We start from the raw sequence: 144,179 nt of genomic DNA, 5'->3' as shown, positions 1-144,179 counted from the left end.
GAGTTCTGAAAAATTTGATTCTGACAGTTTTTGCTAGTTAAATCACTGCTTTAATGGCAACAGATTTTCTAAGTTCCCTACTTAGTCATTTTCAGTGACATCACTCTTGTTTATTCTGTATGTGTTTCAATTCTTCTGTAGTGAAAAGTTTTATAAATGCTCCAAGTAATTCTGGTAACAATCGTTTGCCCTTATCAAAGGTTTTAAAATCACTAGTTTAAATGAACTCTGGCTCTCCTTGTGATTTAAGTAACCTTTTTTAAGAGACTAGTCTTGCTATGTTGCCCAGACTGGTCTTGAATTTCTCGACTTAAGTCTCCTCCTGAGTAGCTAGGACTACAGGCATGTTTTGCTGTGCCTGGCTATTGATTTCAGCAATTTTAACTTACACTCCCTGTCGTCTTTAGAGTTAACCAGCTCTAGAATGACATTTCGTAAGTGTCTCTGAAGCCTCCAGGCACCTCATATCCCTGTGTCCATCAGGGAAGCCTGTGTCAGCCAGTTCTGGAGCATCCAGAAATGATGAGGCATTTCACAGAGCCCACCAAGACTCAGTGGATGGGTGCTAGTGTTTCTCCTGCCCCATTTTTTTTTTTTTTTTCTTTCTTTCTGAGACAGAATCTTGCTCTGTCGCCCAGGCTGGAGTGCAGTGGTATGATCTCGGCTCACTGCAAGTTCCGCCTCCCGGGTTCGAGCCATTCTCCTCCCTCAGCCTCCTGAGTAGTTGGGACTACAGGTGCCTGCCACCACACCCGGATAATTTTTTGGTTTTTTTTTTTAGTAAAGACAGGATTTCACCGTGTTAGCCAGGATGGTCTCGATCTCCTGACCTCGTGATCTGCCTGCCTCGGCCTCCCAAAGTGCTGGGATTACAGGTGTGACCATGCCCGGCCTCTCCTGCCCAATTCTAAGCATACCTCTCTTCAGTCTTTCTGTGTCCTTCCATCATTTTTCTCTTACGACAAGCAATACACAGAGAGAATTGCAACAAGCACATCCATAATACCAAGGACTACTTATTAGTAAACATGTTTGGTTTTGTGATTGTCTTATTTTTATCTTAATCAATGTGAATGTTACTTACTCCCACTTCCCAGAATCTTCACCAGACCCTCAACAGATAGGGACCTGAAGGATTAGGTTTTTCTCCCCTTGAACACGCTTCCACATGCACAACTAAGCAGCTCAGTATTTGTGAATGCTTTTTCTGACCTCCTCTCTTTCTTTCATTTAACTACTTTAGGGAATGTTTCTGGCCACCTAGAGGGAACTCTGAGTAACAAACAGATCTCCATGTGGTTGTTTTTCCTAAGCCAGATGCATGTAACACCTGGCAGCTGAGTCGTTTGGGGAAAACAGCTTCTTGTCACACCTCTCTGATTCCACCAGCCCAGGGAATCATTGGAGAATCCAGAAACAGTGGCATGGAGCTAGGCATTGCCAATTCTTACTTTTCACAGAACTACGGGGAGCGTGAAACTCTGCAACCCTTCTTTTGCTTTTGTATAGCTTCTTGGTTTCATCTCAGAAGAACAAGATGGGAATGCATTCCTTTCATTTGTTAATATTTTGTTAATGTGCAACTCTACATACATAATGCACATCATGCTATTCCTATGCCAAAAAGAAACCCCGAGTGTCTCCTCACTGCCAGTAAATTAAGCCCAACATCTTTTCAAGTTTCAAACAAGCTGAACCTGATATATTTTTCTAATTCTATTTTGTAGTGTGTAGAGTGCTGTGATCTAGGCAAATCAACCATCATCCGCTTTCTCTTTTGCCCCAGACTGTCCCTCTTTTGTGATTTTGCTTATGCCATCCCCTCCAATTCAAGTGTCCTCTCATCCCGTTGTGGTGACCGCACACCCAGCCATCCTTCTGGAGTCAGCACGACCCCAACCAACTCAGAGCTCACCTTCTTCTCAACCCCGTAGCACTTTGGGGGTTCCTCGCTTACTCCATTTTACATTTTGCTTTGTATTGCAGTTTTGATCGGTCTGTCTCTTGCACTGTGTTAAAAGTTTCCTGAGGGGAGGGAAGGTAGCATAGTGACTTTTGCTACTGACAGTATCTCCTATGTCCCAGGGATTCAAAAATGTTCACCCAAATGAATGGTATATGAGAAGAGAATTAAATGGCATGGCAGTCATTTCTCTTGGGCATCAAGCATTCCCCCCCCCACAAGTGAAACTAAATTTGTCTTCTTGCAAGTGCTTATTTAGTGCCTGTGAAGCTCTTGCATTTAGTTCCCCAAGTTGAAGTCCTAACCAGCTAGTGTAGTGCTCATGGAATTGACTGATCAACGCCTAAGGGATTAGAAGAACTCCATTCAAGACTCACTGACTCTTCTCTTGCTAATTATCTTCAGGGTCTCATGAACAAATTGCTCTGTAATCAGTAATTTCATCCTCTGCACAGAGCCTGGGCTTAACTTAAGAGGTCTGAAAAACAACTCTGTCCTCTCCCACCTCCAACAGGGATAAGAGGGCGATAAACAGGCCTGAGATTGAGGCCTTAACACTAAGTGAGTTTAACATACAGACAGGAAGGCTCAAGAGCTCAAAGGACCCTTCGTGACTATCCAGCCCAATACTCTCATTTTATTAGGTTGCTGCAAAAGCAATTGCGGTAATACACACAAGAAAAATGCAGATGGAGGAAGGGGGCCACTTCTCCAAGGTTATGTGTTTCCTTAAAGGTAGAACTAGATGGAGGCCTGATTCCCAAGGCCGCTCTATGGTTATTTACGCCAGTGTTTTCCCAAATCCGCCTCAGCATGCAAATCACCTGGTGTTTTTGTTAAGAAGAAAGAAACATGAAGACTTTGTTCTGTGGGATTATCGGAGACAAGGAATACAGGCTAAATAAGTGGCAAATTTCATGCTTAGACGTTCCCGCCCCTCAGCCTGGCCCGGGTTCCCCCTGCGTCCTGGTTGCCACTGCTTGGGTGCCCATCTGCTGCCCTCGTGGAGCTGGGCCATGGGCGGGGATGTGCCCCAGCGCTGCGCGTGGCGTTTCCACCCGTCTGCTCGGTGGCCTGAGCCTCCTGCAGCCACTGACCCGGCTGCCCCTCCCAGTGTTCCTGCCACCTCCGGCTCTACCCCCTCGACTTCGGCCTCGGTGGCGTGAAGAGTTCGTGCTGGCCCTTGCTCGCTCAAATCTCCTCCAAGGACCTCACGGTCCCGAAAATGCTTTCATTGTGCTCCTTGGTCACATGCGCCTCACTTGCATTCTCCAGCTGACAGAGAAGCACACGGAGGCAAGTCCCAGGCTGGAACAGTGGCTCTGCATGGTCCGCATGTCCCCTTCTCGGCACTGGCTGTCTACTTCGGGCACGTGTATTGCTAGGCTGGGGTGTGCACCGTCTTTGCCAGCCTGGAGTATGCTGTCTCCTAACCAACATAGGATCCCACATGGCGGCCTGGTGGGACTTCCGGAGCGAAGAGCAGAGACCCTCTTGACCTGAGGGAAAGCTCTTCTGAACCCTTCAATCCTGCTAGGAAGGAGGCAGCCCACTGCCAGGAAGTCAGAAACAAGATACTACTCTACTCTGGTCTTCCCCAACGGGCATCCTCTCTTGTCCCTACTGAAGACACAGGTGGGGTGAGACAGAAGGGCAGAGGCCAAGGCTGACTCCAGTGCTGCTGGCCTATCCCCGGCCCTCAAGCAACAGCAACCCTACCTGAGAGGCCCCAAGAAGCTGAGCTAGCAGAGACCTCCACCATTTGGTACTGAAAAGAGTCCAGAGGCTCACGACCACCATCCAGTTTTTGGCCTTTACAGAGCCACCTTTTGCTGAGGTCAGGCACCCCGGGCAGTGGCTGCTCCCTGACAATCACAGCCATTTCTCTTCACAAGGTCATTCACATGGCTGGTGTATCTCATGATCTACTGTGCATATCCAGGCCTGGAGCCACAGTCCCCTGCCAAAGCTGCTCAGGTGGTCTAGTCCTGACCTCGCCTCTTTGATTTGGGGTGTGCCCTAGGGTGCATACCCTTCCCTATCTGAGCCTCAGTGTGTCCGTGTGTGTGATGGGGAATGGGTGTGTAGTGTGATTTCCAAGGGCTCTGCCAGTCTGTGGTTCTGATGTCACCGATGGAGGTGGTGTTCTGTACCTAAAGGATGACCCATTCCAGAAAAAGCACCAGCACAGCATGTATTTCCCTTCCCTTCTGAAGTTTCTGGCTTATAGACTTCCCCTCCTTTAAAAGGTATGGGGTGGAGGGATCATATCCACAGGTCCCTACCCTAAAATGGGCTCCCTTGTATACCCCTGTCTTCCCTACTGCTCCAGGCCCTGAGCTTTTTTGGTTGTATATTTTATTTTAAAAGAAAATAATGTTTTTTTGCCAACAACAAAAACAAAGTTTCATGCTTAGGAGATGGTAAAAGGAGGAGCCTTTAAGCAGAAAAAGAATTTGTAGGTTGATGGTGGAATTGCAAAGGGGAGTGGAGAGGAGTTCAGTTTTTGAAATGGCACTGCAAGTAACATAGTAGTACAACAAAGTGTTTTAAGATCTAATTGGAAAAACTAGACTAGGGCACTGCACACCAGGTCTTAGAATTAAGCACGATTGGCAATGGAGAAGCAGAAATGACCATGATTACTAAATGACTAGGAAAAACTTCTTGGAGGAGGTAGTCTTTGAGCCAGACCTTGAAGAAGAGCAGGACTTAAATGGGGCCACAGAGGGGTGCAGAGTAAAGGCAACTGGGCGGAGGGGCGATTTTCAGGGACATTAGAGACCAGCTATCCTCAATCAAGAGATGAGGGAGTCTGGAGAAAAAATGTTGCAGTCAAAACAGCTAAGAAAACAATGCTTTTCAGTGGTCTCTCCCTCTTCCCTCCTCTTGGTGTGACTTACATAACTGCACACTTACTTTCCCACCAATATCACCTAGCACTTGTTCAGAGCAACACCCACTTGTATCTCTCCTGCCCTAGACAACTCCCATATTCTCAACCTGCTCAGTCCCTCTCCCCACTAATCAGTCAACCAGTGCTCAGGGCTTACTGGTGTGCCAGAGCCTGTGCCAAACAAACGACATGTAACGTCTTTTTTAGTACTCACAGTTTAGCACTTAATAATAGTTATTATTATCTGCATTTAACAGAAGAGCGAATGAGGTATGGTAGGCCAAATAACGCTCCTGCCTCCCCCAAAAAATATCCACATCCTAATGCTTAGAACCTATGAATATGTTATCTTACATGTTGAAATATGTTGGCTGGCACGGTGGCTCACGCCTGTAATTCCAGCACTTTCGGAGGCCAAGGCAGGCGGATCACGAGGTCAGGAGATGGAGACCATCCTGGCCAACATGGTGAAACCCTGTCTTTACTGAAAAAATTACAAAAAAACTAGCCGGTGTGGTGGCAGGCACCTGTAGTCCCAGCTACTTGGGAGGCTGAGGCAGAAGAATGGCCTGAACCTGGGAGGCAGAGCTTGCAGTGAGCGGAGATTGCGCCACTGCACTCCAATCTGGGCGACAGAGTGAGACTCCGTCTCAAAAAAAAAAAAAAAAAAAAAAAAAAGTTACAATGGCATTTTGCAGATGTGAATAAGTTAAGGATCTTGAGATGGGAGATGATCCCAGATTCACTGTGTGGGTCAATGTAATCACAAGGGTCCTTGTAAGAGAGAAGTAGAAGCATCAAAGTCAAAGGGAAGATGTGATGATGGAAGCAGAATCACACAATTAAGAGTCATGCCCCTGAAGATGGAGGAAGGTGGAAGCCAAGGAATGCAGGCAGCCTGCAGAAGCTAGGAAAGACAAGGAATTCTTCCCAGAGCTTCCAGAAGGAACACATTCCTGCCAAACATCTTGATTATAACCTGTAAGACCCATTTCAGACTTTTGACCTCTAGACTGTAGGATAATAAATTTGTGTAATTTTAAGTTCCTAAGTTTGTGGTAATTTGTTACAACAGCAGTAGAAAAAGAATACCCTGGGTTTACACAACACTTGCACTTTAGCAGAGACTTTTACTACCTTAACTCAATGCCGTTTCTTCAAACAAAGGAAATCTGGCAAAATCTGGCAGGCCAGTAGGGGAGACATCTGTGTGTGTGTGTGTCTGTCTGTCTTGCAGAGTATGCGTGAGAGGGTGTTGTAAGAAGTAGCTGTTAGAGTGTTTGGAAATTCATAATAATGTCAAACAATCCGTTCTAATGGAGAGAATTCCCCAAGCAGTCAATGCCACACCTGGAATAAGATTCTGACAAAAGTACCTAAAGAAACCTGGTCAGGGCTGGGTGTGGTGGCTCACACCTGTAATTCTAGGCCGAGGCAGGTGGATCACCTGAGATCAGGAGTTTAAGACTAGCCTGGCCAACATGGCAAAACCCCGTCTCTGCTAAAAATACAAAAATTAGTTGGGCGTGTGGCAGGTGCCTGTAATCCCAGCTACTCAGGAGACTGAGGCAGGAGAATTGCTTGAACCTGGTAGGCAGAGGGTGCAGTGAGCTGAGATCACGCCATCACACTCCAGCGTGGGTAACAAGAGCAAAACTCCATCTCAAACAAAAAAAGTAACCTGGTCAGAATGTACCACTCAGAGACCTCCCTCCTACTATGGTTTTACATCCCTCTCACTGCCTTTATCCTGGAATCAGTGGCTGCATTTTTGTTCTCCAGGAGCCTGTTGTCAACCTGACTAATTAGGTGGGTGCAATGATCAGGAATGGGAGCCATAAAAGGAAAATTGCTGAGCGGTTGGCTGCCCATTACAGAAGGGCTATGCCTATCACTCCCCATTAATAAGAGAAAGGTGGGACTTTGCATGAAATCTCAGCTCTAATATTGCCTGGCTGGTTTTTATCGGCCATGAGAGGCTCTAAGCAGGAAATTCTGGGACAGTTCAAAAGCGCTGTATTATATAAGATTTACTTTGCATTCAACGAGGCAAAGTAAAGTTACTGTGCTGGTGGTTAGGTGCTGAGGTACCTGACCATTTTGTTTTCAAGAAAATGTAATCAATTACTTGGGGAAAATACAAAAATTGACGTATGATATGATGAAAATAACACTTTGTCCTCTGGTCTTCCTCCCAAAAACCCATACTCTAGTCTAATCTTGAGGAAAAAAAATCAGATAAATCCCAATTGAGGGCATCCTACAAAATAACTGACCAGTTCTCCTCAAAACTACTGTAAGGATTGGCAACTACAGCGATTGCTATTTCCATAGTGTGTAAAAGCTCTGGCTCCTGCCTACGCTGGCCCCTACCACAAAGCCCTCTGCAAATCTTAGCCTCAGGATCCATGTGGGTAGCTCTCCTAATTTCAGAAATAACCACCGTAAATGAACACAGAGACTTACATGTGCAGGATTCAGGAGACATGACCTTGAGTAGGTGATCTGCCCTCTGGAAAGCCATCTCCTCACTTGTAAACTGAAGAAGTTGGTTTAGGTCAGCGCTTGTCAATTCTAACTGCATACGAATCACCTGAGGACCTTGTTAAACTGCAGTTTCTGATTCAGTAGATTTGCAGTAGACCTCAAGAGTCTTCACTTCTAACAAATTTCTAGATGAGGCAGATGCTTACTGGACCACGGACTGTATTTCAAGAAGCAAGAGTCTGGATCCTTGGTTCTCAAAACAGGGACAATTTTGACCCACAGGCGGATATTAGGCAATGTCTGTAGACAGTTTTGGTTGTTACAACTGGAAGGCAGATCTACTGGCATCTAGTGGGTAGAGGCCAGGGAAGTTGCTAACATCCTACAATGCACAGGCCAGTCACCACAACAAAGAATTACCTGGTCCAAAATATCAATAGCACTGCTGCTGAGAAACCTTAGTCTAGATCAGTCGTTCTCAAACTTGAGCGTGCATCAGAATCACCTGGAGGATCTGCTAAAGCACTGATTGCAAGTCCCCTCCCCAGAGTTTCTGCATCAGTGAGTCTGGATGGGGCCTGTGCCTTTGCATTGCTAGCATGTTCCCAGGATGCACTTGGATCCACTGGTCTTCATGACTCAGATCCTTGCAGTTCCAGCACGCCTTGCCTCTCCCACTGCCCACACACCGGAGGCCATGACTCCTCATTCTAAAACACCCAACACAGCCAGAACTTGTTGGTTCCAAGGTAGGAACTGGCATATTTCCCCTGTGACAGCTTTAGATCTCGAGATGAGGCAAAAATCGACCGGGAAACCAACTCCATCTTAAAGAACATTCCCGGTACACCTGGCCCTGTGTGTAGGTGGATCCACTTTTAAATGAAACTAACAGCCCTTCTCCTGAGGCTAAAAACAAAGCAATGGAAGGACAGTTTACACCCAGTTTTTTTGCCCCCCGCCCTCCATTTTTGTCCCCCACAAATGACCCATTAAATGTCAGAACCACGTACAAGGAAACAGCTAACAGGCAAAGAAACATAGCTGTCTTTCTAGGATGACATGTTGGCGGGCCCATGAGATGGCACACAGTGAGACTCCTCATCCAACCCCTCTATTCTTCTCACGCGAAACAGCACAGAAAAAACTGTCCCTATTAATCCAGGCGACCTAGGAAGTGAATACACACACCCTCACCTCCCAGCTTGCCCACTTCTCTGAGTGACCCTGGGGAAGTCACTTCACCTCTGGAAGCCTTGGTTTACAATCTGTAAATGAGAATGATACAAGTACTTCATGGGTTACTGTGAGGCTTGATGCATGAGGCAGCCTATGTTATTGACCCCAACTATGGACCAGCACCATGTTAAGCACCGGGGCTATTGCAGTGAACAGAACAGATGAAAATCCCTGCCCTGCTGGTTCATGGTAGGACCTCAGCATTTTTTTTTTTTTCAAGATGGAGTTTCGCTCTTGTTGTCCAGGCTGGAGTACAATGGTGCAATCTTGACTCACTGCAACCTCCACCGCCTGAGTTCAAGTGATTCTCCTGCTTCAGCCTCCCAAGTTGCTGAGATTACAGGCATGCGCCACCACACCTGGCTAATTTTGTATTTTTAGTAGAGACAGGGTTTCACCATGTTTGTCAGGCTGGTCTTGAACTCTTGACCTCTGATGATCCACCCGCCTCAGCCTCCCAAAGTGCTGGGATTACAGGTGTGAGCCACCATGCCTCAACATTTCTTGTTGAATTTACCTAAGACAAATTAATGAGTGCTCCCCCTCCCTAAGAGATCAGTCAACTGCAGCCTCCAATCCACTCACAAAGAAAAACTCCGACAAGCCAGGCAGCCCAAAGCAGAGGAAATGGAGTCAGTGAGGCCTTCTTCAGGATGAATTATTTTTCGCTTAATATGGTATGGGCCGCAGCTCCCTGAGCTTTAAATATTAAGGGTTTTATTATGACTATTTCATTACTCTGAGCAGTACATTGCAGGAGACAAAGTTACTCAGTGTGACTAAAGCAGGAGGTGAGGCTGGCTGGTGTCAGATGCCCAATCCTGTTGGGTGGGCAGGGAACTGGGAGCTGGTGAACCACAGTCAGCTGAGAACTCCCAGCTGGCAGAGGGGAGGGCAGGATGTATCTCATTCATCAGTGGATATATGGAGCAGGCCCCATTTGTGCCAGGGACTGTGCAGGGCAGGGGGGACACAGCAGCTCTCTGGGCACAGGTGTCGAGTGATTGGCTCTGCAGCAGACTGCCAGACCCAGGCCCAGGACTCCCAAGGGCCAAAGAGGACTTTCTGGTGAAGGCTCCATTTAGACAATGGCTGTGAGCTCTGGCTGGTCAACCTGGCAGGTCAATCTGAGCCTCTATTGGGGTTCTGTCAGGGGGCCAGCAGCCATGAGCCAGCCTGCCCTAGTCTGCCTCCTTTCTTCCAGCACCCCAGTCCCCTGGCCTTCCTCTCCCTGTTGCGCCTTCTCCCAAGGGAACCCGCAGCATTCGTGGTCTTTTCCGTGATTACCCTGCCTTTGTCACTCTCTCCCTGGACCCACTCCCATGTCTGATTAAATGTGACAAACTCTTCCCCAGGGCTGGGATCAGAGGATACTGATTTGCTGGTGTTATTCCTCTGAAACATTGATTCGGTAAACACATATTCACATTTTTCGTATAGGTCTTCTGGAGGCTATTTTTTAACCCTAGGGAATGATGGATGCAGAAAGTTGCAGCACCAGGGAACAACTGAGGGGACAAAAGGTCAGATACGGGGAGGAAAACATTTGTTTCCTGCCACCATAGGCTGCTAAGGTCACAATAACCAGAAGAGGTAGGTATTATTTGGGCAGATTTTTTGCAAATGAGGAATCTGTGGATAAAAGAGCTTTAAGGGACTTTTCTAAGTGTCACATAGCTAGCAAAAGACCCAGAATTTTCCCAAAATCACATGCCCCATCATCCAGGAGAAGCCAGCTCTTTACCCCCATGTGCATGGCCTCCTGATAGACTTTGGGGTTAGGAAGCCCAGACAAGTGAGGCCTCCTCTAATACTTGTGCTGAACCTACTCCCTCACTTTCCCTCCTCGCCCCCAAAGCCCCCCAGCCTGTGGGTATAGCTACAGCAATTGGAGAAAGAGGTCCAGCAGCAAGGCGCAGCCTGTGCCCACACAGGAATGAAAATTGTTCAGGTGTCCCCTGACAGGAATCACAGTCTGGACCCAGGTCAACTCTATGTGCAAGCCCGCAGGCCAGACCCTGATGCAGGACAGCGGGCCCTCGGCATCACTTCTCCAAGCCCTGCCTGGAGAAGCGGGGCTCACTGAAGCTAAGCTGGCCAACTGAAGCCGGTTTCCGGCTAACAGCTGGTGTAGTGCCTTCATGTGTCTGCCCTCCCGGGTCATATTTGCATTTTAACAGCCACCTTCATGTTGCCCCACTGGGAAGCAACAGTTGCAGGGCAGGGGGGAGCGGGGTGGGGATGATGTGCTTGAGAGAAAAGGGTGGCCTTTCCTAGACCTGGAAACGTTTTTGATTTCCCAAGAGCTATTTTTCTATTTCCTACTCAAGCCTTTTTCCCCCTAGGCTGCTCCTTGCTTCCTTTCTACTGCAGCAGGAAGGGCTCACAGCTTTCAGGGCCCCCTGCCTGTCTTCTCTCTGGCACAGCAGCTTAGCCTCAGCTGGGGCTCCCAATTAAGCAAGGGCTCGGGCTAATGGGTTCCCTCAGCTCTCCCTCAGGGCAGCTGGGAGGGCTCCCTCCCGCCCTTTCTTTGCATCCCTGACACTGTGCCACTCTCCTCCACCCCAGCCCCACCACACACTTCCCCAAGCCGGCCTTGGATTCCCGCATCTCAGATCCAGTGCCTTTGACTACTACATACCTGCCAGCTCCAGGACTGATTGCTGATCATGGCCGCCACTGCCCCCTCCCCTGAACTAAGTGATGACCGAATCAAGCCCCCCACGCCCTTACACACCCGTAGTAAAATTGGAGAGGCTCTGGGTTTGGTGCTTGGTGATTCAGGTGTGAATCCCAGTTCTGCCACTTGTACGGGTGACCTTATTCAGGACATGTCATCTCCAAGCCTCAGCTGACTCACCTGAAAAATGGGAAGGCAACCAATACCCACCTACTTCACAGAGTTGTTATGAAGATCGAATAAGATGATGCATTCAGGAGCGCAGTAAATAATACTCCTGTCTTCTCCTCCTGAGTTCTGAGAGGAGAAACATGATTTAAAAAAATAAAAATAAAAAGACTAAATTGAGGCAGAGTACATTTTTTAAAATCAGTCTTGGCCGGGTGTGGTGGCTCACGCCTGTAATCCCAGCATTTTGGGAGGCCGAGGTGGACAGATCACGAGGTCAGGAGACCAAGAGACCATCCTGGCTAACATGGTGAAATCTACCAAAAATACAAAAAAAAATTAGCCCAGCTACTCGGGAGGCTGAGGCAGGAGAATGGCGTGAACCCAGGAGGTGGAGCTTGCAGTGAACAGAGATCACGCTACCGCACTCCAGCCTGGGCGACAGAGCGAGACTTCATCTTAAAAAAAAAAAAAAAGAAAAATCAGTCTTATTAATAGAGCTAAATTGAAGAACATGGATTAGACTTGGGGCCAAGGGGCTTCCTGGTATGTCTCTCCTGAACGCACATGTGAAAGCAGAAGGCATCACAGGCCTTCTGGCCCTGCAAAGCCCTAGCCTGTGGAGTGTAGCTGCAGCAATTGGAGAAAGAGGTCCAGCAGTAAGGCACAGTCTGTGTCCATGCAGGAATGAAAATAGTTCAGGGGTGCCCTGACAAAAATCACAGTCCAGATCCAGGTAGCAAGTCTACCTGCAAGTCAGAAGGTCAAACCCTGATGCAGGACAGCTGGGCCTCTGGGCATCACTCCTCCAAGCCCTGCCTGGTATAATGGAGTATACCGTTTTTATCTCCAATATACATGTACAAGAGCTGTGGCTATTACTTGCTACAGAAGAGGGCACTAAGGCTCAAAGAGATGAAGCAACTTACCTAAGCCCACACACCCAATAAACTGCAGAGCTGGGATCTGAACCAATTAGTTGATTCCAGGCTGTCATCACTAGTCTGGGGAATACCAGGGCCTGGCTAAAAGATGAGTGACTTTGCTGCGGTTGGAGGCAGAGGTATGGGACAGCAACTATCTCAACCAAGGGGTCATGCTTATACTCTTCACTTCACCATCTCACTGCATTCACTTATCCACTCAGTAAACTTCTATCGAGCACTGCGCTATGCTAGACCATCTTCTAGATCCTCAGGATGAAGTAGGAAACCACATAAGTCCCTGCTTACATTCTGGCAAGGAGACAGACCCAGAAGAACTATCCATAGAGGAAAGGCAAGTACACAGATAGAGACTAAAACAGATAAATTCAATGAAAAACGAAATCAGGGTTAAAGGATAGACCATTCAAGGATGGCTGCTGTGAGTGTCACATCCAGCAGAGACCCAGTACAGTGAGCAAGGGTGACTATCAGGGGAAGAACATTCCAGGCAGAGGGAACGGCCAATGCAAAGTTCCCAAGAAGGAAGCAATGCAGTCATCAAGTACCAGCCAAGTCCTGTCAAGTAAGGCATTGCGACTAAAAAACAGCAAGAAGGAGAAGGGTAGGAGGTGAGGTCTTAGAGTTAGTAGGGAGTTATGGGGCATGGATAGTGGTGATACATAGTCTAGTCGATCACAAAAAACACTGGGTTTTATTCTTCAGTGTGTCAGAAACTGGGGGATTATCAAACCAGTGAGTAACTTGATTGAATTTACATTTTTTAAATATGGCTATGGCTGTTATGGGGAGAACAGGCTACAAAGGGCAATAATGGAAACAGGGAGCCTAGTCCAGTTATGAAGCTATTACAGAATTTCATCTGGCACATAATGGTGGCTTGCACCAAAGGGTAAGCAGTGGAAATGTTGAGAGATGGTTGGATTCTGGATGTATTGTGAAGGCAGCAGGATAGTCACTGTCCCCAGAAAAAAAAAAAAAAAGGAAGCCCAGAGCCCAGAAGTAGGAAGGGAGGATGAATGCACCAGGTGTAGTGTATCCAGTTAACAAGACCTGAACCCACTCTGGAAGCAGCTCCCTGACCCTGGCCTGGGATCTCTACATTGGATGCACCAAACACCACCAAATGTCCAAGCCAGGACCTAGCCCCAGTCACAGATCCATCCCTGATTCCTCACCCTTCTCCTGTCAAGATGGCAGGCCAGATGCACCATCTAACACTTGCTGTGTATTTTTCAAATGATATTTTCCCAGTAGTGAAAACACAACATGGCACTTTAATGCAAGATGGTGGAACAAAGGAACAACTCTCGGGGGAGGCATCTCAAATCCTCCCATTCAGGGAACCACACCACATATCCCACAGAGAAGCCGGTGATGCTGCATTTCAATCAATATCACTGAGCAAGAGCTTGCCAGGTGCTTGCTGCTATACCAAGGTGTATACTACAGAGGGCTGTGCTCCTAGCCTGGTGGTAGAGACGGGGATAAATTAAGGGTCCAGTAGATTGTTCACCAGGGGCTGCAGGGACACAGGATAAACAAAGGCTAAAGCAAAGGATAAACCCAAGGTGAGGAAAAGAGTCTTCAGTGTGTGCCCTGAATGCGATTTGGTGATGGGGGTCCGGGGGAGAAGATCAGGTAGGGCCGCGTGTGAGCAGAGACCTGGAGATGCGAAAAGGCATGGAAGCAGAGTAGACCCATACAGGGAGTAATCTAGTGCATCCTGAGCAACAGAAACTACAGCAGACACAACTAGTGTTTACTGAGCCAGGTGCCAAGCCCTGCACTGAGAGCCTGTAGGCATTCGCTCAGGTGTTCCTCACCACACTGTGAGGCAGGCATTATCACAGCCCCATCATGTGAGATGAAGACACTGAGGCTCAGAGAGCCTAAGTGACTGGTCCAAGATTATACAATTAGTAAGCAGTGAAACTTGGATTTTTAAAAAATAAATGTCTTTTATTGAAATATTTTACAGAAAAGATCACAAATCCTAAGTGTACAGCTCGAGAGAGTATCACAAAGAGAACACACCCAGTAACTACCACCCAGATGGAGAAACAGAATCTTACCATTCTGAAGCTCCTGTCATGCCCCTCCCCAACCCCTTCCCTTCCCTTCCCTTCTCCCCGCAGTAAGCACTATCCTGAGCTTTAACTCCATAGACTAGTCTTTGGAGTTTACCTTTGCATCCAGGTCTGTGGCCAGGATCTGTAGTACAGACAGTAATAGGTGGGTGGCTGTCCGCAGTCTGACAGGGTCTGTGCAGGATTGCCAAGCTTGTTTTCCCCAGCTGCATCCCATTCTGTGCTGTTCTTGAATCTCCCTGCGGGGGGCTTATGGGAGACAGGTGCTAGCTCTAAAGAGGCCCTCTGGAAACACGTGAGGGGCCACCTGTGTCCAGTGTGGGAGCGTCCCTTCCTGAGCTCAAGGAGCTGGCTATGCACTAGGCTGCAGTCAACGAGGTTTACTACATCCCATCTTTAGGAAAATATGATTTAATGACAAGAATGTCCTTTTGGAGAGAGCAAATCAATAGCTCTGGGCAGTATCTTTGAGCAGATTTAGCCATATTCTCAAAGTAAAGGGTTTCAATCTGTGAAAGGTGAAGAAAACTCTATAGTCATTACCAAAAAAAAAATAGAAAGACTTCAGTTTGTCAACTGGATAATAAGACTCAAGACTCACTCCCACCCCTCTATCCCACTCCTGGCTCGTGTTCTGAAACAAAAGCAAAAAATAAGCATAAATTGTGCTGAGAAAATGATTAGCTTGGGCTCCTTTGAAGCCCTAAGTCACATAAGCCTCAGCCCATCTGCCGCTTGCCTTCACCCTGTATTTTAGCCAAATCTTCATACAGAATTCCACGGTCCCAGCCTTTGCTGACCACTCTCCTCTCAGGAAGTCTTCTCTTTCCTCTGTCCCATCATTCAGGTCAAGATGGACTTCTAACTTTCTCAAGTGGCCTCCAGCAAGAGTCTGCTCTCCTCACCAGACAGTCCTGACTGGAGTGCTGGAATGCTAATTGGAGGTAGCTTAAAGGGTTGTCCCTCTCAGAGGCAGCATCCCTCCTCTCAAAAGTTACTCTGAGTTTAGGGAACAGCCAGCTTAAGGGAGACTTAGGCCAAGCCACAGAGACAGGTAAAATGAAAAGTGGATGCTTCCATAACATCTAAGTTGGGAAAGTGCCTTTAAAATGCAGATATCAGCTGGGCGTGATGGCTCACACCTGTAATCCCAGCACTTTGGGAAGCTGAGGCAGGCGAATCACCTGAGGCCAAGAGTTTGAGACCAACCTGGCCAACATGGTGAAACCCCGTTTCTACTAAAAATACAAAAATTAGCTGGGCATGGTGGAGAGTGCCTGTTATCCCAGCTACTCAGGAGGCTGAGGCAGGAGAATTGCTTGAACCTGGGAGGTAGAGGTTGCAGTGAGCCAAGATCACACCACTGCACTCTAGCGTGGGCAACACAGTGAAACTCTATCTCAAAAATAATAATAATAAATAAAATGCAGACATGAATGACAAGGTCTCAAATGGGAACATTATAAGGAAACACAAACCCAGGCTAAGGGCCAAGGTGCTCACCTGCGTGTCAGGTGAACAGGGACTTCCATGGACTAGTTCAGTGGAGAGCCAAGTACTGTAAAGATATCCAAGAGGGAGAGGGTTGGAGAACAGAACTCAGTCTTTGAGATAGCATGACATGGGGGAGGCAGCAGGATGTAAGGGTATTGGGTTTACATTCTGCAGGCAGAAAAACACGGGTTCAAATTCCGGCTTCTCCATGTATTGCTGACGATGTAATTTACTTAACCTCTCCTAAAGCTCAGTTCCCTTTATGGAAAGAGGGGTAATTCAATCTACCTCACAGGATTCAAATGGGGTTTAAAACAAAACAATGCATTTCAGTGACAGGCATACAGTAGAGGCTAACTAGATAAATGGCTGATGAATGAAATGAACGGGAGAAATTACAATTGCGCCCCCTGGTGAAGTTTTGAAGCCTAGCACATTGGAGAATGACAAGCACATGGGAGGTTAGTGTCATTACAGGATGTGTCAATATGTCATGGCCAACACTTACACACACACACACATACACACACACACAGTCTACCTCTGCCAGATTCTCCTTGCTGCTACAGCAGCAGAGGTGACCATGTATTAGTCCTTTCTCCTTATTCTCACACACACACGAATGCAACCAAGAGAAAAATCTCCACATCTAAGTGTGTCCAAAAGTCGCATCCAAGTTCTGTATTATCAAATGTCTATTAGCAAACTCAACAAAAATAAACAATGGAGAAAACACTCCCTATTCAATAAATGGTGCCGGGATGACGGGCTATTCATATGTAAAAGAATGGACCCCTACCTATCACCACATACAAAAAATAACTCAAGATAGATCAATGACTTAAATCTAAGACCTCCAGCTGTAAGAATCCTAGAAGAAAGCCTAGGAAATACCCTTTTCAATATTGGCCTTGGCAAAGAATTTATGACTAAGTCCTCAAAAGCAACTGCAACAAAAACAAAAATTGACAAGAGGGACCTAATTAAACTAAAGAGCTTCTGCACGGCAAGAAAAACCATCAAGGAAGTAAACAGACAACCTACAGAATGGAACAAAATATTCCCAAACTATGCATGCAACAAAGGTCTAAGACCCAACATTTATATAAAACTTAAATCAACAAGCAAAAAGCAAATAACCTCATTAAAAATGGACAGAGGACATGGACAAACACTTCCAAAAAGAAGACATACAAGCAGCCAACAAACATATGACAAAATGCTCAACACCACCAATCATCAGAGAAATGCACATCAAAACCACAGTGAGATACTATCTCTCGTCTGTCAGAGTGACTTTTGTTAAAAAGTCAAAAAATAACAGATGCTAGTAAGGCTGTGGAGAAAAGGGAACACTTACATGCTGTTGGCATATTAGTCCAGCCACTGTAGAGAGCAGTTTGTAGATTTCTCAAAGAAGTTAGGCGGAACTACTATTTGACCCAGCAATCCCACTACTGAATATATGCCCAAAGGAATATAAACCATTCTACCAAAAGGACACATGCACCCATGTGTTCACTGCAGTGCTATTTACAATAGCAAAAACATAGAATCAACCCAGGTGCCCATCAACAGTGGACTGGATAAAGAAAATGTGGTACATATGCACCATGGAATACTACACAGCCATAAAAAAGAGCAAACTTGGCCAGGTGCAGTGGATCACGCCTTAATCCCAGCACTTTGGGAGGCCAAGGCAGATGGATCATGAGGTCAGGAGATTGAGACCATCCTGGCTAACACGGTGAAACCCTGTCTCTACTAAAAATACAAAAAATTAACCGGGCGTGGTGGTGGGTGCTCATAGTCCCAGTTATTCAGGAGGCTGAGGCAGGAGAATGGTGTGAACCTGGGAGGAGGAGCTTGCAGTGAGCCGAGATGGCACCACTGCACTCCAGCCTGGGGGGCAGAGCAAGACTCTGTCTCAAAAAAAAAAAAAAAAAAAAAAAATTCATGTCCTTTGCATCAACATACATGCAGCTAGAGGCCATTATCCCAAGTGATACAGAAAACCAAATACCACATGTTCTCACTTATAAGTGGGGGCTAAACATTGCACATACATGGACATAAAAATGGCAACAAGAGACACTGGGGAATATTAGAGGAGGGATGAAGGGAGGGGCACAGGGGCTGAAAAACTACACACTGGGTACTATGCTCTCTACCTGGGTGATGGATTCAGTCATACCCCAAACCTCAGCATCACCCAATATACCTTTGTAACAAACCTGCACATGTACCCTCAATTCCAAAATAAAAGCTGAGAAAGAAAAAAAAAAAAATGCCTATCAGCAAACCAGATGGTACTGTTGGTGCTGTTGTTGACTGCATGATCAAACAAATTTCTAACATAAAATAGCAGAGAACAGGTTAAAACCCTCTCAGAGGAAATGCTCTTCTAAAATAGTCTCTCTTTGGTCCCCATTCCCACCCCAGCAGCCCCCTGACACACACACATACACACACACACCAATGTGTGTGCATGGAAAGCTCACCTTAACTGAAGTTTTAAAAACACCAGTTTGATCAAATCAATAAAGACTTTTTAAAAATAGACTCTGAAAGAAAACGGCCGCGAGGATCTCACTGGGGTGTTCTTCGGTGCAGCAGGCGATAAGCGCGGTGACTGACATTTCCAGCCTTTCCTCCTCCCCGCTCATCCCACGGATCATGAACAGGCGCTTTAAATCTCCCACCAGCTCGAGAGGGGGTCAGTCTCCCTTCCTCAGGCGTGAGAGAGGATGGCAAAGTTCTCTCCACCATTCAGTTCCTTTATTGGTCCTGAAAAGTGACAGTGGCGTTTCTTCTTGGGAGCTTATGTCATGGGTTAGGGCAGCATCATGCCCCACCCATTCTTAATCTCTTCCTCAGGGTCCCTGCCTGGGAAAGGAAAGTGCCCCTCTCCACAGGCTGGAGCACAACCCTCCCACAGGGCCACCCTTCTTGGATGCCAGGCTGACACCTCCCCAGAGTGTCAGAGCACAGTGTTCAGCTCCACACTTTAATGACACTGCTGTTTCCTGGCTCTGAGATCTGTCCAAACCTGCCTGGTAGATCTCGGCTTACTGTGGGTCTCCTCTTCTGGAAGAGTTTACATTCTGGTTAATTCGGGAAACGCCCACGGTGGACCCAAACTTCCTAAGCTCTGAGGGCAGTTTAGGGAAATTTATATTAACAATTATTTTAAAGCTTCATAAATATATGGCACTTAAGAATTTTCAAAATTACTTTGATCTTCATTACTTCACTTAAATCTGACACAATCCTATGAAGTAGAAAGGACTTGGTATTATCATCCCTAAATAAAGAGATTAAAGATTAGAGAGTGGTTAGTCCAGGGTCATGCAAATAGTCTGGGTGGCCTCTAGCAGGCAACAGTAAAGCCATATGCACATGAAACAGGTGCATGAAGAGGTGGGTGAGACTGAGACTGAGAGGGTGGATGGTGCAGGTCCTGTAAGCTTCCTTCTCACAGACTGACCAATCTGAGTTCTACAGGAGAGACACTCACAAGTCCTCCTTCTTGAGACCCCCCAGATCTAGGAGTTGGGATTGTACCTCTTCGTGCACATTCCATTCTGCCCTGTACAAGAGTTGTGTCTATATGTGAGAGGCCACTGGCCATTTATGAGGTCCTGGAAGGCAGGGAGGGTTGGCACAGTACCTGGCACATGATAGGTGCTCTCGAGTGCGTTTGAATTGACTGTCCTCCAGCTGTTCTGAAGGTTAAAACAGGACTTTGCTGTGCTGTGGCTCATTCTCACCCTCTAGTGGCCAGTTTTAAGAATAACAGCCTACAGATGAACCTGAGTTTCCAAAGCCAATCAGGAGGCACTGCCATGCCTAGGCCACAATCCACGTTCCGGTCAGGAAAAACTCAGTTATCAATGGAACTGTTTAAAAATACATGTGCATCTCGGGCCGGGCTCGGTGGCTCATGCCTGTAATCCCAGGACTTTGGGAGGCCGAGGCGAGTGGATCACGAGGTCAAGAGATCCAGACCATCCTGACTACATGGTGAAACCCCCTTTCTACTAAAAATACAAAAATTAGCTGGGCGTGGTTGCAAGTGCCTGTAATCCCAGCTGCTTGGGAGGCTGAGGCACGAGAATCGCTTGCACCCGGGAGGCGGAGGTTGCAGTGAGCCGAGATTGCACCACTGCACTCCAGCCTGGCGACAGAGCGAGACTCCATCTCAAAAAACAAACAAAACAAAACAAAAAACATGTGCATCTCCACTAGCGAGGGGTCTGGCTCTAAAGCAAAAGTTAAATAAGGAAATCAGCCAACTGTTTATCAGGCACTGACTACGTGGCAAGTACCCTGCCAGGACACGTGAGATACAGGAAAAACACATTTCACAGTTCCTGATCTTAAAGGAGCCCACAATTTAATGTGAAGTAACAACACTCCACCACCCAGGCATCCCAGCATGCTTCACATACATAGAACAATGGAAGTTTAGAACTCCAAGGAACATTTGACGCTGTGAACAAAGCAGAATTTCTCTGGAGGAGAAAGTTTGAAAAAACCAATGAGACACTTTTTTTTTCATCATCATGGTTCAGATAACCAGAAAACCTTCCTGCTACAAAATACCTAGAAGTTCTAGATAAAATACAAAAAATAATAATAGTGAAGTCCTGCTTAATGCATAGCTGAGCGTATAAGAAAATGACATTAGGCAAGGGCCAAGAATAGCAATTTAAAATAAAAATCAACAAGCAGATGTGGACTATAATGAAATGGTTTTTCTAAAAGCTAAAAATATGGTCATTGAAATTAAAAACTTGGTAAGTTTTAAACAGCAAACTAAACATGGCTGAAGAGAGTAACTAAATTGGAAATGATCTAAGGAGCTTAGCTACAATGTAGCTTGAGACATTAAAAAGATTAAAAATAAGGCAGGGCACAGTGGTACATACCAATAATCCCCTCACTTTGGGAGGACAAGACAGGTAAATCACTCGAGTCCAAGAGTGCGAGACCAGCCTGGGAAACCTAGTGAAACCCTACCTCTACAAAAAAATACAAAAATTAACCGGGCATGGTGGCTCACGCCTGTGGTCCCAGCTACTTAGGAGGCTGAGGTGGGAGGATCACTTGAGCCCAGGAGGTTGAGGCTGCAGCAAGCCGCGATCACTCTGCTGCATTTCGGCCTGGGCAATAGAGTGAGACCCTGTCTCAAACAAACAAACAAACAAACAAAAAACAGATTAAAAATAAAATAAGAGAGTAAGAGACTTAGAGGAAAGAACAAAAGGTCCTATGTACATGGAACCACAGATCAAAAGATAGAAAACAGAGAGAAAGGTGAGAAGGCAACACTAGAAAAGATAATAGCTATAAAATTTCTAGAATAGATGAAACACATAGATCTTGCCTTCAGGAAGAACAAGTCCTAAGTAGGATAAATAAAAATAAATCCACATCTCAGCATATCATAAAAAACTGCAATACATCAAAGAGAAGTCTTTTTAAAAGACAGAAAACAGAAGACCAATCTATTCAAAATGTTGAGAGAAACAGCTAAATTATAACTCAAGAATGAGGGTAACATAAAGGTATTTTCCAACAAAGAGTGTCCCACTAATACTTCTGCCAAAGAATTATGAGAAAATGTGTGTTATGAAGAAAACTGAATCCATCACCAAGATTGACAATGCAAAATAACAGAGTAAACAAAGTCATTAGTAATAATCTGAGAAAATCGAAATGAGCACTGACAGGATAAAACCGTAATTGTAACCAATGTCAGGAATATAAAAGCAAGGTGGAACTATAATACTTAACATCAATAACAGGTAAGATAGAGTGGTCAGAGTTTAAGCTTTCAAAGCTTTCATATTGTTTAGGAAAAGGAGAGAAATACTGATTAAATTCAGACTTTGTCAACTATACATGTCAATTTTAAAAGATGGCCACTAAAGTAAGAAAAATACATTGTGTAATTTTCAAACCTAAAAAGAGGATAAAAGTGAACATAAAAATCTCAACTTTTGGTTAAACATGGTAGGTTGAACCACTGTTTTCTCTCTGCTCTCTTCCAACACCACTCTAAAAACAGTGAATTTAGCAAGATCGCAGAATAAAAGACCAATATATAAAAATCAATTGTATTTTTATATACTTGCAACAAACAATCGTAAGTTGGACTTTTTAAAAAAACACTATTTACAATAGCATCATAAAATATAAACTATGTAGGGATACATCTGATAAAAGACAGATAAGACTTATACGTTGAAAACAATAAAACATTGCTGACACTTTTAAAGACCAAAATAAATGGACAGATGTATCTTGTTCATAAATCAAAAGACATAACACTGTTAAAATGTCAGCTGTCCCCAAATTGATCTATGGATTCGACACCATCCCAATTAAAGTCCCAGCATTTTTTGTGGAAATTGACAAGCTGATTCTTTAACATTTATATAGAATTGCAAAGAACTCAGAACAGCCAAAACGATTTTGACAAAGAATAAAGTTGGAGAGCTGACACTACTAGATTTCAAGATTTATTATAAAGCTACAGTAATTAAGACAGTGTGGCATAGATGTCAAGACAGACAAAACAATGGAACAGAGTCTAGAAACAGACCCACATATATGGACAAATGACTTTTTCACAAAGGTGCAAAGACAATTCAAAAGAGAAAAGACAGTCTTCAATTATGGTGCTAAAACACATGGATATCACATGTAAAAAATGAACTTCCATCTATTACCTCACACCATCTTAAAAAATTAACTTACCAGGCGCAGTGTTTCAGGCCAGTAATCCCAGCACTTCGGGAGGCTGAGGCAGAAGGATTGCTTTAGCTCAGGAGTTTGAGACCAGCCTAGACAACATAGTAAGACCTTGTATCAAAAAGTCAAAACTTTAGCCAGGCATTGTGTTGCACTGCTGCAATCCCAGCTACTCAGGAGGCTGAGGCAGGAGAATCACTTGAACCCAGGAGGTCAAGGCTGTAGTGAGCCATAATTGCACCACTGTGCTCCAGCCTGGGTGACAGAATGAAAAAAAAAAAAAAAAAAAAAAATTTAACTCAAAAAAAAAAAAAAAACCCACCCAAAACAATAAAACTTTCAGAAGACAGCACAAGAGAAAAATTTTTGTGGCTGGGAGTGGTGGCTCACACCTGTAATCCCAGCACTTTGGGAGGCAAAGGCAAGCAGATCACTTGAGGTCAGGAGTTCAAGACCAGCCTAGCCAACATAGTGAAACCCGTTTCTACTAAAAATACAAAGATTAGTAGTGGTGGTGGGTGCCTGTAATCCCAGGTACTCAAGAGGCTGAGGCAGCAGAATGGCTTGAACCTAGGAGGTGGAGGTTGCAGTAACCTGAGATCATGCCACTGCACTCTAGCCGGGGCAACAAAGTGAGATTCTGTCCAAACAAACAAATAAACAAACAAACAAACAAAAAACCACTGGCTGGGTGTGGTGGTTCACGCTTGTAATCCCAGCACTTTGGAAGGCCCAGGTGAGCAGATCACGAGGTCAGGAGTTTGAGACCCACCTGACCAACATGGTGAAACCCCATCTCTACTAAAAATACAAAATTATTAGCCGGGTGTGGTGGCGTGCACCTGTAGTCCCAGCTACTCAGGAGGCTGAGGCAGAAGAATTGCTTGAACCTGGGAGGTGGAGGCTGCAGTGAGCCAAGATCATGCCACTGCACTCCAGCCTGGGCAACAGAGCGAGACTCCATCTCAGAAAAAAAAAAAAAGTGACATTAAATTAAGCAAAGATTTATTAGCTATGGCACCAAACCAAAATTGGCAAGTCAGACTTCATCAAAATTTAAAACAAGAGTTTTCTAAAAGACAGTGTCATTTAAGAAAAGAAAGACAAGCCACAGAATAAAAGAAAATATTTGCAAAGTTTGAAAATGACTTGTATCCAGAATACATAAAGAACTCTCAAAACTCAGTAAGGAAGGCCAGGTATGGTGGCTCATATCTATAATCCCAGCACTTTGGGAGGCTGAGGCAGGAGGATCACTTGAGGCCAGGAGTTCAAAACCAGCCTGGGCAATATGGCAAGACCACATCTCTCTTAACGAAAAAAAAGAAAACTCGATAAGAAAACAAACAACCCTCCTCCAAAACAATGAGAGAAACTTTGATACACACAACATGGATGAATCACAAAATTGTGCTGAGTAAAAAGCCAAACAAAAAGAAAAGGAGTACATACTATATGATTCCACTTATATAAAATTCTATAAAACACAAAGTAATCTCTAGTGAGAAGAAGGCAGTTCCGTGGTTCCCTGGAGTAGGAGGGAGGATTACAAAGGAGCATGAGGAAACTTCAGGAGGCGACGGATATGTTCACTATCTTGATTATGGTGATGGTTTCACAGGTGGATACATATGTCAAATTTATCAAATTAAACACTTTAAATATGTGTAGTTTATTTTATGCCCTTTATACCTCAATAAAGCTGTTTTTTAAAACAATAAATGTAAAAATAATAAAATAAAATTATATTAACAGATGTCATTGACTGAGTGCTTGTCATGCTTGACTGTTTCTTTTTGCTTATATTATCTTTGCACATTTCGTATTTTATTCAGGGTAGGAATGCAGTCAACTAAAAGGATCACATTTCCCAACCTCCCTAGGAGGTAGGTGTAGACCTAGACTAAGTTCCAGCCAAAGAGATGTAAGCAGAAGTGTCATGTGGTGTTTCTGGAAAGTCTTCCTTAACAGGAATAAGGCATGCCCTTCATCTCCTCTTCCTTCTGTGTAGAATGAAGATCTGCTGACTGTGACTCCAGCAGCCTTTTGAGACCAAAAAGTGACTTTGAAAACATCAACCAAGAGCGGATGATAGGAACGGGAGCCTGAGTCCCTTACAATATGATGAAACCGCCGTATTAGCTCCGGACTTCCAAACCCTAGACTTCTGTGAGTAAAGTCAACTTCTACCTTGCCTAAGCCAGTTGTTTTGGTTCTTTTGTTTTTCTATGATGTGCCATTGAACCTAATCCTCACTGAAAGAGCCTCCCTCAGTGATGCTCAGTATGGTGGGGGTACTTCTCTGACACTGGGGCGCTTAGGTCTTATGACAAGTGACGCCTTGAGTGAACATTGTCTTTGTGCTTCCTGCTAGCTCGCAGACATTGCCCCAAGCCTGGCTGACACAGGCTTTGATTCCCTGAATCCACTTTGCTGTTCTCATCTGCTCTAATCTGCTTTCTGGCTTTGTGTGGACATCTTATTTTCCTTACAAATATATTGGTCGAGGCTGAACTCGATCAAGTCTTAGTACCACTTTGGCCCAGTTGCACTTTGTACTGAAAATGAGTAACACAGTATATGTTTGTGTTATCGTTTTTTTTTTTTTTTTTTTTTTTTTTTTTTTTTTTTTTTTTTTTTTTTGCCTCCAATGCATGTTATACCGATTATTTCACATGGTCTTCTAAACCACTAAATTGAGGAGGGCAGAGGTGATGCTCTCATTTCTCAGATGAAGAGGACTGACAGAAGCGAGCAATCTACAAACGTCCCCAGGAAAGAGTGGGGCATTGAGAGTAGAGCGAGGGCCCCGACTCTGCGCCTGTCCCGGCTGCAGAACAGCTCTCCCTCAGTCACTCACTCCTTTATTCCCATTTGTCTTTCAAATGCTTGCCAAGCACCTCCTCTGCATCAGGAACCTGCCATCCCACGTGTTGGGGACACTAAGAGGAGCCAGACATGCTCCGGGCTCTCGAGGAGCCCCCAGTGCAGAAGAGGCCACTCGCCATACACACCCACAGTGCCATGGACAAGCGAGCTGTCAGGGTGGCGTCTCGGGATAGATGATGGAGGTGCAAGGAAAAGGACAATTCCCTGGCGTCTTCCCTTATCTGTTTTTAGGTAAGAACTAGAGCATTCTGCCATTTCCTCCTCTTTTCCTTTGATTACCAGTCATTTCCACCTTCCATTCATTCCAATCATCTCTTGACCTCTGTGGAATAAATGGACTTTAATGTGTTCCCATTTTTCAATATCATTGCAAATATTTTGCCAGTTTATCACATTTCTTTTTGACAACTTACTGTTTACTTCTCTCCACCCTGGATTTCTTTGAGAAAGATTCACTTTCTCTTCACCCATTCCTTAACCAGCATTTACTCTTCCTCCTATGAGGTGACCCCATCTCCCATTACTATATCCCCTGAAGCCTTCATGTTCCAGGCTTTCCTCTCCTCAGCTCTGGTTAGCTGTCTTTGTGGCATCTTTCATCACTGGGCTTTCAGAGGCGGAACCCCCAAAGCCTGGGCTTCTCCTAAAAGACTCAGGCCTTCCATCAGACTCAGGGCTAGAAAAGCATAACCTTTACCAACAGGCAGCATGATGGTAGAACATCCACTAGACCAGGGCCTAACCAAAGCCTTGCTCTCTAGCTAACCATGACCTTGGATAAATCACCTTCTTTCTCTGAACCCCAATTTCCCCTTAGGTAAAAAAAATTAGGACTCAACTGCAGCGTTGCCCAGCCCTGACATGATATCATTCTAACTATATAAACCAGTGCTGCCCAATGACATGGCCACTAGCCATGTGGCCAGTGAGCCCCTTGATATGTGGTTAGTCCAGATGGAGATGTGCCGTGAATGCAAAATAGACACACCGAAGACTCTGTACCAAAAAAAGCATGTAAAAATCTCATGAATAATTTTACATTACATATTAAAATATTTTACATAGTTTATATAAATAAAATATAACGCAAAAATAAATTTCACCTGTTTTGAGTTTTTTGTTTTGTTTTTGTGTGTTTGTGACAGGGTCTCATTCTGTCACCCAGGCAGGAGTGCAGTGGTGTGATCATAGCTCCCTCAGTCTCAAACTCTTGGGCTCAAGTGATCATCCCACAGCAGCCACCCAAGTAGGACTATAGGTGCGCACCACGATGCCAGGAGTCTTACTATGTTGCCCAAGCTGGTCTCAAACTCCTGGCCTCAAACCATCCTCCCACCTTGGCCTCCCAAAGCACTGATTACAGGCATGAGCCACTGCACCCAGTCCTGTTTTTTACTCTTTTAAACGTGATTCCAAGAATGTTTTAAATGTGGGATGCTCATTTCGTTTCTACAGACCAGAGCCAGTACAATTATCTCACAAGAAGCCCAGCACCACTGACTGAGGCTTAGCTCATTCCACACGCAGGGTAAAGAGGAAAACCTTTGGTCTGCCTTAGTCTCCAGGTGACCAGGATGATTTGGATCTGGACAGGGGTTCGTAATCTGAGGATAAAGCACTGAGCAGAATTCAGGTAATCCATGACTTGAAAAATGACATCTATCTTTTCACTAGTCTGTAACTGAAATTTAGCATGCCCTTCCATTATGAAGGCAATTTGTAGGCATCATAGAAATATTGACTGTATTTGTTTGTCAGCCACAGAAATCAGTTACTTTCACAACACATTATTGTTACAGAATTGCAAAATATCACTCAGGTGCATCACTACCACACAATTTTGGTAGATATTAGACCTGCTGCTGGATCTTGTAATTTGATGTGTTAATAAAGCAACACATATCTTACTATATCCCAGATTTGTCTTTATGTTTTGGTAACCGCATTGCAATTTATTTCCTTTGATATTTGTGGGGTGTTATTTCATGTATGTAAAAACATTCGGAGAAGGGGTCCTTCTGTAGCCTGCTAGAGGGGTTCATGGCGCTCCCCCACAAAATGTATGTATATAAACCCCAACTGACAAAGATGGGGTCTTTTCGTCAGCCAGGGTACCGGAACATCCTAAGTAGAGGTGGACACTGGGTCTAAAGGGGTTCCAGGTATGATGTAGACTGTCCTGCTAAAGATGCCAAGTGTCCCTCAGCTTGTCTGACCCCCTAGGCAGCCCCTTTAGCTGAAGAATCAGAGAACACAATATCAGACCCTTTCGTTTTGATGCCAGGACTTTTTGACTTTCACTATTTTGAAGAAATGGTGAAACACACACCATTAAATTGCAGGATCCCTTTAAAATGACTAGATAATATGTGCAACAGATATCCTTCCTTATGCCATCCTCGAACCCAACTTCCATATCACGGCCTCACCCCAAAGTGGGCATCGGGATGGCAAAAGGCCCAGAAATGGGTGCGTCTCAGCCTGCGAGGCACAGAGCTCCAGGGATAGGCTAAGCTCTAAAACCCAAATGATGTCTGATCAAAATACCCTGCTTTGGTTTTACTAAAACCTTCTCTACAACAGCTGAGTTCAGCCTAGGGGCAGGGCTCTAGCAGTGGCTGCTGAGAAGGCTGCTAGTTTAGGTATTCTTTCCCAAGCCAACTCTGTCCTAATCCAATCCACTGCAGACCTACAGCCCAGCGATGGGATCTTGACCCAGTCACTTTGCTTCTGGGTCTATTTCATCATCTGTGAAATGAGAAGCCTGGGTTTAAATGGTTTCCAAGCTCAAGGGAGAGGCTAAGGGGAGGCTCCAGACCCCCCTTGCCAGTTTCAACCACACAGCTTTGCTTTCCTCTAATTTCCACATTGAAATTTCAGGTAAGACTTCCTGAAGGGATCCACAGCCAAAACATGTTTGAAGGCCACTGGGCTCGCTAACTTGTAAAAGCACCCCAGCTCTAGCAGACATCCTAAAGAACATTCCCGGGAAAATTCCAGCCCAGAGCCTCCTGGGGTCTGACAACCTTAGAGAACGGTGCTGACTTTGAATGGGCTTGGGCGCAGCCTCGAAACCCTCTTTCCAGTCTCCATGCAGGCAGGGGAGGTCCTTAACACATAGGACACTTCTGGGAGAAATGGGATCCCCAACGCAACAAACACCACAGATTTTAATGGTCTATATGGTTAAATACACAAGGCCCCTAGTTTCCAACCCTACCTGTCCGTCCGATTCACCTGTCCAGTTTGTTATAAAAGATTCCCTCCCCAACATGGCGAAACCCCATCTCTACAAAAATAAAAAAATAGTTGGGTATGGTGGTGCACACCTGCAGTCACAGCTACTCAGGAGGCTGAGGTGGGAGGATCACTTGAGACCAGGAATCTGAGGTTGCAATAAGCCATGACCATGGCACTGTACTCCAGCCTGGGCAAGAGTGAGACCCTGTCTAAAAAAAAGATTCCCTCCCTAGAATTCTCAGGAACGGATCCCACTCAAGTTTTTAAACAAGCTCACCCACTGATTACGATGGCCATCTTGTGGAACCACTGCAACAGATGGTAGCAATAGAGAATTAAGAGGGTCAGCTTCCATCTCCCCTAGTGAAGACTTTAAGATTTTCCAAAAGCCAGGTGCCCTGGTGCATGCCTATAGTCCCAGCTACTCAGGAGGCTGAGGCAGGAGGATCCATCCCTTGAGCCCAGAAGTTCAAGACCCACCTGGGGAAGAGCATAGCCCTGCCCCATCTCTTAAAAAAATTTTTTTTCCAGAAAAAAAAAAAAAAAAGACTTTTAGGGACACTCCAACAACTCTCTTACAAACCATGATAGCCAAGCATATGCCAAGTTCCGCAACCCAAAACAACCTTCCTGTTGCAATCTGAATGCCACCATTAGATGGCAGGCACACACCACACAACCTGACTATACAGCTTGTCCTACTTCCCAGCAGTTGCTTTGGGTTTAAATCAAGTTTCCTTCTCAGTAAAACTGGAGCATGACCACATTCCTTATATATTTCGCAGGACTGTTTTAAGGATAAAATGAAAGTGTAACGAAAGCTGGATAAGTTGAATGTGAACATTACAATGCAAGCTGGAAATTTCAGAAACAGAAGAGAAAGTATATGCCATTATAAAGAGAAATCTTGAGAACATCCACAACTACAATTATCTTGGGTGAAAAACTCCTGGGCTTTTCAGCATAGAATTCCACCATCACGTGTGAGCAATTTAGGCAGAGGCCATGGTGGCTTTCCCTGGACCAGAACAGTCAGAATTCAGTGAGCACTGCATTAAACCCTGCACCACTTTCATTCTAGGCACCATGTCATAGGCACCGTTGGATCTAGTCTAAACACATCCTCAGTAAGAAAAGGCAATGCTAACTAAGCATGGATATGACTGTATGAAAAGGGAGTATGTATAAGGCACAACTTCATATTCTCCTGCCCCTCACCACCATTCATTTAATTGAGAATATAAATCTTGGGTTTAGTCCTAACTCAAATTTTTTACTTGGTATTTTGTTATTTTAGTTCATGAAAAAATTATAAGCATATGTATGTGTGTGTGTATAAATATACATGCAAACACACACACCCACACAAAATCCAAAATCTCTCAAGTAGCTTTACTTAATTCTGGGTTTAGAAAGTGATCTGATTCCTTTTTTCCTCTCCAGCGTTCAAGATGTCGAAGCGAGGACGTGGTGGGTCCTCTGGTGCGAAATTCCGGATTTCCTTGGGTCTTCCGGTAGGAGCTGTGATCAATTGTGCTGACAACACAGGAGCCAAAAACCTGTATATCATCTCCGTGAAGGGGATCAAGGGACGGCTGAACAGACTTCCCGCTGCTGGTGTGGGTGACATGGTGATGGCCACAGTCAAGAAAGGCAAACCAAAGCTCACAAAAAAGGTACATCCAGCAGTGGTCATTCGACAACGAAAGTCATACCGTAGAAAAGATGGCGTGTTTCTTTATTTTGAAGATAATGCAGGGGTCATAGTGAACCATAAAGGCGAGACGAAAGGTTCTGCCATTACAGGACCAGCAGCAAAGGAGTGTGCAGACTTGTGGCCCCGGACTGCATCCAATGCTGGCAGCATTGCATGATTCTCCAGTATATTTGTAAAAATAAAAATTTTAAACCCATTAAAAAAAAAAAAAAAAAAGAAAGTGATCTGATTACGGTCTGCTTTAAAATAGAAATCTAAACATCCCCCCCACCCCCCGCCCCAGCACCAAATAACAGAACTCCATCTCTGGTTCCATCCTCTCAAAGCACTTTCCCACATCTCAAGTCTCCTTCTCCACCCCTTATTTAAAATCTTTCAGCAGGTCCTAACAGGTTTCTTTTAATCTGCCCCAATTAGGGTCTGATTAAAGCAGCACTAGTCAAACAGGCATCTCCTCCTAGCTGTGGAGCTGAAGGATGGCTCAGAGGATGTTGTGTCACAAGGGTAGGGAGACAAAACTAAAAAATCGACTCCGGGGCATTACTGGCCTGCACCACGGTCCCCTCCAACTACAACAAAGGTGCAGAAACACACAGTGAGAACCAAGTGGCATCCCAAGCAAAGCATCAAAGTCCAGAGGTGGTCGGCTTGGGACAGGCGAGATTGCGAGCAGTGCAGAGGGAAAGTGAACCACAGCTAAGCACCGACTTGCATAGCCACTGCCTGTGTGACACCAGGCAAGCCACTTACTGTGACTCACATCTTCACCTGCCAGAAGTTGACAATGCTTACGTTAGCTCTTGCAGGGGCACCTGAGTGTTGCTTAAAATAGCCACCTTCTGAGGACAGATCCTGTTAAAAAGCTGCTAAATTCACAGATGGGGTTGCACCTGTCAGAGTGGAACTAGTGGCTAGAAGGAAAACGGCTCTGCCCATCAATGACAGTCACTGGGTGCCTGGCAGGCAGTGGTGGAAGAGATGAATGAGAAGCTACGAAAGGTGGCAAGTTAATAGTGGATAGGGCGCGACAAAGCATAAAAGCCATTTTTTTCCTTTTTTTTTTTTGAGACAATCTTTCTCTGTTGCATTAGTGTGCAGAGGTGCGATCTCGGCTTACTACAATTTCTGCCTCTTGAGTTCAAGTGATTTTCGTGCTTCAGCCTCCCGAGTAGCTAGGATTACAGGCATGCACCACCACACCTAGCTAATTTTTTTAGTAGAGATGGGGTTTCACCCTCTTGCCCAGGCTGGTCTCGAACTCCTGGCCTCAAGCAGTCCTCCTGCCCTGGCCTCTTAAAATGCTGGGATTACAGGCACGAGCCACCACACCCTGACAAAAGCCAATCATTTTTCTATTTTTGGTGGGTGGCCTAGGTCTTTGAAAAACAGGGATGAACATACATATACATCCATTCACAGCGTGTGGGCAACATGCAACTGTTCTGTGTTGTTATAATGTAAACTTTCCTCATCTTCCACCCACCTCCCTCAAAAAAGTTTACTTTAAAAGGGTTTGTTTGAGCAAGGAAGGGGCTGGGTCACCAGCCTAAGGAAGGCAATGGGGCAGAGGCCAGGTAAACTGGATGGCATCGGGGGAACACAGCGCCAGAATGTCCTAAGAACCAAAGGCTCCCAGAAACCCTGGCCTGGGCTTCCCACTTGACAAGAACTGCAAGTCCACTACCTGAACTGGTATCTGAGCCCAGGTGAGGCCTGGGGTCTGGCCCACATACACCCCAGGATCATGAGGCTTCATGACAGCAGGCCCAGTGACATCTACACCGCATATGCACAGCATGGCCCCTCTGGAGCCACTCGGGCTTCACAGCTAGGATTCGGTCGCTGCTCTGGGCCAAGCATCACACAGAAGGCGAGAGCCGGATCCTTTTTGTCTGTCTTTATTTACAGCAAAGTACATAATATGTGGTCACTTTGTAACCACTAACAATAAAGGTAGGGTGGTAAAAAAGAAAAGGGAGAGGAGCAAGCATCTTAAAAGGGGGGGAAAAAAAACCTAAGTCTGTATTTAGCTACTCACCCTGCTCCTGAGGCAGGACTGGGTAGGCTCTCCCTGCCTCTAAGACCACAGCCAAGCTGACCTGGAACGCCAGTCCCCAGTATGAGGAGGGCAGCAGAACGTCCAGAGACAAAAGATGAAAGCGGACTGAGCTCTGGATGCATCCACTTACGCCTTTACCAGACGGTTCCCTTCCTTGTTTTGTTTGAATGCTTCCCCCACCCCACCCTGAGCAAAGTGTAAAGGGCAACGGTGGCACAGAAGTACAGGCGATCCCTTCCAGAAACCGTCCTGAACTCCATAACCCACCTACCTAGCTGCTCCTCAGCCTGCCCAGTTCTTGGCCCTGGAATCTTTAACAGGCACATAGGAGATTCCAGGGCAGAGGAAAGTATTTCCCTGCAAGAGGCTACTTCCCTCCAACAGCCATGGGGGCCAGTGCAGGTCAAGGTTGCTAAATCAACGAAAGTGCACGAGAGCAGCAAGAGAAATCATATACAAACCAACCAGGCTTCCGGCCCTCCTGCTGCCCGACTGCTCCGAAGTGTACACAAGCCTCCGGCCCGACCCAGCAGCCTAATGAAATGCTGGCAACCCACCCTGGGCGTGCCCACAAGTATCCAGCTCCAAGCCCAATTGAGGCGGGGAGTCAACTTCCCCATGACTGCCAAGTGGCCACGACCAGAAGCAGGGATGATTAGGCTAGTTCTGTGGCCAGGTGAACTGGAGACCCTGTCTCTGCCCTCCTCCCCTGGCCTGTCGCACAGACATCCTGTTGTTTAACCCACTGCCTTTGCAAGGATCTGCTCTGTCCGCTCCAAATCAAAGGACACTTGCATCCTTCTTACATAGACTCCCATCTCTCTGCTCATAGTGGTCCCAGGCTGCCCGAGAATAAGAAACTTGGGTCAGTAGACGGCTCGTTAGTGTGAAGGAGTGTGAGGCCACGCCTTCCTGTGACATAATGCTTATGGGCTTGTTTCCTAAACACTTGGTCCACACACAATACCCGGGCAGGAAGAGAAAACCGAGCACCACTGGATGGCTCTGGAGCCAGGGGACTTGCATGCACATACAACCCACATCACCCCACTCTGCTCATCTGTGCCTCCACCCTGAACAGCAAAGAGTACCTAGATGGCAAATGTCATGGTTTCTGGTCTAATAATTCTACTCCTAACTCTCCATGGAATCAGAGACCCAGAGGCTCTTAACAAACTAAGACCATTGTTTGTTCCATAGAAAGCTCAAGTTTAGATACAGAGTTGGCTAAATGCTGGGCTGCCACAGAGGGGTAGAGCCTTCCACCCCTTCCTTGTTCCAGACATGGTGTGTCACAGACCCCAGCAGACACTGTTCCGTGTCCCCAGCCAAGCCACCAAGAATTGGTGATCATGTGACAAGGGGCAGGGCAGCCCTTATAGCTGTTTCCAAGCTAGGAGTGGCCTACTCAGAGATACTGGAGGCTTGGTCCCAACACCACAGGTAGATGAGGAAGCAGCTAGGTAAAGGCTCAGAGATGAGACGAGTCCATCTTCCAAGGCAGTGGGATAAACAGCCAAGGCACTAAATGGTTTGGCACCTGGGAGCTTCAAGTAAAGTTGAGCATGCTGCCCACTGAAAGGCCAAGGCTCTCCCAGACAGGGGTGGGCTTCACCTGAGCACGGCCCAGTGCCGTCAAGGCCAGGGGCCCTGTGTCCTCAGGATGCACAGGATGCTGTGTCCTCAGGATGTCCTGCATTCCCTGCTTCATCTCAGAACTGATCAAGCCATGACTACAAGGATAATAATGATTGATCCTGAACACACACTCCAGAACTCAGCCATCCTGGTGAGCACTGGCTTTCAAAGGAGGCATCTTGGGAGCCTTCCCTTGCTCCAAGTAGGTGGCTGCTGTGACTGGGAGCTCCTTTCAGAGCCTGCATGGTCTCCTGAAAGTCTCCAGGTGGCAAGCTCTGTTGGGGACTAGGTTTGACTCTTCTAAAATAGCAAAACAGATTTAGAGTCAAACTGAACCCAGAGAAGGGGAATCAGACTGGATGGTGCTGAGTCTGAGGGGAAAATTTGGTGTGACCAGGTAGTAACGGAGACCGATTTACCTGAATGGCTCACAGAGGCTCTGAGAGCAATGTAAAGAGAAGGTTCTCCCAAATGTTTCTGGCAATGGCAGCCACAGTGGGATAGCTAACGGCACAGTCCACCAAGCACTAGGGTGGTCAACCATGAAATGAAAATCTCTGGCTCTTCTGTGGTCAGAAACTGAGGCTCGGGACTCTATAATCAGACCTCCTTCAGGCTCACTTGGGCTCCCCTCCACCCAGAATGTCAGGAATCTGTACTTCCAGAGAAAACACTGCCACCAAGCAGCGGCTCTCAGGAAAGCTAGAAATCTCCACCCCAAATATTTCAACCTCAGACTCCAACTTAGGTACTTATGATTTAAATACTCCCCTTTCAAATACTTTTTAAAAACTGCTTTTCTGAGCCCCTTTTATGCTCTGCAGCTGCCATATCCACTAGGTGGTATTGCAAATAAGTAAATCATCCCAGCCATGATGCTGCTAGCGAGAATCCCTGACCGAAGTTACTCTCCTCACCTCACTGCAAACCTCCAGGAAAAAGAAACTACTACCCTTCCATGGACAGAGCTCCCCTGCCAGCTCGTGAGGTGCTGCTGCCGGCGTCAGTTACCGAAGCCCTCACCCACGCCCAGCCTGCAATGGGGCACTCTATATTCCACAATACAGGAAAAAGCCCAAGAAGTCAGATCAGTTACGTCCCTGGGAAGCAGAAAGAACCAGTGATTCTTCAGATATGACAGCAGGCACAGTTCTGCCCTCTCCTTCCCATCTTCTATCAGGAAGCGATCCCATAAAATCTCTTCCAGGGAAGGAAAGAGGCAGCTCTGGCTTCTTGGAGAGACGGAGAAGCAGGAGGGTGAGGAAGGAGTCACCAAGCTATCCAAGCAGCCAGAGGCGAGAGGGTGGGAGCAGGGCAGAAAGAAAGTGCAGAAGACTTGTTCTCCTCAGTGGGCCTCTTCCCTGAGTTTGATTTTTGAGTTGAGGTTTTACCTAATTTCAACTCAAAAAAAAAGAAAAAAGAAAAAAGAAAAAAGACAAGAGTATCTCTCATTGACATATCGCTAAGCTCCAGCTCCAAGAGTGGTATGTGACACAGGAGGCAATCAAGGTTTTCCAACCCCATTCCCATCGAGTTCCACGGGGCACTCGAGCAATGGGACCTTAGCCACCCTCCCCGTCTCTCACAGATGCCCGAGCCTCCCCGCCCTGGGACACAACAGGCAATTTCCCCTTGGTGAAATTCCAGCTCCAGTCCTCAAAGACTCAAGTACAGACCCTCCTGCAAAATACTTAATGGCAAACAGCTTTACAGTATTTGTACATTTACACAAAAATAGATCCTTTTATATATATATGTATTTATAACTGGTTACACGTTGGATTCATAATTAGGCATCACCAGTAGTAGTTGGCACGGTTTTGTTATTTAAGCTCAGGGTCAAGTTCCGTTTCATTTTGTCGTTCCAAAGTACAAAAAGAAAAAAAAAAAAAAATCAAAGGCATTTCATCTCCATGGTGTTTTCTTAAATACAGTAATGTCATAGGAAACAGTATGTACAGATGAGCAATGCCTCCTGACCCCTCCTCTGTCTCTTGGAGATAGGGGCTGGGGTCCGATGGAGACGGGTCAATGCGGCCTGCTGCTGGACTCCGATGCCTGCCTCTTGCGTGAAGGGGTGTAGCCGTTGAGACAGCCATTGGTCTGCCGTTTGGAGGGCCCTCCATTCAGGATGTCCTGGATGTGCTGCACGATGAGGTTGATGGCCACTGTGGGGCAGAGACCAGCAGAGCGTTATGGGTGCAGGCACGGGTGCAGCGGTGAGTATGGGAGTCTGTCTGGGGAAAGGGCACGCAGGAACCACAGCTGAAAGACTTTCAGGGAAGTGGCTCTGCCACTTGCAGGCAAGTCATCCAACTTCCCAGTGGCTCTGCCTGGGCCAATATAATCCCTCTCCTTTGCAGGAGGGCTAAAACAGACAATGCTTAGCACAGAGTAAGCCCTTAATGAATGGGTATCTTATCAGGAGATGATCAGTCACCACTGGATGAAGCACTTGGGCCAAATTCTGCAGACGTGCTAACCAGCCATGGTTCTGCCACATCTATTAGCTATAAGACCTTTCCACCAGGAAACGTTCCAGTTTTCCATCCTAAGACAGAGCATCCCAATGGAAGGCCCTCTGTCCCTCCAAACCACATAACAGAGAAAGCTATCTTTTCTTAGCATTAGAAATAAATTATATACCTCAACCAAGAGGTCAATCTAACATCACCAAAAATGGAATACACATCAAATGCTCTCTGATGTGATAAACAAAGAGGACCATGTCATCTCTCTCCGGGGATAATTCCTTCAGATTACATAAGCTCATGAATCCAATCATAAGAAAGCAAAAGATAAACTCAAATTGAGGACCATTCTACCAAACAATGGGCCTGTATGTTTCAAAAATGTCTTAAAAAAAAACAAAACGCAGGGAACATCTCCAGGTTAAAAGAGGTCGTATCAATGGTAAGTGTCTTGGATTTAATGACTGCATTGTGGTGATGAAAAAGAATGCCTTTGTCCTTAAAAAATACAGGGTTAAATATTTACTGCTATAACTTACTCCAAACAGCTCAATAAATAATCTTTTTAAATGAAGGGGAAGGCCGGGCGCGGTGGCTCAAGCCTGTAATCCCAGCACTTTGGGAGGCCGAGACGGGCGGATCACGAGGTCAGGAGATCGAGACCATCCTGGCTAACACGGTGAAACCCCGTCTCTACTAAAAAATACAAAAAAAAAACTAGCCGGGCGACGTGGCGGGCGCCTGTAGTCCCAGCTACTCGGGAGGCTGAGGCAGGAGAATGGCGTAAACCCAGGAGACGGAGCTTGCAGTGAGCTGAGATCCGGCCACTGCACTCCAGCCTGGGCGGCAGAGCCAGACTCCGTCTCAAAAAATAAAAAAAATAAATGAAGGGGAAATTAAATAAATTCTAAAGAGAATAAAGAAACCAGGTCCCATCTTACAGATCAACTCTGCCACACTATGCCTAGTCCAGAGACACTCATACTTCCTAGACAAGCCAAAAAAATAAAACAATGGGGCCAGGTGCTATGGCTCATGCCTGTAATCCTAACAGTTTGGGAGACTGAGGTGGGACGGCTGCTTGAGCTAGGAGTTTTAGACCCGCTTAGGCAACATAATGAAACCATCTCTACAAAAACTTTTTTTTAAATTAGCAGAGCATGGTGGTGCACGCCTGTAGTCCCAGCTACTGGGAGGCTGTGGCAGGAGAATCACTTGAGCTCAGGAGCTGGAGGCTGCAAATGAGCTGTGACCGTGCTACTGCACTTCAGTCTGGGTGACAGAGCAAGACCTTGTCTCTAAAGTAAAATAAAATAAAATGAAAAATAAGTACAATAACGGTAGCAATGAGCTCCCTTTAGAAAGAGCTACCGTGATGGCAGGTCACTCTAAATTAGATGGAGGGAATCTACTTTTGCTAAAAGGTGGCCTCAGAAGCAAAGTATCCAAGTGTCATCATTGGGAAGTGATAGTAAACTAAGGTAATCTATAGCCCTCCATTTCTGCCAGAGAAGCACAAGTGCATGTCTGTCACCATAACACGTGGGTGCCTACACCCAGCAATCTGTTCCCGAGGCCAGACATGTAGGTGGAAAGGTTCTGCTGACTCACAATCACAGACAAGCAGGGCAGCCAGGTCTGCAGAGCCCTGTATGGTCACCACGTCCTGCCCCAAATTACGACTGACCAAGGGCAGACGTTATACTCCAGGATGACACTCCGCCGGGACTTACCTATATTATCTGCACCTCTAGGGATGATCACATCAGCATACTTCTTTGTCTGTGGAGAAAGACAGTTAAAATGCATTAACACAGTTCAGAGACAACTGGCGCAAGCCCCCGTCTCCAAGGAAACATGGGGAAAGGGCAGCCTTCATACTAGCGAGCCGAGAGGCGCAGCTTTTAAGGCTTCAAATAATAATATTGTTTACAACTTCACAGTGAATGCATCTATTAATAGAAATTTGGGGAAATCTAAGGAATTGCCTTGTTTAGCTGAATTGTGAATGAAAGAAGATAAGCACGGAATGAGGAAAATGAGAACGAAGGACTGAAGACTTTTATGTATCAGTGAGGGAAAAATGGTCTAGACTGAGTGGTTAATCCAAAACCAATTCATAATTCAATTTATAATTATCTACCATGGATTTTTACCCACTTTATCTACATTACAAGAATTTAGCTTTTATTCAAGTTCTCTCTCACTCTTTTTTTATTTTTTTAAGACAGTGTCTCACTCTGTCACCCAGGCTGGAGTGCAGTGGCATCATCACAGCTCACTGCAGCCTTGACCTCTTGCGTTGGGTAGATTGTCCCACCTCAGCCTCTGAGGAGCTGGGACTACAGGCACCCGTCACCACATCCAGCTACTTTTTGTTATTTTTTATAGAGAGGGGGTATTACCATGTTGCCCAGGCTGGTCTCAAACTCCTGGGCTCAAGCGATCCACCCACCTGGGCCTCCTAAAGTCTCAGGATTACAGGCATGAGCCACTGCTCCCAACCAAGTTCTCATTTCTAACGCTTAACACTGTTTCAGCTTACGACCTACACAGAGAACATGGTCTTTGAAGCCAAACACTTAATTGCCTCTATTCCACTAGGACAAATATGAACTAGAAAAATCCAAACTTTCCGGGGGACTGGTTGACTTCAGACTTTTACACATCGTCTAAAACATGACAATGTTCACTCCTAGCACAGGGTAAAACCAGAAAAAGTATTCTTCACTGATGACCAGTTCATAGGTTCTGTTATTACCCAAATTTTTTAAAAAAGAAAGGCCACAAAGAGGCATATTTCTTTTTCGTTGTTCCAAATTTACTGAGATCTTGTAGACCATTCTACAAATAACTGCATCCTGGTATATACACTAAGTCTAGCATAAGACCACATAAACCACACCTCAAGCGTGTGGGCTTCTTACTCTGTGCAGCTTCCACCCTAGGACTGCTGAAAGGCAACGGTGTCAGCCCCAAACCCAAGTCAAACTGAGCAGACAGACATTTATCAGGTCCAAGTTCCTGGCTTACATGGGAATGAGCTGATCTTCCCTGAGCAAAGAGTGGCTGGACAGTGGGAGCAAGCAGAAATAACCCGGAAAATATCTATGCAGAATTTTTAGCTTTGTTACAACTAAGTTAAACAGCAGAAAACTGACAGTTAACTATAACTGATTTCCAATAATAAATTCATCTTGTGTTCTTATTAAGTCAAAAATAACAGGAGAGGTCCTCAGATAGATAAATGGGTGGAAAGAAGTTCATAGCTCCTTAGCCCCCTCTGGTCTCTTCCCAGTAACCTACTCTTGTAACCCAGTAGTCTCCAGGATAATGGATAGGGCATCAACGTTTCTCAGTTGGCTCAAAAAGTCCACCTGTCCTGCATCTAAAACCAAAGTCAAGTATGGGTTACTGTAAAAGCTACTAACATCCTTAAAGAAACAAAGAGTTTGAGGATCATATTTTCCCAGAAGAAAAAGAATGAAGTTTATTATTAGAATAAATAGGGAAATTCCAATACCCAGTCTTACTCTAAATCTATTCTGTCTTCAGAGATTCCAGCCTTCCCAGTGTATCTCAACCAAGACCAGGTTAAGTCCCAACCTCTTCCTACCCTTCCTCCTCGTCTCAGAGCTTAACTACAAATAATTAAGGAGCCAGACCATGGTTTGGCCAAGCTGGAGAAGACTCAGTGACTCAGTAGGATTCTCCTGAGTTAAATACTTCTCCTTCTGCAGCCCCACCACACCACACCTCTTGTCTCTGGTAGCCTTCCCTCAACATGCCCCTTCCTGTCTTTCCTGGGCTGAGGGCCAACTCCCTCCATTCTTCCTTCTCTGAAAGCCACCTCACTAGAGAATTCCCAGCTGCCACAGGAAGGACTGGTGCGTCTGCCAGGGTGAAGGGAAGGAAGCTTATTCCAGTAAGGCATGACAGTCCCCAAATGGGAGCTAAAGACAAGCTCAAAGCAGGGCTCACCAGTGATGCGGGAGAGGCTCACAGGGAAACACTTTGGGGCATAGGACCCAGTGCATCCATACTTCACCTACTGCAGGCCCTTCAGAGATCCAAATGGCTGAGGACTCTCCTTGGATATGATACACCCTCAGTAAAGAGTCTCACACCATGATCCCACCAAGCAAGAAATCTAGAACTAGCTGGGAATTAAATAACCTGCCTAAGGACTGGCAGGACCCTACAGAGCTACCCAAAGAAAGAACAGCAGGACAGGGCTCCTGGAGAACACAGAGGACACAAGGGCCAAGGGCTGCCCTCTCTTAGGACTTTGGGACAGAGGATCACTGAGAGAGAGGAGTGAGATTCAGGCAGGGGAGCTCTACCAACTTGCATACCTTCATTTGTATCATCAAATTTTAAATTCTACATGCAACAAAAACAAACCAAGAACACGACTCACTGGCAAGCAGAATTCCTCAAAGGCAGGCTTGACGAATGTAATGTACTGAGATAAAATCTGTTCAAGATCCCTGCCTCTCTCGCTGATGTCCCTTAATACTGTAAGAGAAGGGAGAATAAGAATCAAAAAACGGCGTAGGAGCCAGCGCACACCCGCCCTTCATGGGGTGGACCTAGCTCCCACAGGCTCCACAATTACTCTAGATGATTCTCAAGCTGGAATCCTGAGAGGCTTGACCAAGAGCAGATCAGCAGCAGCTTCGCAAAAGACAAGTTACATTCTGACATCTTACAATGGTCAAACGTGGCAACGATAACAATGCTTTTTCAAACAAAAGGTTGTCCATGGAGGCCAACAGCCTTCTTGTTTTAAGCAACATTTGATCCAAAGAAAATTTCAGTGTGAATTTAAAAAAAAAAAAAAAGCAGGGCAGCCCTGGAGAGCTCACTGTTAACAGGAAGCAATCTGGGCCCACGGAGGGCTGGGTTGCACGCTGCCTCCTTGCATGCACTTACCTGTGTTCAGAAGTCCAGCGACCCGCTGCTCAGCTCACTGCTCCCAGCTCCCACCCCTGCTCCCTCTGCAGCATGGAGCCCAGGCAAGGCAGAGCACCCAGCCATGGTTAACCATTTCCACCTACCTCAAACACAGAGGTTTGCCACACACACACACACAAAAAAAATCACTCAGTGAAAGATAAGAAAACCATGGTGTAGAGAATGGTGGGCTGGCGCTGATGAAGCCCAAACTGACAACAAACTCACCATCTTCTGTCTTCTACCTTCTTCCCCTTGGTCAGTTTCATCCAGGGGCTTTTACCATTCTTTTTTTTTTCTTTCAAAATGTTTTTTCTTTTAAGACAAGGTGTCTCGCTCTGTCACACAGGCTGGAGTGCAGTAGCACAGTCACAGCTCACTACAGCCTCAACCTCCTGGGCTCTAGCAAGCGATCCTCCCACCTTAACCTCCCAAGTAGCTGGGACTACAGGCACACACCACCTCAATGGACTAATGGTTTTTTTGTTGTTGTTGTTTGTCTTTGAGACACAGTCTCATCACTCTGTCGCCCAGGCTGGAGTGCAGTGGTGCAATCTTGGCTCACTGCAACCTCTGCCTCCCAGGTTCAAGCAATTCTTCTGCCTCAGCCTCCTGAGTAGCTGGGACTACAGGCACCTGCCAGCACACCTGGCTGATTTTTTACATTTTTTAGTAGAGACGGGGTTTCACTGTGTTGGCCAGGATGACCTCGATCTCCTGACCTCATGATCCGCCTGCCTCAGCCTCCCAAAGTGCTGGGAATTACAGGTGTGAGCCCTTTTCTTTTTTTTTCTGTAGACACAGCGTCTTGCTTTGTTGCCCAGGCTAGTCTTGAATTCTTGGGCTCAAGTGATCCTTCTGCCTCGGCCTCCCAAAGTGCTGGAATTACAGGCAGCCCATATACTCTTTATTAAATAGAGTCTTCTGTCAATAAATAGAAAGAAGACCAATCACCCTGGTTCTGCCGCTGCACATGAGCCTTAGTTTCCCCATGAGTGGGGAGTTTGGAAGGAGATTCTCTTAATTAAAACTGCCTCCCTTTGCAGATGTCATTTTAAATGTTATCTTAATTTAATCTTATCATCTGAGCTGCTAAATCTTTCACCCCAAAAAGTTACCGCATCCATCTACAATCATTTGTAGATTGTAGTGGCTCTTCAGCTCTTTCCCAACCATTTCTCAGTGAACAGACTCAAGTGTGGGGTGAAACTCACTGTAAACGAACATGGGGTATAGCTGTGATGGAACTTCTGAAAGCCATGTGTCTAAATAGTTCTGTCTTTATACACACATGCACAGATGCATGCACAGAGGACAGGGAACGGGGAGGCTGTCATGGCTATCATCCAGGCTGACAGGAAGTCTATAACATGAGAAGGCTAGAAAACTGCCAGGAAATCCACATTTTCAGAAAGCCGGGCACTAATGATGCTGCCATTTGACTTTTGTAACAGCTCCTCAATTTACGAAGTGTTTTCTCCATGGGAGACCTGGTAATAAAACAGTTGGTTGGTTGCTAATGTGTCAGGACTTGCCCACCCAGCCCGGCAGCAGCCTCCTCCAGCCAGGAAATGGTTTTCCCCACCCCTGCAACGCTGGACCTGGGCTCCCGCTGCCGACCTGCTGCTCTGGCAGATCTGCTGGGAGACTCGCCAAGAAGGAGCCCTGAGGAGCTGCCACGTGGCTCACCCCCTAGAAGTCCTCAGAGCTCCGGCACACGTGGCTAACCAGAGTAGCACTGCCAAAACACACAGCCGGCGCAGCCTCCAATTCTTCACACGTCTCCAGATAAAGCCCAAAGAAAAAAGGAAACCAGATCAAAAAGGTACCACAGCTAGGAAAAAACAAACACACCCGTGCTTGGGCAGCTTTTACTTAAAACCCTGCAAACGCCCGATGCTGGGATTGTTTCGCAACACATGCTTTTCAGACAATTGCTGAAGGCTTTAGCACTGGAGGAAGCTTTGTCCTTCTCCCAGCACACGCGCACACACAAACACACGTGCACACACACGCACACAGTGCACGTCCACACCCTGTCACGTAGTCCTCCTACTGCCCTCAGCCTGGGCCTTCAGCCCCCTTCCTTCTATAGACCTGGTGGCTTCAGCTGTTTTGTCATTGGCGAGAGGAAGCTGGTCGTGCAGAAAGTAGGAAGAGGAGGTAAATCACAGTGAAGCTTCTACAGCCCAAAAGCTGCTTTTTGTTCTACCTCTATGGGCTCTGGGGGGGAAAACTGCCCCGGACCTGAATCCTGACCCCAATAACTCCTACCTCTGTGACCTTGGACAAGTGACTTTAACCTCTGTGAATCTTAAGTTCCCTAACTATAAAACAGGAATAATAATGGTACCTTCCTCATAAATATTAATTTAATAAACAAATATAAATATTACTATTCAGGAATACAGAGATGTGCATAAAATTCTTCAGCACCCGTAGCTGGCGCCTTAGCACATGTTCAATAAGCATGTGTTCTATGATTATTACGACCACAACGGAAACTGAGGGCACGCTGGGAGGGTAGTGCCTCCCTGACAGAACTGCTCAACGCCATGGGAGGGTGGGAACCTCAAATTCAGGTAAGCAGGTCAGACCCAGCTGAGCAGGGTGAGCAAAGGGAAAAAGGAGTCCTGCGGGCAGCTGGAAGGGCGGGGTGCCACACAGTAAGGGAGAGCAGGACACAAGCACATGGGACAACAAACGTGAGGAGGCAGAAGAAGGAAGACAAGGAAGAGTCTCACTACAGCTTCTATGCTGGAAAAGCAAACACGGAATGGGTCAGAATGTTGCCCAGACACTGCAAACACGCAACATCAAAAGGCCTTGCCCACCTCTGCTCCCCAAGAACCTCCGATAGAACGATCACCTCAGGCAGACTGGGCCTCCCTGAGCCAAGAACAACAGAGGGCCAACCACCTCCCTGCACTGAAAGGCCCTGCTCCCCAGGCAGAGGCAGGAAACAGGGCTGCGCCAAGGACTGAGTCAAAACAAGGTCTTGGCACAAACTGGAAACCCCAGGGGCTCAAAAACCAGCTCCTCCATCACTGCTCTGACCCCAGCACGTTTGCTGGGCCAGGACAGGCCCTTTTGGAGGACAGGGTACAGGGCAGGAAGCTACAAGTCTGCCCACATTCCCTGCTGGGCTTCCATGTCAGCCCTTCCAAACCCAGACGTGCTCTTTCTGGTTAGCCAAAAACCGAGAACAAAACTTAGAAGGACCCAAAATAAAGACAATTCCTCAATGGTGAAGTCAATCACTTTAAAAATCTGATGAGGAAATGTGCTACTCTATAGTAAATGAACGGGCTGAATCCCCCTAGGCCCAGTGCAGCCCTAATTCTATGTGAACCAGAGAATGACACATGAGGAAGATGAGGGGTCAGCCGTCCTAAATCTCCCTGCCCCGCTTCATCCCTGTCCCTGTATTAAGGGCTGAGAGAGAAGATGAAGGCAAACGAGGCTAGAAACCAATCCCTAGAATGTCAAGGGTTTCCATCAGGAAGGAGGTAGTCTCTAGAGCTGCTTTACCCAAATACAGATTTCTCCCACATGAGGGTCAACTCAGAATGTGGAGGTCACGTGCCCGGGAGGGTGTGACAGACGGGTAAAATCATGGAGCTAACTCAAGTCTCTAGGAATGTTCAAGCTCACTCAACAGCTGCTTCTGACTAACCAGCCTCCCTACCCCAGCACCCCCGCACTCCACAAAGCACATGCCAAGCATATTTTTTGTCCTACGTGGAGCGAGAATGAATTTGTAGAAATAGCATGCAGAGAAGTCCCATGAGTCCATCAGGAAAGTGACTCGGCAGTAGGTGACATGTGAAGTCAGCAGATCTGAAATGAGAAAGCAGAGCCCTGCCCAGGCAGCCTGTTTAGAGAAGGCGGAGAGGCAGAGCTGGCCCTAAGAAACCCCAGGAGAGGGCCAGCACCACCGTAGCAATTGCTCCCATTTCACACAAGAATCCCGTGCAAGAAAGGAAGGGAAAATGTTCTGTTGAACCCACACTGTGATGATCTGTTTGAATTAAGACACTAGGATGCACTTTGTTTCCAGCGTCATTGCTGCTGCTCAAAACCTGGTTCCAATCTCCTGTGCTGGTTCTTGCACTCCCTGCTGTGAGGCCTCCCTCGGCAGCATTGCATCCCTGAGACTCAGTACCACTGCTGGACCAGTGATGGCATCAGCCTGGACATCACCAGCTCCTGAGGACATTACCTGAGCAGATCCCTTTGAAGGACCTAACCAGTGTTGTCAGAAAATTCAGAAAATGAACAGCACCAACCCCTTCGGCAGAAGCAGATTTCTGATCTGTCACATAGATATTTATCGACTTATGCACCACCAGGCATTTTACCTGCATTACCTCTCATCTTCACAACTACAGCAGAAGTACCAAACATAAGACCACATTCTAATAAGAAAATGAGATACAAAGAAGTTAAAACACAATCTGTCCAAGGTCACACATCTAGTAAGTGGTAAAACCAGGATCTCAGCCCAGCTCACCTGACTCCAAAATTTATCTGTCCCTGTGTATCATGCTGCCTCTCTAATTTCACAAGGTGACATGGACACTGAGCAGATCAACCAAAGTAGGGCCTGAGTTTGTGGATTAAGGTGACAAGCCAGGCCCTGGGGTAGAAGCATGAAGGGCTGTCAGGCTCAGGGTTCAATTATCTATGCAACCTTACCCAGCCAGAGTCGTGACACTAAAAGCAGGCCTGTCTCCCCTGCATTATCCATAAAGAAACCCGGCCGGGCGCGGTGGCTCAAGCCTGTAATCCCAGCACTCTGGGAGGCCAAGACGGGTGGATCACGAGGTCAGGAGATCGAGACCATCCTGGCTAACACGGTGAAACCCCGTCTCTACTAAAAAATGCAAAAAAATTAGCTGGGCGAGGTGGCGGGCGCCTGTAGTCCCAGCTACTCGGGAGGCTGAGGCAGAAGAATGGCGTGAACCCGGGAGGCGGAGCTTGCAGTGAGCTGAGATCTGGCCACAGCACTCCAGTCTGGGAGGCAGGCAAAAAAAAAAAAAGAAACCCAAGCCAAGGTGGCGCGAGAGTCTAGTCACAAAGCTAGCTGGGAAGAGCTCTGCTAGAACTAAAAGGCCCCTCCCATTCCATTCTTTTTTCCATCACACAAAACTAACTGTCCCCACCCCACGTGGGAGCAGGATGTAGCTCCGACTGACTTAACAGCATGCATATCTATTACTACTTAGAAGGGCAAAGCTCAGGACTTGTTTCTGTAGGTTATACTGGTCTCATTAATAGTCCTTACAATTACAGTGCTAAATGGGATAAACTACAGATCTGTTTCATGAACCGAAAAGAGAAAAGTACCCAGACTTTGGAGTCAGAGGTCTCTGGGATACAGCTTATAAAATCTGAAACTGTCAATAATGTGTCCTGTGACTAGGAGCTAACCTCGTCATTTCCTGTGTCTCCCTACCTCTTTCACACAACGGAGACTCGAACCTTCTCACCTTTCATTCCTCTATTCAGTCACCCCCACCCACTGCCCTTGCTGGGTCCTGGTCAACTCTAACTCTGCTAATACTCTTCTCATCTCAATTCTGCTCCCTCTCCTACCCACCTAAGGACCACACCCCTGCCTCGCGTCTAGATCAGCAGAGCGGTCTCCAAAGAGCTGCTCCAGCTACAGCTACAGGCTCACTTACACTTCCTCTGGCAGCACCAGTGTCCAACCCAGAACAGTGGCCACTTCACTTGCCTTGCTCAGAACTTCATAGTGGCTTTCCCTTGCCCACCGAGAACCAGACTAGAGATCTCAGTCTCTAAAACCAGACCCCAACCTGCTTTCTCGTGTCTCTTCGTACAACGCTCTGAACATTCCAGGTTCCTGCCATTCTCAGAACAAGCCACTGTCTGTACACCTGTGCTGTGCACCTTCATGGGTTGCCTATATCGCCATCCTGCTACACCACATCCAAGTCCCAACCCCTCTTCATCCGTGAAGTCTCCCAATCTCTCCTGGTGGAAGCAAACTCTCTGCTTAATACCCTATAGAGCTCAGTTCACAGGCTGGGCTCCTCTACCAAGGGGCATTGCACACAGGCATGGCGGACTTAGCACGGGCAGGCCCACCCTCAGCACGGCCTGCGGAGGGCACAGCTGACTTCCCTCCTGAGCTGACTGGAAAGAGTGGTAATGCCTCCATAAAGCCTGCTGGAAAATAAAGGGCTAGAGAAGCAGGCTAACCGGATGAGCTGCCCAGCGCTTTAACCACAGGGGATCCTGTCCTCAGGGGCCCTACAGTTAGTTCCGCAAATCAGAGCATCTTCATTTTGATGTCTTGTGAACAAACTGCAAGGAACTAAGCATTTAATCAAACTTTTCCCAGCAAAACCAGACATCAATGTGTTATTTAGTCTCTGACCTCACAAGTCTTTCGTTATCCCAAACAGTAAGTGACTAATCCCTTCTCAAATGTCACCACGTGTCTGGGCAGCAGGATATCCTGGGGCTGGACTGACGCAGCCGCTGGACCATGCGACACACAGCTGCCTCAGGGAAGGCATGGGCTTCAGACTCGGGGGGGTGGGGTCCTGTCAGAGGCTCCCAGGTCCTCTGCCCTCGAGGTGGCCACCAACAGGGCCACCTGGGGCTTTCAGAACGCACCTCTGCGGGAGAGCCGGGTGTCCGCATCTGTATCCACAAAAAGCTTCATCTGGAACAGGTCTCGTACCTCCTGGGAGTAGAAGGCCAGGATCCCTTCAAAGAGCACCACGTCTGCAGGATAGACGGTAACTGTCTCCTCCTTCCTGTAAAGCACAGAGCAGATAATGGACCAAGCCAGGCAGGGGCTAGCAAGGGGCAGAGAACAAGGGCCAGAACATCTGGCTGGGCTGGGTTCTGAGTTCCTTGCCCCCACAGACTTCAAGCAGGAGCTAAAGACTCGGCTACTACAGCCTTACACCACCACCAAAGAGCCAAGGGTGATCACGGCTGGGACAAAGGTCTCCTCTGACCACTTCTTCTGAGCTTTCACCATGAAACAGAAACACAGGGCAGACATCCTTCTCCTTGGAATCAAAAAAACCTGCTGTTGAATGAAGAATAAAGGCAGACAAAAACAGATGTGATTTCTTTTTTTCTCTGAGGGCGTCTCCAGAATGCTCTCATGCCTGGCATGTATGGAACCTAACACTCTGAACTTTAAAAACAGAAACTTACAGTTTTCTCTCAACAACCCCACCCCCTCCCCGCCAGTCCTGAGGCAGCTGAAAAGGAGGCAGGAAAGGACAGAAGGGGAAGGGAAACAGGGAAAATAAAGACAAGTTTTGGGAAAGAGGATACAGACGAGAAAGCATTTGTGAGGAAATACAGAATCCCGATGTCTGTCTGGTCTGGCTCTACCCCAAGCCAAGACAGTGGCCACAGGTCACTCCTGAGCTCCCTAGAGCTGCTCTTCCTTATCAATAAAGCAGAAATACACATGACTTCATCCACCTAACCCACGTGGCTGGGAAGCCTAGGGCAGGCACTAATTGTAAACATGACTTTTTTTTTCTCTCTCTCTTTTTTTTTTTTTTTGGAGACAGAGTCTCACTTTGTCACCCAGGAGGCTGGAGTGAGAGTGGCGCAATCTTGGACTCACTGCAGCCTCAACTTCCCAGGCTCAGGCGATCCTCCCGCCTCAGCCCCCAAGTGTCTAGGAGCACAGATGCACACCACCACGCCAGGCTAATTTTTGTATTTTTAGTAGAAACGGGGTTTCACCATGTTGCCCAGGCTGGTCTCTAACTCCTGGACTCATGCAACTCACCCACCTCAGCCTCCCAAAGTGCCAGGATTACAGGCATGAGCTACCAAGCCCAGCCAACACGACTTTTCAAAAAGTAAGAAGAGTGAAACATTGCTAAACGGTTAGGTGATGGGCTTTCACAGATGGCCCTGCTTGTGCTCAGCTCTGCCTTGCTGCAACTTTCACTGTATTTTGTCTTTTGATTCTGTCCTATGCCCACCTTACATGTCACCAACTGCCTCCTGCTCAAAATTCACTGAAAATAGAGCAGTAATCATCATTGCAAGTTTTTCCGTCACCCTGACTAGCACACTGGCAAACCAAATAAAACAAAGTCTCTTAAAACAGTAGTTCCCTCTGGGCAAGCGTAAGGAGGTCAGTTATCAACGGCCAGCTCAAGAGGGTGCCGTTGGAACTCCTTCCCATAAACACTCCCTGATGCCTTCTTAGCTTGGACCACCGGGCTTGTGTATGAGTTTTAAGGCAGGCACTGTTGGGGTAGCTAGCAAGTGGCAGAACAGCGCAGGGAAGACGGGAGAAAAGGACTAGGATTAGGAAATGCCCTAGAATTGTGGTGTATCTGAGATGCATATCAGAACCACCTGGGAAGCTTATAAAAATATCCCCACCTGGATCCTGCCCCCCAGGAGCTCTGATTTCACAAGTCTGAAGTGGAGCTAGAACTTCAATACTATTTAGAAGCTCCCAAGATATTTCTAACATGCGGCCATGGTGAAGAAGCACCAGTCTAGAAGAATGTCAGCCACCAGAAAATGGTGTGCCCATTGTGGATAAGAAGGCAACCTAGAAGAGTTCAGAACACAGGATCAATGGGTAAATAGTGAGCCACTCTCTAGGCAACTGCCCTACACCAAGGAGAGGATGGGAGCACTCTGTCTAAAAATAAAGTGAATGTACGTGCGAGATTCCACTTGAACACACTAACAGAGAACACAATGGCTGCACTAAGTTTACATATACAGGTTGAGTATCCCTTATATGAAATGCTTAGGTGTTTAGGATTTTTGAATTTTGGGTTTTTTTCAGATTTTGGAATATTTGCATTATATTTACGGCATCCCTAATATGGCAGGGGGAGAAAGGATCTAAAATGAGCATCCCTAATATGAAAATCCAAACTCTGAAATGCTCCAATGAGCATTTCCTTTGAACATCACATGGGCACTCAGAAAGTATCAGATTTTGGAGCATTTCACATTTTGGATTTTTAGATTAGGGATGTTCAATCTGTACTGACACTAGATATTAACAGCATTTTAGGATGCCTAACTGATAAATACTCAAAAGGAAAAGTGGGTTTCCTTCAGAAGGAGAAAATGAACTGTCTAATTTTTTGTTGGTGCCTTAAGAAGTTAGAATTAATCATTTCCCAAGTCCACATGCAGGTCTAAAAACTGTCATAACAGCTCAGAGTTTTTAAAAAACAACAACAAATGTATTGAGCAACTACTAGACCAGAATGTGCAAGGAGTCATACCTGGCTTCATATACCACTTACGAATTTAGGGTCTGGCTGGGAAGTCCCAAAAAGAAAATAGCCAATTAGATCATTTGAGATAACCCAGTCTAACCATCTCATTTGGCTTATGGGGAAAAGAATGCTCAGAGAAGTGTAACTGCAACAAGTAAGCGTCTTCTTCATTTTAGCCCAACAAATTTTTATTTGTACCAAACGCCCATGGGTGGGATGGAATCAGTTAACCCTAAATGGCTTGATGTCCAATTAAGTGGCCCTTAAGATGTGCAGGGAGCTGGGAAGGGGGTGGCTATGGGTCTAGCGTGATCGGTGAAAGTTTCTAAGACATGAGCTTTAAGCCACTAAAGAACAAGGTTTTAATATACGAGGTATGAGATAAATCAGGAGGACACGTGAAATATGTCTGCACTGGGAACTCTACCAGGATTTTCTCTTGTTGGCATACGAATTTGATGGAACTCATGCTGCACAAGGTCTTCAACTTCTCTCCTCCACTCCTAGACTGCACTGGTCAGGCCCTGGCTTCTGTCAACCACGCTCAGTTCCACTGCCTTCTTTCAGGCCCTTACTAGTCTCTCACTGGGGCTGTTTCAAAGGCTTCTTCACAAATGGAATTGCAGATACTCTCTCCTCCTGCCACCAAAATGACCTTTCCACTATGACAGTAGAGCCGTCTGTAGCTCCCTACTGACAAAATGTTTGTGCTCCTGGCCCTGCCGCCTATGGCCTGTCATGACCTGAGGCCTGCCTGCCTTCCCACACACCCACTCCCATTCCTCCAAACCTCCCCTCTGCCGTGCCCCGACCAAGCTGATCCACGCCCAGCTCTGAAATGCTTCCCCACCCAGCACCTTGGAAATCCTTTTCCCAAACAACTTCTTATCCTTTCCTATCTAAAGTTTAAATATCACTTCCTCCATACAACCTACTCTGAATCCCCTGCTCTTCCTCCCTCCTTTACATTCTTCTGCAGGCCCTTGCCTTAGCCATCATGCTGCATTTTACCTCTTCACCTGGGAAGTGGTGGGCTGGAATGTCTCTTGACACCACCACCACTTCCCTCTAAGGGAGAACTACAATTCTCAGAATCCCTTTCCCCACATGCTTCCAGGTTACTGCGCCAACAAGAGACTTAGAAGGTGAGAGTGAAGCAAAATCCACGCTATTCAGGAGATGGTAATAATGAGACAGGAAAACTTTGCAAACAGTCCACAAGCTCGTAGATTGAGGCTGCAAACCCAGACGTGGGGGTTTCTTGGACTTTTCCATGAACCCCAGCTTCTGCTCCAGTGCCTCAGGCTAGAGTCAGTGGGGACTATTTTGTCTGATTCTTCTGGCTACAAACTTCCAGGTCTTCAGTCTCCCAGCCCCAATGTTCATGTAAGCTCCAAATCCTATACTAAACGCCTTCATTCATTCCTCCATGATCTGCAGTGGTTGGGTTAGGAAAACAGACTGACACGGGAGGCGTGAGGATGGTATCCTGATCTTTTACTCTCTTCTCTCCTACACAGAAGAACCTGGCCCATAGAAGGCAGTGTTTCAGCAGATTCTGGTGAGGCAGGGAGGTAAGCACCAAAACAGCCCCCTCTACACCTCAATGCACACACATGCATGCTCATTCTCTCTCTTCCTCATCTTCCTCCTGCGACCAAATCTTCACCACGCTCTCTAGTTCAGACTCACGGGAAGATGTGTGTATTCTACATTGAGGTCTGAGACGCTCTGTGCAGCTCTGAAGGAGCTTGGGGTCTGGCCAACAGGAGTGCAATCCTCTAGGAGCCCATTCCCACCACTCAGAGGGAAGGAGGATGAGGTGGAAGTGTGGCCGCTCCTCTATTCCTAATCAGGAGCACTAAAATTGAGGCTTCACTGGAAAGGACTGCTTTGATTCCACTGAGAAGCTTTCTGGAGGGCTTGGTTAATTCTGAGATCACAGTCTGGTGACCTCGTGCCTGTCCACATTGTCCAATCCCAAGTAAACCAGGACAGCAGAAAGAACAGTTTTCTTTGTTCTTCTTCCTGCCCTTCCTCTACCCCTCCCCTTACATCTTGTTCCAGGAACAACAGCACTGGAATGTGGATCAGAACGCACATGCAGTCCCTCAAGCTCAAATAGGATCCCATCCTTCGGACTTAAGGAATCGTGACAACAGGACTGTTCCAGAAAGCGCCCAGATGAACTCCCCGACCTCTGCAATCCCATAGCACACACTGCTGCCACCACCCACTCCACTGACCGGCTGGACTGGCATTAGGCAGGGGTAGGACAGAGGTCTGAAGTGCAGGAGGTAAGGAAGGAGGTCTCAGTGCAGACCAGGGATGCTCTGGGGAGCAGCGGGTGTCATCCCTGGCCCAGAACAGCTCACTTACCGGGAATGGGAGACGAAGTCATACACGGGGATCTGGACTGTTTTCCCTTCAGTGATTTCTTTGAGTGTTTTGAGAATGAGTTCATTGTCAAAGGCATCTGAAAAATATCAAATTGTTACAATGTTTCTTAATTTTAAAATAGTATCTCCTATAATCATACACAGGACATCCTCATAAACATGTATATGGGCACATCATACTTTAAAGGTAATCATACTGCTCCCTAAAAAGCTGGATTTTTACCCAAAGCAGAATGGAAGCTCCCTGTATCTCAAAATAGGGGGTATAAATGAGTTCTGATCAACAGATTTCTTTTTTTTCTCCTTTGACATTCCATCCCTGACTTCAGACAGGTCCTTCCCCTCTCCAAGTTTAGCTGTTATCATCCTAGGATTGGCACATGCTAAACTAACCTGGAGAGCACACCCATGACTGGGGGAGTGCACACAACAGGCACCATGCCACGGTTTGCTTCTAACAATTTTAAGAAATCCAAGCCAGCTAAAGGAGCAGTGTGCTGATCTAGGGCTGCAGGGCAAAAACCATTCTGGCAGCCACCCTGCCCCTCCATCTCCCTCTCTGCCACAGAGTGGGTTGAACACACATGTACACATGGGGAGGAGGGTCTGACGAGGGCTGCCTCAGAACAGAGGCAGCAGAAGGACCAGCTCTGTATGTCTGACCCCACGTCTGGCCCATCTTGAGTCCCAGGCTCAAACAAAATCACCTTTGCTCAGATACAGATTCAATCAGTATTTAATGAGCCAAGCACTACATGAAGCATCTGAAAATTCCTTCTTTCACATAAGCCCCACAATAACACTGCAAGGTAGTTTATCAAGTCCCTACGTTCTAGACAGAAACAAGATTCTGAGAGGTTAAGCAACTTCCTCAGGAGCAAAATAAAAATATCCCCCCCCACACCAATACACACACATACCCCCTTCAACACCCTGACTCACCCGGGTGGTCAAAGTTGAACTGGCCCTTCAGGGCTTTGGCCTTCTGTTCCGAGGTGAGAACACGGTAGAAGCTATCCTGGCTCAGGATGACCACCTGCTTCTGGCGATAGTCCACCTCATTCTGCCCCAGGAGCTGCACGATCTTAGCACACACGGAAGACTGTGAGGAGAGAAGAGAGCACCCAGGAATAAGAGAAAGGGCATGTGTGGTACAGAGGAAGTGCCCGGAGTAACCAAGCTGATGCACACCTTACAAGAAGGGGCTCTGGAAGGAAGAATTCAAAGGCAGCTGTCACGCATGATGAGTTAAAGGGCTAAGGGATGCAGCCATAAAAAGAACGAGATCATGTATTATGCGGGAACGTGGATGGAGCTAGAGAACACTATCCTTAGCAAATTAATGCAGGAAGAGAAAACTAAATATCACATGTTCTCACTTATAAGTGGGAGCTAAATGATGAGAATACATGGACACAGGGAGGGGAACAATACACACTGGGGCCTGCTGGAGGTGGCGGGGTGGGAGGAGGCAGAGGATAAGGAAAACTAACTAATGGGTACTAGGCTTAATACCTGGGTGATGAAATAATCTGTACAACAAATCCCCATGACACAAGTTTACCTATATAACAAACCCCTGAACTTAAAAGTTAAATTAAAAAAAAAAAAAAAGAAGAGGCTAATAGAGAAGAGTCCACCTGACACGCCTGTGACAGAGACGTCTTAGGATCCCCAAAGTCCCTTCCTCTCTTTCCTTAACACAACTTACTACTCTCAGGTACTTGCAGTGATGGTAGGGGAAGGAGGGTAGCACACACCACCTCCTCCTCCAGAAGATCCTTTCCAAAAGCCACTGATAAAGGTTGGGCTAACTGATCCTGCCTGCTTGCGCCCTGGTCTAGACAGACAAAAAAGGCAGCAGCAGCAGAAAGCAGAATGAGGGCACGGTGAGGATGTGCTGAGGGGCCACAGGGTCTTGGAATCACAAGGTGACCGCACACGCATGGAATGCCACTCAGCCCCTGCACATCTCTTTATATCAATGGAACCAAAAACCACAGCCAGAAAGCTCAGCTAGTTAGCAGGAGGCTATGCTCACAGCGTTAATCCTACTTCTGTTGGTTACTTTTGCTCCAGTCCACAGCCATGGACTTGTCCACACTGTAGTAAACCAGGTGGCCTTTTCACAAATGTGTGCCACCATAGACAGGGTGACAAAGAACACAAACACCACCAACATCTAAAACTTAGGGGTATCCCAACCAAGAGTGGAGAAGACAATTCCAAATGAACTCAAACCTACATGCTTTGTGTGTGTTGTTAGTAATATATGTATCCTAAAATTTAAAAAAAAGAAAAAAAATAGTAATATATGTATCTGCCTCTTTTGTCCCTTCGATAACATATACTCTTCATAAAAGGAAAATTATGAAACAAGTGCATTCAACAGAATGAGGCAGTGAAGGATTGTATTTATCAAATAACTGATTTCGTTTTTCATTTCATACAAAGGTTAATTTAAAAATAAAAATGTCTATATTACACAAGCTGTAGAAGACATAACCCAAGTCTTCTAATTAAACTAGTTGACCTGCCAGGCACGGTGGCTCATGCCTGTAATCCCAGAACTTTGGGAGGCTGAAGGGGGTGGATTGCTTGAGGTCAGGAATTTGAGACCAGCCTGGGCAACACAGTGAGACCCCGTCTCCAATAAAGGAGGAAAGAATCTGGTTGACAGGATAATAGAGATGAAAAACAGTATATTTAGGCTAGGCACAGTGGCTCATGCCTATAATCCCACAGTTTAAGAGGCCAAGGTGGGTGGATCACCTGAAGTCAGGAGTTTGAGACTAGCCTGGCCAACACGGTAAAACCCTGCCTCTACTAAAAATATAAAAATTAGCCGGGCATGGTGGCACATGTCTGTAGTTTCAGCTACTCGGGAGGCTGAGCCAGGAAAATCGCCTGAACCCAACACACAGAGGTTGCAGTCAGCTGAGATCGTGCCATGTACTCCAGCCTGGGCAACAGAGTGAGACTGCAAAAAAAAAAAAAAAAGAAAGAAGAAAGAAAGAAAGGAAGAAAGGAAGAAAGAAAAGAACAGAATAGAACAGAAAAAAAACCCCAGCATATTTAGAGGTTTAATGACTCAATCTTAGAAGTTTTACTATTGAATTTATTTCACCAACTGATTTTAACAACAACACACACACACACACAAAACATGAAATCTTTTAAAGTTACAATTCTTATAAAGTTGTGTTTGACTGCCCTGGGCATAAGGAAAACTGGCCATTCCTGTTGCGCAAGTCAGTGCCAACTAAACAGGTTTGCAAAATACATCCTGTTATATAAGTTATGACACACGACTAAGTAAGGATCTTTGGAGGAACAATAATATTTTGACTCAATTATTTTCAAACAATTTATTTTGCTTTCATGATACTTTTGCATATTGACGCAGAAAAACATTTAAAACTACTCTGGACTCTGGGAACGCAGATCCTCCCATGCCCCAAAATGTCACAGAAAACAGATTCATATGATAAACCAGATTCAAAAGTGAAAATGTTACAACAAAACCAAAGGCTCTCTGGGTACTACAGATGGATGGGGGGGGGAGGGGGGGCGGTGGAGAAATCAAAGGCTCTATGCAATTATAAACTATAAGTTTTTAAACATCTGTAGGCCTTCAATTTCCTCTTCCTCCCAGGCATCTATCTTAGGACGTTTCTTACGTCCTAAGGTTGTAGGAGGGTAAAGTCTACAGCCTTTATTAGTAGATAGAATTCCTCCTAGAATTCCAAAGAACAAAAACAACAAAGTGATCCATGAAGCCAAATATATATTATCTAGTTATTCAAATTGTGGTATTTTTATTTATACTTAAAACCCATAAAATGTTTTTAATGTAAATAGCAATCCCATCACCATCAAAAAAGCATATTAGAAAGTTACACTACCTAATTTTGCAGATAAACAACTGTTTCCCTTAACCCAGCACAATGGAGGACAGAACCTGTACAATGGCCAGTAAAATGGGATAATGAACATAGAGTAGGTGCAATTCTAGAAAATCAGCACTCATCCCAATCCTTGATCAATGATACAGTATAACTGTGTTGATCCCCAGCTGCACGTCTCAGTCCCGTGTTTTCAACGACCTGGCTGGTGACCCTTCCCTTCTACAAACACACCACCATTGCTGACAGTGTAAATGATAACTTATTAGGCAGCAGGCCCTGTGCCAAACACTCCATTATGACCACCCTTAGAAGCCACATGTGCTCTCCTGCATGGATGAGGAAACCAAGTTAAAGTAACTTGGTTTCATAGAGTCCCGGCTCTTTACCTCAGCCTTAGACAGTAAGAAGTCCCAAGGCAGAAGAAGCCCTTTATCAGGAAGGAGATAAACAAAATTGCACAAATAAGCAAAGAAACACCTGCCTCTAGGTTAATCTAGATTTTTAAGGCATTTTCTTCCTCCTGGGCCATGTTACAAGTGGGCCCTAAAAATTCTGGGTAACTGTTGAATCTGGCTGACAGGTACCTAGGGTTTGGTTATATCATCCTCTCTATTATTGCGTAGGTTTGAATTTTTACCTGGTAGGGAAGGAGGCAGAGAGGGAAGAAGGAGTCCCACAAAGAGACTCTACTCTGCCCTGAATAAATGCTCTTTTGCTTACTTAATGCTCACCTCTGTATCTCTTTCACTATCATTTCTGTGTTCTCCTTTTGTCTAATCCTGCCCTTCTCTTCAAAAGGATGAAATTGAGCTCTGAAGTGTCATCTTGTTCCTTAAGAATAATTCAGCTGGGCACAGTGGCATGCACCTATAATCCCAGTGATTTGAGAGGCTAGGGCAGGAGGATCACTTGAGCCCAGGAGTTCAAGCCCAGGGTGGGCAACACTGTGAGACCCCACGTCTACAAAAATTCAAAAATTATCTAGGCATGATGTTTGTGCCTGTAGTCCCAGCTACATGTGGCAGGCTGAAGCAGGAGGACTGCTTGAGCCCAGGAGATCAAGGCTGCAGTGAGCTATGATCATGCCACAGCACTTCAGCCTGGGCAACAGAGCAAGACTATCTCTAAAAAATAAGAGAGAAAAAAGAAATGAAAGAGAAATAATCCACCAATAACTAGGGTTTGAGAAGGCAGGCAATCCTGAGCCTACAGAAATCTAAAACATGAAAGGGTACGACTGTTACAGTGGGCTAAGACTTAATTATTATATTAACAGTCACAAAAAGACAAATACCATAGGATTCCACTATGTAAAGTAGTCAAATTCATAGAAACAGAAAGTTAAATGGTGGTTGCCAGGGGCTGAGGGGAGGGGAAAATGAAGAGTTGTTGAATGGATATACTTTGTTTCATTCTGTTTTATACAATAAAAGGGTTCTGGAATTTGGCCATCCAATAATGTGAATATACTCAACACCACCCAGATGTACACGTAAAGATGGTTACGATGGTAAATTTTACGTTATGTGTATTTTACCACAATTAAAAATTAGTGTTACTATAATAAAAGCCCCATTTCTTTCTATATGCTGGGTACTGGGCTCAGTACTTCAAAATGATCTCATTTGCATACCACAAGCGTATGTGATGGGAATTATTATCACACTCACACCACAGATGGCAAACATGGAGGCAAAGAGAGGTTGAATGGAGCCAGGATTCCCACTCCAGTAGTCCATCTCCAGTGCCTAGACACTTAGTGGCCGCAGCTGCATGGCGCTGTCTCACAGGCAAACTGACCTTGCCCACTGGAGTGTGAGTTCAGCCTCATTTTGTATAATATCTATATATTTAGTGTAATGAATCCAGAATACATTTTGTCCCTGCCACTTCTAACACATTACTGAAATTGGAGTCAGGAGGGTTAAAGGTCTGCTAGGACTATGAGCTGTAGTTCAAATATACAGTTAGGCGAAGGTCAATACAAGGTATTTCCAGAAAGGGAAAAAAAAAAAAACCTATGGAAGAAATTAGTGAAGGTGATTCACAATTTCTTTACTTATATGGCATTCTGAAGACATTATCTCATTTAATTCCATTACAACAAAATATTACTTTGTCTTCTTTTTTCCTAATGAGGAAATTGAAGCTTAGAAAACTGATCACATGAAATGATTTGCTCAGTCCCAAAAGCAGAGTCTCAAACCACAGGTCTAACTCCAACTGCATAATTCTTTTCACGATTTTAGAACATAAGCCGCTTTGGCATCCACCCCAATGTTCTCCATAAACGTACTCTAACTCTGGAAAACAATGACAGGGGAATGGAGACAGGGAGGGAACTGATGAGAAAAATAATACTGTTTTGTCCCACTGCATCATTAAAGTCAACATTTATGATGAACTTCTAGAACTAAAGGCAGGCAAGTGATGTGCCTATTAAAAGGAAGCTAAAAGCCCACCCACCAAGAAAACCTGTTCCAGAAATGTTTATTATGTTCAAAAGAATCCAGCTGTTAGGAGCCAGGGTCCACTAGACATGCTGAACAATGAACTCCTTGAGCAGAGACTTCCCATTTGGGAAGCCTCAGTAGCAGTGAACAGCTTATCAACAGGCCCCTTCAGCTGGCAGTTTCCAAAAGGGCAGCTGTTAAGCCAGCATAGGTTCCTGTATTGCTACAGAAAGGAGAGTTCTCTAAACTCGTTCTCACTCAGGAGGTGGCTCTGACAGCCTGGACGCAATCTTGCTATGCTAGTTCTAGTGTGTGTCTTCCAGGATCTAATCCATAAAATCCTCTTGTCCAGTTCCAAGACCACTGAGTGAGTAAAAGAAAACAAGCAGGGCAATCGGCTCTGACGCCTCTTTGTCATATACCCTCCACTACACTTCAGTGCTCAGAACCTGACATAGCCCCAAGCCTGGACAGCTCAGAGCAGCGCAGCCCTCGGGAGGGCATCGGGCTGGGTGTGTCCCTACAGGAATGGGCTGGCACATCTCACAGTCATCCTTACAGAAGAAGACCAGATAACCATGCTGCCCAACATTTTTGAATCCCATCTAGATGTCTGTTGTAACACTCTGGATGAGCTGCTTCAGAATCACAGGGAGGGCTACTCAGAGGGAGGAAAACTTAGCAACCACAGCCAGTCAGCTCCAGGTGAGGCACACTGATTAATCATTTCCTCCCTGCTTTCCAGGACGGGAAACATCACAGCAGAGAAGAATGCCCGAAGGCCAGAAGCTTGGCTTCCTCAGGCAGGAAGACCCCATCTAGCTCCTTGGCTCTGGGACTATGTGTGGGTCACATCAATTACTCTTGGCAGTAGCTTTCCCTGTCACTATCATTAAGTAAGTATCACCACTAGCTTATATGGTATCCATCTCAAAGGAAGAAACCATCGCGGCCCGTAGACGTTACATCACTCCTTTGTAGGTAGGGGTTGCTCCCCACAAGGCTCAGAAGCTCTAATTCACAAGCATTAGAAAACCAAAGCACCAGTAATTTGCCCTGGTTTAAAACTAAGAACAAGGTTCAAACCTGCTGACTCAACTTCCAATTCAACTGGTTAAGTGGCACAATAGAGAGGTGTCACTCAAATGCTTCCCTGGAATATCTGCAAGGCCATCTATTCTTCCCCTCTTCCCGCCCCGCCCCCCCTCCACCCCGGCAGAAAGATTTATTGTGAAAAGCAAAAGAACAAAGCTTCCACAGTGTAAGGGGACCCAAGTGGGCTACCCTAGGCCATCTATTCTTGAAGTCACAGATGGCCCTAGAACCCATGCATTGTTGACTAGGAGCTCCTACCTACAATATAACCACCACCACCCACCCACCCCATCACATACAGGATCTAAATTAGAAACTCACTAAATTACTAATAAGGCTCTCTCTCCAGTACCAAAAAGCAGCCATGGGTCAATCAAATAACCGAAGAGCTTTTGGAGCATAAGGACCAAGAGTGTGATTAAGTTTTTCTTCTCAGGCACCTGGGGTGGGGGGTGGGGGTGTGTCTCCCAAATGTCTGTTAAACAGAAATGTCCAAATTTATCAGAAGTCTTTTTTGAAGTTGTATGATCTTAGCTCACTGCAACCTCAAACTCCTGGGCTCGAGCCATCGGTCCTTGAATTTTAGCTGGGCACACAAAATGCATTTTCAACCTCCTTTGCAGTTCCTCATGACTATGCAACTGTTGCCTTTTTTGACATTCTTTCCCGTTGACTCAAATGAAGACTTGATAGCTGAAGCTCAAGCGGCCACCTTGCAGCATTGCTATCATGCTAACTAAGGATTGGAGAGCAGCTAAATAAAAGCCCAAGATTCAAACAATTAGAACTGAAAGCCATTAAGAGTGAGTGCTTCACACCTCTAATCCCAGCACTTTGAGAGGCAGAGACAGGCGGATCACAAGGTCAAGAGATCGAGACCACCCTGGCCAACATTGTGAGACCCCACCTCTACTAAAAATACAAAAAATTAGCTGGGCGTGGTGGCATGTGCCTGTAGTCCCAACTACTTGGGAAGCCGAGGCAGGAGGATCGCTTGAACCCGGGAGGCAGAGGTTACAGTGAGCTGAGATCGCGCCACTGCACTCCAGCCTGGTGACAGAGCGAGACTCCATCTCAAAGAAAAAAAAAACAAAAAAGAGTGAGTGCTAAGGTCTAAATGTGTCCCCCCAAAATTCACATGCTGAAATGCTGAAAGTTAACTGCTGATGTGATTGTACTAGAAGGTGGGCCTTTAGGAAGTGATGAGGCCCCTTATGAAAGGGCTTGAGGGAGTGGATTCGTTCTCTTCTGCTCTTCTGCCGTGTGAGGACACTGCATTAGTCCCCTCCAGAGGATTCAGCAACCAGGTGCATCCTTGGAAGCAGACAGCGGCCCTCACCAGACACCAATCCTGCCACTACCTTGATGTTGGACTTCCCAGCCTCCGGAATTATGAGAAATAAATTTCTGTTCTTCATGAATTACACAGTATCAGGTATTTTGTTACAGCAGCACAAACATTCTGAAATAATGAGGTACACTATCTTTATACCCTGTTTTAGAAGTTTTCTGTCACTTTCAACAGAAGTGATACTAATACTGATGTCAACACCCACATAACCAGCACTCCTTAGTACATGGCTTTTGGTAGAAACGTTCTCTTGAAAGCTGAGGAAATCCTTTGTCCTGGTCTATCAGGCTGCCTTAATTATCCCAAGAACCACAAGTAACTTTATCAGCCAAGCCATTTCCATGTGAGTTTTAAAGGGTAGGGTGACGAACATTTGCCTGAACCAGTGTCCCCAGACCACTGGACACTCTGTCACCTGCCAACCTCCAGATATTTACCCAGAGGTGTATCTTCCCCCTTTCAGCACCTGTTTGTGCCACAGACCAAGCTCTCCATAGAGAAAAGTAGCACCCAGGAGAGGGAAACCCAAAAGACTATTAACAGTAGAAGATGAAAGATTCCCCACAATAGAACTTCCCAGTTTTAATTCCTGATCCATCTGCTGGTGCAGCAAAGGTAGTCCAGCCTAGAAAGACACAGATGTTAGACTGCGCCTGAGAAATCTTCTGGTTGATCAACAGTCACCAACATAAACAGGTTCCTAGGACTTTTCCCTAAAATGCCAATCTCATTAAGCTCTATTACGAGAAAAGACATTTGAAAAATTCATTTCTGGGTTTATGTAATTACATGTTTGGCTCTGCGCTTTAGACTCACTAGCACTGGGAAATTAAGTGGTTCAAAATTAACTGAGTGAAGATAATAACAGCTAACACACAAAACATGTTATATGCCAGGAACTATTCTAAGGGCTTCATATATACTTGGCTATATATATATATATATATTTTTTTTTTTTTGAGACGGAGTCTCGCTCTGTCGCCCAGGCTGGAGTGCAGTGGCGTGATCTCGGCTCACTACAAGCTCCGCCTCCCGGGTTCACGCCATTCTCCTGCCTCAGCCTCCCGCGTAGCTGGGACTACAGGCGCCCGCCATCTCGCCCGGCTAGTTTTTTGTATTTTTAGTAGAGACGGGGTTTCACCGTGTAGACCAGGATGGTCTCGATCTCCTGACCTCGTGATCCACCCGTCTCGGCCTCCCAAAGTGCTGGGATTACAGGCTTCAGCCACCGCGCCCGGCTACTTGGCTATATTTAATCCTCAAATCAACTCTATGAAGTGGGTATTCTTATTATCCCTATTTTACATAAGAAGAAACTGAGTCAGAGAAGCAGATTAAGTGACTCGGACCAAAGTCAAACGTCTGAAAAACAGTTGAGCCTGAGCTTCAAAGTCAGGTGGGCTGGCTTCAGGACGCGTGCTCTTCGCCACCACACAACTGCTTTGGCTTGTCTTGCCACCTCATCAGAAGGGGATGGAAATCTTCTGATGAGAAAAGAGCCACAATAACCCTACAAGCAGGCGTGTAGTGCCAACATGTGTATACCGAATACACTGGAACCACCAGGAGCAAAACATTCTCAGCAAGGCTCTGTAATTTACTCCCTGAGGGGCTCTGCAAAGCACATGTTTGTTGGACTACCTTAGAAGTTGATTTTTCTGACAAATATTTCATCAAGAAAAGAGAAAGGTAGGTCACTTCTGATCCCCTACAACTCATCCTTTGGTTGAAAATGGTGTCTAAGTCCATGCTTCAGGGGGTTGGGATTAATCCTCTGGGAAACAGATGAGCCCACGTAGGTGCTTTCGGGAGCAGAAATGAGCAAATCAACTGTTTAAAACTTTACCACATCAAAACTGGTACACTCATGCCGGCTGTTGTGCTGTGAACTGGTAAACCCATTTTAAAAAGCAGTAGAGTAAGAATCAACATGTCTACCCTCTTGCCAAGTAACAAACTTACGGTGAAATCGATCAAGACAGGAAAAAAAAAACCCCTAAGTAAATAAATAAATATGAGGACAGGGATAATGGAGAATATAGTACAAATACTCTGACTATAACATGTAAAAGATATAGGTAAACATGACGGAGAAAATCTGGAAGGCAAATTGGCCAAAAATGAGAACTACGGTTCTTCTACATCGTCTTTTTTTTAAATTTTATTGAGACAAAGTCTCACTCTGTGACCCAGGCTGGAGTATAGCGGCGTGATCTCAGCTCACTGCAACCTCCGCCTCCCAAGTTCAAACAATTCGTCTGCCTCAGCGTAACGAGTAGCTGGGACTACAGGTGTGCACCACTACACCCAGCAAATTTTTTGCATTTTTAGTAGAGACGGGGTTTCAATATGTTAGCCAGGCTGGTCTCGAACTCCTGACCCAAAGTGATCCACACGCCTCGGCCTCCCATAGTGCTGGGAGCATGCCTAGCCTGCTACATCACCTTAAACAAAAAGGCAAAGAGGTGTCTACATGGCTCATGTGAGACCAAGTTCCACGCTCACCCAGAGCCTGGTTAACAGATACCACCAACCAAAGACAAAAGAGGGCTATGCTTAAGATTCAAGGGGCAATGTATCCCGCGCAATTGAATTAAAATTATTCCATAAAGAATAGTAATTAATTTCAGTCTTTATGCTAAGGCTGAACATGGAATCTATGGATCCTACTTTGTATTTGTCCCCACAGGGCAAACACAAAAGGCATCTCACTCACTCACTCACACACGCGCGCGCACGCACAAGCACCAAAAAAACCTGAATGGATCCAGGCTTGTTGCTAACTTTGGTGAACTGCCGCTCATGATGCCCTCTCCAAGAGGTAGAAACAAAGAGGAGACCTGCTGGAAGATGAATTATTACTGATTTGTGGGTGCAAGTGAGGCTGGGTCTATTTCTTTCCCCTTTGACTTCAGTGTTAAGAGGCAAATTGGGATAGTGAAAAACAACAAACTGGGCCCCTTATCCGGGGTGACACACCAAAACCCACCCACTTGCTAGGGACTGGTCTACTGAGCAAAGATAATATGCTTATTACAGAAATTATGGACTGAAAGAAAGAACCGAAGTCCTTGGGTATGAGACACAAAACGAAAGCTGACTTTCCTCCGTTTTTAAAAAACTGAATAGATCAAGAGAGCACAATGTGCCAGTTGGATCCTCTGCTGAATCTTTCCAAATTGCAGGCCACACATGAGTAAACACTTAATGTGGATGTAACAGCACAACAGTGCTTTGTTGTACAAAGTATATTTTAGTTAACTCCTCCATGCAGTAATGCTTATCCAAACTGGAAAATCAGAAATCAGACTGTCTAGTTATCAAGATTTTTAAAAATTTCTTCTCAATTTCTCCTCCAGCACCCACATCTAATGCCCAAATACAGAGCAACAGGGGAAGGAAAGAGAAAGCAATGCCAAGCACCCACTTCCCTTCCTTTTTGAGAGTCTCTTTCATATCTTTGAAAACTAATCTTATTATTTATTCCTCATAGCATTTGAAGAAAGGGGTTCAAGTCCTCTATTGGCTATCTCAATTCCCTCGACTGTTCCTTTCTAAGTTTTGCTGAATTCGTCATTCATCACCACCATCTCCGGGGCCCCAAAACTCTAAGAATCAAAAAAGAGAAAAAAAAGAACTCCCAAAGCCACACAGACCATGTTACTGTATAAGGAGGAGTAAGTTCATCACACTGACAGTCATCATAAATTTTCAGGGCTAATCTACTACTGACAAAATAATAATAATAATAATAAAAAGCAAACATCCTTTGAATATAATGATTTTCTTTTATTAATTTGTGAAACTGACACAACAATCAGTAGATATGGGCCAAACTTTTATTTCAGACCCACACAAATATGAATAACTGATATGACAAAGATGCAAATGCAATTCAGTGGAGGAAGGACAGCCTTTTCAAGAAATGGTGCTGAAGCAACTGAATGGATATTCATTGACCAAAAAAATGAACCTCAAGCCAGGCATGGTGGTCTGCTCTGCAAAAGACCCTGCCAAGAGAATGACGACAAGCTACAGTCTGGGAGAATAATTTGCAAAAGCCATGCCTGAAAGAGGTTGTTATCCAAAATATACCAAAAAATAAAAACACAAAACTGTTAAAATTCAACAAGAAACAAACCTGACAAAAAATGGTCTAAAGACCTTAACAGACACTTCACCAAAGAAAATATATAGATGACATATAAGCATATGAAGAGATGTTCCACATCTATTGTCATCAGAGAAATGCAAATCAAAACAAGGTACCACTACATACCTATTAAAATGGCCAAAATGTAGAACACTGACAACACCAAGTGCTGACAAGGATGTGGAGCAACAGGAACTCTCACTCACTGCTGGTAGGACTGCAAAATGGTATAGCCACTTTGGAAGACAATTTGGCAGTTTCCCATAAAACTAAACAGTCTTACCATACAATCAAGCACCCATGTTCCTTGGTATTCACCCAAAGGAGTTTAAAATGTATGTTCACACAAAAACCTGCACATGGTATTTAAGAAGCTTTATTCATAATTGCCAAAACTTGGAAGCAAGCAACAAGATGTACTAAAGTAGGTAAATGAGTAAACTGTGGTACAGCTAGACAATGGAATGTGATTCAGTGCCAAAAAGAAATGAGCTGGCAGCGGGCATGGTGGCTCACGCCTGTAATCCCAGTATTTTCGGAGGCTGAGGCAGGAGGATCATGAGGTTAGGAGATCGAGACCACCCTGGCCAACACGGTGAAACCCTGTCTCAACTAAAAATACAAAAATTAGCTGGGCGTAATGGCACATGCCTGTAGTCCCAGCTACTCGGGAGGCTGAGGCAGGAGAATCAGTTGAACCCAGGAGGTGGAGGCTGCAGTGAGCCAAGATCGCGCCATTGCACTCCAGCCCGGGTGACACAGCGAGACTCTGTCTCAAAAAAAAAAAAGAAAAAGAAAAAAAAGAAATGAGCTGGCAAGCCATGAAAAGACATTGAGAAACGTTAAATGCATACTGCTAAGTGAAAGAAGCTAATCTGAAAAGGTCACATACTGTATGATTTCAACTACAGTATATGACATTCTAAAAAAGGCAAAACTACAAGCACAACAATGAGATCAGTGGTTGCCAGGGGTTAGGGGAAAGGCAGGGATGAATAGGCAGAGCACGGAGGATATTTTTAGGGCAGTGAAACTATTCTGTATGATGCTATAATGGTGGATAACGTGTTATTATACATTTGTCAAACCTACTGAATGTACAACACCAAGAGTGAACCGTAATGTCAACTATGAACTTGTTGATAAGGATGTGACAATGTAGGTTCATGACTATGACCAACGTACCTCTCTAATGGGGGTGTTGATAATGGGGGAGGTTGTGCATGTGTCGGGCCAAGAAGAATCAGAGAAATCTCTATCTTTTACTCAATTTTGCTAGGAACCTAAAACTGCTCTTTAAAAAAGCATATTAAAAAAATAACAAACATGCAACTAAACTACCATATGATCCAGCAATTGTACTCATCCCACAGAAATGAAAACACAGTCACACAAAAATATATACACAAATGTTCACATAAGCTTTGTTAGAGCCGAAAATTAGAAACCACCCAGATGGCCTTCATTAGGCCAACGGTTAAACTATGGTATATCCATACAATGGACTATTACTCAGGAACAACTGCTGATACACAACAACCTGCAGGAATCTCCAGAGAATTGTGCTGAGTAAAAAGAGGCAATTCCAAAAGGTTACACATGGTATGGTTATATTTATATAAAATTGTGGAACAGATTCGTGGTGGACCAGGGTTAGGGACAGGGAGCGGCAGAGGTGCAGGAAATCCAGGGCAGGTAATAAACAGCAAAACAGCAGTAGTGATGGAAATGTTCTGTATCTTCACTGTGTCAATGTCAACATCCTGGTGTCTTTTGTAACATGGGATCTCTCTGTATTATTTCTTACAAGTGTTTGTGAACCTACAACTATCTCAAAACAAAATGTTTATCTAAAAAAATGATTAGCGACATCCATCTTCTGCCATTTGTCTTTTTATTTACCCCAGAAATTTAGCCTCTCACTTTTCAAAATTCTTAATTTTTCCTCACAAAGCAGTGTTAATAATTAATTGGGATGAGGTGAACGTATTCTGCACACAGTACAAATTTTGGGGGGCCAGTGGACAAGCTATAAGTGGGTTACATTGTTGCCCCCCAAAATATACAATCGTGTTCTAACTCCCCCAACCTCAAAATGTGACCTTATTTGGAAAAAAGGTCTTTGCACATGTAATTAAGTTAAAGATCGTGCGATGAGCTCATCCTGAATCAGTGTGGGCCCTAAACCCAATGACACATGTCCTTCTAAGAAACAGAAAAGGTGAAGACACAGAGACACGAGGGAAAGCCATGTAAAGGTGAAAGTAGAGACTGGGGTGATGCAAGGAATAGCAGCAGAAGCTGGGAGACAGGATGGAGGCATGTGTCTCCTTCAGATCTTCCAGAAGAGGTCAATGCTGCCCACACCTAAATTTCAGTCTTACAGCCTCCAGCACTGTAAGAGAATGAATTTCTGTCATTTTAAGTCATCAAGATTGTAGTAACTTGTTACTATAGCCATAGAAAACTAATACACCTGTCACTTTTTTAATGGGTATATTCCATTTCTTTTTTTTTAAATCACAGAGGATGTGAGTACTTTCTTCAAATTTTATTTATGTACACTTCCGTACATACATTGTTTTTATCTCCTTGCAGAGGATGTATGTCATAAAGACGTATCATTCCATTTTACAAACTTGTCCTGCAGAATTCTTCCTGGTGTTTTCTGTTTGCTCTAATGGTAAACCACTGCTGTCTGGAATATAGGCGTGTCTACCTCATCAAATACCCTGGTTAATAATTTATCATACTTACTAAATACTCAACTTAGAAGTAAAACTATACTGAGCACAGGACTTAATCTACTGTTTCCTTGATGACTAAGAAGTCACTTCCAGATCCCGTGGTGTGCTTCAGGGTCTTCAAAATGAGTAGCAATTATTAGGCTGCAGATGTGTGAAATTGCCATTTAAGAGAGGTGTTGTGTTTCCATAGAGATACCCAATAAACTTCTGGGCAAGATGGATTTCAAAAAGCAAGACGGATGAAAACTACCCACCTACTACAATGTTCTAAAAAGCAAAATATAGGTCCTTGTGGTGGTATGATTTATAATGGTTTTCAACCACGGCTCCTGGTTCATAACTCCCACAGCCCTTGTTACAGTCTTTTGTGATACTGTTGGGTGTGTTAGGCCTCAGGAAACACAATCTCTTTCCTGCCTTCCTTTCACGTGGCACGAGGCAGGAATCTAATCTTTCCGCACCTTTCAGATTGTGGGTCTCAAACCCTCCCCTGAGAGGGGTGAGCATTGCAGGAAGGAACGCTTTCAAAAAATCCAAGAGGGCTGGGTGCGGGGAGTTTCCGGATAGCTGAACACCTGGAGGTTCCTGGAGGGTGGTACACCAGGGAGGGGTTGGAAACTCCACACCTCTTTCCCCATGCCTTGCCCTATGCGTCTCTTCATCTGTGTCCTTTGCAAAATATCCTTTATAATAAACCAGTAAACATACGTGTTTCCCTGAGTTCTGTGAGCCATTCCAGCAAATTAATCAAACCCAAAGAGGGGGTTATGGGAATCTCAACCTAAAGTCAGAAGTTCCAGAAGCTCAGGTTTGCATGTCTACAGGGGGCATGGGCAATCTTAGAGACTTGAGTTTCCAAACTGTGGGATTTGACACTCTCCAGGTAAAGAGTGTAGCAAGTAAATTGGAGGACACTCAACTGGTGTCTGTGCCTAGCTGTGTGAGGAAATCCCCCCTCTCTCACCACAACTGGTCACAGAAGTCTTCTGTGTTAACTGTTGTGGTGTGAGAGTAGAGGAAAAACGTAGTTTCAGAGAGTTTTCCTCCATAGTCCTTTACAGTCAGGCTGAGCAGTGCACACAGGACCTGGCTTGATTCTTGACTCTAACACACTAGTGATATCTCGGGCAACTCAACCTCTTAGAACACTGGCATCCTTGTTTTAAACTGCAGGTAACTATATCCACTCCACAAATGGGCCGTAAGTGTTAATAAGCTACATGCCTAAGATAGTGGCTAGCACAAACTATATGTTCAATAAAAATTATTATCTTCTTTAAGATCCACCAAATTTTCATTTAGACAAATCTTTCCAGGAAAGTCCATTAGGAAGCTTTTTTTTTTTTTTTTTTTTTTTTGGTAACTCAGTTGAAAACTTCATCACTGATTCATTCCCATTAGTTTTATTTTCTTCACATCTATAAAATGGCACAAAACTACGTTATCATACTATTAAACCACACTACACAATTAAAACAACACACTAGTGGTTATACATTATGTTCCAGGAAAGAAAGAAAAAGCACCCATTTCCTTAGCATTGGTGTTCCTGCCACAGCCACCTAAGAAAACACCAGGGCAAAGGACGGCACCCTCTCCTAGCATGCCCAAGCAACTGCAAGGCCTTTCATGTCCTTGGTGTAAAAAAAAAAAAAAAAAAAAATCTTCCACTTTAACAACGTATAGATGGAAGAAAAGGAATTCTTACGTAAAAAAAAAAAATCTTTCTGTTGTATGGCAGAGGCACCTGATGGCCATAACTGAAGCATATCCTAAGAATGAGAAGAGTGTTGGTTTGGAGTTCCAGGCTGAGAAATCCGAGAGTGGCCAACCTGGAGATTCATTCTTTATCTATTACAGACATCCAAACCCCTGGCCTATCCCTTTTAATGCAAGGGATGGAGATTCTTTATTTTGGGAGGCTGCCAGGTGGAGGATGCTAAAAGAAAATGCCATATAATCTACATGTTTTTTACAAAAGGTAGCAGCATGCTTCCTGCCAAGCCCGTTGCCACTGGACAGCTCTGTGAGTCCCCCAAATAAACCCTATGTCTCGTTCGGTATTTCCAGGTCTTTTCTTCAGTCTCTCAAACATGGTGTCATCCCTACTGGAGTCAACAGGGGTCCAGCATAATATCTATAAACAATCAAATCACAAAGCATTCCCTCAAGAAGCAGGCTGGGTGGCCCAGGAAATGGCCCAGGTTATTGTGGAGCACAGAAAATCAGTACTTATGAAGGCAGAATCAAGTTTCCATCTACCGCTGTCTCTTGTTTTTAAAATAAAAGTAGTAGAGAAGTAAATTCATAAAATAGAAGGTTGTCCTCAGAGGATGGGATGCATTAAATTAGGTTATAGAGGACTGCAATTACTAGTAATGATAAGGTCTAAGGTACAGAGAGATAATGGCTAAAGTCGACTACCTATGTTTACACTGAAATTGCCAAGAACTAAAGGAAGGAATGATATTGGAAAGAAAGAGACAGTAAGGGAGGAGATAAAATCACAGAGAAATAGCTCAGGAGTAGTGAGTGGCTCTGGTAATGTGACATCCAAAGCTGGGGTTTTAGGCGGGAGGAAGGGAGGGAGAACGGTCTGAAAGAAATAGGAAGTAAAAAGGAAGCACCGCCTCCCACCTCTAGGCACTAAGGCTCAAATATAAGCAGCATGTGGGAAAAGCTTCTCCCAGGCCTGGCGGGGAAAACAGGGAAATCAGGAAACGGTTAAGTTGTTGACAGAAAAGGTAAAGGACACTCAAAAGAAAGGGTTGAGAATACCGTAGTTTTACTGATGATGAACCAAGACAGCCCAATGGGAGAAAGGGTTTTCACACCGCAGGAAGTGAAAAAAGAGAAGGTCAGGAAAACATAAAGAAATACACAGAAATGGGAAGCTTCACTTTTTCTCATTACTAAAAAATGAACGTAATAATTGTTTTCTAAAAAGTACAAGTAAAAGAAAGAAAGAAATGATTGGCTGAGTCCTACTGCTAGAAATAAATGTAGCTACCATTCTGGCAAGCACTTTTCCATGTTTATTATATGCATGCATGGTAGCTTGTCTCCAAGATGGGGGCCATCAGTTTCTTCCCTCCCTGTGTGGAAAAGATATTCCTCCAGTAAGGGGTGAAGTATATTCAGTCAATTGTATACTGACTTCTTTTAAGATAACTACATTTTATTTTTATCTCTCTATTCTCTATCTCAGAATTCTGTAATCTGTCCCTTCTTCATTGTTAAATCTTGGCTACCTAAAACCAGACATGACATTCTGGGGGTTTTTCTTGTTTTCTTTTCTGTGTTTGTTGGTTTGTTTTTTTGGTAGCTCGTACCCTGGTCTTTCTACTTACTTTACTTTTTATAATTAACATTGCGCTGAATAAATATCTTACTCTACTTCTCTCGACTGCCCTTTTCAAGGAGGTTGGTTTCTGCATCTCCAACATGATGCAAAATTCACAAGGTACAAAATAGTATAAGGCACAAAGCCTGTCTCCTTCCTACTCTATCTCCCAGCCAGATTGCTGATCACTTCTCTGGTAGCTACTGTTTTCAGTTTCACATACATCCCTTCAGAGACAGTCCCTACATATAAAACCACGTGTGAATGAATTTTTTCAAACACAGACACTAATACATGCTGTCTGCACCTTCATTCACTTATGTATCTCAAAGATTTTCCTGTCAATACTTTTAAGACTGCTTCCTTTTCAAGGGCTTCAACGTATTCCATTATATGAAGGAACTGTAGCTAGTCCTCCTTTGACAGATATAAATTATGTCTCAACTTTTTCTAAAATGGACTTAATGTATGGATATACATATATATTTGTAGAATAGATTTCCAGTAGTGGATTTGCTAGGGCAAAGAATCTGCATTTTTAAAAATTTCCATACATATGCCCAGCTAGCCCCCACCATCGATTTATACATACTGTACTACTTCCCCCTTACTCTTAACGATATCTAACCTTTGGTCTGTTTAATTTGCCTTCCTATTTTAAGTGAGGTGAACATCTTTTATATGCCCAAAAGATGGCCAGGCGCGGTGGCTCACACCTGTAATCCCAGCACTTTGAGAGGCCAAGGCCGGCAGATCACTTGAGGTCAGGAATTCAAGACCAGTCTGGCCAACATAGCAAAACCCTGTCTCTACTAAAAATACAAAAATTAGCTGGGCATAGTGGCACACACCTATGATCTCAGCTACTGTGGAGGCTGAGGCAGGAGAATCGCTTGAACCTGGGAGGTGGAGTTTGCAGTGAGCTGAGACTGCACCACTATACTCCAGCCTTTGTGACAAGAGCAAGCCCCTGTTCTCAAAGAAATAAAAATAAAAAATAACTAAACTGGCTAGAGCAGCTGGCAAAAAGAGAGAGAGAGAAAAAAGATTATGTATATGCCTAAAAGGCTTCTGTTCTTCTGGAACTGGTTTGTTGATATCCTATCTGCACTTGTCTGTTGAGTTATTGGTCTTTTATTGATATAAAACCTCTTTATATATTAAGAAAACTGGCCATTTCTCATTTGTATCACAAATTCTTTCTAGTTAGCTGTCTTTTTATGTAGTGTTTTGCAAAGAAATTTCTTATTGATACAGTTAAACTGATTAACCTAAACTGATTTTATCATGTTATATTCAGAAACAATTTCCTCACCCAAAGACTTTTTTTTTTAACTTCCCTATGTTATCTTCTCAATGTCATGTCTTCCTTACTCCTCGGTGGCTCACTTATGCTTTCTTTGCCTTCAGCTCCCAAAATCCCAAACACATCAAAGGCAGACCACAAGAGGGCACCAATCCAGCAACTCCTTGAACCCTGAAAAGGCAGGCCAGGCTGACACCCGGAGAGCACAGAGGGCAAATAACCGAAAAGGAAATGAGATCTAACAGAGTGGGTTGTAAGGCACTTCCTGTGCATATACAGAGCGTTACAAAAAGACCTGCAGCTGTGTCCCTGTGGAGTTCACCAGGAAAGAGAAACAGGACCTGCTTTCAACCCTCTAGCCCACAGCTGCACACATGCTAAGGGATCAGGCCTGTGGCACAATTGGAAGAGCATGAAGCAGCAGCAAGTCTGGAGTACATCACAGATGAAAGCCATTTGTTAAACTATTTTTCTTTAAAACACAAGGTATATTTTCCCACCTCGTGCAGGGTATCCTGTTAAGAGTATGAAATCCTGTTTTTTTCCATACCATGAGAAATAGCTACAATAAGCAAACGCACACGCACACACACAAAATTCACTCCCCCTGCACAAAAAGAACACCATACTAAAGACTTAACAGGGGCCAGGCGAGGTGGCTCACGCCTGTAATCCCAGCACCTTGGGAGGGCCAAGGCTGGCGGATCACTTGAGGTCAGGAGGTCAAGCCCAGCCTGGTCAACATGGTGAAACTCCGATTCTATTAAAAGTACAAAAATTAGCCAAGCATGGTGGCGCATGCCTATAATCCCAGCTATTTGGGAGGCTGAGGCAGGAGAATGGCTTGAACCTGGAAGGCGGAGGTTGCAGTGAGCCGAGATCGTGCCACTGCACTCCAGCTGGGGCAACAGAGTGAAACTCCTTCTAAAAAAAAAAAAAAAAACTAACAAGGAATTTTTGTCCAATGAAGCCTTCTGTAAAATAATAACACATATATAACTGAAGACTGGATATTAAGCAGCACAATAAATACAGGTTTCTAATCCTACCTTAATAACCTCCTTCCATGTCACTTGAAATGGTTCCTACAGATTTCTAGGAAACAGTACACAGAAAGTTCCCTCAGGGAAGTTCCCTGTAGTGTGCTGTCTGCCCGTAATAGAGCGAGAGGCTTGAATCTCTTCCTCCTACATATTAAAGCAGAACCCTGCAGCCAGACACTTAGGCTCAAAATCTCCTGTGAGCAGAAGTATCTTCATTCACATATTAAAATTATCGTCCAGCAAATGGTACTGGGAAAACTGGACATTCACATGCAAAAAAAAAAAAAATGAAGTTAGAACTTTCCTTACTTTACACCATACATAAAACAAAAAACAAAAACACCACCTCAAAACAGATCAAATACCTAAACTTAAGGGCTAAAACTCTAAGTCTTAAGAGAAAATATAGAAATAAAGCATCATAACATTGGATTTGGCAATGATTTCTTGATAACCCCAATGATTTCAATGATAACCCACTCTGTTAGATCTCATTTCCTTTTCAGTTATTTGCCCTTTGTGCTCTCCGGGTGTCAGCCTGGCCTGCCTTTTCAGGGTTCAAGGAGTTGCTGGATTGGTGCCCTCTTGTGGTCTGCCTTTGATGTGTTTGGGATTTTGGGAGCTGAAGGCAAAGAAAGCATAAGTGAGCCACCGAGGAGTAAGGAAGACATGACATGTAATACTGAAAGCACGGCAACAAAAGAAAAAAATAGGTAAGACGGACTTCATCAAAATTTAAAACTTTTGCCAGGCACGGTGGCTCAACCTATTAATATAATTCCTGTGCTTTAGGAGGGCAAGGCAGGAGGATTGCTTAAGGCTGACAGTTCAAGAATAGCCTGGGCAACACTGCAAGACCTCTACAAAAAAGTTTTCAAAAATTAGCTGGTGGTGGCTCACGCCTATAATCCCAGCACTTTGGAAGGCTGAAGTGGAGGAGCGCTTGGGCCTGCAGTGAACTATGATCACGACACCACACTCCAGCCTGAGTGACAGAGCAAGACCCTCTCTCTTAAAAAAAAAAAAAAAAAAAAAGACCCATGATGAGATTCTCTTTCATACCCATTAGAATAGCAATTAATTTTTTTTTTTTAAGAAAGAAACTGGAAAGAACAAGTGTTACCAAGCATGCAAAGAAAAGGAATTCTTGTGTACTGCTGGCAGGAATGTAAATTGGTACAGCCACTGTACAAAACAGTATAGGAACTCCTCAAAAAACTACAGAATTACCATATGACCCAGCAGTACCAGTTGTGGGGATGTACCCAAAAGAACTGAAAGTAGAAACTCAAGTAGATACAGGGATACTTCATTTCACTGTGCTTCACAGATACTTTTTTGTTTTTTCAACAAATTGAAGGTTTGTGGCAACCCTGTGTGGAGCAAGTCTTGTTAATACTATTTTTCAAGCAGCATGTGCTCACTTTGTATCTCCGTGTTACATGTTGGTAATTCTCACAGTACCTCACACATTTTCATTATTATAATGTATGTTACGATGATCTGCGATCAGTGATCTTTGCTATTACTATTGTAACTGAAGGGGTGGCTTGCCCCTCCACACCTGTGGGCATTTCCCGCTAGGTGGAACGAGAGACTTGAGAAAGGAAATGAGACACAGAGACAAAGAGAAAGAAAAAGTGGGCCCAGGGGACCGGCGCTCAGCTTACAGAGGACTGCGATCTCCGAGTTCCCTCAGTATTTATTGATCATTATCTTTACCATCTTGGAAAAGAGGAAGTGGCAGGAAAATAGGATCACAGTAGGGAGAAGGTCAGCAATAAGACATATGAATAAAGATCTCTGTGACATGAATAAGTTTAAGGAAAGTGCTGTGCCTTGATATGCATATGCAAACATCTCCATAAACCATTTTAGTGCATAAAGAGCAGCATTGCTGCTAGCACGTCCCACCTTAAAACCCTAAGGCGGTTTTCTCCTTTCTCAGTAAATAGAACATACAATTGGGTTTTACACCAAGATATTCCATTGCCCAGGGACAGGCAAGAGACAGATGCTTTTCTCTACCTCAACTACAAAGAGGCCTTCTTTCCTCTTATACTAGCCCTCCTCAGCACAGACCCTTTACGGGTGTCAGGCTGGGGGACAATTAGGTCTTTCCCTTCCCACAAGGCCGTATTTCAGACTATCACATGGGGAGAAACCTTGGACAATACCTAGCTTTTCTAGGCAGAGGTCCCTGCGACCTTCCGCAGTATATGTGTCCCTGGGTATTTGAGATAAGAGAATGGTGATGACTTTTAACCTGCAGGCTGCCTTCAGGCACTTGTTTAACAAAGCACACCCTGCACAGCCCAAATCTGTTAAACCTTGAGTCACCACAGCACATGTCTCTGGAAAGGACAAAGTTGGGGGTAGGGTTACAGATTAACAGCATCTCAAATACAGAACAAAATGGAGTCTCTTACGTCTACTTCTTTCTGTATAGACACAGAAACAGTCTGATCTTTGTTTTCCCCACAGTAATTGTTTTGGGGTGCCACCAATCACGCCCATGTAAAATGGCAAATTGGATCCATTAATGTATATGTTCTGACTGTTCCACTGGGGCATTCCACTGTCTCTCTCCCTCTTCTCGGGCCTCCCTATGATTTCCTGCAACACAACAACATTAAAGTTAGGCCAATTAATACCCTAGGATGGCCTCTAAGTGTTCAAGTAAGACAATAGCTAGAAATAAAGAAAAAGTTCATGAAGGCAATTAAAAGTATCACTCCGGTGAACACATGAATGATAAGAAAGCAAAACAGCCTTATTACTGATACGGAGAAAGTCTGGTCTGGATAGAAGATCAAACCAGCCACAACATTCCCTTGAACCAAAGCCTAATCCAGAGCAAGGCCCTAACTCTCTTCAATTCTGTGAAGGCTGAGACAGATGAGGAAGCCAGACAAGAAAAGTCTGAAGCTAACAGAGACTGGATCATGAGGCTTAAGTTAAGAAACCATATCCCTAACATATTGTGCTAGATGAAGCAGTAAGTGCTGATATAGAAGCTATAGCAAGTTTTCCAGAAGATCTAGCTAAAATAACTGATGAATACAGCTACACTAAAGATTTTTTCAATGTAGAAGAAACAGCCTTCTATTAAAATATGATGCCATCTAGGACTTTCACAACTAGAGAAGTCAATGCCTGACTTCAAAGCTTCAAAGAACAGGATGGCTCTCTTGTTAGAGGCTAATATAGCTGGTGACTTTAAATTGAAGGCAATGCTCATTTACCATTCCAAACATCCTAAGGCCCTTGTATGCTCTATCTTCTCTGCCTGTGCTCTGTAAAAGGAACAACAAAGCCAGTATGGCAGCACATCTCATTACAGCATGATTTACTGAATATTTGAATCCCATTGTTGAAACCTATTGCTCAGAAAAAAAGATTCCTTTCCAAATATTACTGCTCATCAGCAATGCACCTAGTCACCCAAGAGCTCTGATGGAAATGTACAAGGAGATTAATGTTATTCTCATGCCTGCCTATACAACATCCCTTCTGCAGCCCATGGATCAAAGAGTGATTCTGGCTTTCAAGTTATTAAGAAATACATTTTGTAAGGCTATAGCTGCCAAAGTGATGATTCTGGTGGATCTGGGCAAAGTAAACTGAAAACCTTCTAGAAAGGATAAACTATTCTAGATGCCATTAACATTTGTGATTCATGGTAGGAGGTGAAAATATCAACATTAACAGGAGTTTGGAAGTAGTAGATTCCAAGCTTCATGGATGATGTTGAGGGGTTCAACACTTCAGTGGAGTAAGTCACTGCAGATGTAGTGTAAACAGCAAAAGAACTAGAATTAGAAGTGGAACCTCAAGATGTGACTGAATTGTTGCAATCTCATAATAAAATGTGAACAAACAAGGAGTTTCTTCTTCTGATAAACAAGTTTCTTCTTATGAAAGTAGTTTCTTGAGATGGAATCTAACGCTGAAGATGCTGTGGGCATTGTTGAAATGCTAACAAAAGATTTAGAACATTCCATAAGCTTAGTTGATAAAGCAGCTGCAGGGTTTAACAAAACTGATGTTAATTTTTTTTATTTTTTATTTTTTGATTGCTGGGTTGAATGGTAAAATTGACTTCCACTTTGAAAGAAGTTTGACCATCGGCAAAATGCCATCAAACAGCATCACATAAAACAGAGAAATATTTCACGAACAGAAGAGTCAATCAACATGGCAAACTTCATTGTTGACTTTAAGAAATTGCAACAGCCACCCTAGCCTTCAGCAACCACCATAATCAGTCAGCACGCACCAATATCAAGGCAAGACACTCCACCAGCAAAAAGATTACAACTTTCTGAAGGCTCAGATGACCATTAGCAATAAAGCATTTTAAAATTAAGGTCTCTGCAATTTTTTTAGACATAATGCTACTGCATACTCAACTGACTATAGTATACTGTAAACATAACTTCTACGTGCACTGGAAAAGAAACAAAAAAACATTGTGTGACACTTTACGATATTCACTTGATTGCCCTGGTCTGCAACCGAACCCACACAATACCTCCGAGGTATGTATCTGTATACACTCATGTTCATAACAGCATTATTCACAATAGTCAAAAGGTGAAAATAATCCAGTGTCCATTGATGAATAAATTGATATATACATACAATGATATGTAACCTCAAAAAGACAATTCTGACATACAATACAGTATGATGAGTCTTGAGGAATTATGTTAAGTAAAATTAGCCAATCACAAAAAGGCAAATGGTGTGTGATTCTGTGTCCGGAACTGTTGGGTTCTTGGTCTCACTGACTTCAAGAATGAAGCCGCAGACCCTCACAGTGAGTGTTACAGTTCTTAAAGATGGTGTGTCCAGAGTTTGCCCCTTCTGATGTTCGGACTGTTTGGAGTTTCTTCCTTCTGGTGGGTTCGTGGTCCCGCTGGCTTTAAGAGTGAAGCTGTAGACCTTCATGGTAAGTGTCACAGCTCTGAAGGCAGCACGTCTGGAGTTGCTGCAGAACCCGTGTTGCGGAACCGTTCCTCCCTTCCAGAGTTGTTAATTTCTCCCGGTGGGTTGGTAGTCTTGCTGGCCTCAGGAGTGAAGCTGCAGACCTTTGCTGTGAGTGTTACAGCTCACAAAGACAGGGCAGACCCAAAGAGCAAGCAGCAGCAAGATTCATTGCAAAGAGGGAAAGAACAAGGCTTCCACACTGTGGAAGGAGGCCCTAGGTAGTTATTGCTAGCCGGCTCTGGCAGGCTGTTTATTCCCTTGTCTGGCCCCACCCACATCCTGCTGATTGGTCCATTTTACAGAGAGCCGATTGGTCTATTTTACAGAGAGCGGATTGGCCCATTTTAACAGAGTGCTGATTGGTGCGTTTACAATCCCTGAGCTAGACACAGAGTGCTGATTGGTGTGTTTACAATCCTCCAGCAAGACACAGAGTGCTAGACAGAAAAGTTCTCCAAGTCTCCACTACTTTAGCTAGATACAGAGTACTGATTGGTATATTTACAAACCTTGAGCTAGACACAAGGTGCTGATTGGTGTATTTACAATCCCTTAGCTAGACATAAAGGTTCTCCAAGTCCCTACTAGATTCTGGAGCCCAGCTGGCTTCACCTAGTGGATCCCAGTCCGGGGCTGCAGGCGCACCTGCCAGTCAATCCCCTGCAGTGTGCCCACACTCCTCAGCCCTTGGGCAGTTGATGGGACAAGGCGCCACAGAGCAGAGGGCAGCACTCTGGGGAGGCTCAGGCAAGGTGGGCTGAGGTCCCAAGCCCTGCCCCACGGGGAGGCAGCTGAGAGGCCCGGCAAGAATTCGAGTGCAGCGCTGGCGGGCCAGCACTGCTGAGGGAACCGCTGCACCCTCCGCAGCTGCTGGCCCGGGTGCTAAGCCCCTCAATGCGGCCGCTCCGAGTGCTGGGCCCACCGAGCCCACGCCCACCTGAAACTCAAGCTGGCCGGCCTGCAAGCACCATGCACAGCCCTGATTCCCACCCGCGCCTCTCCCTCCATACCTCCCAGCAAGCAGAGGGAGCCGGCTCTGGCCTCCGCCAGCCCAGAGAGGGGCTCCCACAGTGCCCTGGTGGGTGGAAGGGCTCCTCAAGCTCCACCAGAGTGGACATCGAGGCTGAGGCGGCGCCGAGAGCAAGTGCTGCTAGCATGTTGTCACCTCTCAATTCTACTTAACTAAAGTATCTAGAATAGTCCAATTCTGAGTCAGAAAGTAGAGGGGTGGTTGTCAGGGCCTGGGAATGGGGAGGAATTACTGTTTAACAGATACAGAGTTTAAGTTAGAGAAGACGAAACAGCTTTGGAAATAAATGTTGGTGACGGTTGCCTAACAACATGAGCGTGCCACAGAACTCTAAACTTGAAAATAAATTTTATGTATATTTTGCCAGAATAATAAAATTATCTATTTATATTATTCCTCTCACTGCCACTAAACTGAATATATCAAGGGCGGGGATCTTATGTTAGCAATCTGTGTACACTTATTCCAGCGCCAAGCCCTCAATAAAAGTACAATGAACCTAAGTCACATTTTTCAGGTAGTCTCTAAAAAAAAGATGTCCTCCAGGTTCAAAGTTGTGAAAAGTAGTACCTGAAACCACAATGGGCAGGGGAGACCTTGTCCTACAGCCATTTTCACAGTTACAGAAATTAATTCACTCTTAACAAATACTTGAAAAAAAAAATCAATAGCTTGCATTACTAATTCACAACTTCAAGCCAGCCTCCTAAGAGGTGTTTACTTCCTGGTATATGCTACTTAGCACAGCCTATACTCCAATCTCCCAGTTAACTTCCTCTTGCAGGAAGACTTAAAATACTGCTCCCTGAAAGTACCTTTGCTCCCTGCTCCTCCCTTTCTTCCTCTCCCTATTCCCCATACTACCTAGCCCACCACTCAGTTTTAGACGCCCTTCTTCCGTTTCCAGCCTCACATCAAATAACTGGTTTGGGAAAGGGGATCAGATCTTTCTGCTTAGCAGGTGGTAAGCATTGGGCTTGATCTCACACTTTTTTAGAATCAAAAGGACTGGCCTGAGTTCTGTCACTGTTGATGAAAGCAAAGTCTCATCGTGCGAGTGTTCTTCCCTAATCTGTTGTTAACGACTGTGGTTATCCCAGTTGGCTTACCCCAGACCCTGGCTTCCAAGCTCTGTTATCAGAGTGCTTGGCTGGTGATCAGGGGCATGCTCATTTCAGACCTCCTTTACTGTATCCTCATGGTACTGGCTTTGTTTGAAACGCGTCCTACTGAAACAGAATGGACAGTCTGCCAGTAGCTCTCTTTTTCGTGCGGGAAAGGCGTTTAAAAAGGCAATATAATATAGGAAGTCTATCTTGGTACATTTAAACAAAAAAAAGAAATAAATATGGCTGAATTGACAAAGAACACTAATTGTCCTCCCAAAAAAAATGGGGAAAAAAGCAATGTCAAAACATGATGGGAATGACTGTCTTCCTGCTGTTTGCCATCACAGATCTTGTGTTGCACTTGCCATGCTTTGCAGGGGGTGGGGGGCCTTTCGGTACTGTCACCCCTGCAACACACTGCATCTGGGAAAATACTCACAGTGCTGCCAACAGCAAGCACCAAGAATTCTGCACACCAGTTTGGAAGGAGTATAAAAAACGTCTAGTCTTTTAACCAATGAGTTCCACTTCTAGGAATTTATCCTAAGGAGATCATTAAAGAACAAAAAATTAACTTACGAAGATGCCCGTCATTGCACAAAAGTGGATTGACAAACTACATGGTCACCAATAATGGGGGCTGTAAGTTTTAGTACACTACACATATGGTGTGATGTGTACAGCTACCAAAGGACATGTTTGAGAATAATATTTGGTAATACAGGAGATGTTCAGGATACATTATCAAAAGTGTAAGTTTGTGTGGGGGGGGGGGTATGTGTATAAAATCTCGATTTTGGCCAGGCACAGTGGCTAACATCTGTAATCCCAATACTCTGGGAGCTAGGATGGGAGGATCAATTGAGGCCAGGAGTTCAAGACCAACCTGGGCAACACAGTGAGACTCTTATCTCTACAAAAAGTAGAAAAAATAAAAATTAGCCAGGCATGGTGGCTCACCTCTGCAGTCCTGGACACTCAGGAGGCTGAGGTGGGAGGATCACTTAAGTCCAGGAGTTCGGGGCTGCAGTGAGCTATGATCATGCCAATGAACTCCAGCCCGAGTGAAAAATTAAGACTGTGTCTCTAAAAAATAAAAATTAAATAAAACTAAAATCTCAATTTTATCCAAAACCTTTTTGCCTAAAACCTTACTTATATATATAGGTTCCATACATATATTTTTAAAAGTTTAGAAAGAATTGTAACAGTGTTAACTGTTAGTTAATGGTTAGGTTTGGGTCATGAAAGTTTTCTCATCTTTATACTATTCTATTCTAATTACTTTTTATATACCCAATAATCAGGCTGAAGCATAATGAGGTGAAATCCTAAACCCCATACACAATATACTGATACCTATAAAAATAATAAAAAGTTTGTTTCTGAAATGTCATTTTTAAAAAATCTATTCTCACTTGGCACCCTGGGTGTGACCATCACAAAAGCCAAAGAATGCACAGGAGGTGGCAGATCTAGGACCCTGATATGTGGAGTCATGTACCTGGATATTGAAAAATAAGGCAGGACCTGGCCGGGCATGTTGGCTCATGCCTGTAATCCTAGCACTTTGGGAGGCCAAGGCGGGTGGATCACCTGAGGTCAAGAGTTCGAGACCAGCCTGACCAACATGGCAAAAGGCTGTCTCTACTAAAAATACAAAAATTAGCTGGGTATGGTGGCAGGCGCCTGTAATCCCAGCTACTTGGAAAGCTGAGGCAGGAGAATAGCTTGAACCCAGGAGGTGGACGTTACAGTGAGCCGAGATTGCAGAGCAAAACTCCTTCTTAAGAAAAAAAAAGGAAAAAAAAAAAAATAAGGCAGGAACTACTAAAAAACTACATGACTTTCTGTAAAACACATAAGGTGATTGCCATATTTAACAAATACATTATATAAGTGATATATAATACATGCTTTCTATATAAATTTCAGGGAATGTAATTTTCATCACAAACCAAATCAGTCCGTAAACTCGCCATCAGGAACCACTAGATGACCTCCATGAGTCTACTACTAATATTTTGTATTGCAAGAACACCCTGCTGGAGGTTATTTTGGCTCAACTGTACTAAAGTAAAATCAAAACTAATTTCAAGCATGCTTTTTTAGCATCTGGTTCCAATGACAACTCCCTTTATCTCTCAGAAGCCCTTGGTTTGAAAAGAATGTTCTCTTCTTTACAAAATGCCCTACAGGCAATCCCCAACTTACAAACACACTGCCATCGAAAAGTTCACTCACTGTGCAACACTGGGAACACATTTTCCCAGACAAACGGGTGGTTCCCAGCATAGTTTCTAATGCCAGCTTAACCCGTACTGCTGATGAAATATTGAAGATCTGCTTAACAAAATCAGGAAACAATACTGCTTCTAATCTAAAACTGAAGTAAAAAAGAACACCAAAAATGCTGGTGCTTGCAGATCCAGAAAAGCCTATGTTTCTGAAGCATTTTTCCTCACACCATTCACAACAAATGGCCAACACGGCTTGTTCTCCAACATACAACCTGCTCACTCTGTGCAGACTTCTTTACTCCAAACCTCTGCCTTGCTAATTTTCCGTGTGTCTCCAGAGATGAGCCCTCAAGTGCATAAATCCTTATCAGGGTCAATCTGCAAAGCAGATCTTTAGCATACCTGGTACCTGGCACTGGAGAAGACAGTGTCCTCTGATAGACATCACAATAGCTGTCTGTCTCTTTTCTTTGGACCCACTAGCTCGCACATAATATGTTTCCGATGTTCCCCATCTGGCTGGGGACAGCTGAGAACCAGACCATCAGAATGATCTCTAAGTAGGCACATGCCTAACAAAATCCCTAAAAAAATAGTTGTTCTTTTCTACCTAGGGAAGTCCTATTATTTATTCTTTATTTCTATACACAAATCTAACAAGCTTCTTTTCCAAACTTCAAGAACCATAAAAAGGGAAGTGAAAGGGAAGGTATCCAACATTTGTTGATGGCCTTTCTCTGTGTGTCAGACACTTTTTAAAATTCTCATTTACAAGAGGAAACTAAGGGTTTAAGTGTCTTGTAAAGGTCCCTCGGCAACGACATGAGACCTGTGGGCTGAAACCAGAACTCACTTGGCTGGCCCTAAAGTCAGTGGAGGCTGGGTTGCAGCCAGCTGCCACCCGATGTGCTACTATACGGAAGTCAAAAACTGACATCAGACTCAGCCTGCAGCGGGCCATTCACTCACTGTTCCTTAAGGACACAAAGCAGTGCTTGAAATACTTCCCAAACATCTCTCTCTTAAGTTTTCCCAAGTGCTGGCACTTCAGACGGGCTGTGAAACACTGCTAACCCTGAGGCTCCAGGCAGATGAGGTTTTTACACCAAAGGACCTCCCATCATCTCCATTCGTCTCTGCCTTGTGCCCGCATCAAGAGTGGGCCAGACTACACCCTATGGATGTTTTCTGATCTGGAAGCAGCACTGTTCTGACCCTGGCTGCCTTAGCAAGAGCAACTTTGCTCTTCACTTGTTCAGAATGAAGCATGAACAGACACTCCAGGACTGGGGTGAAGAAATTAGCTTTAGAAGTTTATCATCTGAGACTACCGTACTCTAAAGAAAGGGAAAATGGAGATTAAGAGACCGTGCATATGAACAAAGAGATTGATGAGAGCCAAACCAGATGACTAACAGTTTCAATCAAGTATTTAGCAAGGATGATTTAGCACCCTTCTACCAAGGGTGATGAGAGGACTTATGGCTTTCATTTCAGTAAGCAAGGACCTTCAAGTGGAAGTCATGAAAGAATAAAAAATGATGATCAGAACCCCTTCTACCTTCCAAGGACCTTCCAGCTAATTATCAGTTAACTGAAAATGATAACATAATTTGCTGAAATTAAAAGTGGTATCATGAAATCGGCATGTATTTTGCTAGAGGCAGGATTGGCATGGTGAAGAGAAAAATAAGCCTGAGTCACACAAGCTGGTGTCTGAATCCAGATGTGCTGTCTGACCTTGGGCAAGGTTGTTACCCTCCTTTAACCTGAGTTCCTTCATCTGTAAAATGGCCAGGTAGGGAATGCCTATCTTAGTAGGCATGTAATAATCCCAAACACTCAAGAAACCAGAGCTATTGAGTTTTACTGTTTTTAGGATACAAACTATATGACAAGTTGCTGCTAAGGTTGGCATGCCTGTGTCCCCCTAAAATGCCTGTGTTGAAACTTAATCCACAAAACAATAGCGTTAAGAGGTGGGACCTCTGGGGGGTGATTAGGTCATGAAGGCTGGGCCCTCATGAATGGAATTAGCGCCCTTTTAAAAGAGACTTGGGGGAGCCCTTTTGCCCTTTTCACCATGTGAGGACCATAAAAGGTACTAACTATGAAGCAGAGAATGGGCCCCCACCAGACACTGAATCTACTGGTGCCTTGAACTTGGGCTTCATAGACTCCAGAATTGTAAGCTATAAATTCCTGTTGTTTATAAATTACCCAGTCCAAGTTATTTTATTATAGCAGACTGGACAGATGCTTTCTTTTCTTTTTCTCAACAAAGCAGTTTCAAGTATTATACTTCCTCCCAATTAAAGTATCACAAATCATGTAGACTTGGTCCCTACTCTCTTAGAGTTGACCACCACAGCTCTAAAGATTACAACAGGCTGGGCGCGGTGGCTCAAGCCTGTAATCCCAGCACTTTGGGAGGCCGAGACGGGCAGATCACGAGGTCAGGAGATCGAGACCATCCTGGCTAACGCGGTGAAACCCCATCTCTACTAAAAATACAAAAACTAGCCGGGCGAGGTGGCGGGCACCTGTAGTCCCAGCTACTCGGGAGGCTGAGGCAGGAGAATGGCGTAAGCCCAGGAGGCGGAGCTTGCAGTGAGCTGAGATCCGGCCACTGCACTCCAGTCCGGGCGACAAAGCGAGACTCCGCCTCAAAAAAAAAAGATTACAACAGAAACAAGGGAGTCAAAAATAGCAAACAGATGTGAGATAGGTTAAAAATTCACTCTGGGGCGGAGCGCTGTGGCTCACACCTGTAATCCCAGAACTTCGGGAGGCTGAGATGTATGAATCACTTGAGCTCAGGAGTTCCAGACCAGCCTGACCAACATGTTGAAACCCTGTCTCTACTAAAAATACAAAAAATTAGCCAGGTGCGGTGGTGTGCACCTGTAGTCCCAGCTACTTGGGAGGCTGAGGTGGGAGAATCACCTGAGCCTGGGAGGTCAAAGCTGCAGTGAGCTGCGATTGCACCACTGCACTCCTGTCTGGGCAACTGGAGTGAGACCCTGTCTGAAAATGTGGGACCCTGCCTCAAAAAAAAAAAGAATTCACTCCACACAAACATCATGCACAACTGCAGGGAGATGAATTATAACCCTAGGTGATAGTCCCCTCTACTTTTGTCAACAGTAGAAAAGCGACTGGAAAAGCAAGGAAGGCTTCAACAGGAAGAGGGCAGCTTCAAAGGTGTGGCATGTGGCCTTCAAGACAAAGCTGTGGAGAGCAGGGACAAAGGTGGATACAAAGAACTAAGAAGGTGATCCTGAAAGGCAGCAGGCAGGTGTGACCAACACAGCCTGAAAACAAGCAGTGGGAAACAGGCTGGGCATCTTGAATCAGCCCCGCAGTGCAACTGTGTGCACGGAGTTAAGGCGGGGACTTATCAACGTCCAGTGGTCTGGATTATAGCAAAATAAGATGGTTGCTTGAGCCTCCTTCAAAGCTGTGAGCCCTGACGCAAACAGCAACCCAAAGAAGAGTGAAGACTGGTCCTGCACAAGGAGACTAGTGGGGAGGGGTACTGCAGTGGAACGGGAGGCCTGCTGTGATGGGCAAGGCCGGGTGGACAAGGTGGGCAGGGAAAGGTCAGAGAAGGCAAGAGCTTCTTCCCCAGAGTTGAGTTTGGGAAGAGACTTTCACTTCCAACCCATTGATCTTTCTTGAGAAAGGTCTCACTGAGAAAGGTCTCACTCACGACTTACTTCAGCCCTCAACTCCTGGGCTCAAGTGATTCTCTCCTACCTCAACTTCTCCCCACTCCTCCCTGCACAGTAGCTAGGACCACAGGCATGCACCACCCCACCCTGCTAATTTTTTGTGGTTTTTTTGTACAGATAAGAGTTTTACCATGTTGCCTATGATGTTCTCAAATTCCTGGGCTCAAGTGATCCACCCGCCTTGGCCTCCTAAAGTGCTAGGATCACAGACATGAGCAACGGTGCCCGGCCCCACTGATCTTTCTGACAGGGTGCTATTTAGGTCTGAAATGCAGGGGAGGGTTCAGGGATCTGGGTCCAGAGGGTAGAATGTCACTTCACTGAGAGCTGGAATACATATAACAATGAAAGTTCAGTTAAGGGGTTCAGTTAACCAACTCAGACATCAGCAGAGGACCGGCAGCAAGTCTCCAACACAGGAAGGAGACAACAGCTCTGGACTGGGGCGGGGGCAGGGGGTCCTCCTCTAGACATCCAGAAACTTCAGGGGTAACAAATGCTGTTAACCTCCATTCCCAGGTTGCCAGCAGCCTCCTCTGCCGGGAAAAATGAAATGATGCACCCACTCAGAACACCTGCCCCAAGAAGTTCAAAGTACACTTGGAAAACATGGCCTTTTTATGTAGATTTAATTACAGTCCTCCATTCCCTGTGTCATAAACGTTGCAACTCAGTGAACTGTCTTATCTTTTTCATTCTTCAAAACACGGTTATTAAACATGTTGTAGCAATCCCAGCAGAAGATTTATCCAGCAGATGCCAATCTGCAGAATTTGATTCCTGGTTTACGCAGTCCTTTCAACAGTCATGTAGCTAACAAAACAGTCCCTGAAGGCCTCAGAATGATGAATATATAAAACAGGACCCGCTCCCACAGTAATTGTCACTGCTTTGAACACAGTTGGAATGCCTGGCTTCCCCGTCACCCTTGCCCCATCAGCATTCCATCTTCTTTCTTGCAATGACCCTGGCCAGGTCACTGTGAACATCTTCTCAGAGACTGGAGAGGGGAAGTTCCCAGAGTCCAGGAGTCCAGAAGTCACTGCAAGGCCCCTCCTCCCACGGGGCCTCTCCTGGGCTAAGGGATAAGTACCAGGCAGGGAGTCAACACAGGGGTCCTACAGAAAGGGCTACGAAGTAGGCACTGCTGGCTCAGCAGACTGTGTGACATGTCCAGACATTTCTGCTTCATGACCCGGCATAACCTTCCTGGACTTGGGCATTCTCTCCAGGGACAAGTTCCCAGGCTATCAGAGCAGCTGGCTGCTTGTTTGTTCACCTGTTAGCAAATCGAGCTATTGTAGGCAAGGCTCCCAATGGGGCGGACTGGGAACCACAGCCATTCTGCGGAACACCCAGGGTGGTACTGACAGACCCACCTACACACATCGGAGGCACAGGGCATGGAAGAAGAGGTTGGTCGCCCCACATGCGAATCCTTGGTTCCATATCTTACTGGCTGAGCAACTTCAGGCAGGTTATTTAACCTCTCTGAGCCTCTACTCTCTCCACTATGACAGAGGTCTAGGACCTCACACTTCGGGATAAAAGTGCACGAACTATTAATCTCCAAGGAGCATCTTGCACAGTGGCTATAAACTCACTACATGCTAGTGGGGTCTTCAAACATCCGCCTTATTCACACATCTGATATATCCTGAACTCGTGAGTTTTTGTAATGGTCTGAAAGGAGAAACACCTTTCTCCAATCCTACTACCCTGCTTACTCCCTCTTTCTCAGAGTGCTAATTCCAGATGTCATGATCCACAAAACTCCTTCTGTATCAATTCTCTCAATCCCCCCAGCAGACACAGTCTCTCCTAGTAGTCAGATCTGTCCTGCTGGAAGGATCTAACCTTTTATGGGGTGCAGTAAACACTGACAGCCTAAAGCAAACGTTGAGAGGTAAAAGGGAGAAAGTAAGGCCAGCAGGAGTAGGGTGGAATGACAGATGTCAGCCAGAGCTGCAGGGGAAGGACATGTGGTATACAGTGGTAATGGGACATCATTCAAATGCTTCGCTTCACACACAGGGCTGTCAAGCTGGCCTCAAACTGCTGTTCCTGCCTCTCGCTCCTGCTACATACCGGGTGTGAGCGCACACTGCTGTTCCAAGCCCTCCAATTCTGTCTGCAAATGCCACCCTGCGTGTGCCTGCACACCCCCTTTGCAATCTGCCTAACTCCTGCTCATCCCTCCAACTCCAGCTCAGTCATTACCTCCTGTCATCTGCCTCCTCCAACTCCCCACCCTAGGCAATTGTGGCTCCCTCATGGGTATCCCCACAGTACTCTGCACTCCGTATCATGCCACTTACGCAACTGCACTGTCATGGGTTATGTCAGTTATCTGTCTACTGCCTTACTCATCTTTGCAATGCCAAATACTAGAGATACAACAGACACTCAATGTTGGCTGAATAAATTAATGTATCAGATGGTCCTTAGTACTGTAAGTCACCTACCGCTACAGTGGACCCTGATCAGCTTAGTACAAAGCATGACTCAGAGAGAAAAGGGTTCAAGTATTGGATGTGCCACTGACCAGCTGCATGTGCTTGGGGAAGGCACTGCCTCTCTGAGTCTTAGTTTTGTCATGTTAATATGTAACAAAGGAGGGGTGAATAATACCATCTACCCCATAAGACTGTGGTTGACTCAAGATCACTTGGGAAAGCAGATGTGAAGATTCTAATAACTATGAGTCCTCTCTTGGAGTTGAAATACTTTCCCAAGCCCCTAAAAACACTCTCTCTGCAGAGAATGAAGGCAAGACATATGTATGCCTGTCTTCTGAGCCTCATCTGTGTCAACATGTTTGCAAAAGCAGAAAAAAAAAAAAACCTTGGGGCTGCCTATAAGAGCCATATTTAACATATATCCTTAATTCTCAGGCTCTGAATACTTGTCCCAGTTGACATCTGCAGCTGCTAAGAGTGACATTTGACTCTGGAAGTGTGTTCCAATAAACTTACCTATTAAAGCTTTTCAGCTCCCACTGGATAAGCCTAAGACTAAAGACTTAGGACGGTTAACAATTAAATCACTTCCCGAGAAACTAACCATAAGCAATTTAATATAATCATGTATCACAACTCCTAATTCACTTACTGAAACCATTAAAAATCTCTGTTCCTAATAAATAACCCTCCGACCAACTGCAAGATAAAAACACACAGGAATGTCAACTAAATTTTTAGACTAAGAACCAAGGGTAGTATAAGAACCAAGGGCAGTGTGGTTAAAAAGAGGGATGAAGATTTTTTTTTTTAAAGCTAAATGCCTCTGAAGCTCATTACAAGTTACTTATGAAGTGGGGGTCGGGGGAGGAAATTTTAATGACAAACAAAATTCATCTAACACTCAAAATACCAGGAACTGGGGATACAACAGGCACTTAATGTTTGCTGAATAAATTAATGTATCAGACAGTACTTAGTACCATAATTTGGCTACTGCTTCAATGGGCCCCAATGAGCTTACTAGATAACAGAATTCAAAGAGAATATTCAAGCACTGACTATGCCATTGATTAGCTGTGTGAGCTTGGGAAGATACTTTCATTTCTGGGCCTTAGTTTTATCATCTAAGTGCAGATATATGTATCTTATAATATGTAATAAATGTTTGTTATATATACAGATAAAGAAAAGATAAAACCTTCTACACTGGAAGACACACATCACTTTATCATGGGGGAGTTCTTTATGGTTTATAAATATTTTCATACTTATTTTCACATTTTATTCTCACAACACTCAGATGCTATAGACAGGACAGATTCTCAACCACTGGACAGAGATTATCAAAAACCACAGGTTAGTCCATTTGCACCAGGGTGTAAAAAGGCCATGCAGAGAACAGATTCAGTGTATTTTGATTTCTGTACTCTGAAACTTTTCCCAAGGGTTCACACTGGCCAGGACAAGGAAACGCGGTTCCAAGTCTCCACAGGGCCAGGCTGGCTCTGTAACGATGGACAAGTTCTCATCCCCAGCCCACATCCACCTGTACTCCTCGAACATTCAAGTTCCCCATCACAGTAGCCCCAGCTTCTACACACCAGTCAGACACAGTGACTTCCAGCAGCTCATGCACAGCAAGATTCAAGTAGCATATACTCTTCTGCTCTGCACATATTCAGACACCAACAGAAACCCGGGAATGTCCAACTCAGCTGCCTGAGATGTTATGTGGGTCTCAGCCCGGACAGAAAGAGCTTTCAAGAAAAAAAAAAAAAAATGAAAAAACTGGGAAGTGACCGAATATACATGTAAAAACAGTTTTACTTCCTGCCACGATAGATTCTGGGCCCACTGAAATGTGTTAAAAAAACTGAGTGAGCTGTCCTGAAACAAGATGTGAGGAAGTAGAATCTGTTGCTATATATAAGCACCTTATTTGGGGACATCTTTGCTGAAAAATAAATGCAGATTCAGACAAGAACTAGGAATAGGTGTTTATGGAATGAATTAAGAAAGCCTAACACATGGTAATTCCCCTTCACATACTAAGAGCTACCTGGACCTGTCAATCACAATCTATGTCATTCTAAAGGTAAAGTCTTTTTCATTTATTTTATAAGCATCTATCTCTCTAGGGTAGGACAGTTTAAAACGAAGGTGGGTGGGAAAAACACAGGCTGGCTAACCATCTGCATGCCTTACAATTTAAGGCTGAAAATGTAGCAATGGTAATTTTCCCCCAGTGAGCTACTTTATAGAATCTGTCCCTCTCTTTTCAGTGTCATGTGTACGAAGTATCTAGAAAATTATTTATTATACCTTCATACGGGAATTTATTTAATTATTCAAACCCAGTTAAATTCTTCTCAGTTATGTTCTCCTACAGTAGGGTTCTGTTCGAGTTGGGGATTGGTAGGAAGAACAGAAGAATAAAGGAAAGATTTCGAGGACCAGAACAAGGCATGGAAGGTAGTATTTAAGGACTAGAAAAGATACGGTGAAGTAAGATAGGAGCTAAGTGGGGACGGTGGGGGAGCTGCTTCAGAGTGAAGGACTGAACGAAATCAGGACAAACACAGGAAAGTCAAATACAGATTTTTTCTAACCTAAAGAGATCCAAAAGACTTATTTATTTATTTATTTATTTATTTATTTATTTATTTATTTTTAAAAAAGGAAGCCTAGTTAGCAATGCACAGTCTAACTCTAGAAGACAGGGCTGGGGGCTGCGAAAGTGGGACCCAGTTCCCTACTACACTGGTCAGGCTGGCAATGGCGCCTTATGCTACATGTTGGTTCTCTGCAGTATGTGACTAATCAGGTCCTACAGCAAAACCAGGGAAATCAGTTTACTTCCTCATGGGACACTTGAGAATCATCTGAATGAGGTTAACTAATATCCAAGGAGCAGACATAATTTGTTCTCCATCCCCCCCTACTGTGGCGACACACGTCCAGCAGCAGGAAGCAACACACAGGGAGGAGCGGTTTCCAGCTCCCAGACAGTCTTTTTTTTTTTTTTTCTTTTGAGACGGAGTCTCGCTATCACCCAAGCTGGAGTGCAGTGGCCGGATCTCAGCTCACTGCAAGCTCCGCCTCCCAGGTTCACGCCATTCTCCTGCCTCAGCCTCCGGAGTAGCTGGGACTACAGGCGCCCGCCACGTTGCCCAGACAGTCTTTTTGTGTGGGGTCACACAGACATTCTCAGCCTGCCCCTGTGCTCTAAGGTGCCTGGTGAAGCCACTCCAGAGCCCGCTGCTCCAGTGCTTCTATGCTCTCAGAAAGTCTCAACAGGCATTCTGACTCACAATCTGAACCCCAAAATGAGAGGAGGTAAGAATGGCACCTAAACTTTCTCAGACTTCCCAAATTGGAGCATGGAATTCTGACTACACAGATCTAGTTGAAAGAACTGGTGAACGTTCAGCATCCAAGAATCTAAAACTGCTACGAAAGAAATTTTGAAAGATGAGGTCTTTATATTCTAGTAACAAAATACAGCTGCTTCCATGAGTGGACATTCCAAAAGCCCTTGAGTGTCTACCCAGATCTTTACACTTAGGGTAAGTTAAGAGTTCTAGGGAAGAAACTCACTTGTCTCCAGTTGTGAAATACTCAAGAAGGGAGACAGAATTACAGCACAGAGATAAGAATGAAAAAGATGCAGGATAGCAATAGTGCCTAAACCTGGTAATACTAGGGGCCTGAAACAAATACTTTTCATTATTTTCATGGGTCAGAAGGCATCAAAGGATGGAAGGCGTAAAGAGGAGGAACACTCTATGAAATACATTCTGGCTAAGGATGACGTTCATTGAGGGAAGCACTGATGTGAAGCAGAACTTAACTCTGAGGTTTAAAATTCCTTTCTGGGTAAAGATCCTTTCTGGAAAAAAAAAAAAAAAAAAAAAGCCTTTCTGCAAACACCTGTTTGGAGAGGGGGTAGGTGAGAGAGAATCCACTAGATTTAGCAGAAAGATATAATACTTGGCCTACTTTTTAAAAAATAAATATTTGGCATATTTGACATGGTTTTTATGGCATTTTTTTAAATGAAAACAAAAAAATACATCAAATATGCCTGACAAGTGAAGGGCAGGAAATGCAATAGGGAAATATATTTATCCTTTCACTTTGCAAATAAAGGTGGGCATTAAAATCACTGAGATGATCTGCTCTTCCCAGCACCCAAATTTTCCCCCATCTCTGATTAGATTTGGGAGAGGCCTCACCAGTAGGTTCGGCTCTTTCTGGGGCCTCTCGGCACTAGCCCTAAAGCCTAACAGCAGCCCAATATTAAAACCTGTTCTCTATGACACATATGATTCTGCAAAACTCCACGGGAAGGCGGCCCCTTGGAACTCACACGGAAGAAGGATCAGGCCTTGATATTCACATGACAAGTAATCAAAGGGGCAACTTAGAAGAAAAGAAACCAGAGCCAGGGCACCAAGAGAGGGATAACCTTGGGAACCATAACCTTTAAGGGAAGACCACTCTTTAATATTTGAGAGATGTTTGACTATTCATTAATCATAATACCCAAGTAGTTTCCAGAGAGCTGTGGCAACACTTCCCATGCCATCTATTTCCCCACACCATTTGTCCACATACCCACCCATTCTTTCTCCTTTCTACCCAAATAACAAGCCACCTCCTGTCCCAACTCCAGGAGAAATAACTTATATAAGGAAGGATAGATGAAATGCTAAGAGGCAGGTTAAGAGATGTGTTCTGTGGGACTAAATATATGGGTCCCCTGCTCTGGAAGCCTTTTAAAAACCATAAGCACTAATTTACATTCCTACCAACAGTGTAAAAGCATTCCCACTTCTCCGCAGTCTCGCCAGCATCCACTGTCTCCTGACTTTTTAATAATCGCCATTCTGACTGGTGTGAGGTGGTATCTCACTGTGGTTTTGATTTGCATTTCTCTGATGATCAGTGATGAGCTTTTTCTCATGTTTGTTGGCCACATAAATGTCTTCTTTTGAGAAATGTCTGTTCATATCCTTTCTCCACTTTTTGATGGGGTTGCTTTCTTCTTGTAAATTTGTTTAAGTTCCTTATAAATTCTGGATGTTAGACCTTTGTCAGATGGGTGGATTGCAAAAATTTTCTCCCATTCTGTAGGCTGCCTGTTCATTCTGATGATAGTTTCTTTAGCTGTGCAGAAGCTCTGTAGTTTAATTAGATCCCATTTATCAATTTTGGCTTTTGTTGTAATTAGTTCAACCATTGTGGAAGACGGTATGATGATTCTTCAAGGATCTTGAACCAGAAATACCATTTGACCCAGCAATCCCATTACAGTGTATATACCCAAAGGAATATAAATCATTCTACTATAGACACATGTACACATATGTTTAGTGCAGCACTATTTACAATAGCAAAGACTTGGAACCAACCCAGATGCCCATCAATGATAGACTGGATAAAGAAAACATGTTACATATACACTATGGAATACTATGCAGCCATAAAAAGGAATGAGATCATGTCCTTTGCAGGGACATGGGTGAAGCTGGAAGCCATCATCCTCAGTAAACTAACACAGCAACAGAAATCCAAATACCACATGTTCTCACTCGTAAGTGCAAGTTAAACAACGAGAACCCATGAACACAGGGAGGGGAACACACACCAGAGCCTGTTGGGGGTGGGAGGGGAGGGAACTTAGAGGATGAGTCAATAGGTGCAGCAAACCACCATGGCACACGTATACCTATATAACAAACCTGCACATTCTGCACATGTATCCTATTGTTTTTCTTATGAAAAAAAATCCATAAGCAGCTTCAAGCCTTGGGCTCTGAGAGGGTCACATTTTAATAAATATTGCAGGGGCGGGGGAGCAGCATGCACAGAGTAGCAACAGTAGCTTTACCAGCTTGACTTTGATTCTTATTAGGCTATAAGGAGGTCTTTCAGAATGTTAAATTAGCCAGACTATCGACACGAGGTACTCATGTTGGGCTGAGGTCACTCCTATGAACCATATCCAGATCCAGGAAAAAAATACATGGGCACAAAATGAGGGCTTCCAAATAAATGTTCAAAAAAAAAATAAGACAAAGGCAAGAAAGAGGCTGAGAATCTGTGTTTGTGGGCGAAGCCAGGAAATAAGGATAAACCGCAGAAAGAAAAACTATCATGACAATGCACCTTTCACAACCGTCTTTCTCACTACTGCTGCCCCTGGGGGCGCATGATCTCAGAGACACCCAGGTGCACTGGACCAGCTCTAAAGATGAGACAAAGATAACAGGAGGAGCAGAATCTCCAGTCTGCCTTCCCAAGATTCACCCTGTGTGACCTGGAAGGGACTTCACAGGCTGGTTAGGCTGGGTGCAATGGCTCACGCCTGTAATCTCAGCACTGGGAGGGCAAAGCGGGAGGACTGCTTGAGCCCAGGAGTCCGAGCAACATAGCGAGACCCATTCTCTACAAAAAAAAAAAAAAAAAAATGTAAAGGCCGGTCGTGGTGGCTTACGCCTGTAATCCCGGCACTCTGGGAGGCCGAGGCAGGCGGATCACGAGGTCAGGAGATCGAGACCATCCTGGCTAACACAGTGAAACCCTGTCTCTACTAAAAATACAAAAAAAAAAAAATCAGCCAGGCGTGGTGGCAGGCGCCTGTAGTCCCAGTGACTTGGGAGGCCGAGGCAGGAGAATGGCGTGAACCCGGGAGGTGGAGCTTGCAGGGAGCCAAGATAGTGCCACTGCACTCCAGCCTGGGCGACAGAGTCAGACTCCATCTCAAAAAAAAAAAAAAAATTTTTTAAATTAGTCACATGTGGTGGCATGTGCAACTGTAGGCCCAACTACTTGGGAAGTTGAGGCAGGAGGATGGTTTCAGCCCAGGAGTTCAAGGCTGCAAAGAGCTGTGATCACACCACTGCACTCCAGCCTGAGCAACAGAGCGAGACTTTGTCTCTAAGAAAAATTAAAAAATTAAAAAATAAGGCCAGGTGCGGTGGCTCACACCTAAAATCCCAGGACTTTGGGAGGCTGAGGCAGATGGATCACCTGAGATCGGGAGTTCGAGACCAGCCTGACCAACATGGAAAAACCCCATCTCTACTTAAAATACAAAATTCGCCAGGTGTGGTGGCACATGCCTGTAATCCCAGCTTCTCAGGAGGCTGAGGCAGGATAATCACTTGAACCCAGGAGGTGGAGGTTGTGGTGAGCCAAGACTGCAACACGCACTCCAGCCTGGGTAACAAAAGCAAAATTCTGTCTCAAAATAAATAAAAATTAAAAAATTTTTAATGAACAAAGGCTGTTTAGTTCAGTCTCCTCAACTTAGATCTAAGGAAGGTGTCTTCTCTGGGACATGTAGTGATCTCAGGTTCTTCTCACTATTTCATACCATTTCTGGGTCACTCCAGTCCAAACTCTTACCTGTTAATCCAGGCACTCTCTGAGTAACAGGTGTTATTAACTACATCTAATTTACAGAGAAGATGACTTGCCTGCAGCTACTCAGCAAAACCTGTTTCAGAGCTGGGTGAAAAATGTGGAGTCAGGCACCACACCAAGAACAGAAAGGAAAACTACCTTGAGCAAGAAAACCCTCTGCTACTCATTCCAAGAGACAGATTTTTCCTGTCTAAAACGAGCTTTTCCATTTTCACAAGTTTTCCAGATTCCCTCACTACAGTCACTCTCCAAAATTGGTTCCTAACTCCCAACACAAAAAGTTTAGAGCCAAAAATGGAAAAAGGAACTCCGTTTTAAGCAGAAATTTCATGTTTCTCTATGCAGGCTGGAAGCTGGCATTGTGTAAAACTATAATTGGTGCCCTAGCACTGGCTTCCTCAGGAGAAAAGGGCTTGGCCTTCCTCATCTCACTTCACCTCTGGCCCACTGCCCTGCCCATCATCCCTCTCAATCTTAGAGGCCAGAATACCCTAGACCAGGCTGGCTTCAGGACAGTTTCATTAACCACAGCCCCACAGAGAAATCTGCTTTGGTCCCGAGTCCACTCTTTCCCAGATCAGAGCCCACGGTTGTGCCAAGCACTACACAGAGACAATATTTTGCTTCTCGGTCAGGTTCTCAGAGCAGAAGCTCTCCACCACCTGACCAACTCCATCTGGTTTGTTGGTAAACACCTGACATCCATAAAACCACAACTCCCCCTCTATCCTTATGCTCTGCCCCTTCCCCCACTCTGGATAGACTGTACCAAGGAAAACTGTATCAATACTGACATTCCAACTATTAGATCAGCCTAATCCTTTTTTTGAGTGTACTTTCAAGAAACCTCTGCTCTTCCCTACTATCTTTTTTAAAAAATGGGGTTTCACTTTGTTGCCCAAGCTGATCTCAAACTCCAGGCCTGAAGCAACCCTCTCACCTCAGCCTCCCAAACTGGGATTACAGGCCTGAGCCACTGCACCCCCTCCATCATTCTTACTTTTCATAATCATGTTAATTTGCCTTTTCCCACATCTGGCTCATTTTGTACCAAATCCAACTAGGTTGTCCCATCTGAGTGCTTTCCTGTGACCCACCATGTTTTCTGAAATATGGTGGGCTTATTTCTATGACAACCTAAGAATAAAGACATGAAAGGCAGATAGTATCAAAAGCCGACACAGATAACAGGTCATCTATTTCTACTCAGAACTCCTCATCTATGGATGTAAAGCTCAGGGGTTTTTTTTGGTGTGTGTGTGTGTGTGTGTGTGTGTGTGTGTGTGTGTTTTGGAGACAAGAGTCTCACTCTGTCATCTACGCCAGAGTACAGTGGCACGATCTCAGCTCACTACAACCTCTGCCTTGCTGGGCACGGTGGCTCAAGCCTGTAATCCCAGCACTTTGGGAGGCCGAGACGGGCGGACCATGAGGTCAGGAGATCGAGACCATCCTGGCTAACATGGTGAAACCCTGTCTCTACTAAAAAATACAAAAAACTAGCCAGGTGAGGTGGCGGGCGCCTGTAGTCCCAGTTACTCAGGACGCTGAGGCAGGAGGATGGCGTAAACCCAGGAGGCAGAGCTTGCAGTGAACTGAGATCCGGCCACAGCATTCCAGCGTGGGCGACAGAGCGAGACTCTGTCTCAAAAAAAAAAAAAAACAAACCTCCACCTCAGTGGGTTCAAGCGATTCTCCTGCATCAGCCTCCCAAGTAGCTGGGACTACAGATACACATCAACATACCCGACTCATTTTTGTATTTTTGGTAGAGATGGGTTTTCACGATGTTGGCCAGGCTGGTCTCAAACTCCTGGCCTCAAGCAGTCCTCCTGCACTGGCCTTCCAAAGTGCTGGGATTACAGGCGTGAGCCACCACGCCCAGCAAAAGCTCAATGTTTCTTCAAGAAGTTCAACCTCCACCAATACTTTCTAAGAGTCCAGACTGCCTGTACAAACCAATAAGGTAAAATTGAGTATCTGAGGAGAAAAATGAGCAAGTCATAAAATAAACCTAGGTAAGCTACAACCACATGACAACCTCTAACTTCACTCATAATTAAAATCCACAAACAATATTTCCCCAACTTTTTCAACTCAGATTAGCAGTTAAAATGTTCACATGATTATGTTAACGTTAAATGTCAATTTAACCAAAACTTGATATAATTGCATCGGAAGATGAATAAAAGTGTAGGGAAGCAAAAGGTATCACTTAAAACCTAATCTTCGGCCGGGTGGAGTGGCTCAAGGCTGTAAATCCTAGCACTTTGGGAGGCCAAGGTGGGCGGATCACTTGAGCTTAGGAGTTCGAGACCAGCCTGGCCAACATGGTGAAACCCTGAACCCAAGAGGCAGAGATAGTGAGCCAAGAGTACACCGCTGCACTCCAGCCTGGGTGACAGAGCAAGACTCAGTCTCAAAGAACAAACAAACAAAAAAACCCTAATCTTCAAGCTGGGAATGATGGCTTAGGCCTGTAGCCCTGTCTACTCTGAAGGATGAGGCAGGAGGAGTGCTTGAGGCCAGGAGTTCAAGGATGCACTATGATGATGTCTGTGAATAGCCACTGCACTCCAGCCTGGGCAACACAGTGAGATTCTAGCTCTAGAAAAAACTAAAAACCTGATCTGATCTTCTAAAAGAGAAAGTCAATAAAGAGTCAATAAACATAGTCAAGGTTGAGGGGGTGATGCAAATTAAGAAAATGTGATTTTTTCAAATATGGAGATAACAGAAATAGCTAGAGAATTTAAAAGTGGTTGTTTCTTAAAAATGGGATGGGGTAAAGAAGGAAGGACTACTGATTTTTGGTTACAGGCCTTTCTAGGTGTCATTATTGTTATCAATACCATCACTATCAAAAGCGATAATTATTGCCTGTTTTCCATATACCAGAAAACATTTCAATTGCCTTTTCCATATTATTTATTATTGTATGTAATCTTTACAATCCTCACAATATGGGCAGGCACTACTTTGGTACCCATTTTATTGATGAGGAAAACTGACACACAGCAAGTAACTTTGTCCAAGATCATTTCACTAGCAAGTGGCAGCACTTAGACGGTGTGATTTGTCTTTTTATACCATATACTTTTTTTACTCTTACCAAAGTAATAACTTATATGTTAAATTTTTAACAATATACAAGTACACATACACTTCACAGCAGCAGCATCTGAAAATAAAAATGGCCAGTTAAATAAGGGTGTGAGCTATCTCCACTCTACATGATACAAAGTTCACAAGGGGACAAAGGCAGTCATGACATTGCTGTCATGTCACAACATGAGATTTAATCTGAACAGGTGCCCCCATATACAGGCTAAGCCCATACATCCACCTGATGAGTTCCTCTTCACTGAGGAACAGTCCAAACTGCCCTCTCTCACTTTATTCCCACTGATATCATTTTCTGGGACTAGGAATAAAAAGGAAAAACACAGGCCAGGCGCGGTGGCTCAAGCCTCTAATCCCAGCACTTTGGGAGGCCGAGACGGGCGGATCACAAGGTCAGGAGATCGAGACCATCCTGGCTAACATGGTGAAACCCCGTCTCTACTAAAAAATACAAAAAACTAGCCGGGCGAGGTGGCGGGCGCCTGTAGTCCCAGCTACTGGGGAGGCTGAGGCAGGAGAATGGCGTAAGAAACCCGGGAGGCGGAGCTTGCAGTGAGCTGAGTGAGCCACTGCAGTCCAGCCTGGGCAACAGAGCGAGACTCCGTCTCAAAAAAAAAAAAAGGAAAAACACGTTCTAATCCCTAAATCAAGTCAGCTTCCAGGACCCTTGTTGCCAACTTGACAAAGAATACATCTATATCAAAAAGGACTCGTGCTTATCCTCAACCTGGGATCTGGCATGAAACACTGTCCCCAGTGAAATGTGAAATGCACACTTAACAACATTCTCTGTGCAGTTTCATAAGATAGATAGCCCTTCTGAAGCCTATCCATGGATCCCAGGCTAATCTAAAAACTCTTGCCCTACAGGTAAACTGTCTGCTACCACCAGAGGGAAACAGAAGGAAAGATAAGACTTGACCAACTTTCAGATGCTTTGTTTTGTCTAAAAAAAAGGGGGGGGGGGGCAGTCTCTTTCTCGTTATCCGCACAGTTATAGAAACTAGGAAAAGACCACAGTCAAAATCCCATACCCATAGGAATTCAATACCTGTAGGAATCTAGGGACATTAAATAAATTTTACATTGTTGTGTTTCTTTAGAGACAAAGTCTCACCCTACTGCCAATGTTGGAGCACAGTGGCACAATCACAGCTCACTGTAACCTCAAACTACTGGGCTCAAGTGATCCTCCCACCTCAGTCTCTAGAGTGGCTAGCTAGGCTACAGGTGCCACACTCAGCTAATTTTTTTACTTTCTTTTTTAATTTTCTGTAGAGACAAGGTCTCACTATGTTGCTCAAGCTGGTCTGGAACTCCTGGGCTCAAGTGATCATCCTACCTCGGCCTCCCAAAGCACTGGAATTACAAGCATGAGCCACTGCACCTGGTCAACTTTCTTTGCAGGGCATGACATCCAGTGAGAACGCACAGAATGCTGGGCGCAGTGGCTCACACTTGTAACCCCAACACTTTCGGAGGCCAAGGCGGGAGGATCACTGGAGTGTAGAGTTCAAGATCAGCCTGGGCAAAAAAGTGAGACTCCATCTCTAAAAAGAATTTTAAAATTAGCTGGGCATGGTGGCATACTCCTATAGTACCAGCTACTCAGGAGGCTGAGGCAGGAGGATTGTTTGGGTCCAGCAAGTTGAAGCTGCAGTGAGCAGTGATCATGCCACTGTACTCCAACCTGGGCAACAGAGCAAGAGCCTGTCCCAATCAATCAATCAATGAACAAACAAACAGAAAACAGCAGCTGCCATCTGCAGGAGCACCCCCTTCCCCAAAATACTGCTGATGAGACTTACATATTTCCCAGATCGCAAGGAGACTGATATTTAGCTGATGTAAAACAACTCAGATCCAGTTAATTGTTACACGGCTAAAATAATGTCACACCTCAAGGGACATGCTCTCCAAAGAGTTGTGAAGAAAAAATGTCTGTTTCCCAAGAGAGGTAACATTCATTTTATAAGTACTTCATCTGTGCATAAATATGTATTTGTAATTGAAAAGGAAAAGCTTTATGAGGAAAACAAATTATAGCAACTAACCTCTGAGGAAGAGTGGGCCAAGAAGATACAGAAAAAAAACCAAAGTGCCTTTCCTACCCTCTGCTGTGCAGAGAATATTCCACCTCTGGTCACCAAAATGTGTGGGGATTTCTCCCCACCAGCAACCAATCAATTCACCAGCAGACACCAGCTGGGTCTCCTGTAATTCAATTCCGACATGATCTACCTGGAGAGCGCGCCAGATCCCACAGGCTGAGAGCTCAGTCCCCAAGACTGCCCCATACTTCAGATGCCAATGGCAGGTCCCAGGTTGTGACCTGTGCTTCTGACAGAGGCTTTTAAATCAGGGTTCTCATGACCCCTCCTTAGGCTCGATTAATTTGCTAGCGTGGCTCACTGAGCTCAAAGAAACACTTACTTATGTTTACCCATTTATTATAAAGGGAACAATTTATAATTTATTATAAAGATTACAAAGGAAACAGAGGAACAGCCAGATTAAAAAGACGCAAAGGGCGAGGCATGTGGGAAGGGTGCAAAGCTTCCACACCCTCTAGAGGCAGTCACCCTCCAGGAACCCCCATCTGTTCTGCTATCTGGATGCTCATTCAAAAACTGTCCTTTTGGGTTTTTCTGAAAACTTCATTATATACGTATCATTGATCACAATGCTGCCATTAGTCATCAGCTCGACCTTTAGCCACCCTCTCCCTCTCACCTCCCCAGAGGTCAGGGGCATGGAGCTGAAAGTTCTAACACCGTAATCACATAGCTGGTTCCCCTGGCAACCAGCCACCATCCTGGCTATCCAGGAGCCCACCACAGTTACCTTGTTAGAACAAAAGATGCTCCTATCACCTGGGAAATTCTAAGGGATTTAGGAGCTCTGTTATCACCCAGGAAATTACAAAGGTTTTGGGGGCTGTCAGGAACACATTAGAACAAGAGGTTCTCCTAATGCCCCTATCCACAAGGGTTTTAAGAGCTTTGTGCCAGGAATGAGACCAAATACATACTTCTTATTATATCACAGTACCACAGGTGCTGAAGGATTTTATTTTTACTTCTTACTTGGAATACCTCGTGTTCATCCAACCTCCATAGTTGAATGTCAACTATGAGGAGGCGGTCATTCTAGGTGCAGGCACTGCAGAAGGCATATGTGCCCTTTCAGGCTTGCATTGAGATTCCATGGAGCCGAGTAGGTTTTTTGGACTCCGAAGCCAGGAGTTTAAATGCCAGCCCCACCTGGCACTCTGCTATGGCACTGTGGGTACTTAACGCCTTGGGGCTGCAGTCTTCCTGTGTTGAAATTGGGGATAAGTAGAGTACCTTACCTGAAGGGGCTGTGAGAGGAAATAAAGGCATTAACACAAATAAAACACTTAGAATAGCACTTAGTATATAGTTAGTGCTCAGGAAGTATTAGCTATTACCGAAAGAAACACACTGAAAAGAGATAAACAATAAACACATGCAAAATTATTTCAAATGGTATCAGTGATATAAGAAAAAAATAAGGCAGTGGAATCAAGAGTTGCAGTAGGCACTCCATTAGTATTAAATCAACATTTTACAAGAACATATGTTACTTCTGATTAAGAATAAAAAGTGGCAAAACATGATAAAGGTTGTTCTCCTCTTTTTTAGATAGGGTCTCTCCATCTGTCACCCTCAAACTCCTGGGCTCCACAGATCCTCCTATCTCAGCCTCCTCAGTAGCTCGTACTATAGGTGCATGCCACCACACCTGGCTAATCAGTTATTTTTTGTAGAGATGGGGGTTCCACTCTGCTGCCAGGCTGGTCTCCAACTCCTGGCCTCGAGTGATCCTCCCACCTTGACCTCCCAAAGTGCTGGGATTACAGGCATTGAGTCACCAAGCCCAACCAAAAGTTGTCCTTTCTAGTAAGTTAAAAGCCTGTACCATCCCTCAAAAAATCTGTGGCTAACGACTTCTTGAAACTCAATCATGTCCCTAATTTCTGCTATAAATGTAGCATTCATTTAAAGATGACTTTTTCCCCAAAACTACAGATGTGAAATTAAGTTTTCAAATCTTAAATTCTGATACGAGAATGAGAAACAAAAAAGACCCAGATGAACTCCCAGGTAAACCAATCTCACAATCATGGTTTCAGAAAAAAGACTTGAATACATTCACTCAAGTATGTTTGAGCAGCTACAATATTCTAGGCACAATGGACAGAGATAAAGACAGTGACCCTAAACTCAGTCTACTGAGAAGAGAGCAGTATGGGGTGTTAGAGAAAGAAAAACACAGGATGCAAACCTCAATTCAGACTGCAGTGAACTGACAGAACACTTCCTAGGGGAAGTGACAGGTGAAGAGGTGTTTGAAGGATGAGTAAAAGTGACCACACAAAAGAGGTACATCAGAAGCAGCAGCATCAACACGTGCAGTAGTCTGGAGGTGAGCTCTCAAGAGCTAGGACTGGAAGTGCTGACAACTCAGGGTGGGGGAGGACCGATATGGCAAGAAGGGAGTGACAGGAAGCAAGGCTAGAAGGACTAAGCCTCCTGTGGCTTAGCTGGGAGAAAAGGATGACAGCAAGACTGAAGGCAAAGAAGAGCTACTGAAGAATGTACAGGAAGGACAGGCAGCATTGGAGTTGCATTTTTAAAAGATCTCTCCAGCAGCAATGTAGAGAACGTTTTGGAGGTGGTCCAGATTGGCAGCTGGGAAATCAGTCAGTGGAGAGTCATTCAGGCAAGAAATATGGATGCGGATTGGGAGGAGAAATTATTTCAAGAGAAATTCAGAAAGGAAGATTGACTGCACCAGGAGACGGGATGGATGTGGGAGAATGTGGAAGAGCAGGAGTGACAGAGATGACTGTAAGGTTTCTGTCTTGTGCATCTGTGTGGAGAGAAAATACAGGTAGAGCAGCAGGTCTGTGGCTGGGAACAGGAGGAGGCAAGGTATTGTCAGGAGTCTCATTCTGGATAAACGCTGGTTAAGAACATGATGTGGAAATGCCCAGTGACAGCTGAATAAATGAGAAAGAAACCCAGGAAAGGACTCAAGGCAGGAAACAGCCAATCTTCGAATCACTGAAAAATAGAGAATACAGAATAGGGAGGGGGAAAAACCAGTGAACCAAGAAGGGGATTCTGAGGCATGACACAGCCATGGGCAGAAAAGGGCCCAGGGATGACTGAGAAAAATGGTGAGAGTGAAGAAAGCCAACCAGCCAAGAGCAGTGAAACCAAGAAAAGTTTCCCAGAGGACAAGGGCACTGCCAAGTGTTACAGAAAGTCAAGGTAAAGAATCTACAGCTTGAACAGGATTTACAGACTAGGTGATTACTGGTGACTTTAGCAAGAAAATCTTTAGCACAGTCATTAACACTTTCTGACTCCTCTCGACCTGTGACAGCACTTAATCGCTGTAGCATTTACTTGGCATTTAGCACACTTTCAACAATCACACTGAAGCCCTCCCTGTGCACCAGACTGGGGACACAAGAGGAATCACTGACACTCCAGGATCCTGGAATCTGGAAGTCAGGTGTCAACAGCCAACCATGACACAAGAGAATGACTGCTACAGGAAACCAGTAAAGGGAGTATTACTTAATTCAGTTTGGCAGACGCTTAGACACCTACCACGACACTGGGCACTGGGTTAACACAGATGAGTCAGACCTAAACATACAAGCTCCCTGAGGTCAGGGCCCTTCTCTAATGCACTGCTGTGTTCCCAGCACCTCACAAGTGTCTGACACACTAAGTAATCAACACATATTTACTGAATGAGTGGCCGAATGAACAAAGACATGGACCTTTTCTTTCAGGAGCAGGAAGGAGTGGATGCTTCAAAAACTGCAATTTGTGACCTGGATTAAAGAAGCAATAAGGGCCAGGTGCGGCGGCTCACGCCTGCAATCCAAACACTTTGGGAGGCTGAGGTGGGTGGATCACCTGAGGTCTGGAGTTCCAGACCAGCCTGGCCAACATGGTGAAACCCCCATCTCTACCAAAAATACAAAAATTAGCTGGGTACCGGTAATCCCAGCTACTCGGGAGGCTGAGGCATGAGAATCGCTTGAACCCTAGGAGGTACAGGATGTAGTGAGCCGAGATCGTGCCATTGCACTCCAGCCTGGGTGATAAGAGCAAAACTCCATCTCAAAACAAAAAGCAGCAGCAGCAGCAGCAGTAGGATTTTGCTAGGCTCATGGAGATTTTTATATCCATTATAAATATATATATGCACACACATACCCCCCTACACACACGCATGCACACACAAATATCTATCTCCTGTACAAGGCTAAGTTACTAGAGTCACACAGATACTGGTCATAACCACAGATACTTCATAACCTCTAGCAGGTTATGAAGAAACAGTTTGATAGGAGAGGTAGCGAAGGGTGGGGAGGGCTTTCCGTGGTGCCGGGAATAATCTATGTTCACCATATGATAATTCATTGAACCGTGCATTCAGAATTTATACATTTTGCTAGGAATTCTATTTGTAATTGAAAGATTTTTTTTAAAAAGATACTAATAAACTGTTTTTTTCTGCCCCTACCTACCTACTACAAAACAAGAGACCTTAACTCCTTCAGGAAAAGGCACAACTTAACTACAGGAAAGGATAGCTAAGGCCTACAGAAAGCTGGTAACACACGAATAAGAAACTTGAAAGGTTGACCCAGGAAGAGGGTGCCCAATATTTGAGTAGTTATGGGCCTTATCAGCAAAGAAGTAATAACTCACATTAGTCAGTGGGACTCAAACTACAAAGGCTCCTTATCACTATCAATGCCCCCATTCCTAGACCCTGTCAGGCACAGATGCCAGGGAGCCGTGCTGGACAGCAAGACTGGCCAAAGATACACTGAAGGGACAAGTTCAAGGGATCGACTGCACCACATGCTGACTACGGTTAATGACAACGTATTGTATACTTGAAAATTGCCAAGAGAGTAGACATCAAGTGTTCTCACCACAAAAAAAATGACTGAGGTAATAGATATGCTAATTAGCCTGATTTAACCATTCCACAATGTATACATACATTAAAACATTAACGTGCACACCATAAATATATTTTCATTTGTCAGTTAAAATCAATGAATAAGTATTTAAAAACATTTTTAAAGGCCGACCAGGCCGGGCATGGTGGCTCACGCCTGTACTCCCAGCACTTTGGGAGGCGGAGACTGGCGGATCACTTGAGGTCGGAATTCGAGACCAGCCGGGCCAATATGGTGAAACCCCGGCTCTACTAAAAATACAACAAGTAGCCAGGCATGGTGGCACGAGCCTGTAGTCCCAGCTACCTGGGAGGCTGAGGCAGGAGAACTGCTTGAACCCGGCAGAGGCTGCAGTGGGCCGAGATCGCGCCACACTCCAGGCTGGGCAACACAGCAGGACTCCGTCTGGGGCAGGGGTAGGGAGGGAAGTTTGGCCAACGAGCCCCTTCTGACAGCACATCTGCACAGAACATGAATCATGGTACTGGCAAGTGACCGGCCCACTCCAGAAGCATATACCTCTACATACATTTTATAGTTTAACCCCAACACCTCTCCAAACCAGACATTCTCTGCTTTTCACAGATGTAGGAATAGGTTCAGAAGAAACAGATTAGAAGTGGTCGGCCGGGCGCGGTGGCTCACGCCTGTAATCCCAGCACTTTGGGAGGCCAAGACGGGCGGATCACGAGGTCAGGAGATCAAGACCATCCTGGCTAACACGGTGAAACCCCGTCTCTACTAAAAAATACAAAAACTAGCCGGGCGAGGTGGCGGGCGCCTGTAGTCCCAGCTACTGGGGAGGCTGAGGCAGGAGAATGGCGTAAACCCGGGAGGCGGAGCTTGCAGTGAGCTGAGATCCGGCCACTGCACTCCAGCCTGGGCCACAGAGCAAGACTCCGTCTCAAAAAAAAAAAAAGAAGTGGCCAAGCAGGAATGTTAACATGAGCCTGGCTGACTCCAAAACCCACGCATGTTCTCCACTCCATCAAGCTTCCTGGGCTTACCTCAAGGAAGCATTTTCTAAACAAACCAGGGATTCTCAATCCTAACCCGAAGTGGAGACATTATAAAGCTTCAATTCTATCACACCGAAAAACACCTTATACTCCACCAAGACCTAGCAAGCAGAGCCTCATGGCAGGCTAGGACTGAGTTCTTCCCAGAAGACACATCCAAAACACAAGCTTTTCCACCTTAACAACAGATGTCTCCTGACCCCTTCCTCCAGAAACCAGATGGCCAATCTCATGCCTACTTCAGCTTGTGTCCTCCCTCTGTAGTCAGACAAGGAGGCTCCCTCAGCTTGCATTTCCTTCCTGAAGAGTATTCACTACCTCTCTTGTTCAAACACTATGTATCACTCAATATTCTATTCCTTCTGCTCTCAAATGTTTACTTTCTCTACAAAAGGAGGTAGAGAAAAATGTAGCCACCGACTAATAAAAAAAAGCGTATCTTACCTCAATTAAAAGAAAAGTATTGAGTTAAAAAAAATAGGTGACAGTTCTTTAAGAGCATGACAATAAGAATTTAAAGTTAAAAGTTTAAGTTAAAGTCATTCTCTGATTTTTCTTTTTTTTTATTTATTTACTTACTTATTTATTTATTTACATATTTTTTTGAGACAAAGTCTCGCTCTGTCACCCAGGCTGGAGTGCAGTGGCATGATCTCACTGCAACTGCTGCCTCCCTGGTTCAAGTGATTCTCCTGCCTCAGCCTCCCAAGTAGCTGAGATTACAGGCACCCGCCACCATGCCCAGCTAATTTTTGTATTTTTAGTAGAGATGGGATTTTACCACATTGGTCAGGCTGGACTGGAACTCCTGACCTCAGATGATCTACCCATCCCGGCCTCCCAAAGTGCTGCGATTACATGCATGAGCCACCGCACCCAGCCTGATTTTTTTTTAATGCACCATTAAACAGGCATCTAAGCCATCTCGCATGCACACTTACAAGACCAAGCTCAGTGACTGACAACGTGCCAGCAATCTTATCCAGGTGATGGTACCCCAGGAGGAAATACAAATGTGAACAGCAAAGGGACAACTATCCACATCCCCCAGCAACAGGTTTAATGTTAAAACTAGTATTAGAAGCGGTAACTGAGCAAAGTAACTCATTCTTCAACCATTCAACAGATATTTGAGTGTCTAATGTTTACAATTTTAAATAGTGATCATGAGAAGGAGACACGTGAGCAACACTTGAAGGAGGGAAGGTGGTTAATGACACTGGTATCAAGAGATGCCCTGGCAGAATGAACAGCCAGTGCAAAGGACCCATTTGTAGGGCCCTCCCGATCTTGTTGTAGACTTAATTTACTAGGAGTAAAATGGGAAGCCACTGCAGGGTTGTATCAGAGCAGGGAATTATCCAACTTTCATTTTAACAGGATCACTCTGGCTGTTATGAGAATACAATATGTATACAAAGAAGGAAGAAGGAGATGCGTCAGGAGACAACTGCAATGATGCAACCGACAGATGATGAATGATGACCTGGACCAGGGTAGAAGCAAAGGAGTGGAAAAGTGCTCAGACTGCAGATATGTTGTGAAGGCAGGGCCAACAGGATTTCTTAATGGACTGGATCCAAGTGACTTAGCAATTATGAATGCAAACATGTTTGAAGACTACAGTCCAAAGTCAGCACTCTTAGCAGCCATTCTTCGTAAGTTCTCTCTAGGCAGCCTGACACTACAGAAGAAAGAAAGAGTAGTCAAAGATAACCCTGAGGTTTTAGGCCTGAGCAACTAGAAAGATGAAGCTGTCATCAACTGAGATGGTGAAGGTTAAAGACTGAGCATGTTTAAGGGATGAGATGAGGCGTTCAGTACTGGACATGTTGAAATTCCTATGATACACGGAGTTCGGAAAAAAAATACTTAATATTTGGTTATTCAACAAACATTTGAGAACCTCCTCATCCTTCCTGTTTTTGGACATGTGTTAGCTTCAGGCAATAGTGAGGTAAAACAAAGTCCCTGATCCTGAGAGCTCAGCCTAAAGATAGAGTAAACAAGCAAGGACCACACAGGGCAGGGAAAAAAATTCTGTAACTGAGGTCTGTTTAGGATGCTTTAGCAACATAGAAGAGGAGGACCCAAAAACAGCAAACAGCAACACCTGCAAAGGTTTGAAAGTGACAGTAAGCATACAGGGTACCAGGACCTTCAGGAAATCTAACTGGTATTCAGTTGAGATGAACGTTAGCAAATGGCAGAGGATGTCAGTCTTTCAGAACCCCACCAAAGCAAGCTTACAAATGCCTACCACTTACACAGGTTCAGATTCAAGAAGTACTTTCTGTGGCCAGTGGTAACAATTATAGGATACTCCAGGCTAGTTACAGAACTGTGAAAATGTAAGGGCTGTAAGGACCCTCTTCTGTAGATGAATATACAGATACTTAATAAGTAAGTGGCAACAGTGGGCTGGAACACAAGTGCTGTGGTTTGGAAGTGTCCTCCAAAGTTCACGTGTTGAAAACTTGATGTCCAATGTGGCAGTGTTAGGAAGTGGGGCCTGATGGAAGGTGTTTGGATCTTGGAGGCACCACCCTCATGAACTGGATTAATGCCATTATCATGGGAGCAGATTCGTTATGACAGGGGCGGGTTCCTTACAAAAGGAACCTCGTTTGAACCTCTTGGGCGTGAGGACACGCACTTTCTCTCCTCCCTTCCCCCGCCCCTTGCCCTTCTGCCTTCCAGGATGGGATGACCATGACACAGCAAAAAGGCCAGGTGTCAGACCCTCAATCTTGGACTCCTTAGCCTCCAGAACTGTGAGAAATACATTTCTGTTCATTATCAGGAATTCTGCTACAGCAGCACAAAACAGACTAAGACACCAAGCTACCTAAATCAGTTGTCTTCAAACGAGGGTACGTGAAAACTTCCCGAGCCAAGTGAAAGCAGGGATACCCTTTCACAATCCGGCTTCTCTCATTTTACAAAATAAAGGCCCATCACCCCTCCATTCTGAATCCATGCAAAAGGGTGATCTAAAATACTCAAGCTGATGCTGGAAGATGAATGACTTAATAATGGAATGACAATTTCTTTTACAGGTCTGGAAGTTTCCAGTTTTCCTGCTTTCTACAAAATTAGAGGAGATGAATGGCAAGCTAGTTGATTCATAAAAATCCACTGTATTTTGACATATAATTTCAAAGGTAAAAACTGAGTCTGATTGACCTTGATATAACAATATTCTTTCCATTTCCATCTACTTATTTATGTCAACAGGGTTCCTTAAAGCTTAGAGCTATACAAATGAAAAATCTTATTCTAGTATTAAACAGTAATTATCCACAGAATCATCAAATAATTCGGGGTGGAAGGCTCTATCTCATCAAGATGCTTTCTTCAAAAAAAAAAATGTATAAGATACCCATTTGGTTTTTTTTTTTAAGACAGAGTCTCACTCTTGTCACCCGGGCTGGAGTGCAGTGGCCCAATCTCAGCTCACTGCAACCTCTGCCTCCTAGGTTCAAGCGATTCTCTTGCCTCAGCCTCCCAAGTAGCTGGGATTACAGGCACCCGCCACTACGCCCAGCTAATTTTTGTATTTTTAGTAGAGATGGGGTTTCCCCATGTGGGCCAGGCTGGTCTTAAATTCCTGATCTTAGATGATCCGCCTGCCTTGGCCTCTCAAAAGTCCTGGGATTACAGGCGTGAGCCACCACGCCTGGCAGTATCCATTTGTTTTGATGAATTTTGTACTAATAAGAATAGTAGTAATGCAATCCAAAAGAAATAAATACTTAGATTCATGAGAACAGGAAATAAAATTTTAATGTATACTTTTGTCACATATGATAGAGTGACCAATAAAATTTTCAAGCATAAAAAAATGAAATCTAATTAATATTTTGCAGGGGAAGCAGAACTGAAATGATTGAGGAAAAAAGAAAAGTAAACATTTCTGACTCTAATAAGAGCTTGTTCATCTACAGGTTTTAAAATGTATGACAACAGGTCAAATTATTACAGTAGTTAGAACTCATCAGATAATTTAAAGAATGAAACCATTGTTGTTTTTAAGCGTATATTTACAATATATCAGAAATTACTTCCTTTTCAACTCTTTACTGACAATGAAAAAAACTGATGTCAAAAATATGTGATGGGGCCCAGTACAGTGGCTCATGCCTGTAGTCCCAGCACTTTGGGAGGCCAAGACAGGAGGACTGCTTAAGGCCAGGAGTTCATGCCAACCTGGGCAACATAGTGAGACACAGTCTCTAAAACAATAATAACAACTAATTTTAAATATATATATATTTTATAACATAAAAACATATTTTATAACATACAAAATATATTATATTTTATAACATATAAAAATATATGTATTATATGTGCAAAATGGGATGAAGAATTCTCCAAAATTCTCTTAGTGGTTATGAATGCAAAAATGTCTTTTAGACCATAGTCCAAAATCAGTACTGTTGTCAGCCCATTCTACCACAAGCTTTATCTAGACAGCCTAGGAGACTAGAAGCCTGCGAAGGGCAAAGACAGTACTCATCTCCACTCCCAAGGAAAAGCAATCCCAGAGACACAGAACTTTGGACTTCTACAAGACAGGCAAGGGAAAGCACAGCATGCTAGCTGAGATGACAAAACAGCCCTTGCTCCCTGCTAGCCAGCCAAAAAAAAGGTAAAAATGTCAGACCAAATAGCATAGTTATGGGCTGAATAAGGAAATAAAGAAGCACAACTCTACAACCCACACAAAATTTTTTGTTTCTGTCATGTATGTGCCAGGCAAAATTCTTGCCAAAGACTACATATCACAGGAATAAAAAGTACTGCTTGCTGGTCACCTGTCCCATAGGGTACTGAAGGTTAAGTGTGGGCATTCACAGAAAGACTGACACTTTTCCTATAATTTCACAGGGAGAAACCAAGTAAAAACAACTGCTTTAAAAAAAAACAAAAAAAGAAAGAAAAAAACCCATCTTATGGAAAGAGTATTGCTAATAGCAAGTTGGCAAAGCAAACTGTTTTCAGAGTTGTAACCTTCTCTCATTGTTCAAAATTCTCAAGCATACATTTAGAACCATTGCCCCCTCATCTAATCAAATGACCGCTTATGAGGCCTGAAAGTCTAATGCTGGAGGGCTTTATATGGTTCTTTATATTTTTCAGGTTATTATATTACATTGTGTACTAATGGAACTTTTTTGTTTTTTCTGAGATAGGGTCTCGCTCTGTCGCCCAGGCTGGACTGCAATGGTGGGATTAAGACTCACTCCAGTCTCAGCCTCCTAGGGCTCAGGCAGTCCTCCCACTTGAGCCTCCCAAGTAGCTGGGACTACAAGATGAAAATTTTCTAGCTCGTTTTAAAGAAAAGTCATAGCATAATTGGAGGATGGGAATATCATGATTTAGTAAGTACTATATATAAAATGATAACTTTCCTCTACTTGGATCTTTTTAGGGGTAACTTTTTCAAATATGATGATCATTAAACAAAAATTCAGAAGACTAAACTTAGAACAAAACCTTCAGTCTTGAATGATCACCAAAACTACCACCACCAAGGTCATCCAAGAATCACCAAGTATTCAACAAGATTTTTAAAAATAAAACATCTTTCAATCTTCAGTCACAAATAGTATTTTATCAACAATCGAAAGATTTTATACTATTAAAGAAATTATGTTTCTAAATGTTTCCTTTTTCTTTTTTTATTCCTACTTTGTATGTCGTAATTATATATGGGTTATGCTTATATATTTTATATACATGATGAAAAGATCAAATGCTTTCATGACAAATCAGCTTAATGACTGAAATGGTTTAATGGACATGAAAGCATACAGACATATGCATACACACTCGCATATAAAAGCATACCCTCAACCCTTTTTTATTGATTTTAAAATACTGAAATACAAGTCTAAGATTTAGAGACCATAAGTAGTTCCAACAGCACCACTACCAAGCCCACTAGCAACAAGGTCAGGTCTTCAGCAGTGAAATTCCCAAAGACAATCTGTCTTCACCACAGAACCTCATAAAAGCAAGATTTGACAAAGAAATGACATGAAAGCAAATGCTATGTAGTGAACTGGTAGGTGACCACAGACAGAGTGAGCATCAGAAACCATACTTCAAAGACACTCAAGGAACAAAGAAGAAATACAGCCTGAGGAAAGGCAGCAGGAGAGGAACTACTGGAGGCAGCAGGACCCAGGGTTTCTTCATTCTACCAGATATCCTGCTAGGCATGGCTCGGTGAAAAAGCAGGAATTTCAGGCAGAGCAGACAGCAAGTGCGGACATCCTTGGCTGGGGGAAAGCCTGCCATGCCAAGAGTGGGTGTGGCTGTACTAGCTACAGAGGGAAAGGGAAGGAGGTCCCAAGGGCCAGATCACACCAGGCCTTCCCCGCTATGGCAGCAGTTTGAGGTGACGGAAAACACACAATGCCAGCTCTGAGAAAAACAGCAGAAGGAACAAACCAGCCCCACAGTCCCGGGAACACCTGATAGGAGGGTGTGGAATACGTGATCTGGCTGGATGGGGATGGCGACGGAGGTTCCAGAACAGGGCAGTGGAGCCCACACGGGTCCAGAGCACATTCTGAAGCACTCCAAAAGCAGATGCTGACTCATGGCCAAGCTGCACTGAGGTGGCAGTCCACACCTCAGAAGGGACAGCATCTCCTCTCGTGTCCCATATTGGTCACACACAGGCCAACCTCCCTAAAAATACTCACACGAAGAGGCCACTGCTTGTGGAGAAAGTTCAAAATAGATACAGATTTTAAGAAGAAAAAAAAACTGGCCGGGTGCAGAGGCTCACACCTGTAATCTCAGCACTTTGGGAGGCCGAGGCAGATCATGAGGTCAGGAGATCGAGACCAGCCTGGCCAACATGATGAAACCCCGTCTCTACTAAAAGTACAAACATTAACCAGACATTGTGGTGGGCACCTGTAATCCCAGCTACTCGGGAGGCTGAGGCATGAGAATCGCGGGGGGTTGCAGTGAGCCAAGATCGCACCCCTGCACTCCAGCCTGGGTGATAGAGCAAGGCTCTATCCCAAAAATAAATAAAAAATAAAAAATAAAACCCTAGATCCCAATCCCAGTCCTATCACTAAGTCCAAAGTTCCCCTAACCTCATCTTCCATTGTCATCTACCAGTAGGGAAGACACGTGCCTGACTTCAAAGGGAACAGATAATCAAATGCTTTAATGATAAAGTGACTTGGTGATAAAAACAGTGGAAGAAATTTAGAAACAGTAAACTGCTAAGGACAGAGACCTTCTCTCATAGTTCCTTAAAATCCTTATTTCCCCTCAATCCCAAGCACTTCAACAGGTTAAGTAAGAAAAAGTATTCTCTCACAGAACACATACTCTAATGGAAGCAGTCAACAAACAAGCACAAGCCAAGAAAGATACGGTAAGTCTATGGAAGCAGAAGAAAGAGAAAAATAATTCTCATTAAGGAAATGGGTAACAAAGCTCCCTCAAGGAAGTATTAACAGAGTTGAGCCTTAAAAAGCCTAAAGGCCATTCCAAAAAGAAGACGACTGAGCAAAATGTTAAGTGAAGGCAGTTCAGTAAGATGGTCTGTGCGCATTTGGCTGTATAGAAAAATAAGGTCAGGCATGGTGGCTCATGCATGTATTCCCAACACTTTGGGAGGCCAAGGCAGGCAGATCACCTGAGGTCAGGAGTTCGAGACCAGCCTGGCCAACATGGTGAAACCCTCACCTCTACTAAAAATACAAAAACACTAGCCAGGCCTGGTGGCACGTGCCTATAATCCCAGCTACTCGGGAGGCTGAGGCAGGAGAATTGCTTGAACCCGGGAGGTGGAGGTTGCAGTAAGCCAAGATGGCACCACTGCACTCCAGCCTGAGTGACAGAGTGAGACTCCATCTCAATAAAAAATAAAACAAAAATAAAAACAATAAATAGCCTGGGACCATGTTCAGGGGCCAAGGGGATTTGTACTGTACTGATGTACTTGACCTGTACTAAGCAATGGGGAGTTACCCAAGGTTTCCAAAAAGGAAAATGGCACAACCAGAGCCATTCCTAAGGAAGACCATTCTCATGACAGTGTAATGGAACAGATTCAGAGACTATTTCAGTTGTCCAATGAAGAAGTCACAGGAACAAGGAACAGACAATGAAAAGGAAACAGAACGATACTAAAAGTCACAGGTATGTATGCAGGCAAAGAAGTTTAGCCTGAGTTTTTTTCCCCTTTAGTGTTGTCACTACACCTGTCCTTTAGGGGGAAATATGAGAATCTGGTTTGGTTTGGTTTTGAGATGGGGTCTTGCTACATTGCCCAGTCTGGAATACAGTGGCACTAAAGCTCACTGCAGCCTCCAAGTCCTGGGCTCAAGCCATCCTCCTGCCTCAGCCTCCTGAGTAGCTGGTGGAACAAACCACCATACATGGCTAATTTTTTTTTTTGGTAGAGACAGGGTCCCTCTCTGTTGCCCAGGCTGGTTCTGAAGTCATCCTCCTGTCTTGGCCTAGACAGTCCCAAAGTGCTGGGACTAGCGGTGTGAGCCACTGTACTCAGCCATAATCTTTTTTGGTTTTTGTTTGAGACAGGTCTTGCTCTGTCACCCAGGCTGGAGTGCAGTGGCACAATCACAGCTCACTGCAGCCTCGACCTCCCATGCTCAACCATTCCTCCCACCTCAGCCTCTAGACATGCAACACCGCACCTGGAAAATTTTTTTTATTTTTTGTAGAGAACAAGTCTCACTATGTTGCCCAAGCTGAGAATCTGGTTTTTAACATAGGTCAAAATAACTTTCTCAACCCACCACAACTTTCATTTTATACAGACGGGGTCTCACTGTGTTGCCCAGGCTAGTCTCAAACTCCTGAGCTCAAGCAATCCTCCTGCCTCTGCCTCCCAAAATGCTGGGATTACAGGCGTGAGCCACCAGGCCCAGTCTGAATTTTTTTAATAACAAAAATATCAATAATCTTAAAGGATGACAAACTATCAATCAATTGTATGTCAAAAATGTACAAACAAGCTTGGCCAACATGGTGACCTAGTCTCTACAAAAAATAAAGATTAAAAAGCCAGCCCGGGTAGTGGCTCATACCCGTAACCCCAGCACTTTAGGAGGCAGAGAATTAGCTACTCCCATATTGGCTCACCACTATTCCCATCCCACACTTTACCCAAGTAACACCAAAAGCTTGTACTGATTATCAAGTTAGAACAGGTGACGACTGAGAAATACACAAGAACAAGAACAGAGTTATTCACCTTCTAGGGTGGCAGTTTTCACCCTGGTGGTAACTTAATTATTTAGATGATTACCAAGATCATTTTGTTTCTAAAAGCTCATATGCAAGTTTAAGTCTCCTCCCTACCTTAGGAGGACTGGACTTCAGCTTAAAATCTGGACCCCACTACATGCCAGGCAGGCACTGTGCTAGGAGGGCTGGGAAAACAGCCACGAACACACACACACACACACACAAAAGCTCCCAATCCAACAGGAGTATGCCAGAAGGGCAAGAATAATTCTAAAAGAACAGGTAAAGCTTCCTGAAAGGGCTAGCATTCTGGTTTTGCTTTGAATTACTAGTATAAGTCATAGTAAAGAACACATTCAAAAATTACAATTTTTTTTTAAAAGCCTTCAACCAGGGAGCACACAGAACAGAAACTTCAGGACCTAAAGCAGGCCGATTCCTAACCCTGGGAGCTAGGGACGAGATTAACTTCATCAATAAAGAAGTTCCACAGTGCCAGCCGCAGTGTCTAGCTGGGCTCCTTGCGCTAAAGTCGTCCAGACCTGGAGGGAAAAATGTAAAACCAAAATGGAGGAGGGGCTACGGACGAGTCTGCTCGGGAGCGAAAACCTCGTGGCTCTTTTCCTCATGGCGCCAACCAGCCTTCCTGCTCTGCTCTCCCCAGCCGGGGCAAGCATCATCCTGCCTCTCCAAACCAGCACACCAGCACCCAGCTCTCAGGCTCCCTTGAGGAACCGGTGCTCCAAATGAAGTTGGAGGGTGTTAAACAGTGGGAAAAACAAGTAGCCACATCTTAAAGGCTGTTAGGGGAGCAAAGAAAGAAGCATCTGGGAGGACTCCACCCTTCTCCACCTGCAGAAAAAGCCCCGGGTAAAGCTAGGAAGTCATTTCCCTAGTCTCTTCTTGCCTTGCTGATAAAACAAAGGAAACAGGCTCCTAAGAGGGTCAGACGCCCATACGATGACCCCCTTCCGTGGATCCAAGACGCGTACGTCCCGGACACCTAAGAGCATGGAGCCAGTACAACTTTCTCATTGAAGTCGACCACGTTTCCTCTTATAACCTTAAAAAACAGAAGCCCCTACTATTACCGTTTCATTAATGTCACGGCACCTATTTGGCTCTCAGGCTTTTACCCGGAAACCCCTGTAATCCCCAGCCCTTGAGTGCAGCCCCAAACGGGGCTCCCCTTCCCCGGGATGCCGCCTCGCGCGTTCCCGCCACCCTCGCCCTCCTGGCCGCGCTTCCCGGCTCGCTCCGCCCTCAGCACCGGGCTGCGCCGCTGGGCGAGCACGTCTGTGCCAGACCGGGGCTGGGGTGGGGGGGTAGGGGGGGGCCATCGGGGATTCGTAGGGGGTCCTGCGGAAAGCCCTCTCCCCCAACACTGGACTTGCAAAACAATAAGCATCCGCTTCCCTGCCCTTCCCCCATAGGACCCCGGCCACGAGTTATTAACGCAGGGGGAGAAAAGCGAGGGGAGCACTCCAGCCCTGCGATCGTAGCCGCGTACCCCAAGAACCTCCATGGCCCGAATCTTCGCCCGCCCCCGCCGCAGCGCTCCCAGGCCGTGCGGGGCGCACTCGGCGCTGGAGCGCGGCCGGGAGCGGACGCGCGCGGGCCACGCGGTGGCTGCAGCAACTGACATGGCCCGCGGCCGCCGGCCACATGCGCCGCCAGGGCCGGAGCCGGGAGGGGAGTGCGGCTTGGGGTCCCGCCGTACCTTGCCGCTGGCCGTTCCCCCGCTGACGCCGATAAGGAAGGGCTCGCCGCCGTTGGGCTGCTGGTGGTTCTGCAGGGTCTGCTCGCTGTCCCCGGCCATGGTTCGCGCCGCCCCTCCTCCCGCTGCCTGTGCGAACGGACGCACGCTCCCCGCCCGCGCCCGCGTCGGCCTCCCTCCGCTTCCCGCAGCCGCCGCTGGGCGCTGCCGGGGCCGAGGCTGCTGCCGCTCGCCTGCGAGCCGCCCGGAGCCCGGTGATGGGGCTGGGTTTCCCGGAGGAGCCAAGAGCCTTCCTTTGCCCGCAGCGGCCGGGCCGGTTTACATCCCAGGCAGAGGTCAGCGTGATGCTGCTGCTCCAATCCGGGCGGGCAGCGCGCTGCTATTCGCCGAGGCGGAGGCGGCGAGGCGTCTGGCCCCAGCCTCCGCCCCTCCCGGGCCCCGCCGCCGCCCGAGGTCTCTGCGAAAGGTGTGAGCCCGACCCTCCCTCCCTCCCACCCGCTCGCTTAACCCTTTCTCCGACGCGCCCTAGCGGACCCTGGGGGAAAAAAACAGGCTGTTCTGTGTTTCAATTTGGTATGCTACCACCTATTTCAGAAGGGATAAAAAGCTTGAAGGAATTAATAGGCAAATTAAATAAGAAGGAATGGCCCAGGTTTGAGAAGCAAAATTTGAGCAAGCTTGGAAGATTAGGGTGGAACAAAGAGTTAATGTCGTTTACCCATTATCCAGACTAAAAACTTGTGTTTCCAAAAAATGAGGGTTCTTTTTCCCTTCTCCCGTTCGCCAAGATAATATGTCAGCCTCTGGCTTTAGATATTTCCTGTCTTGGAAACCCCCCAGCGCCATCCTTTTTAGCAGGCCTGTCCTCTTGCGACTCTACAGAAGGGCAGTTTGAGGGGCTTATCTGAAAGGTGCCCTCCCTTGGAAAAGCAATTCCCTTCTAAACTACAGTATCTCAAATCCCATACACTGAGCTTCCTATGGAGTTAGGGTATCTGAAAACATACTGACATTTTGATCCATTAATACCTTCAATTGAACTGGTTTTCCAGAGATTGGCAATCAGTCACTTAGAAAGGCAGTCTCAGACTCCACCTCTGGAGCCAGATTTCTGCATTCACATCCAGGTCCCTGAGCAAGTTACTTAACCTCTCTGTGCTTCAGTGCTCTCATCTGTTAAATGGGAATAATAATGGCAATTACATCCCAGGATTTTTGTGAGAATTAAATGAATTCGTATATGTAAAGTTCTCAGAACAGTGCTGGTACAGTCTAGGCCCTATATTAGTGTTTGAAGAAAAAAGGTCTCTAAAGGGCTGAAACTGGAAAGAGAAGTTTTCCTGGGACATAGGTGAGAGAGGCAGGACTAGCCTAGTAACTTCCAGTCTCTTCTCTGAACTTGGGACTGGTATCAATGAGCTGATGGGGACTACAATCTAAAACAGAATTTATGTCAATAGCATTATCTTTTGAAACTTAGTAAATTACCTTAAATTGAAAATTATTTTGAAAAAAATAATTTTCTCTCAAGCCAGGGAAATCGAGGCTGCAGTGAGCCATGATTGCCCCACTGCACTCCAGCCTGGTCAGCAGAGCCAGAGCCTGTGTCAAAAAACAAACAAACAAACAAAAAAGGATACCAGAAAACACAAACTTTTTTTCACTTTTAAATTACAGTTTACGAACAACACAGATTCAAACTGGGAGGTTCACTTTTATGCACCTTTTTTTTTTAACCAAAGGCATATGGAAAATACAGTATTTGTGCAGGTTCCCCAGGGCTGACTGTGGGACTTTATGTGTGGATTTGGTTACATGTAGACTGTCCTCGGACCAGTCCCTCCGCATATATCTAGGGATAACTGTATTTTATGTCACCATGTAACATCAAACTCTGTAGACAGGAAACAAAGATGGGGAGAGCGGCCACTACCTGGTACCCAGAAGCAGGCATTTAGGTGAAGTTTCCTAAAGGTGTGCCTTACCAAATAGCTATGGAGTGGGTGAGTTTTAGGTGATCCTAGAGTTAGCCTCTTCTCCAAAAGGTCTTTTCTCTACTAGATAGATTTATTAGTCGTCATGGACTTTTGTAGAACTCTTTATAACCCATTGGAATTTGGAAGCTGAACCTACAACTGAGGGTTAGCTTGGGGGTATTAGGTAGTTAAGGAGAAGAAGAGGAGGATAAAGGAATGCCAAAGGCCAGTGGGGTGGCTCATGTCTGTAATCCCAATATTTTGGGAGGCAGAAGAGTGAGGATCATCTGAGACTAGGAGTTCGAGACCAGCCTTGGCAACTAATGAGACCCCTCCCATCTCCACAAAAAGTACAAACATTAGCTGGGCATGGACCTTTTTTCTTCAAACACAGGTGCACTCCAGTAGTCCCAGCTACACCAGATATTGAGGCAGGAGGATCACTTGAGCCCAGGAGTTCGAGGTTGTAGTTGTGATCATGTCATTGCACTCCTCTATCGATTGTCTCTTAAAAAAATAAAAGAATGTCATGTCTTCCCTAAATTTTTCTCAAATCTGCACCTTCCTTTTCATTCCTATAGTGTTTCTTCCATAATATTTTATCATAAAAATTGTCAAGCACAGTTGAAAGATTTTACAGCAAACGCCAATATACCCACCACCTAGACTCTATCATTATAAACATCGCACTATATATATGCTTGCTTTAAAACATAACTGGTCATCTACCCATCCCTTTATCCATCAAGGCATTTTTCTTATAGGATTTATTTCCTTTTGCTTTGTTAATTTTAATTGACTTAACTCCACACTGGCTTATACATTTATATATGTGTGTGTATATATATATATATAACTATAGCCCTAACACCTAGAACAGTTTCTGGCACCTTGTAGGGCCTCAATAAATGAAAAAAGATAATGTCTCATTTCTGCATCTCCCAGGCCCACTGAGCAAAATGACAAGCAAGTGGGAAGCATTTAATACGTGGTAAATGAATGAACAAATGAATGAATATGAAGTAAGAAGACACCAACAAGTAAACTTCATTTCTGTCACTTTGGAAGGAAAGGCTTGTTCCCTTGATAGCATTAATGTGGTTACTACACTTATTTCTGAATGTTTCATTTTCCTGGCATTCCAGAGTGACTGTCCCCATCTAATCCTAGTATTAGATACATCTATTGCCTAGTTGAGCTAATTCATTAACTGAGTTAATTCTCCATACTTCTCTGCACTTTGTTTAATAATTATAATATTTGACCTCTGTGCATGAGTTAATATACATGAAAGTGTCTGAAAAAATCAAAAGCATTCTATATAAAGGTAAGGCCTAATTAGCAGAGGGCAGCCATCTGTACTCTGTACTCCCTGTTTTTCTTTCTGTTTCCTATCCCTAGGGCTGGCTTGCCTACATATAAGGAAATTACCCGTGTCCATTTAAATTATGAAGAGTACTCTCAGCTCCAGTGACCTCAACAAGGACTTTCACGTCTCTGCCCCCTATAAAGCAAGGCAGGCTGCCTGTGCTATTCCCTGTGCTGTGTCATCCTCTCTTGGGAGCTTGGTCACCAAATCCCATAGCTAGGAATGTTCAAATCACATTTGAGCCTACCATAACAATTACACTGCAGATTCTGAATTAAGTGATTTTGAGCTGTCCTCCTTCCCCTCCTACTTAAAAAAAATCGAATTTTTTGACAAAATTCAGAGTTAGAACAGATCCAAGGAAATACATTTTCTTGGTCTCTGTGATGATTTTTTTTTTTCTTTTACAGATTTCAGTCTGATCAAGTTCTGGCCTAGTTAACATTTGGGGATGAAGTCAGCATGAGTATGCAAGTGCAGCTGTAGCCAAAGAACAATAAGAGACATTGCTGTTGACAGTCCTTTGTCTGCCTGCCTTCTCCCCTTAAGTAGCCATAGTTCTGAACTAGACAAAGAATGTTACATTTTGCACCCAACTGAAGTGTTCTGACTCTAGGTGCTTCATGCACCATGATCAATTCTCTGTTTTTTTATTTCATTCCCCAGGCAGAAAAATAGATGTTATCACACTTCATCATGTATCTGAAGCATTTTCGTTCTCTGTATTACCTTTCTAATTACTTTCCACCTTTTTTCAATCAGCAATTGCTTTGTCAGATCATAAGCACTGTTATGAAAAGACGGCTGGTTGATGTTAAAGCGCTCTGACCTTAATCAGTCACATCCAGCTCTGTGACCTTAATCAATTCATTCTCAGGTACTGTTAGGCAGCACAACATAGTGCAGTGTCAGACCAGCAGCAGCAGCATCTGGGAATGCAAACGCTTAAGCACCACCCCAGAATTAATAAATCAGAAATTCTGTGTGTGGAGCTCCACATTCTGTGTTTTATAAGCCTTCCAGGTGATTCTCATGCCCACCAAAGTTCGAGAACCCCTATTCTGGTGCAAAGAAGATGAATACGTTTTAGTCAGAAAACAAAGATTTATAATCTTGCTTTGTTACTAACTTTATAACCTTTGACAGGTTACATAATTATTTTTTCTTTTCTTTTCTCTTTTTTTTTTTGAGACAGAGTTACTCTGTTGCCCAGGCTATAGTGCAGTGGTGCTATTTTGGCTTACTGCAACCTCCGCCTCCTGGGCTCAAGCAGTCCTCCCGTCTCAGCCCCCAAAGTAGCTGGGACAACAGGCACCAGCCGCCACGCCTGGCTGATTTTTGTACTTTTGGTAGAGATGGGGTTTCACCATATTGCCCTGGCCGGTCTTGAACTCCTGAACTCAAGCTATCTGCCCACCTCGGCTTCCCAAAGTGCTGGGATTATAGGCATGAGCCACCACACCAGGCCAGGTTACATAATTTCTATAAACCTCAGCTTCTTCAACTGCTGAATGATACCTCGCTCATAGGATGGCTATGAAAGTAATGATATACATTAGTACATTGTAGTTGTTAAATAAATACTATTTCCCCTTCCCCCCCATTTCTGTCACAGCTCTCTGATTTATCACACATGTCCACCATTTAGAGGTCAGGAATTCCAAAAATAAGACTTCCTAATCCCCAAGGGCACTTTTTTTTTTTTTTCCTTTTTGAAACAGGGTCTCACTCTGTTACCCAGACTGGAATGCAGTGGCATGATCATAGCTCACTTGCAGCCTTGACCTCCCCAGGCCCAAGTGATCCTCCCACCTCAGCCTCCCAAGGAGCTGGGACTACAGATGCACACCACCACGCCCAACTAATTTTTGTATTTTTTGTACAGATGGAGTTTTGCCATGTTGCCCACGCTGGTCCCGAACTCCTGGTCTCAAGTGATCCTCCCGCCTTGGCCTCCCAAAGTGCTGAGATTACAAGGGCACTTTCGAATAAAAATTAAAAATTAATGTCCAGAATGGGCCCCCTCCAATGTAGATTTGTGGTTGCCTATGGCTAGGGAGGTTAGTGGGGGAAATGGAGAGAGACTGCTAATGGGTCCAAGATTTCTTTCAGGGTGAAGGAAATGTTTTAAAATTGTCGTGATGGTTGCACAACTTTGAATATAGTAAAAGCCATTGAATTGTACAATTTAAATTGGTGAATTGCATGGTATGTGAATTATATCTTAATAAAGCTGTTTTTAAAAAACAAAATCAGTGTCAACCAGGCTAGAAGAAAGAGTTTTAGGAAATGGGAACAGAAATGGGCAAAAGCGAAGAGAAATGACTGAGATTTAAAAAGACAGCGTCAGAGAACGTAGTAACCTGTAAGACATTACGCAAATGTAGGTTATTAATTTGGTGGAATTTAACATACACCCTCTCTCAGCAAAGATAACAGTCATTCAAGAGCCCTTAAATTTTAGTTGGCCCAACTTCAGAAATCTCATAAGAGAAAGCCTTCACAGAATTGAAAAAATTAACATACAGATTTTAGTTCTATAGAGATTTTCTGATTTTTCTCTCCCTTCCCCATACCAGGACACTTTATAATGTGATTCTTTGAAAATAGGCTGAGATAAAGTCAAGAGTTCTGTTGTCTTGCCCAGCCAGTTACCAGCACCTGATAAGAGCAGGCCCCAGAATCCATGTTTTATTTACCATGTTCTAAGCTGTTTGGCTTCATCCTGTTCAGCTAGACCCATATCTGATCCTTTACTTCTTTTCCTGTCACCAGACTAAATCGTTGCTATCCCACTTTTCTGCAATGACTTCCTTCATTTTCCCTAATTAGTTCTTAGGTTAGTCTCTCTGCAGATAATCTACTAGTACCTCTTCCCTCCTCCTGTGGCTGATGCTGTTTCCATCAGAACATAATGGATGCATTATAGTTAGTGATACAGAGCTGGGATTAGGGTGAGACAAGGGATGTGCCTAGAGTGCAAAAAGTGAGGAGGCACCGACTCTTGGGTTGAGCAAGTACAAGTGCAGGGTGGGAAAGGAGCAGCTCCTTCATACCCACTTTGCCTCTCAGAGCTCCGGTGATTGTCAAGAGGAGAAGCAGAGGATGGTACTGCTCAAATGGCGTCAATGTCAGAAAAGTAGTTACATTTAGTCTAGTGGCTTGTATTTGAACTGGTGGCCAAGAATGGCAGGTTTGACTTTCCTCAAGATGATGGGCTGAGGTACCACGTGATGTTGGAAGCCAAATGAGATTAGGTGGATTAGTTTTTGCTCAGTGTTCATGGTACGTTACTAAAACTTACTTTGGTGTCTTGAAGCGAACTCTCCCCAGGTCATTAGGAGAGAAGATTAGTTCGGTTTTCCTTCAGAATGAAATTATAGCTGTTCCTGGTGGCAAGGAGGCCTAAGGCTTCAAGTGATGAATGCTAGTGTTTCAGAAATATTTTTAGTCAGAGACACTGAGAAGCAAACAAAAGCAACAGACTCCCCAGGAAAACACTGTGTATGCAAACACAAATAGAATGTTGAGGATAACTCGAAAGGGTTCAGAGATCACAAGAAACCCATTCATGAAGAACTCCAAAGATCCTTGATTAAGAAACCCTGGTGTGGCCGGGCGCGGTGGCTCAAGCCTGTAATCCTGGCACTTTGGGGGGCTGAGGCGGGCGGATCACGAGGTCGGAAGATCGAGACCATCCTGGCTAATACGGTGAAACCCCGTCTCTACTAAAAAATACAAAAAACTAGCCGGGCGCGGTGGCGGGCGCCTGTAGTCCCAGCTACTCAGGAGGCTGAGGCAGGAGAATGGCATAAACCCGGGAGGCGGAACTTGCAGTGAGCTGAGATCTCGCCACTGCACTCCAGCCTGGGCGACAGAGGGAGACTCCGTCTCAAAAAAAAAAGAAAAAAAAAAAAAAAAAAGAAACCCTGGTGTAACTGGAAAGGCCTTGAACTGGAGAGAGAGAGTCAGTTAAGCAAGTTCTCCTTTCAGGGTGGTGGAAGAGACTGGTTTGATCCCTGGATACCTCTCCTGAGAGAGTTTGCAAGATCTTCAGCTGGTTAGGTCATCAGAACTAGAGAAATAAGATTTAAAAATTATGTGTGTATCTGTATCTACATCTATGTGTATATCTACATTACATATATATTTATATTATATGTATCTACATTTTATATGTATATATCTACATTACATATAGAAACACACACACACACACACATTTTTTTTTTTTTGAGATAGGGTCTTGCTATGTCACCCAGGCAGGGGTGCAGCAGTAAAATGTCAGCTCACTGCAACCTCTGCCTCCTGGGCTCAAGCAATCCTCCCACCTCAGTGTCGCAAGTGGCTGGGACTACATTTGCGTGCCACCACACGGGGCTGATTTTTGTATTTTTTTATAGAGACGGGGTTTTGCTGTGTTGCCCAGGCCAACCTCGAACCCCTAGACTCTAGCGATCTGTCCACCCTAGCCTGCCAGAGTGCTGAGATTACGGATGTTAGCCAGTGTACCCAGCCGATATCTTTTCTTTTTTTGTCTGTTTCAAGTTTTAATCATAACTTGTATATAAGATTACTTCATTCCTGCATCTTATCAGTTGTTTCTTCCTGGTATTTGCCCTTTTCCTTTCCTACTTGGGGAGATCTGGCTTTCTGTTCAAGGATCTTTTTGCGGTCTTTGTCAAGTTTTAGCCTAGTGATAACCTTTCTGGGGTGAATGCCTATGTGGACAGCTGTGCCATTAGCCTTTCCCACTGCACCCATTCAGTGTAGATGACGTATTTCTTCCTGTAAACCTGGACTACTTTTCCAATTTGCTGACCTTTCTAGTGTCCTCATACAACCTGAACTTCATCATCCTTTCGGATGGGCATGCATCACACGTTGTACTTCTGTCTCAGCTCTTTGGAAAGAGGGGAAGACACAATCTTCCTGTGAAAGTGGGAAGGTGCATTGAAATGCCTTTTGCGATTTTTGCTTCAGTCGGAAGTCACAAAGGGATTGAACTTCATTTTGGCCGCTCTGTCACCCAGACTGAAGTGCAGTGGTGTGATCATAGCTCACTGTAACCTCAAACTCCTGGCCCCAAGCAATCCTCCTGCCTCAGACTCCCGAGTAGCTAGGACTACAGGCATGCACCACCATGCTCAGTAATTTTTTTATTTTTTGTACAGACAGGGTTTCACTATGTTGCCCAGGCTGGTTTTGAACTCCTGGCCTCAAGTGATCCTCCCAAAGCTCTGGGATCACAGGTGTGAGCCACTATGCCTGGCCTATGTACTGTGTGTGTGTGTGTGCGTGTGTGTGTGTGTGTAGATATATATATAAACATATATATATTTCCTCCCAAAGTGCTATATATATACACACACACACACACACACATGCATACATACGTATTTTGTATACATGTAAATGTGTATATGGGCGTGTATCTACATCTGTAAATATACACATATATTTTGTATCTTAAGATAGAAAAGAGGTTAAAGGGATAAAAATTTTTTAAAGGGATATAGCATTTTAAATGTTAAGCTATTAACCAATGTTAGCCAAGAGAACATAATCATCTTGATTAACATCTAAATAAAAGCTCTAGGACATCATTCAACAGCATTTTTCCTAGCCCCAAACTGGAAGTTTATAAAGTAGAATACAAGAAAATATAAAATCAATATGACATTAAATTATAATAAGAATACAATAGAATAAAATAACCCCTTATTTTAAAATAATAATAAATAACTTAATCAGCTCTAGTCAAAACTTGAACAACTCCTCTAAAGATTATTCCTATTTTTCTTTCCAGATTTCATTTTTAATTCAACTTTCAGGATGTGTAACAAATTACCTGATTTAATGAAATTATCATCATCATCAACAACAAAAAACCTTATTTTGCCATTCCATTCCTTAAGACACATACTTCTACTACTTTGAGACCCATCATTTCAATGGAAGTTAATAAACCCAACACTGACCTCTTCTCTTAGATCAGCCCTGGCCTGCAGAGGAGAGCCACCACCAAATTTCTTAGGATCAGTGGTACCTCTCTTCCAACCTATTCCTGATGGCTTTAGCAGTGTGTCCTTTAGGCCTTCCAATGGAACATAATTATCTGGCTGGTCTTCTTGCCTTACATATCAGTTTCAGCATGCCCACCTTCTTCTGAGGTTTGGCAGGGCAAGGCAGGTATTTCCATTTCCCTGAGATTTGGCCATTGTTTTTTCCAGGCTTCTTAAATCCTTGCAGCAACTTTGCCCCATCTCCCGGAGCTACTGGTAGACTATTAAATCTTTTGTCCTGAGAAAGTACCCCCACATCAGTGAATTCTTGCTTATCCAGTCTTCCATTCTGACATCCTTGATTAAACATCCTCAAATGCTAATCCCAGGAATAATCCCCTGACTCCTGCTAAGTCTTGCTTTTTTTTTTTTTTTTTTTTTTAAGATAGAGTCTCCCTCTGTCTCCCAGGCTGGAGTGCAGTGGTGCAATCTTGGCTTGCTGCAACCTCCGTCTCCCGGGTTCAAGTGATTCTCCTGCCTCAGCCTCCTGAGTAGCTGGGACTACAGACGCATGCCACCACGCCTGGCTAATTTTTTGTATTTTTAGTAGAGACGGGGTTTCGTTGTGTTAGCCAGGATGGTCTCAATCTCCTGACCTCGTGATCTGCCCGCCTCGGCCTCCTAAAGTGCTGGGATTACAGGCTTGAGTCACCGTGCCCAGCCCTTGCCATTTTTTAAAGTACATAGTCTCTTTTCTCCCTTATCAGGCCCAGCACAGCCCCAGTTGTCAGCCTGGTAGGCAGGAGAGGAGGTGGGGGTAAGGGCAGCATCAGAGGAGGGCACCTATTTCCCTCCTATAGCACAGCCAAAGTGCTAGCTCTTTTTAAGAAAGATAAGGTATCGGCCGGGCGCGGTGGCTCAAGCCTGTAATCCCAGCACTTTGGGAGGCCGAGATGGGCGGATCACGAGGTCAGGAGATCGAGACCATCCTTGCTAATACGGTGAAACCCCATCTCTACTAAAAATACAAAAAACCAGCCGGGTGAGGTGGCGGGCGCCTGTAGTCCCAGCTACTCCGGAGGCTGAGGCAGGAGGATGGTGTAAACCCGGGAGGCGGAGCTTGCAGTGAGCTGAGATCGGGCCACAGCACTCCAGCCCGGGCGGCAGAGCCAGACTCCGTCTCAAAAAAAAAAAAAAGAAAGATAAGGTACCTCTGTAAACTCAGAGGGTCCAGGGACACAGTGGTTGCAGAGGCCAGACTCTTCAAAGCCTTCTCACCCACATCTTAGGATCTCAGGTTTTTATCACCAAGCCTTGATCTTCACTACTGCTTTGACTGAGCAATGCAAAAACTATGGAGCTCTAAGACTCTACATATTAAGTCTTCAGCCTGCTGCTCAAATGTGCCTGCCCTTCTACTGGAAGAGATAAGGGCCTCTTTGTAAGCTACCACACCGGTCCTGAATCTCACACTTAATCATTAACTGATTGATTGTGTGTTTGTTTGTTTGAGATGGAGTCTCCCTGTGTCTCCCAGGCTGGAGTGCAATGGCACGATCTTGGCTTACTGCATTCTCCACCTCCTGGGTTCAAGCGATTCTCCTGCCTCAGCCTCCTGAGTAGCTGGGATTACAGGCACGTGCCATGATGCCTGGCTAATTGTTTTGTGTGTGTTTGCAGTGAAGACAGAGTTTCATCATGTTGGCCAGGCTGATTTCAAACTCCTGATCTCAAGTGATATGCCTGCTTCAGCCTCCCAACGTGCTGGGATTACAGGGTGAGCCACTATGTCGGCTGATTATTATTAAGTGTCCTCAGTCTCTCATTATCCTTATATAATTGTATCACTACAACTTAGCAGCAACCAGCCAACTCCACCTCCACTGTACTTGAAAGCATTGTTTCTCCATATTTTTGAAAGGCCTGAAATATTGCTCCTGCTACAGCATGCATTCTCTTCCATCAGCATTCCCCTCTAGGGATGCATTTTCCCACATTACCACTAGTGAAATCTTTAGCCTCTGAGCCTCAACCTTGTGCCATGCCCCACTTCACAACCACAACAGCATCGTTTTCATTTGCTAGGCAGCAGGTGAGCTAGTCCTAAGTGAGCCAAGTCCCCATCTTACTGCCTATTTTCTTAGCTGACTCCTGGAACCATTTGTGTTAGTCTGGACGTTTTAAGAAACAGACACCAAGATAGCATTAAGTATACAAAGATTTTATTAGGGGAGATGATTATGAGAAAAATTAGAGAAGGAACTGGAGAAGTCATCAAACTACAATACAAGCCTAAATCTGAATGAAGGAGAGAGAGAAGCAAGGTCGGGTAGAAGCATCCTAGACTACTATGCAGAATAAGAAAGTTTCAGCAAAGCTGTTGTCCTGGAGTCAAAGTTCTTGATAATCCTAAGAGCCCCATATCTCCCGGGAAGGAGGCTGCCTTAGCATTCCAGCTACATGCAGTCATTGGCTGATAGTAGCCTAGGGGAAGCATGGCCAGCAAGCAAATGAAGCAGTTGATCTCAGAATACACTAGCTGGGCTTTTGGTCAATTATGTTGTTCCTTGTAAGTGAAGGTCTTTGAGGCACTCCTGGCCACCAGATGCTGAGGGTGAAGTGGATTGTCTATTTTTCTTTTCAATCATGTCAGGTTTTTTGCTTCATGTATTTTGGGGCTTGTTAGGTACATATATATTTATAATTGTTATTTTTATATATTGATCCTTTTTTATTATGAAATGTCTCTATTTGTCTCTAACAATGAAATGTCCTTATTTGTCTCTAATATGTCCTAAAGCCAGTTTTGTCTGATATTAAAATAGCCACTCCAGGTTTCTTATGATTACTGTGTACATAGTATATTATTTTCTGTCTTTTAATTTTAACCTATGTATGCCTACAACTCTAAAGTATGTCTTTTGGTGGACAGTATATAATTGAATCTTGCTTTTTTTTTTTAAGACAGAGTTTTGCTCTTGTTGCCCATGCTGGAGTGCAATGGCATGATCTCAGCTCACTGTAACCTCCGCCTCCCAAGTTCAAGCGATTCTCCCACCTTAGCCTCCCAAGTAGCTGGAATTTAGGCATGTGCCACCACACCCGGCTAACTTTGTATTTTCAGTAGAGACAGGGTTTCACCATGTTGGCCAGGCTGGTCTCGAACTCCTGACCTCAGGTGATCCACCTGCCTTGGCCTCCCAAAGTGCTGGGATTACAGGTGTGAGCCACCTTGCCCAACCTGAAAAGAAGGTCCTTAAAATCTTATTGGTGCTATGGTTTAGAACAGTGCCCAGCCATCTGGCTTTTTTATATAGTTTCACAATCTATGATCAGTTAGCAGTATATTGGTCTGCTAGCAACATATTCTCTCAGTTTTTTTAAAAAAATGGTTTTGTTGGATATATAATTCTTGGTTGAAAGATTGTTTCGTTTCATTTTGTTTTGTTTTCCAGCACTTTGACTGTGTCTTTCGGGCCTCCATTGCTTCTAATGAGAAGTTGGCTATTAACTGTATCATTTCCCTAAATGTGATGAGTCATTTTTCTCTTGCTGCTTTTAAGAGGTTTTTCTCTTTGGCCGGGTGCGGTGGCTCTCACCTGTAATCCCAGCACTTTGGGAGGCTGAGGCGGGTGGATCACCTGAGGCCAGAAGTTCAAGACCAGTCTGACCAACATGCCAAAACCCTGTCTCTACTAAAAATATAAAAATTAGCCCAGCATGGTGGCATGCATCTGTAGTCCCAGCTACTCAGGAGGCTGAGGCAGGAAAATCGCTTGAACCTGGGAGGTGGAGGTTGCAGTGTGCCAAGACTGTACCACTGCATTCCAGCCTGGGCAACAGAGCAAGACTCTGTCTTGAAAAAAAAAAAAACAAGACAGAGAGAGAGTTTTCTCTTTGTCTTAGACTTTCAGAAATTTGACTGTGATATGTCTGTGTTTCTTTTTTGTTTATTCTATTCAAGTTTCATCAAGCTTTTTGTGTATGTAAATTAAGGTTTTTCATTAAATTGAGAAGTTTTCAGCCATTATTTCTTCAGATTTTTTTCTACTCTTTTCTGTCTCTTCTTCTGAGATTATTATTATATATAAGCTGAAATACTTGACTCCATGGTCTTCAAGGCTGTATTTCTCCTTCAATTTTTTTGGTCTCTCCTTGGATTGGATAATTTGTATTAATCTATCTTCAAATTATTTCTTCTATCAACTCAAATTTGCTGTTGATCTCAGTGTATGAATTTGTCATGTGAGTTATTGTACTTTTCAACTATAGAATTTCCATTTGGTTTGTGTTTTTTCTTTCTTTCTTTTTTTTTTTTTTTTTGAGACGGAGTCTTGCTCTGTCGCCCAGGCTGGAGTGCAGTGGCACGATCTTGGCTCACTGTAATCTCCTCCTCCTGGGCTCAAGTGATTCTCCTGCCTCAGTTTCCTGAGTAGCTGGGATTACAGGCACTCACCAGCATGCCCGGCTAATTTTTGTATTTGTGGTAGAGATGGGGTTTCACCATGTTGGTCAGGCTGGTCTTGAACTCCTGACCTCGTGATCTGCTTGCCTCAGCCTCCCAAAGTGCCAGGATTACAGGTGTGAGCCACCACACCTCACCTTCTTTTTTGTTTTTGTTTTTTTTTTAATACTATGTCCCTATTTAGATTTCCTTTTTTGTTGATTTATTGTTAGCATTTTAAAAATTAATTGAACAGCCAGGTCCCATGGCTCATGCCTATAATCCCAGCTCTTTGGGAGGCCGAGGCGGGTGGATCACTTGAGGTCAGGAGTTCCAGACCAGCCTGGCTAACATGGCGAAACCCTGTCTTTGCTAAAAATACAAAAATCAGCCAGGCGTGGTGGCATGTGCCTGTAATCTAGCTACTTGGGAGGCTGAAGCAAAAGAATTGCCAGAACCCAGGAGGCAGATGTTGCAGTGAGCCGAGATCGCATCACTGCACTCCAGCCTGGGTGACAGAGCGAGTCTCTGTCTCAAAAAAAAAAAAAAAAAAAAAAAAAAAATTATTTGAACATATTTATAATAGCTGCTTTGAAGTGTTTGCCTGTAAAAACTAAAATCTGGGCCCACTCAGAGTCAGTTTTACTAAGTGCTTTTTTCCCCCTGTATATGGATCATACTTTCCTGGTTTTTGCATGTCTAGTAATTTCTGGTAAAAAACTGAACATTTTAGGTGATATATTGCAGAAACTCTGAATTCTGTTTTCTATTTTTAATGGTTGTTGGGTTTTCCCCCCTAATAAGGCGTCCGGATTTAAATGGCAGAATCTGCATCTCTGATGTGCAACCACTGGTGTCTCTACAGTGGTATGCCCCACCACTTGCTTTGAACAAAATCTCATTCTTAAGCTGGCAGAGCTATGCATTTTTCCTGTTTTTACCCAACTAAGTGCACCATTTATTGCTGGCAAGACTGTGGGGTTTTGCCCCTCATGCTGAATGGAGTCTGACTCCTTTTACAGAAATGAACTCCAAAATGGAAAAGTTTCCAATGAAATAAAATACAACAAAATAAAATTCCAGGCCCCACTTTTGCCAGTAAATTTGACCAAACATTCAAAGGAGAGTTAATGCCAAGATTATACAGACTCTACCAGAGAGAAGATGAAACATTTCACAACTCAAGTTATGAGACCAGTATAACTTTAATGCCAAAACCTGACAACATATTACAAGAATAGAAAATTAAAGGCCAAGCTCTCCTATGAGAATAAAATGTAGAAATTCTTGTTTTATTTATTTATTTTTTACTTTTTATTTTTTTGAGATGGAGTCTTACTCTGTCGCCCAGGCTGGAGTGCAGTGGCGCCATCTCGGCTCACTGCAACCTCCACCTCCTGGGTTCAAACAGTTCTCCTGCCTCAGCCTCCTGAGTAGCTGGGATTACAGGCACCTGCCACCATGCCCAGCTAATTTTTGTATTTTTAGTAGAGGCAGGATTTCACCATGTTGGCCAGGCTGGTCTTGAACTCCTGACTTCAGGTGATCCACTCGCCTTGGCCTTCCAAAATGATGGGATTACAGGCGTAAGCCACCACGCCCGGCCGCTTCTTGTTTATTTTATTTAGTTTTCAGAGATGAGAGTCTCATTATGTTGCCCAGGCTGATCTCGAACTCCTGGACTCAAGCATTCCTCACACCTCAGCCTCCCAAAGTGCTAAGATTACCGGTGTGAGCCACTGCACCCAGCCAAAATGTAAAAATTCTGAACACAATTTTAACGAACCAAATCTCACAATACATAAAAGGATAAATCATCACTATCAAATTTTGTTTATTCAAAAAATGTAAGGTTTGATATTTGAAAAATCCATAGTTTAATTAATTTAGATCTGGCTCAAAAACGATGTGCAATGGCTAGATATGGATAAATCCTGTAATAAGTAAGAATACCCAGCCGGGCACGATGGTTTACACCTGTAATCCTAGCACTTTGGGAGGCCAAGGCAGGCAGATCATCTGAGGTCAGAAGTTCCAGACCAGCCTGGCCAACATGGTGAAACCCCGTCTCTACTAAAAATACAAAAATTAGCCAGACATGGTAGCACATGCCTGTAATCCCAGCTACTCGGGAGGCTGAGGCAGGAGAATCACTTGAGTCCAGGAGGCGGAGGTTGCAGTGGGCCAAGATTTCGAGATTGTCCACTGTACTCCAGCCTGGGCGACAGAGCGAGAACCTGTCTTCAAAAAAACAAAAAACAAAAAGGTCTTAAATAAAGAATACCCCCTCAGTATGCAGTATCCTGTAATATAGTAAGTACTAGAGTATCCTGTAATAAGTAAGCATACCTGTCAGTATGCAAACAACTCTTTCCTAAACTCCCTAAAGCAATGTTTCCCAAAATATGCTCCTTGGAACAGTGGTCCTGGGAGGGAAAGGGATGCTAGGATACTAGGAACAAATGAGTTTGGAAAAACCTACATACTGCACTCCATTCCTACTTTATTTTTTATTTATTTATTTTTTGTTTACATCACAACATGCTTTTTAAAGACATTATGCATTGTGCTCACATTCCCTTAAATGTTGTTTCCAGAGGTGCTCAGCCTCTAGCCCAGCTGGAATGTCCGGGAAGAGGCAGAGACAGTTTGGCGAAAAAGACACAGGGAAGGAGGGGGCGGTGAAAGGAGAAAGCAGCCTTCCAGTTAAAGATCAGCCCTCAGTTAAAGGTCAGCTTCGGGCAGGCTGGCCTCAGGCGGAGTCTGGGTCAGAGGGAGGAGAAGCAGCAGGGTGGGACTGGGGTGTTCTACATCTCATTCAGGTCAAGCAGAGTCTGGTCCAGCATCCTTTGTGTACAGAGGTGCTCCTCTTTGGTGCATTTCAGTTTATCTTCCAAGTCATCAATTGTCTTTTCCAGCTTGGCTACTGATCTCTCAGCAAACTCAGCATGGGTCTCTGCCTCCTTGAGTTTATCAGTAAGAATCTTGATCTCTTCCTTATATTTGTCTTCTTTTTGAGAGTACTTTTCTTCAGCAGCACTCAGACACTTCAGGTTCTGGTCCATCAGTCTAATCTGCTCATCCATCTCTCTGCAACGGGACTCTGCCAGCTCAGCTCGTTCCTCTGTGCGTTCCAAGTCTCCTTCAATGATCACCAACTTACGAGCCACCTCTTCATACTTCCTATCTGCCTCTTCTGCAATGTGCTTAGCTTCTTTGACTTGGATTTCCTGGAGTTCCATCTTTTCTTCATCTTTTAAGGCCCGGTTTTCAATAACCTTCATACCTCTCTCACTCTCATCAGCAGCTTTTTCTGCTTCTTCCAGTTTTTGCAGGGCAGTGGCCAGCCGCTCCTGAGCACGGTCCAGCTCCTCTTCAACCAGCTGGATCCTACGATTCAAGGAGGCCACCTCAGCCTCAGCCTGTTCCCGAGCCTGCCTTTCTCCCTCAACTTCTCGTTGGAGGCGCTCAGCTCGCTCCTCTGCATCATCTGCCTGCTGCTGCAGAACCTGGATCTTGCGCTTCACCGCCTCGATGGTGGTGATCCCAGCCATGGTGCCCACCCAGCTACTGCTTGCGCTCCGGTTCCTGCCTCCTCCGCTCGGCGTTGCAGCCTCCTCTCTCCATTCCTACTTTAATTTCTCAGAGTCACAATGTGTATTAGTGCATTAAATAAACTAACAAATGTTAATAATAATAAGCACATTTATCTTTGTTTAGACCATGTTTTACCAAATTTACGAAACCACAAAATCTTTTTTTCTGGTATGTCCAGTACCAAGCAGCAAAATTAGTGTTCTATGGATCTCACCTTAAGAAATGCTTCTCTAGGAGGCCGGGCGCGGTGGCTCAAGCCTGTAATCCTAGCACTTTGGGAGGCCGAGACGGGCGGATCACGAGGTCAGGAGATCGAGACCACCCTGGCCAATACGGTGAAACCCCGTCTCTACTAAAGAATACAAAAAACTAGCCGGGCGACGAGGCGGGCGCCTGTAGTCCCAGCTACTTGGGAGGCGGAGGCAGGAGAATGGCGTAAACCTGGGAGGTGGAGCTTGCAGTGAACTGAGATCCGGCCACCGCACTCCAGCCTGGGCGACAGAGCCAGACTCCGTCAAAAAAAAAAAAAAAAAAAAAAAGAAATGCTTCTCTATAGTAACTTAGTGTTACTTAGTCTAGCAAATTATCTCTTACAAGGAGACAAACGGTATTCTGCTGTCTTGGAGAGTTCCTGAGAGACCTATTTACATTGAGAAGCATATTTATTGATGTTAGCTTTCTATTGATAAACATCTCATGTTTAATATTAAGTTAACAATTTTTTTTTCAGTTCATTGCATGAAGGAGTTACACTAATCCAAGTTAAAAGCAGACCCCTAATAATTTATCATAATTTTTTTAGCATAAATGTTATATACGTTTTGTATTTAAAAAAAAAAACTAAATAATGCAGAGATTGTTTTGAGACAGGGTCTCACTTTATTATCCAGGCTGGAGTGCAGTGATAAAATCATACCTCACTGCAACCTCAAACTCCTGGGCTCAGGCAATTCTCCTGCCTCAGCCTCCCAAGTAGTTGGAACTACAGGTACGCACTGTCGTGTCCATCTAATTTTTGTATGTGTGTTGGAGGGGGATGGGGGTCTCACTATGTTGAACAGCCTAGTCTTGAACTCCTGGCTTCAAGCTATCCTCCCACCTGGGCCTCCCAAAGTGCTGGAATTACAGGCATGAGCCACTGCCTGGCCAGAATATTTTGTATTGAATGAGAAAGTTCCCTTTAATACCCTCCCTTAGAGATCATCATTATGAGCAGGCTAGTGTTAGCTTAGCTTTTAACATTTCATATTTGCAAAGTTGTTTTAGAATAACCGCTCACTACTAGAAGAGTTGAGTCAGTTTTCACTATCTAACAAAAAGTGTACATATTAATCATGTAAAAACATTTAAACTTGCAAATAAATGTGAAAATAAATATTAGCATGTAAAAATTTTGGAAAAAGAAAATAAAAATCTAAACACAAAAGAGAAGAACAAAGAAGAAATAAACCTAGGGAAAAGAAAGCTGAAGATTGAAATCTGATAACTTCAAATAAGAGCTGGGGCATAATAAAGATGTGAAACAAGGACATAATTCATTTTTTAAATTTTGGCATGCACCAAACATCCTTTGAATATTCTAACACTATTATAAGAAAAAGTTTCCTCTATTGCTATTATAAATCAAGATATACTTAAATAAGAAAATATTCACAGGCATAAAACTGCCATGCATGCCAAAAGGAGAAAATGAATAAAAGGCATCATTAGTTGATAGTTATGATTGAGGGGGAGATGTGTCTCATCTTACCAATCCAAGATTTGGAATGAAATGATCAACACTAGTGTCTCCAGATAACTGTCATCCTGTTGATATCTGCAGCACCACTAATGGTCACCAGTGAAAACAACTTCATTTCCCCCTCTCTTTTTTTAATGCAATTATTAATTCAATAACTTTATTCTTGTCCCCAACTGTATTATAACAGTACGGCACTTTAAGACAAACCCTAATCCTTTTTTTAAATATTTCCATTTTATCTTAAAAATTAACATGCTATGTTAAAACATAACAAAACCCCTCCCCCACCCCAAAATCCTGCATAAGAATGTGAATGGTTACGTTTGCATAGAATCTCCTAATGCTATCCCTCCCCGCTACCCCCTCCCAACAATAGGACTGGGTGTGTGATGTTCCCCTTCCTGTGTCCAAGTGATCTCATTGTCCATTTCCCACCTATGAGTGAGAACATGTGGTATTTGGTTTTCTGTTCTTGCGATAGTTTGCTGAGAATGATGGTTTCCAGCTGCATCCATGTCCCCACAAAGGACACGAACTCATCCTTTTTAATGGCTGCATAGTATTCCATGGTGTATATGTGCCACATTTTCTTTTTTTTTTTTTTGAGGCGGAGTCTCGCTCTGCCGCCCGGACTGGAGTGCAGTGGCCGGATCTCAGCTCACTGCAAGCTCTGCCTCCCGGGTTTATGCCATTCTCCTGCCTCAGCCTCCGGAGTAGCTGGGACTACAGGCGCCCGCCACCTCGCCCGGCTAGTTTTTTTGTATTTTTAGTAGAGACGGGGTTTCACCGTGTTAGCCAGGATGGTCTCGATCTCCTGACCTCGTGATCCACCCGTCTCGGCCTCCCAAAGTGCTGGGATTACAGGCTTGAGCCACCGCGCCCGGCCATGTGCCACATTTTCTTAATCCAGTCTGTCACGGATGGACATTTGGGTTGATTCCAAGTCTTTGCTATTGTGAATAGTGCCTCAATAAACATATGTGTGCATGTGTCTTTATAGCAGCATGACTTATAATCCTTTGGGTATATACCCAGTAATGGGATGGCTGGGTCAAATGGTATTTCTAGTTCTAGATCCTTGAGGAATCGCCACACTGTGTTCCACAGTGGTTGAGCTAGTTTACAGTCCCACCGACAGTGTAAAAGTGTTCCTATTTCTCCACATCCTCTCCAGCACCTGTTGTTTCCTGGTTTTTTAATGATTGCCATTCTAACTGGTGTGAGATGTTATCTCATTGTGGTTTTGATTTGCATTTCTCTGATGGCGAGTGATGATGAGCATTTTTTCATGTGTCTGTTGGCTGTATGAATGTCTTCTTTTGAGAAGTGTCTGTTCATATTCTTTGCCCACTTTTTGATGCCCTCAGAAATAATACCGCACATCTACAGCCATCTGATCTTTGACAAACCTGACAAAAACAAGAAATGGGGAGAGGATTCCCTATTTAATAAATGGTGCTGGGAAAATTGGCTAGCCATAAGTAGAAAGCTGAAACTGGATCCTTTCCTTACTCCTTATAAGAAAATTAATTCAAGATGGATTAGAGACTTAAATGTTAGACCTAAAACCATAAAAGCCCGAGAAGAAAACCTAGGTAATACCATTCAGGACATAGGCATGGGCAAGGACTTCATGTCTAAAACACCAAAAGCAACGGCAACAAAAGTCAAAATTGACAAATGGGATCTAATTAAACTAAAGAGTTTCTGCACAGCAAAAGAAACTACCATCAGAGTGAACACGCAGCCTACAGAATGGGAGAAAATTTTTGCAATCTACCCATCTGACAAAGGGCTAATATCCAGAACCTACAAAGAACCCCCTCTCTTTTAGTGGTACTTCTGGGAACAAAGTAGAGTTTGTAATGATAAGACAAAGATATTTGTAAATAAGGCCACATGAGTTATAAGACTGGATCAGTCTTATGGGTTCATGGTAGGACATCTGACAATGGCATCCAGGGCTATTTTGTGGAAGGGTCTGATGTTCTTCTAGGTGATAACTTCAGAAGATTTGGGTGCAGACCTAACAACTGCATTTCCTTTGAACATCTCTGACTGAAACAGTAGAATGCTTTCATTCTATTCTGGATCTTTCCAACTCTCAGATCAGTTTCTTTTCCTCCTGTGGCCCTCCTCTAGCCATAGTGTATCTTTTCTCAGGTAAGGACACAGAAACTATATACAGTGTTCCAGGTGTGGCTCTTATTTCCTTTTGTGTTAAAAATGCCCTTCATAATCCCAAATTTTTGTTGGTCTTTGTGGCTGAGGAAGCAATCTGGACCAACATGTTCAAAGAATATGCTGACCCTCTTTGTATGGATGTAAGTAATAGCCAATCTTTTTTTGAGTCTAGAGGAAAGAGAACTTGACCAGCAAGTCAGGAGATCTGGCTCTGGGTCTAGCTCTGCCAATAACTGTGTGATCGTATAAGTTATTTAAATTGTATTGCCTTCAATTTATTCACGTACAAAATGAAGGATTTGACTTTTCAATGTTCTAAGATCCTTCCTAGCTCTGAATTTTTATGATTATAACTTTGTAGCTTATCTGCCACTTTTCTCGACATTCTTGCATCTGATAGGAACTTTTAGTAGTGTATCCTTAGACTGGCATTTCATTTACTGCAACTGATTAGTGTCAAATGCAAATTTAAACATTTCACTCTAAACCTCAAGTCTTAAATGTGAAACTCCTACCTTTTATTTCCTAGCTTTAATGAGCTCTCGATCCATTAATTCATTTATACACTCTTTTTTTTTTTTTTTTTAAGAGATGTGATCTCGCTCTATTGCCCAGACTGGAATGCAGTAGTGTGATCTTGGTTCACTGCAACCTCTGCCTCCTGGGCTCAAGTGATCCTCCCACCTCAGCTCCAGAAGTAGCTGGGAATACAGGCCCATGCCACCATGGTTGGCTAATTTTTGTATTTTTTGTAGAGATGGTGTTTTGCCATGTTGCCCAGGCTGATCTCAAACTCCCTGGACTCAAGTGATCCGCCTGCCTTGGCCTCCCAAAATGCTGGGATTACAGGCGTGAGCTATCACGTCTAGCCTCCATCTATTTTTTTAAGAATGCTTTTGTAGAGACAGAGTCTCGCTATGCTCCATTTATACATTATGACATTAAATATTAATTTTCTATTATGTGCCAGTAAGAAAAATATCATCTCTACTCTTACTGAGCTTACAGTCTGGAAAGAAGGACAGCCATTGATGCAAGCAATGACATGGAAATATAATGCTTGGGAAAATACTAGGGAATACAAGAGAATACAGACAAGTATCAGAGCAATTTCAATGTTTTAAAATAACCTTTCAGCTTGGTTATTCAAAATTTGGAAATTTTAAATTATTATAGTTATATCCACAGCTCTCCTTTATTTAAAATAAAGTAATAAGTTAGAAATTCTCCTTTCCCTAAAAAAGTAGGTACATTCAAATACTTCTCTATATAAATAACACCTTACAACCAAGAAAAAGATTTGCCAAATGGCTTAATACTTATTTCCTAGTAGTTGGGGGAACTGCTTCCTTCCTTTTGAACAATATTTGAACAACAACTTGGCATTTTCTCTAAGTATTATGCAAAAGCGGCCTGGCATAGGTGAAATGAGTCAAACCTAATATAATCTATCCATTGTTCATAGAAATGTTTTGGCTGTATTCTACATGGAATCAGTGTAATGCACTACAAAGGAGCATAATTGGCCAGCACGTCTTTTGTTTATTTAAGAGAGTAAGGCTTCCCTGTTGTTATTGTTGAGTATTTTTTAATCTTAAATTTTATTACATTGACCTTCATTATTTCCTCATTATATAATATACAATTGCAGACAAATTAGGAAATCTGGTTTAAAATATAATAAAGAGATACAATCATCTTAAGACTCCAGTTAGAGATAACTACAGTTAACACTTCAGTGTATAACCACCTATATGTTTTTCCATTTCCTTCCTTTTTTTTCTTTTCTTTCTATGCTGCTTTTCTATTCTTTCTTGACAGGGTCTTTCTATGTTGCCCAGGCTGGTCTTGAACTCCTGGCCTCAAGTGATTCTCCCACCTCACCCTCCCAAAGTGCTGGAATTACAGGTGTGAGCCACTGTGCCCAGTCCTCTTTTTAAAAGTATTTTAATGGACTTCAATCACACAGATTTTGAACTAACCATAACCCTTATTTTGTAACTTGTCATCATTGACCCTCTTATTATTTATTTAATTAATAAACATCTGCCATCCTATGTAAGATCCAGAGTATTGGCAATAAATTACAAGTTTCTGTCAGTATTCTAGATGTCTATGTATAATGTATACACTCTTTTGTTTTTGTTTTTGTTTTGAGACGGAGTCTCGCTCTTGTCCCCCAGGATGGAGCGCAATGGTGCTATCTCGGCTCACTACAACCTCCACCTCCTGGCTTCAAGTGCTTCTCCTGCATCAGCCTCCCAAGTAGCTGGGACTACAGGCGCCCACCACCACGCCCAGCTAATTTTTGAATTTTTAAGTAGAGATGGGGTTTCACCATGTGGGCCTGGCTGGTCTCGAACTCCTGAATTCAGGTGATCCACCTGCCTTGGCCTCCCAAAGTCCTGGGATTACAGTCGTGAGCCACCATTCCCGGCCATGTATACCCTGTTTTTAACAAAGTCTTTTTTTTGAGAGCTTAGAATTAGACCCTCACATATATGGTCAATTGATTTTTTTCTTTTTTATTGTGGTAAAATTTATATATATATATATATATATATTTGTTTCTTTTTTAGTAGAGATAGGGTTTCACCATGTTTATATATATTATTATATATTATATTATATTTTATATTATATTATATATTATGTTACGTATTAGATATTATATTATATTATATTATATATATAAAACATTAAATCTACCAGTGTAACCATTTTTTAACTTTACAATTCAGTACTGTTCCATTTTTTTTTACATTGTTGTGAAACAGAAAAACAGATCTGCAAAACTTTCTCATCTTGCAATTCTGAAACTGTATACCCATTAAACAACAACTCACTTTTTCGCCCTTTTCCCAGCCCCTGGTAGCCACCCTTCTACTGTTTCTATAAATTTGACTACTTTAGATATATGAGTGGAATCACACAGTATTTGTGTTTTGTTACTGGCTTATTTCACTTAGTATAATGTCC

The 144,179-nt window shown here is 44.4% G+C and overlaps 2 protein-coding genes, 1 long non-coding RNA gene and 2 pseudogenes across 7 annotated transcripts; 2 read left to right on the top strand and 3 right to left on the bottom strand.

The window, feature by feature from the left end:
* Positions 1 to 30,279: 30,279 nt before the first annotated feature.
* LOC111539288 lies at positions 30,280 to 30,786 on the top strand (annotated as a pseudogene). The gene has a single exon (XR_002730630.3). The product of XR_002730630.3 is annotated as a 60S ribosomal protein L23 pseudogene (transcript).
* A 1,662-nt stretch (positions 30,787 to 32,448) lies between these two features.
* Positions 32,449 to 120,331, bottom strand: UCK2 (uridine-cytidine kinase 2). The gene is made up of 7 exons (XM_023207061.3): positions 119,888 to 120,331; positions 54,298 to 54,457; positions 53,336 to 53,432; positions 48,339 to 48,481; positions 41,155 to 41,252; positions 38,468 to 38,516; positions 32,449 to 36,431 (listed from the first exon to the last, which is right to left on the bottom strand). Exons 1-7 carry the CDS (start codon positions 119,984 to 119,986, stop codon positions 36,292 to 36,294), a joined length of 786 nt encoding a protein of 261 aa, XP_023062829.1. The 5' UTR covers positions 119,987 to 120,331; the 3' UTR covers positions 32,449 to 36,291.
* On the top strand, positions 105,685 to 114,513 carry LOC111539286. 3 transcript variants are annotated; one of them, XR_002730629.1, is made up of 3 exons: positions 105,685 to 105,749; positions 111,975 to 112,079; positions 114,353 to 114,513. It is a non-coding gene; the product is annotated as an uncharacterized LOC111539286 (long non-coding RNA). The 3 variants fall into 3 exon arrangements; XR_002730628.1 differs by lacking the exon at positions 105,685 to 105,749 and adding an exon at positions 106,713 to 106,822; XR_002730627.3 differs by lacking the exon at positions 105,685 to 105,749 and adding an exon at positions 111,551 to 111,788.
* Positions 120,332 to 127,807: 7,476 nt separating the features above from the next.
* LOC111539206 lies at positions 127,808 to 128,241 on the bottom strand (annotated as a pseudogene).
* A 7,969-nt stretch (positions 128,242 to 136,210) lies between these two features.
* LOC113219991 (tropomyosin alpha-3 chain-like) lies at positions 136,211 to 137,303 on the bottom strand. Of its 2 annotated transcripts, XM_026448566.1 has the most exons (2): positions 137,101 to 137,168; positions 136,486 to 136,966 (listed from the first exon to the last, which is right to left on the bottom strand). In XM_026448566.1, the coding sequence occupies exons 1-2, from the start codon at positions 137,166 to 137,168 to the stop codon at positions 136,486 to 136,488; spliced, it is 549 nt and encodes a 182-aa protein (XP_026304351.1). The 2 variants fall into 2 exon arrangements, with proteins under 2 accessions (XP_026304350.1, XP_026304351.1); XM_026448565.1 differs by having other exon boundaries at positions 136,211 to 137,303.
* Positions 137,304 to 144,179: the final 6,876 nt, after the last annotated feature.

The sequence above is a fragment of the Piliocolobus tephrosceles genome, chromosome 1 (assembly GCF_002776525.5).
Source record: "Piliocolobus tephrosceles isolate RC106 chromosome 1, ASM277652v3, whole genome shotgun sequence".
Taxonomy (NCBI): Eukaryota; Metazoa; Chordata; class Mammalia; order Primates; family Cercopithecidae; genus Piliocolobus; species Piliocolobus tephrosceles.
Note: the sequence above shows the minus strand (reverse complement) of the source record. Positions and strands in the feature narration are given on the sequence as shown.

Excerpts from the sequence above, each read along its gene's own strand:
- UCK2 (XM_023207061.3), bottom strand. The coding sequence starts at position 119,986 with ATGGCCGGGGACAGCGAGCAGACCCTGCAGAACCACCAGCAGCCCAAC. Across the intron at positions 54,458-119,887 it reads GGGGAACGGCCAGCGGCAAG|TCTTCCGTGTGTGCTAAGAT; the intron begins GTACGGCGGGAC and ends CTCTCCTCACAG. Across the intron at positions 53,433-54,297 it reads GTTCAACTTTGACCACCCGG|ATGCCTTTGACAATGAACTC; the intron begins GTGAGTCAGGGT and ends GATATTTTTCAG.
- LOC113219991 (XM_026448565.1), bottom strand. The coding sequence starts at position 137,232 with ATGGCTGGGATCACCACCATCGAGGCGGTGAAGCGCAAGATCCAGGTT.